Genomic DNA, 121,896 nt, shown 5'->3' with positions numbered 1-121,896 from the left:
GATTTTAAAGAAAGCAGCTACAAGCTTACATGTAGAGATCATATTTCGTTTATTTTTATGTGATTTATTATGTCATCAACTTGTTTAGTTGAATGTCATTTAAATCACCACAAAGCACATATATAATTTTTATTTATAAAGGACAACTATGAGATGTGGATGACAAATATGGGATTTTATCTATATGAAAAATGTAATAAACTAATCTATGTTGAGTATGTATCCATTCAGATTGATTGGAGTTTTATTATAATCACTTCGCAATCAGTTTAAGTAAGTCATTTGGTTGTTTGGCTAGGGATACATTTGTGCCAATCGGGGTTCAATTCAAGTATTGTTAATAACAAGTTTAACAATCTTCACAAACACAAACTACACAATTTGGTGAATTGTCATATTTTTGGGCTAAATGAACCAATATACAATTACTGTTTGTATCAAATATCTACTAAAGCAATAGATAGAGACTGAGCTTACTAACACGAGTCTAACCAGCAGACCCATACTCAAAGAGAATCCAAGTTTCCTAATAATTTTCCACCAACCCAAATCTTATTAGTAATTTATATACCTTCGAAAAAAATTATTATCGTCTCTATAAAAGAAAACTTTGGCACAAAAATTAGTCATGACTTAATCCTTTATCCGAATCAAGCCACTTAACGAGTAATTTTTGTGCAAAAATCCTAGCCCCAATGTTTGCCAGGCTATAGCCATCATAATCCGTACCTTACTTTTATTACTCCCTTCGTCCCATAATTTCAATTCAAAAACTCCACTCTTCTTTAACCTTCCTATAGTTGCTTAAACCCTGAAACAGTGACAATCAACAGAAATGTCCAAACCATGCGCTCGCCTCCATAGCCTGTTCACCAAAAATGCAGCGAACACCATTAAACCCAAGTTACCAAAACCAACAAAAATACCAGAATTCAAAACCCTAATTACCCCAAATGAACAGCCATTGATTGCCTTAGCTAATAATCAAGTAATTAATAATGGTGTTAGAGAGCTTTTAGATGAGAGAAACACTCAAAAACTAGTTGAAAAATTCAAGTATTTGTCTCCAAATAAGTATTTCAGGCAAAAGTATAAAATTTATGCTTATATAATTCATCGACTTGTTCTTGCTAATCAGATTTCTTTAGTTGAAGATACGCTTGAATCCCAGAAAGATTACATTAATGGGGAAGGATTTGCTGCTCGGATTATGTATTTGTATGGGAAAGCTGGGTTGTTTGATCGTGCACGCAAGCTGTTCGACGAATTGCCTCAACGAGGTTTACAATAGAATGCCAAAACTTTTAATGCCCTTTTAGTGGCTGCTTATCATTGTGAGGATTTCAATAAGGTTTATGAGCTGTTTCGTGAGCTTCCGTCGAAGTTGTCAATTAAACGGTCGACTGGGTGTTATAATACGGCTGCTCAGGCGCTGTGTGAACTCGGGTTGATTGATGAGGCGGTGTCGTTGCTCGATGAGATGGAGGACAATGGGGTGAAACCGTGTGTGATTAAGTACAATACGCTGCTTGGTGTGATATATGAGAAGGGGGAGTTTGATGAGGGTGAGAAACAGTGGGAAAGGATGATTAAAAGTGGGGTGGTTCCTAGTGTAATCAGCTATGATTTCAAGCTGCATAGACTTGTCAAAGATGGAAAGATTTCCGAAGCAAGGGAGCTGTTCTTGAAGTTGGAAGCTAGTGGATTAAAACCCAATGCGGGTTCTTACAATGCTTTGATTCTAGGAGCGTGTAAGAACGATGATCTAGATGAGGTACGACGATGGTATAATGAGCTCTTGAACGATGGTTGTGCTCCGAACAAGGCTACTTTCAACACCATTGTTCCGTTTTTGTGTGATAAGGGTGATTATGGGTTGGTATTTCGGGTGTGCAAGAGGATGTTTAAGCGTCAGTGCACGGTTGATGAGTCTTTGTTGCAGAAGGCGGTTGATGCATTGGCAAAGAACTCGATGATGAAGGAAGCTGAGATCCTTGTGGGACTAGGAAAGTCTAACAGTTATCATCCTTATAATCTTGTATTGCCTGATTTGCCTCCTACTGGTATTATGGGCTATTTCAAATCAAGCTTGGAGACTAACTGACTAAATTCATAGGTTAACTGTTTTAGCTTATGTAAGGTTCTTTTGTTGGCATTAGTTGTAAGTTTTAGACCTGGGTTATGAATCTCTTTTGTGTCATTGCCTCTTTGTGATTTCTTAGGATCAAAACTAACTAATAGCGGAACAATTTGCCTTGTTAATTTAGTAAAGCTTGTCACATATACAAGCATGATGCTTGTCTTGGATATCTACCAAGTGCTTCTGTATCGTGCTTGTCATTGACTTGAACACTATAATTTGAATTGGACTCAAATACGAGTGCATCCAGCCTTATTTGAACCCATCCCAAAAATTAGACAAAATTGAAATTGAAATTGAAATTGTAATTGTTTCAAAATGAACCAAACTAAATTAAATTGATATCATCCTATTCCATCCATCATCATTAAGGGCCATAAGAATTTACACTTAACCGAGCCAATGTGGAAAAATTAAGACACAAGTCACACAACTACATTTTCAATTAAACACTTAAACTCCAGTTTTTAGTCGGTTTCAAGTTCTAATTGACTAATTGTGCCCAAACCAAAAAAAAAAAAAAAAAAAAAAAAAAAAAAAAAAAAAAAAAAAAAAAAATATACTTGTATCTTGTATACTTGTATAGTTGTATGACTTGAATCCAACTTTCAATTGAAAAACACACTTATATAAACACACAATGTCAAAATCCAACGTATACACTCGTCTTCATGGCCTATTTTCTTCAACACGAAACGCAGCAAACTCCATTAAATCAAAGACCCCAAAATCCACTGAATTACCAAATTCTTCCAACAATCAAGCCATTAATCTGGGTATTAAAGATCTCTTAGATGAGAAAGACCCTCAAAAACTAGTACAAAAGTTCAAATTTTTATCTCAAGAAAAGTATTTCAGGCAAAAGCATAAAATTTACGAAAATACAATTCATCGTCTTTCTCTTGCAAAGCAGAATACTTTAATTGAAGAAGCATTAGAATCCCAGAAAATTTACATTGCTGGGGAACCGTTTGCTGCTCGCCTTATATATTTATATGGGAAAGCTGGTTTGTTTGATCATGCACGCAAGGTGTTCGACGAATTGCCTCAACGAGGTTGTGTTCAAAATTTCAAATCTTTCAATGCCCTTTTAGGAGCTGCTTCTAATACAGGGAAATATGATAAAGTTATCGAGCTTTTTCGTGTGCTGCCCTCTAAGTTGACGATTAAACCGAGTGTACATTGCTATAATACAGCAGCTCATGCTCTGTGTAAACTTGGGTTGTTTGATGATGCATTATCATTGCTTGATGAGATGGAGAAAAATGGCTTAAACCCGAGTGTCGTATCGTATAATACGCTTCTTTGTGCGTTTTATGAGAGTAAGGGGTTTGAGGAAGGTGAAAAGATATGGAAAAGGATGATTGAAAAGGGTGTGAATCCTGAAGTTTTAAGCTATAATTTCAAGGTGCAAAGACTTGTTAATGATGGCAGGGTTTTCGAGGCGAAGGGGTTTGTCACAGAGTTAGAAAGTAAAGGACTGAGGCCTGATGTTGGTACTTACAATGCTTTGCTTCTAGGAGCATGTAAGAATGATGATTTGGATGAAGTTGGACGATGGTATTATGAGCTCTTGAACAGCGGTTGTTCTCCCAACAGGGTTACATTCAACACCATTGTTCCTTTTCTATGCGACAAAGGCGATTATGGCTTGGCATATAAAGTGTCCAAGAGGATGTTTAGACATCAGTGCTCGGTTGATGAGTCTTTGTTGCAGAAGGTAGTTGATGGATTGACAAAGAAATCGATGATGGAGGAAGCGAAGGTCCTTGTAGGACTTGGAAAGTCTAATACTTATTTTCCTTATGATCTTGTATTGCCTGTAGGTATTTTCCGCTATTTCCTTTGAAGCTTCAGAGTATAAATTTTCATGTGTTAGTGTTGAACCAGTTCAGATAAAACTAAGGTTTTAAGCAGGCAACAGTTAGAGTATAAGATGTAGGCTTAAGGCACGTTTGCGTTGTATCATTGCCTTTTACGACTTCTTATGACCCAAACTAGTAGCAGAATTTTTTCAGTGATCTTCTATGTTTTGTAAGATCTTGTGAAGAAGGAATGGCAGACAACTGCAAAAACATTATGACTTTTACTTGTTAGCACATCTTATATACTAGTGTATGCGATTCATTTGCATATAGTTGTAATCTATGCATCCTGGGTGATAATTTAATTTGTTACAATATTTGCAATATACTAGTCTTCTTCCTAGTTTCACCTCCATGTATCTTGTTCAAGATTAATATGAATATGTTGACAACTATATCTACAGAACCACAAAGTACATTAATTGGCTAAAGCAACATAGTGAGGCCAATGCAGTTGAAACTCAATCTTGTAACGTAACATATATAGGACCCCTATCTATATGATCAACTACAGATGAAGCCATGTAACTCTGAACAAAGCTGAAGCCCAGATATCACAAACAAGAGGGAAATTCCTAAACTTGGATGTAGCGATTAGTGACCAATATCTAGATTTAATAGCTTTGCCTATGTAACCTTTCCGGTCTAACGGTGTGTTTGGATTGAAGGAAATGGAGGGAAAAGAAAGGAAGAGAAATAGAGAGATGAGATATTTTTCATTTGGATAACAAATGATGAAGGAATGGAATTGAAGGGGAGAGAAATGGAGGGATTAAATTGTAGGAAATTGATCCCTCTAACAATGGAGAGATCTAGAAAGAACTCACCATTCTTCTCTCCCCTCCTTTTCTCCTCCATCCCTTTCTTTTCCATCATCTTTCTTTATCCAAACACACTGTAAGTAGACCTACAAATGCTAGTGAATTCACCATTAAAGCTTGAGGGCTTATGTACGATAATAAATTAATAAATTATAGATTTTAAATCCTGACACCTTCATTATGTAATTAGTAATTTAGTATAGCCTTAGTGGTTCACTCACACATTATTTAAAAAAGGAAAAAAAAATTATATTGTACACGCTCCATATATATGAAATTTCTATGGTTCATCCGGGTGCATCATCAACATGCGATGGTGCACCATGGAAACAACATTACATATAGTAGTCATATATGTATAAAGAATACGGGCAAAATAAAGAACATTACATACATTTACAAAGAATGCGAGCATAGTATGTTTATTGAGTTTGGTCATTATGTTCCTTAGGTTAAATTATATATTCTTTATTTACAATATAAACTATGTTTTTTTAAAAAAAAATATATATATATATATACTACCTTCGTTAATTTTTATGTGCAACTTTGGAATATTTTATATCTCACAAATAATACCCCAAAGTTGCACATAAAAATTAACAGAGGTAGTATGTAGATTAAAAAAGGTCTTTGGGTTTCAACAATACAAAATACTTCGTATGTTCTTTTACTTAAATAATATGTTCTTCTATGCTTATATTTGTTTATTCCTTTTATGTTTTTTTTAGGTATTATGTTTGTTTTATCATTGTGTTAATTTCTTCTATCCCTTATGTTTTTTCAAAGTTTTTGTTCTTATTATTGTTAGAGAAGGTATTGCGTCAGTCCGCATTGACAAAATGTTTCGTCAGTCCGAACTGACGAAATGCGGATTTTTGATATCCTCGATTGGCGGGGTGATATCCTCTATATACGGGATGATATCCTCTACTAGCTATATGATATCATTTATTGGCTATGTGATATCTTATATTGGCTGGATGATATCCTTTATTGGTCGGATGATATCATCTATTGGCTATGTGATATCCTTTATTGGCTGGATGATATTTATACTGGTTGGATGATAAATGATATCATATAGTCAATAAAGGATATCATTCAACCATGATATCATATAGCCAATAGAGGATATTATCCAGCCAATAAAGGATATCATAGACACAATCATAAATGATATCATATATATAGCCAATAGAGGATATCATCCATCCATGATATAATATAGCCAATATAGGATATCATCCAGTCAATAGAGGATATCATACAAGGATATGTATGTATAATTTTTTTGATGATATGTATAACAATGGTGGAACCACCATCGAAGAGCTCGTACTAAAGGTAATGGGTATAACATAACTTACTCATTTCTCAACCAAAATACATGCATATGTCATCAAAATGCTCACAATTCAACATACAATCATATGGGACAAACAATTTCAACAATTATACATCATATAAGAAAGCCCCAATTCAATTTTTTAGGCATTTTTTGAAAAATCCGAGAAATAACTTTCTCTCTCTTTTGCCATGAATGACCCTGCTTCTCTCCTTCTCCATTGATGTCGTCATCGACATCGTCACCGTCGCCTATAGGGAGAGAAGAAGATCCACCATTTATGTCATCATCGTGATCGTCGTCTTTTCGTCATCGTCATCTCCTCCGGCGCACAAACTATTTGGTCCGGCTTGACTGACCTAATAGTTTGTGTTATTGTTAAGCTTGTATGTGTTTTAGTGTTGTAGACACCCATTTGTGTCTCCCCAAAACCAAACCCAGTGATGAGTACCTTTCACGTCGAATCATAATCGAATGAAGTGAAAGTGTGGAAAGTCTAGTGTTGCGGATAGTTTTTAATTCTTTTCTCTTCTCTCTGTTTTTGAAAACTTATTTTAAGAAAACAGTCAATCCAGTTTGGTTGGTCCTTGATATGGGTCCAATAATGGTGTAGTTGGATGGGGTTTGAAAAGACCTTTCCAACGATACATTATAAGCCCAATTCCGATGAATATCGAGGAAGTTATGGCCAAAATACTAAACTGGGCCCGATTTGATTTTATATGTGGCCCAATGATCTAGAGGAGGGCCTATTATTAATTATCATTCCTAAATCTATTAGGATTGATTATAGTCTTTTAGAATACTTTAGAAGGTTCTTTTAAATCCTAATGGAGTTAGGATTGATAATTATGTTTTATAGAGTTTGAAATTGAATAAAACTACTTCTTTTAAGAATCCTTGTTTTGTACGAAGTGGAATATATTCAGCTTTTATTTTCGTGCCTCATAATATTTATCCAAATTTTATATGGTTGGATAGATCTTGAAATTATCTTTCCAATGATATATTATAATATTAAATCCGAGTTATAACGAAAAAGATATGAATGAGACATGAAACTTTATCCAAAATTGACACCCTTCCACTATTTTGGCCATATCTTTTTATCTATAAAATATTTTAATCTGATTCTGATTGGGTTGGAAAGTAGAATTTAAGAGATTTCCAACGTCATATTATATGCCTTATTTGGACTTCCGGATCAAAAGATATGATAAAAACAAAAATGCGTGAATTTCTGAAATCAGCGCCTAGAACCAGGTCTGGCGCCTGGCGCCAGCCATTGGCGCCTGGTGCTAGCCATTGGCGCCTGGTGCTAGCCATTGGCACCTGGCGCCAATAAGCTGGTGTTGGCGCCAGCTCTGTTTTAGGTGCGCCAATCTTGTTTTACGTGCGCCAAGTGCTCTGTTTTAATATTTTATCTTTTTGGCTGATTTCTCTATAAATAACGTATTAAAAAATTCCGTTTTCATTCACCTACAACCAATTCACACCAATTCTCACGATTATTCACCGACAATCAGTTTTCTAATTCTCTCATCTCTCTCTCTTTCTCTCTTAATTCAAATCTTGCTTTTTCATACAAAATTCCGCATTCACAAGATCTAGAAACACCTAGCCATATTCGAAGTTGCCTTCGCCCTAGACGTGAAAGGTTTAATTTCTGAGGGTTTGGTCTCAAATCTCTCTTTCAATTATCTAATTTAATTGTTTGTTTATTATTTTCCTTGAAGTTACTAACGTGTTTATTTTGTTATTAGAAAGAGGTACGAAACATCAAAGTAAGTACTTTAATGGTTTATATTGATGTTATGATGTAGAAATCATGTTTACATTGTTATTATGATATTCCTAGTATCATGTCTAGGGTAATTTTAATATTAAATATGATTCCTACGATGCTTCCTATGTTCTTCCTAATATTTGTGATTGTTAGTATCATGTTAGGGTTAAAGATTTGATATTTATTGTTTAGTGACATGCTAGGGTTTGTTATTAATCTTGTTAGTATCATGCTTAGCATCTTGCTATTATTATGTTTTAACATGATTACCATGATTATTTTTATGATTATTATTATTATGAATATTATTATTATTATTATTATTATTATTATTATTATTATTATTATTATTATTATTATTTTGATGATGATTATTTTATTTATAATGATATTATTATTATAATTATTATTCATGATTATTATTGTGATATTTATATTTATTACTTGATCACACCTCTTATGCATGTTTAAAGGGAATTGGTATTTGTAGTCGCGCTTAATAAGATATTAATAATCTTGTTAGAGTTAATGTGATTATAATTCAAGTGATCGCCAATAATAGGTTTATTTGTGCATTAAATTCAACCAACATAGATTAAACATGTTTAGGGTTAGTTAAACCTATTGATTGCATGTTAATCAGAAAGCGCATATAAATACGATCAGAATAAAGTAGAGGCCTATTATTAGGGCAGGTTCAATCTCTTTTAGGTTGGATTTGTACCTTCATCCTCGAACCCTTATTTGGTTCAAGACCTTATGGAGTTGACGATCTCTTAGATCGTTAAGGGGTGTAACCTTCATCCTGTGAACGGTTTACAAGTTCCTAAAACTTGTTGGCGACTCTTTTGCTCTATCTTCTTCCCTTTTGGACTCCACCGTACTTTAGTGTATGATCACAGTGGGGTTCAAGATAGTGGGATTTTAAGGCTTGAAATTATTCCCTACAAGTGTCTAAATTATTTGAATATGTCTTTTATATTTTGTGATTTAACCCTTATTGATCTTCAATATCATTTATTAATTCTATAATTTTTTGTATATTAATTATAATTCTAATTGTGTACTTTATGTGAGTATAAAAGTATATTACAATTAAAATCAAAGAATATGGACATTTAAAATAGTTTTTCAAGAGATCCAATAATAAAGATCATTAATTATATGATATACTATAATAAGGAACATATGGAAAAAAACATAGTGTTAATAATTTTTTGTACATTACAAATAAATATAAATTAAAGTACATATTTTCAAGTAATAAAAATTATTAAATCATATAAGATGAATATTATAATTAAACAAAATCCCTAAAAACAAAGGGAGAGATAAAGGGCATGGTTAACTATTAACGGAAAGTGAGCTTCTTTTTAATTTCCATTGATTTCGTTACTTCTCTATTTTACTATGTTTTGCGGATGTTCATCAGAGGTGCAATGTAAACTCCGGCATTAAAATCAATGGTTCGTTGAAAGAGGATAGAGAAGTAAGTGAAAACTAGATCCCCCATTGAAGCTTGAAGGAGGAGAGAGAAAGTAAATGTTAATGCTAAAAACTTCAGTCAACTGTCAACCCAAGTTATAGGTTAATTACATAGATACCCCTTAATAAAACATTTATACGAAGTATATGTTTATCAATGTTACACATTTGTATTTTCTCAAAAAAAGGCTAAGGGTGTTAGAGATATGATTGATATTGGGAAATATATGTGATATCACCCAAATCACCAGTTTTAGACCTATAAGCCTGGTAAACACCTCTTACAAGATCATCTCAAAGATCTTAGTCAATAGAATTAGGCCTCACCTTTACAACATTATTTCCCCAAACCAAAACAGCTTTTTAAAAGGTAGAGGGACAGAGGTAAATTACATCCTAGCCTCTGAAATACTTCACTCAATGAGAAAAAGAAAGGGTAGTAGAGGTTTGTTTGCTCTAAATCTAGACCTAGAAAAGGCCTATGATAGGCTTGAATGGTCCTTCATTCAACACTGCCTCTCCTTCTTTAACTTCAACACTTCCACTGTCTCCCTTATCATATCCTGCAACATTCTTATAAATGGCAAACTCTCTTCCCTTTTCTATCCAACTAGGGGAATAAGGCAAGGTGACCCCCTATCTCCTTACCTCTTTATCCTCTGCTTGGAATTCCTTTCTAGAAAAATCCACATAGAATGCAATCAGGAAAAAAGCAAAAAAAATTCTCAAATAACACTCCAAGGAACATTAGAGATGACTTTGAGCAATGTATAAATGTCAGCTCCTCCTATGATTTAGGTACCTATCTAGGATACCCTTTGTCTGACAAAAGACCTACAAGAAGACAACTATCTTCCCTAATTGAAAAAATGGGTAAAAAGCTGGCTACTTGGAAATCTAACTGTCTTTCTAGGGGGGAAGGCTGGTGCGTGCTGCTGAAATCCACCATGCTCTCTATACCTAGGAATATGATGTCCTGCATCAAGCTCCCTTAGTTCATTCTAGGAAAACTTGACTCAATCTGTTCAAATTTCTTTGGGGGGGGGGACACAACCAAAAAGAAAGTCACTTGGATTGCCTGGAAGAATGTTTGCCAAGAGAAGGAGAAAGGGGGCTTAGGAGTTCTGAATAACAGTGAGCTGAACCAATTAGGATTAGCCAGATTATGCTGGATGGTAGATACTAGGTTCAACTGGGCAGGGAAACTCCTCTTTGACAAATATGTCAAAGGAAAAAATACACCTACCCCTTTTAATAAAGGGTCTCACATCTGGTCTGCTGTAGGGAGGGGTTGGGATTTATTTAACCATAGCCTTTAATGGGAGCCAGGTAATGCGAGGAGCATTAACTTTTGGGGAGATAGATGGTTACAAGCTGACTCTGTTAGATCTCAGCTTGTAGGCCCCATTACCGAGTCAACAGTTAACTCCTGCCTGAGTGATATTCACTCTCCATGTAGGATTACTATTGAACAGAAGATGGGGTTCCAGCTGAGTGATGACCTTCTAAGTAGGATCCAAAGTATAGCCTTGAACTCCAATGAAGACTATAATTTTACAAGCTGGTCTAAGAGAGGGAGATTTGATTCCACCAAAGCTAGAAATTGGTTAATCAGCAGCAGAACCCCTCACTGTCATAAGCATCACCAGCTGGAATGAGATTGGAAGGTGCTCTGGGACTCCTGTACTTATCCTTAAATCAAAGTGTTCTTTGGCAACTCATCTGGGATAGACTGCCAACCTTCCAATATCTCCACCTCAGAAACATCAATAGTGTGAGCACCTGCACTTTCTGTCCAAATGTTACAGAGACCATTGAGCATCTTTAATTTTTAGCTTATGTCCAAGAGCCTCTGAATTCTGGCAGGAGCTTACTTACCCCCCAACTAGCCCAAAAACTTACAATGAAAGCAACCAAACCTGGATCATAAGAAACCTCAGAAACAAAAAAACCTCTCCAAAACTTTGTTCCCTGGAACACCATCTTCAGTTTTGCTCTATGGCATATTTAGAAAAGAGGAATTCTTGGCTTTTCTCAAAACACAACACCCTTGTTAAAACCTCTAAATCCCTATGCCTTTGGGCTGCTAGTGAGTGGTTTTTCTCCACAAATCACCACACTAGAAGAGAGCCTAAAACTTATGCCTGGGACCCCCACCTCAACCCTTCCTAAAAATCAACATAGATGCTTCATTCCTTCCACACTCCAAACTTTCAGGCTGTGCAGGTGTTTGTAGAGACCACTTGGGTTCATGGATAGAGGGTTTCCAATGGAAAGGTTTTTGTACAGATGCTAAGGATGCGGAGCTAATGGCAATCAAACTAGCTTTGGGCTGGATTCAAGATAAAAGATGGAACCAATGCATTATTGAGAGTGACTGCATGCAAATACATTGTTGATGATCTTGTCAGTAATGTAGATACTGCTCTAACCCCAAAAACAATTGATTTCAGGCTGCAGCTACAAAGGCTAACTGAGGTCAAGTTTTTCTATGGAGAAAGAGGGAAGAATATGGAGGCTGACATTCTGGCGAAAGATGCAAGGGAGAACCTAAATATTTTGAATCATCTATGTAATATAACTGTACCCCTAGACATCTGTACTAATTCCTTAGCTAAAGACAATACTACTAGTTCAAGGGAGGATATCCCCCAGGATGTACTTTTGTGCCACGCCCACAGGGGTAGGCAACCTTTTGTAAACGTTCTAACTATTAATTAAGCCACCTTTTACCCTAAAAAAAATGATATCACATATCTCTAACAAAGGGAGATACGAGTAGGAGGATATAAAAATGAGAAATGTAGGCATATTTTTTTTCCTAAAGTACAACTTTATAATAAAATGAAAAAAAGCACAATTTCTGGGGACACTTTTTAAGATAAACATGCACATTATAAAAGGATATAGGGAATAGGAAACAAGTATTTTATCAATGAGAGTCTTTGATATTTTATTTTCTTTGTCTTAAAATAATTGACATAATTAATTAAATGTTGCACATATGTTAATGTACTTAATTTGATCTTATTTTTATGTAATTAAGGCTCCACTTCACCTTATAAAAATACTCCGTATTAGGAATATCTAGTAAAAATAATTTTAGTTCAACAAAAATAATTTCAGTTCAGTAAGAATAAGTTCATTTTAGTAAAAATAATTTCAGTTCAGTAACTGTAAAGAAGAAATATAACATAAAATCAGTAAAAATAATTCTAGTTCAACAAAAAATAATTTTAGTTCCGGAAAATTAATTTCATGAGTAAAAATAATTTAAGTTCAACAAAAATAAGGTAAAGTGAATGGGGCTAAATATAAATGATATACTACATTTTTATATTATGATAAAATATATTTTAATTATATATGCTAGTAAAAACTAAAAAAGTATAGTAAAAGTTAGGCCCGGTTCTGTTAACCTTAGGGTCTGTTCACATTTACTTAATTTCAGTTCAACTCCAATCAGTTGAGTTCAGTTCAGTTCCTAATTTCCCTCTCTCATAAAATATTCATTTCAGCTCCAATCAGTTCAACTCAGTAAATGTGAACAAACTCTTACTCCCACTTATTTTAGGGTTAATAAGTTTAGATAAATTCAGATAAGTTCTGGAAAAACAGGTTCAGATAAGGGTTAATCAGGACTACCCAAATTTAATTTATAACTAAAATAAATTCTAGTAAAGGCTAATAAGCTCATACAAGATCAAATAAGTTTAGATAAGTAAAAATCATGTAAAAAGAACGCACCCTTAGTACTTCGTATATGAATAAAAAGTAATACTCCATCCGTTTTCAAATACTTGATCTATTTCTCCATGTGCGGAGTTTTAGGAGAAATTGGAGAAATTAATAAAATATGGAGGTAGTGGGGTAAATGAAAGAATAAAAATTGTAAAAAGCAAAAGAAGTGGAAAAATTTGGAAATAGAATATGAAATTTAAAAACAATGATTGATGTTGGGTTCACTAGAGAAATGAATTAAATATTGTAAAAACTTTCCAAATAAGGAAATGAAGCAAGTATTTAAAAATAGAGGGAGTAATAATAATAATAATAATAATAATAATAATAATAATAATAATAATAATAATAATAATAATAATAATGGGGCATGCTGCAGGGCTATTGGCTATGGTTTTCTTCCTTTCTCCTTTTCTTCGTTAGGGGAATTAGATAAGGATGCTATTGCGTTGCTGAAACGGGTTCAGGCGTTCGCTAAGACGCATGATATTGGTGCTCGTGCAGCTGCTCACATCTTCAGTAGGATCGGGTTCGCTATAGCTAGAGGGGTGGGGTCCCAAATTGTATCTCGGCTCCCTACCAATTTTTTGTAAATTGGGCCCAAATTGTATCTCGGCTTCCCACTAACTTTCTATGGGTTAAGGATGGCAATTTTGTATGGATATCCATTAACCCGCTCCACCCGCTTAAATTAAATGGATGAAAACCCGACTTAAATGGATGAAAGGCGGGTGGTGGATGAAGCGGGTGACGGATCGGATCGGATTCGGGTGGAGCTTTAAGTCATCCGTCACCCGATCCATCACCCGCTTATCATCCACCCATTTATTTTTATATAAAAAAAAATACAAAACTTTTTAAAAAAACCCTAATCTAATGTACATACTACATACAGCTAGCCGCACATATCCATTCTCAACTCTCAAGTCCTCCTAACAGTCTCTCTCCTTCTTTAGTTCCTCACACTCTCTACTCAACACCAAATATTCCATTTTTACCGGCAACTTCTCACCAGAACGTCTCACACTCCTCTTGGGCGAGGCGGCGACTCCTCTTACGCGATTAAGTTCATTAATTTCATGAATTTTTGAAGGAAAATGGCATCACAAATCACTTATTTAACTTAATCATATCAATAGTTCATGTATTTCATAGTTGGTGGTACTAGTAATTGATCTTGTAATGCTAAATTGCTAGTGCTATATTTTTTTTTTAATTTTTGCAATGCCGATTTAGATGGCACAGTAGGAATTACTTAGCATCATTTTTTTTTGTTTAATTTCATAACACAAGTTTAATCTTCACCCGTTTATCATCCGATCCACCCGTTTCACCCGCGGATGATGGGTGGATCGGATGTGGATGATGGGGTTAGCGGGTGGTGGGTGGATCGGGTGGAGTGGATGGAGGTAGCGGATGGATGCGGGTGAAGCTCCACCCGATCCGAATCCGACCCGTTGCCATCCCTACTATGGGTTGTATAACTTTGTATGTTTTTAATTGAGATATAATAATAATAATAATAATAATAATAATAATAATCCCATATTCCCATGTACTAGGTACCAATTATTTTGAGACATGTAAAAGTATCCTTAATTGTGGTCCAGTGGTCTGTGGCTCTGTGCAGCGTGGAGCAAAGTCTTGATCGTTTAAATTGTGGTAATGTGTGGGGTTAAAGGGTGGTGGGGAAAGGCTAATCAGCATCATTATCACTCTATCTGTCTATCATAAAGGACTATTATATTTTTGGCATCTTTTTAATGCTACTTTTGATCAATTGTGGTGTAAATCCCACCCAAAATTGACAAATTGTCCCACCAAAATTTCTGATCTACCTTCACATCTCTTCGCATGTCACGGGTAGTATTTTATTGAAGAAATGATCTCTCTTTTTTTTTTCGTATTAGCTCACCATATAAATTGATAAACTACTTGAAATGTATATGTGCATTAATTAATTGATTAATTGCTTGAAATTTATATGTCTATTAATTAATTCATTTCTTTTCTTTAGTGATTGATGAAGTTATTTTTATTTATCAATATATTCCATATTTTAGAAAAACACCATAAGTCCATCACCTCACCCTTTTGCTTAAACTTTGTATAAAAAAGATATTGGTAAGGGTTTGTTCATATTTACTGAACTGAGCTGAATTGAACTGATTGAAACTGAACTGATTGAAGCTGAACTGAACTAAATTGAACTAAACTGAGCTGAAATGAATATTTTATGAGGAAGGGAAATTAAGAACTGAACTGATTGAAGCTGAATTGAACTGATTGAAGCTGAATTGAACTGAAGTGAAATTAAGTAAATGTGAACAGAGCTTAACTCTAATGGAAAACAGAATTCGTACAAGCACCTCATTAATAATTATGCAATATGTAAGGGATGCATGAAAAATATGACATCTTGTCAATTTCGGGTGTTGATATAATAGGGAGATTAATTGGGAGCATGTAAATGCATTATCCACAGGTTTTTCTTGCATTATTAAGTACGGAGTACAGTTTTTGTTGATAAAACTTTTGAGTTGGTAAAGCATTTCTATTGGTGGATTCAAGATTGATTAATAGTTTGAAATTAAAACTATACTTGGTCTACTCGGTTTAAATTAGTCGGTTTGGAATATGATTATACGGAGTACTATTTAGATGACTCCATGTCTCCTTGCGATAATGAAATGATTAACATACTCCAATCTTTTTTATGTGATTTTTCGAATTATATACTGTAATAACTCTGATTTATAATAATTGACACGATTAAATTTGACATATTTTTCATTGGACTAGTTTATTATTGAATATAAATAATTTATAGTAGTATTAAAATCTTGAAAATTTGAAATAATGAAATTTTATATTAATATGTACCAAGTATTTAACAAAATTTTATGTGACAACCTTTGTTTTGATGTTAGTACAAAAAAATGTTGTAATTAATTAATTGAAAACAAATGAAAAAAAAAAATATTGTGATTACTACGAAATAAAGAGAATACACAAATATACTCGGTTCAAAAGCTTAGTAAAATCACCCACCATTAATGGTTGGGTAATAACCTACTAATCACCTGTCGATCAGTTATTTAAAAAATTTGGTATATATGAACTCCGTAACAATTATTAGTTGTAGTCAATTTTTTTTTTTTTAAGAAAGCACAGATCTTAATATGTTAATCGGACTCATCACTGACCATTCACCATCAACAAACATTCTATTGGTTTTTTTTTTTTTTTTTTTTTTTGTGTTTTGTATATCGACTCTACTTATTTAATGCTCTCTCCGTTTCATTATAACTGCCCCCTGTCAAATTTTACACATATATGTTAATGCATGAGTTTGACTATCAATAATATGAAGTTTAACAAAATTAAGTTTTTTTAAACTTCATATTATTAGTATTCGATACAGACATTTTTACATGATACTAATTGCGTTTGATGATACATATTAGTGATATTACACAAAAGCAATAATCAAGGTTAGAAGTATATAAGCAGTGAAAAAGTCAAAGTCTATGTATCAATTATTATGGAACATATAGAGGGAGTACTATATAGATTTTTATTAATTTGTTGTGGTAAATAAGTAGGTTCTTGTTGTGTGGTGACTATTAGTTTGTGAAAAATTGTGAATGGTGACGGACTATTATATATTTTTGCAAATTGATAGTAAATACAAGCGAAATAATGTTGAACATAGGTAATGAGTTAGATTTAAGGATAAATTTTTATAATTTAAACTAATATTTATATAAATGAGAAAAAAAAAATTAATGAGAAGTGTGACACGTGACGACAATGGGCTAATTTGAGTTTACGAATACTTTGTAGATTTTTAGTCCACACTGCAAAGCCTCTATATCAGGGGCAATTTTATTTGAAAATTAGCTTTTTGTTACTGTGTATTGATCTAATGGTCAAAAGGGTTATTCTATAATTTTTTGTACTTGCTAAATTTATCGTTAGAATGACTATGACATGTACAAAGTATAGGTTATACTTCCTCTGTTTTTAATACTTACAACACTTTTTTAAAATGAAAATATCACAATATTTGCAAGACATTATAATCGGAAAAAAAAAAATTGAAAGTTGTACTATTGCCTTTTTTAAAAATACATGGCTTACATAATTACACTTCTAATAATCTCTCAAATCTAGCTATGTGAAACTCACATTTATTAAATACTGTGAAATAATGTGGGTTTAATTTTTTTTTTTTTTTTTAAAAAAAAACACAAGATAGCTGAGTATCATGGATAACGTCCATTTGGATATGTTTGGTGTTAGTGAAACTTTAGACCATCCATTTGGATTTTTTAGTCCGTACATACAACTACGTAAATATCTCCCCTTTGATCTATAAATGTTGAACAGATATCGAAACGAAATTCAAGGATAAATCTTCTCAGCTAATAACGCAAGAGCCAGAAGAAGAGATGTTAATAAATGAAGCTTGTAATAATGTTAGTGAGTTGCTCCTAAAAGCCTCATTAAACTACATTGTGGAACACTCGAAAGCTCGAATGATAATGGAGAATACATCAATGCATAATCCTTATCATAAGAACTTCTCAAGCCTTTTGGTTCAAAACTTCCTTCACAATGTCGACGTTTCTTTGAATCTTCTTCAAGATTTGGACAACGTGAACGAATGGTTGGATGAGGTACAAGAGCTAGCTAGAAGGAATTTTGACATGGCTCATACGGCTTACAAAAATGAAATACAACAAATTTCGAAGTAAGTTTAACAATAATAAAGATCAATTGAAACTTGGATAATGAAAAAAATTTAGGATTTAGAAGTTTAGAGGCTCTGATACCATGTCAGGAATTAATTTACCCTTAATTGTATTACTATATGAACAAGTATATATATACAACCTAACGAGAGATTGGGGCCAATAAAATATTATGCTTAACACCACATGTATTTGGTTTAATTTTTGAAATCCATATCTTTTTAACTTTATGTGCGTACGCACTGTGGTGATATGCATATGCTAATATGAATATGTTTTGTAATACAATTCAAAATTTCGTTACACATTGTAAAAAAGTTAATGTTCAATTATTCTAGCATAATAAATCATAGTAATAGCTAGTACTTCCTTCAAGCCATCTTCAAAACTCTTTCTGTTTTGACTTTTTTTTTCTAGGAGTAGCCGGGTGGGTGGGTGGGTACGATCACATTAAATTAAGATCTTTACGTGATATTTCATTGGCAAGATAGTAGCATATTTTTTTTTAGTGATACCATGTCTATCTAATTACATAACAAATTTTGGAATTTTGCAAGATGGGGAAACGAAGTTAATTTGGACAAGGAATTGCACTTTGCAAGAATTGAACCATTCAAGTGGTGTATGTGGTCAATGGGAATTCTCCCTGGGTTAGATATGTCCGAAGAGAGATTAGAGCTTGCAAAAGTAATATCATTTATCTACGTGATTGATGACATTTTTGATGCTTATGGAACGTACGATGAGCTATGTCTATTCACAGAAGCCATTAATAGGTACGTCTTGTAAAATCGACTTGCCAACTTAATTTACTTATTTGACTTACTTGAATATTGATATACAAAATATATCCCATTTTACCGAATTAGAATTATTTTTACTGAACTGAAATTATTTTTACTGAAATTAAATTATTTTTTACTGAAATTAAATTATTATTACTGAACTGTAATTACTTTTGCTGAACTAAACTTATTTTTATTGAACTATAATTAATTTTACTGAACTGAAATTATTTTTACTGAATATTATTTTTTTAAGGTGTTGTGAACAGGGTCTTAATTATCGTATTAAGTTTTCTAACATAATTAGGACAATAATCTAGTAGTAAAATAGAACATATTTTCATCATGAACTTGTAGTGTAATTTGCAATATCTAACATATATAAGGCATTATTATTGTTTTACATTTGATTATAGAATATGTTAATATTTGCTAAATTATAGAGAGAATATGATAAATTGAATAAACTCAATCACTTTCCTCCCATTGATACGGCCATAGCCAATATATAATACAAGGTTTCCCTAATGTGATAAAATTAGGAAATATCACAAAGATCTCAAAAGATTATATTCTAGGCACAAAATATAGCAACTAAATATTATCATATAATTTCCTAAAATATAATATTCCCAATACCCCCCCTCAAGTTGGAGCATGGGGATTGTAAATGCCTAACTTGGAAAGAAGATGATCAAACTTAGACTTCCCAAGAAAATGTCTGCAAGTTGTTCCTTAGTGGAAACATAAGAAGGATCAATTAAGCCCTTTGTAATGGCATCACGAACAATGTGACAATCAATCTCAATGTGCTTCGTACGTTCATGAAAAACTGGATTTCGAGCTATATATAAAGCAGATTGATTATCACAAAACAACTTGATCGCCTTAGGGTGTTCAACACCCAAACTCAAAAGCAAGGCCTTCAACCATTTCAACTCATGTGTGGTTGAAGACATGCAACGATACTCAGCCTCAGAAGAGGATGTGGCAACTGTGGGTTGTTTCTTGGTCTTCCAAGAAATAGGTGATTTACCAAGGAACACAAGCCAACCTGTCAACGAACGACGAGTAAGAGGACACGCCGCCCAATCTGAATCACACCAGCCCTGCAAAGTCAAGTCACTATCTGCACTCAACAAAATACCCTGTCCTGGGGTACCTTTTAAATAATGAACCACCCTGAGAGCTGCTTCCCAATGCTCAACCCGTGGCTCGTGCATAAACTGTGAAAGAATATGAACCGAATATGCCAAATCCGGTCTAGTCACCGAGAGATAAATCAATCGCCCTACCAGTCTACGATAAGACTCGGGATTCTCAAGTAACTCACCACTAGCAAGACTTAGCTTGTGGCTCTGCTCAATCGGAAAACCACTTGGTTTCGCACCTAATAGCCCTGCTTTAGAAACAATATCCAAGGTGTATTTTCGTTGACACAAAAACAAACCTGATTTACTACGAGCAACTTCAATGCCCAAAAAATATTTTAAAGGACCAAGATCCTTCATCTTGAAACAATCACCAAGATAAGCTTTGAACACATTTAATGCAGCGGAATCATTCCCAGAAATAATAATATCATCAACATAAACTAAGACATTAATCTGAACATTGCCTTTAGAGTATGTGAAAAGAGAATAATCAGAGTAAGACTGAATTAAACCGTACCCTTTTAGAGCCGTAGTGAGTTTTGCAAACCAACATCTCGGAGCTTGTTTCAACCTATACAAAGACTTTCTCAAACGACACACCAAACTTGAATCCGAACTCTCAAAACCTGGGGGTAATTTCATGTACACTTCCTCTTCTAGATCACCATGTAGGAAAGCATTATGAACATCCATTTGCTAAATTTCCCAGTTTTTTGAAACCGCTATAGCAAGGAAAGCACGAATAGTAGTCATTTTTGCAACCGGAGCAAAGGTCTCACCATAATCAATGCCTTCTCGTTGATGATTACCAAAAACAACCAATCGAGACTTTAGACGCTCAACATCACCATTAGACAAAAATTTTGTCTTGTACACCCATTGACAACCTAGAGCTATCTTACCGGGAGGAAGATGCTCTAATGTCCAAGTCCCATTATCCTCCAAAGCCCTTATTTTTTCTTTCATAGAACGTCGCCAACCTTCAGATTTCATGGCTTCTCTAAAAGATTTTGGATCCTTTCCCAAAACAACAGCTGCAAGAAATTTGCGATAATTTACAGAAAACATGTCACAATTTATATAGTGGGCCAAAGGATAAGGCGTACCTGAAGGAGTATTAGATGACGGAGAGGAAGAAGACGGACTATTAGCAAAAACAGAATGTGTCACATAATCACGCAACTTGACTGATGGAATTTTCACACGATGACCTTTACCTAACACCTCCGGTTGAGGCTGCTTGGAGGTATCAAGTTGCTGCTCGGCCTCTGTGTTGCTGCTGTCGGGCTGAATACGAGACCCAGCTGTCGCTGGAATTCCAGCGCTTGAGGAAGCAGCTGGGTTCAATGGCTGTGGAGTATACCCTGCGCCCGTAGGAATTGCTGCGGAGGAAGCTGGAGCAGTCTGCTCAGCCGCAGGTGCACCCGCGTGTGAAGGCTGCGGTGTGGCAGTGGGCACTGTGTTGGGGGCAGACTGTTCGAAGTTATGAGCTGCCTGTTGCTCGACATACATACCTCCATTAACACCCAATTCAAACTCACTGTCATATCCCAAAAAATCCTCATGTATGTCATCATTATTATCAGAAATTGGAGAAGTTATATTTACATCTTCCGGGGAACTAAACGGAAACACCCCTTCAACAAACTTCACGTCTCGTGACACAAAAAAGACTTTTGAATCAAGATCATACAATCTCCATCCTTTCTTCCCAAAGGGATATCCCAGAAAGATACATTTCCTACTCCGACTGGCAAACTTGTCCCCATTTGTTTTTCTGATTATGAGCAAAACAAAGACATCCAAAAGTACGGAGAGCATCAAACAAAGGTGGTTTGTTGAACAAAATTTCAAATGGAGTTTTATTTTGTAACAAGGGAGTGGGTGTACGATTAATTAGATGAGCAGCGGCAAGGACACACTCCCCCCAAAAATAAATAGGCAAATTGGCTTGAAACCTCAAAGCTCTCCCAACTTCAAGAATGTGTTTGTGTTTTCTCTCAACCCTCCCATTTTATTGTGGAGTCCCCACACAAGAGGTTTGGAAAACAATACCGGTAGCACTAAAATAATCATGCAAGCAATTAAATTCCGTACCATTATCACTTTGCACAACTTTAATATTTTGAGAAAATTGCCTATCAACCATTGCAACAAATGCTAAAAACATTCGAAACACCTCAGTTTTATCAACCAACAAGTAAATCCAAACAGCTCGGGAATAATCATCAACGACAGTAAAAAAATAACGAGCTCCGCACGATGAGACATGTCGATACGGACCCCACAAATCACAATGTATTTTCTCAAAAATCCTAGAAGCTCTACCATCACTTAAAGGAAATTTATCTCTAGGATGTTTAGCACGCATACATACCTCACACCCTTTAGCAAGATTATGTTTATTTCCACTGACATGAGGAAGTAACTTAACCACTTTTTCAGAAGGATGACCCATTCGACGATGCCACAACTCCAAGGTCGACGTAGCTTCACCCACATCAACATGATTCACCAAATCTGAATTGCTAAAATAATATAGTCCGTCTCTCCTAGCTCCCGTTCCAATCAACTCCTTCGTTTGATCCTGTACAACACACATATAAGAGTTAAATTGGACAGTACAATTAAGCTCATCTGTAATTTGGGACACAGAAAGCAAATTACAACTCAAATTAGGAACATAAAGAACCCCGTTTAGGGTGAGCTTGTCCGACAAACGAACATAACCAATTAAAGAAGCCAATACGGTGTCACCATTGGGAAGACCAACAGGACACTCAAAACCCTGCGTATCAAATAACCAAGATTTGTCTTCGGTAACATGATGAGTTGCCCCTGTGTCAATTATCCAAGAGGTAACATCAAATTTTCCTGTCAAAAAATTTTCGGGCATATGAACATTACCGAACAATCCTGTTATTGTCTCAACTGTAGTACTTGAAACGGCATTAGCACGAATCAAATTTCGTGGGTCTGGATGGTGCTCGGCCATGTATATGGTATTGTGATGTGTTTGTAGTGGAGGGAATGCATGAAAATCACAATTGGCCACCACATGGCAGCTTTTGTTGCAAATTTTATCTGATTTATCATCGAAATTGGTAGCTTTGAGTTGGGTAGAAGTTAAAAAATTCCTAGGTTGACCTTGCAACTCAAGGGACAACGGTGTATTGGTTGTAATTTCGAGATAATGAAGTGACAATAATGGAGACGTGTCTCCGACCATTGTGGAAAAAAAAATTCAACCTGCTCTTGATACCATGCTAAATTATAGAGAGAATATGATAAATTGAATAAACTCAATCACTTTCCTCCCATTGATACGACCATAGCCAATATATAATACAAGGTTTCCCTAATGTGATAAAATTAGGAAATATCACAAAGATCTCAAAAGATTATATTCTAGGCACAAAATATAGCAACTAAATATTATCATATAATTTCCTAAAATATAATATTCCCAATAATATTGCATTACAGATGGGAATCCGCTGATGTTACACAATTACCCAACTGCATGAAAGTTTGCTTCAAGGCTCTTCTGAAGACAACAAATGATTTTTGCTCCAAATTTCAAACAAAGCATGGATGGAACCCTGAGCAATTTTTACGAAAATTGGTACATTTTTATAGTTATTATATACTTGTAATATATACTTGTATTTATTAAACTGGAGTACTGGACGAGTGGACGTTTGTTGAGTCCCTTAGGTTTTGATTGATAGTTTTGAATGATGACAAACAGCTAAGGGAAACAGGTCCTTGAAAGTGTTCGATACAGTTGGGGGAACCAGCTAACATAGAACACTGTTTCCCCAGACAAGTTATTACTTACATGAGTTTTCTTATTGAACTAACTTGTCTTTATACAGGGAACAGTTATATGATAAAAGTGTTATGTACTGGTAGGGAACCAGTATGTACTGTTTCCATGGTTGCTACGTGGTACAACAGTCACTTACTTTATATTGTGCATTAACCTTATTGATTGTGCAGAATATAAGTTGATTCCAAGTCTTGAAGCAGATAGGACTTTCGAAGAGATTGAAGAAAGTTCCATTGGTTACAATTGAGGTTATCTAAAGAAGGTTTTCAAGACTTGAAGTTTACATGAAGGAAGATCCACATCAAGAAAGAGCTTTTTAGGATCTTCATGTAAATGCTCCGTAGTATGGTTTATTAATGGATATATAAAGTGCTTTAAATATATCGAGCATCGTTGTGAAATTTGGTACAAGGATTGGAACAAATTTCATAACATGTTCAAGTCAGGGAACCAGGTCTGGGGACCAGGTTAACTGATCAGGTTATTAGAGCTGCGATTTTAAAAAGATTTTTTATTGAAAATTCAGTTTTGAAAATATATCTTGGCAGCTGTAAATAGATGTGATATAATCTTTAAATACCTAAAAACTAGGAGTAATTATCTTGAGTTGATTTTATCTTATAATAGAATCAATTAAAGATAAATACTTACCTAAATCATGTTTATCTTATTGGCATGATTTATGGTAACTAGGATTTCGGTTTTCTAAGACTATAAATACAATCTATTCGCTAATAATCTGAATAGATCTCTCACACGCATAAAAAGGAGTTTTTCATTATTGAGAGCAAAAGCACTAAATCCATTATTGAATCATATACAAGAGCATCTAGTGTTTAATATTTTCTCTACATTAACTTTTGAGAGTTAGATCATTAGAGAGTTTTGATCTTGTAATTGAGTCTTTGGCAAAGAGGCTAAAGGCTGGGTGAGTGTTTGTGAGTTCAAACACGTTTAGAACTTACGAGTGTAAGTTGAGAGCATACTCGGAGTAGAGTGTGGGGTTTGCTGGTTCCCGGAGTAGGGAACATCAGAGTGTTCTTTGTCTTTGTTATTCGGAGTAGATTAATAAAGGACTTAGGATAGGAGGACGTAGGCCAGAGTTGGCTGAACCTCGTTAAATTTGTTGTGTTCTTTATCGCTTTATTATATTCCGCTGCATAAGGGAACCAACACAACTGGTCCCTTAACCATGATTCGAAAAGAAGCAAAAATTGCCAACGATTACTTAACACTCAATTCACCCCCCCCCCCCCTCTTGAGTGCCCATAGAACCTTCAATTGGTATCAGAGCCTAGGCTTCTCGTAAGAGTAACATCTAGAGGAGTTAAGAATGAGTACTCAAGAATTAAGCGCTATTGGTTATGACAATAAAACACCTAAGTTTAATGGGAATAATTATGCTTGGTGGAAGAACAGGATCCAAAATGTTATCATGGGAATTGACTATGAATGCTGGTTGGTTGTCAAAAATGGTCCAAACATCATCACCAAAACAGATGACAAGGGAAACAAGGTTCTCAAGAAGGATAGTGAATTAGACACTGCTGATTACAAATTGCTGGAGAAGAATGCCAAAGCAATGTCCATCTTACAACAAGCAATAGGTGAGACCGAAACAAATCGTATTTCTGGCTGTAGTAGTGCTAAAGAAATATGGGATACTCTTGAACTTGCGTTTGAAGGAACCAGTGAGGTAAAACGGTCTAAAATTGATTTAATCATGTCTAAATACGAGTTATTTGCTATGAATAAGAATGAAAAAATCAATGATTGCTTTCGTAGATTTATGACTATTGTTAATGATCTTAGATCACTTGGTAAAAGTTTTTCTGACGAAGATCTTGTGAGAAAAATCTTGCGTAGTTTAACAGATGCTTGGACCGCGAAGGTAACAGCAGTGTATGAAGCAAAAGACTTGTCCACCTTGTCTCTGGAACAACTGATTGGTTCCCTAATGACTCACGAAATGCTGATTGAGTCTAAGTCCGAGAAGGAACTAGTAAGAGGTGTTGCCCTGAAGGGAACAGTAGAGGAAGAAGAGGACGAAATTAGCATGATTGCTAAAAGATTTGAGAGATCTCTTCGAGATCAAAAGAAGAACTTCAAAGGTAAGAACTTTAAGAGTTTTAAAAAATCTAACTCATCTTCCTCTACAGGTTGCTTCAAATGTGGTGAGAAAGGACACATCATTCGTGATTGTCCAAGATGGAAGGACAAACAATCTCAATCTGGAGATAAGAGAGCATTCAAGAATGCTATGATTGCATCCATGTGGGGTGACTCTGATTCAGGATCTGATGAAGAGGATGATTCAACAAACTCTGATGTTTGTTTAACTGCTTTCACAAATATTAAGGAGAACATCACTGGTCTAGGAACCAAAGAGGGAACCAGTACATTCCAGAAATGTTTGATGGCTAAGAAGGATGTACTACAAGAACGAAAGGTAAACTTTGAACAAACTAGAGAAGATATGCATGAATATGATAGAGAAAATATGCTTGCTTGTATTGACTCTTTATTAAATGAATGCTATAAATTGAGTGAAGTCTATATGACTAGCAAGAAAGATCTAAAAGATAAGCATGTTGAATGTAATATTGCTATTGCTAGTTGTGATCACCTAGAAAGTGTTTGCCATAATTTAAAAAATCAAGTAGCTGAATTAGAAGTTGAATTGGACGAGTGCAAAGTGGAACTAGAAAGGGAAAGATCTTCTGAACTTGATTATCCGAGTGATGGTGAAGAAGATCTGACCTCCTGGTTTCCCGGAGACTCATCAACCACTAGTGAAGCGCTTGATGTTTCAAATATTTTACGTAAAGCAAATTCCAGTAATAGAACTTCTGTGTTGAAGGCCTTTGAAACATTGATTTTTAACCTAGAAAATTCTTACAAAGAAATTGCTTCACTTAAAAATGTTCAGTCCCCTGATCCTCCTACAGAGACCAGTGTAGAAGTCAGCAATACGATTAATGAATATGAAGATTCTATCTGTCTTTTGCATGCTGAAACTAGTCAATTGAAAAAAGATAGGCAGCCAGTAGTTGTTGACATGTCTATTGATCCCATGATTTCAAATCTTAACTCACAACTCGAAACTTTGAAAGATAGATGTGATGGTTTGAAAAACAAAAACGAGTTGTTGGCTAAAACACTTGAAACTAAAGAAAAAGAATTACATGAGAGTCATAGACATGTGGACAAACTACTGAAAGCAAAGGAAACTTTGAATCATCTCACTTCATCACGAGGTAATATGGGAAAGGCTGGTCTTGGCTATTCCAGACAGAGAACCAGGACTAGCTGGTTTCCTAGAGAGACCACCTGGATTAAGGAGTTTCAGCGAGGTAAATATGTAATGACCAAAGAAATGCATGTATGCTATGATTGTGGTAATAATGGACATAAAATCCATGGATGTCCAAGAAGGATTAGTAAGAGCAGCAAAAATGTTAAGTATGTGTGGAGAAGAAAAGATCAACAAACTTCGAATGTGGTTGAAAAGGGACCCAAATATGTTTGGGTTCCTAAAACTAATGTTTAATCTGTTCTTGCAGGCTAGAGTGAAGGAAGGTACCTATTGGTATTTGGACAGTGGTTGCTCAAGACACATGTCCGGGGATAAAAATCAATTTCTTTCACTAGTAGCCTTTGATGGAGGAAGTGTCACCTTTAGAGATAATAGCAAGGGAACCATCACTGGTTTAGGTAAAGTTGGTAAGACACTTTCTACTGCGATAGATGATGTATATTATGTTGAAGGCTTGCAACATAATCTTTTGAGCATTTCTCAATTATGTGACAAAGGTAATAGAGTTGAGTTTCAAGCCAACCTATGTCGCATAGTTAACTCACAAACAGAAGAACTTGTATGTGAGGGAACTAGGAAGCATGATGTTTACATTAGCTTCCTAGATAGCATCCCTCAAGACAAGTCCATCTGTTTGAGAGCGGTTTCTGATAATAATCAATGGATTTGGCATAAGAGATTTGGACATGCTAGCCTAACACTTCTAAACAAGCTTAAAGCACGTAATTTGGTGGTAGGTCTTCCTAACATTAAATACGAAGCAGATAAAGTGTGCTCTGAATGTGTAAGGGGGAAACAGGTTAAAATCTCTTTTAAGCCTAAAAATGTTTTGGGTACCAGCAGGCCCTTCGAACTTGTACACATTGATTTATGTGGACCCATGAGAGTACAAAGTCGAAGAGGCTATAGATATGTCTGTGTTATGGTTGATGATTACTCTAGGTACACTTGGGTAATGATGCTACACACAACAGATGAGACCTTCGAAGAATGGGTAGCCTTGGTGAAACAAATGGAGAACCAGCTTACTCATAAGCTGATCTCGGTAAGATCTGACCATGGTACTGAATTTGAAAATGCTAACTTTTTTGATTATTGTAAGGAACATGGAGTAAATCACAACTTCTCAGCTCCAAGAACACCACAACAAAATGGTGTTGTAGAAAGGAAGAACAGAACTCTTGAGGAAATGGCGAGGACGATGCTCATTGAGAGTGGTCTCCCTAAGAGTTTTTGGAGTGAAGCTGTGGACACTGCTTGCTATATTTTGAATAGAGGTATCATTAGACCAAAGATTAATAAGACTCCCTATGAACTCCTTAAAGGTCGAAAGCCCAATATTTCATACTTTCGTGTTTTTGGATGTAAATGTTTCATTCACAATAATGGGAAGGACCAGCTTGATAAGTTTGATCCTAGGAGTGATGAGGGAATCTTTCTTGGATATTCTTCTCACAGCAAAGCATATAGAGTCTTTAATAAAAGGACTCTATGTGTTGAGGAGAGTGTCCATGTTATCTTTGACGAATTTAACATGTCTTCTAAGATTGCACAGGTACAACATGATGAGGAAATTGGATTAATGGAATTTACGGGAAACCACGACACTGGTACCCCAAATGAAGAGCAAGCAGATCTAGGCACACCAAATACTCCACCTGTTAACCACGATGAGATGCCTAGAGAAGAAAATGGTGATACTGAGGATTCAGAAAGGGAACCAAGTTCTGGTGATTCCTCAAACAATAGACAGCTAATGAGTTCAGGGGAAACAGAAGAAGCAGCGTCCCCTGAACATGAAGTAAGTAACGACAGAGGGAACAGCATGGACGTGAATCCTTCTGATCCTTCAGAAGAAGGAGAGATTCATGATCATGCTGGTTCATCACTTAATCAGGAAGCACAAAATGATTTTACGTTCAAAAGCTACAAATATCAATCCTCTCATCCCACTGATCAAATAATAAGTAACATTAATAAAGGGATTCAAACGAGAAGAAGTGTTTATCAAAACTTTTGTGCTTTCTATTCATTTCTGTCTAATATAGAGCCAACTGACTACAAAATGGCATTGGCTAATCCTGATTGGGTATTAGCTATGCAAGATGAGTTAAATCAGTTCCAGAGGAACCAGGTCTGGCACCTGGTTCCCCGTCCCAAGGAAAGATCAGTCATTGGCACGAGATGGGTCTTTAGAAACAAATTAGATGACCTTGGTACTATAGTCAGAAACAAAGCAAGGCTAGTGGTGCAAGGGTACAATCAACAAGAAGGGATTGATTATGATGAGACGTTTGCACCAGTAGCTAGGCTTGAGGCTATTAGAATTTTAATTGCTTATGCTGCTCACATGAATTTTAAGCTGTTTCAGATGGATGTAAAGACTGCCTTCCTTAATGGATATTTGAAGGAAGAAGTGTACGTGGAACAGCCTCCTGGTTTTGAAGATACACAGTTCCCCCAACATGTGTACAAATTGGATAAAGCTCTATACGGTTTGAAACAAGCTCCAAGGGCTTGGTATGAAATATTGTCTAATTTTTTAATGGAGAATGATTACAAGAGGGGAACAATAGACAAGACACTGTTTATCAAAACCAAGGGGAAACACTTACTTGTAGTACAGATTTATGTTGATGATATATTATTTGGTGCTACTAATCAAGTGTTGTGTGATGAGTTTGCTAATTTAATGCAGAGTGAATTCGAAATGAGCATGATGGGTGAACTAGGATTTTTCCTAGGGCTGCAGATTAAGCAAACAAATGATGGAATTATAATCCATCAACAAAAATACTTAAAAGAGTTGCTGAAAAAGTTCGGCATGGAGAACAGCAAAGCTTATGATACTCCTGTTCCCACATCTACTAAATTAGATGCTGATCTTACGGGAAAAGATGTTGAAGCCTCACTTTATAGAGGAATGATAGGTTCTCTACTTTACCTCACTGCTAGTAGACCTGACATTGTGTTTTCTGTTGGATTGTGTGCCAGGTTTCAAAGCAATCCAAAGGAATCTCACCTAAAGGCAGTTAGAAGGATACTTAGGTATCTTGTGGGAACAACATACCTGTTCTTGTGGTATCCTAAAGGCAGTACCATTGATCTTATTGGATACACTGATGCAGATTATGCTGGGTTCCTAGTTGATAGAAAGAGCACATCAGGTATGGCACACTTCCTTGGCTCTTGTCTAATTTCTTGGGGTTCTAAAAAACAAAATTCAGTGGCTTTATCCACAGCAGAGTCTGAATACATAGCTGCAGCTTCATGCTGTTCCCAGCTACTGTGGATAAGGAACCAGCTGAAAGACTTTGGTGTTGTTTATGATAGTGTCCCTATCTAATGTGACAACACTAGTGCTATCAATATTTCCAAGAACCCCGTTCAACATTCCAAAACCAAACATATTGAAATAAGACACCATTTTTTGAGAGATAATGTGGAAAAAGGTTTGGTTGAAATGTTGTTCTGTAAAAGTGAAGATCAGATAGCTGATATCTTTACTAAGCCTTTATGTAGAGAGTCTTTTTGTAGGTTAAGAGTCCTTCTAGGTCTAGTTAGATTTTAAGTTTTTGGCTTCCACTTACTTCCTTCAATGATTGGTTAAAATTAGTATGCTTTATGTAGATTATGCACATAACTATGCTGTTTACTTACAAATATCGTGTAAATAATCATAATGGATTGTTATTGCATGGAAACAGGAGAAGTTAATTTGAATTATACGAGTGATAGAATGACTGGTTAAGTACAGGTACCAGCAGAGGGTAACAGCAGTTTAACTCTGATATGTTTTCCGAAAATATTTTTGTATTTTTGGAAGATTACTATAAGATAAATTCTTTTTGGAAAGAATTATCTTATTTCAGTTATTTCTATCATATAAAAAGGCAAACATTATCAATTGCCTAATTTCTAGTTGGTTAAATATTTTTGGTAAAAAGATAATTATCAATCTTTAAATTTCTTTTTGAATTTATCTTTTCGTTTTTTATTTTTTTTTTAATTTTGACCAGCTAGTTTTGGAATTCTGATATTTGTGCAATTCAATATATAAATACACATTAAACACCTTGGTGCAGTTTCACATCACATCATCATTCAAGTCATTCTCTCTCTCGTTCAAAAGCGTTGCCTAGTCACTGTTCATCCGAGTTTAATTTCTCAAAATCTTGCTCGATTTCAAACCCTACTCATCAAAATGAAAAGAAAAAGAACTTCTGGATCAGCAAAGAAAGGGAGTGGGAAGGCAAAATCAAGCGATTCCTCTCAATTACGGGGAAACATCGCTGCTATACAGAAACTCGTTCAAGCTGTTACACCCACACCCACATCATCCAGCAATTTACCACCCATCACTACACAGAATCCATCACCAATTTCATCCTCATCCACAAAATCTCCATCACCTTCACCTTCAAAAAATTCTCCTAAACCCAATTCCCCTGAAGTCGATGTCTCTAACATCAAAGAACCTGCCTCATCTCAGGGGGAACAACCCAGAAGTACCGGGGAATTCCTAGACATTGAAGGAGGGAAGGAAGATGAAGAAGTTCGAAGCGAAGAAGAGGACTTAAAATTCATCGGGGTCACAGAGGAAACACCCAAACCCTTGATTCGCAGCAGAGTCACCAGGTCTTCGCTGAAAAAGATTGATGAAGTGGAATTGGAAGAACAGTCCACAGACTCTGTTACTGGTACCAAAATGAAGAGAACAGCCCGAAAATCGGTGAAAGGTATGGAATCTCCATCTGTTGGTACGTCAGATTTAGAATCTAGGGTTGTGTTATCTGGGTGCAGAACAGAAGTTGGATACTTTGATGAAATTGCTCTAAGTTATGTAAAAGAACTCCTAGAATTTCAAGGTTGGTTATCTTTGTTCGATGTCTGTGATGCTAATATTGATGGTGTTAGGAAGTTTTATGTGAATTTGAAACAATTGCTGGATAGGTCTTTGAATTCGATTGTGAATGATATTGAAGTGCATGTGTCTGTTGCTAGCTTGGCTGGGTTGCTGAATATACCCAGAGATGGTTTTGAGGAATATTCTGGAGATGGGTGGCCCACTCTAATTGGGGTCAGTCCAGATGAAATTCATGATTTTGTATTTGGAGGGAAAGTTCCAAAGAAGGGTGGAACTTTTAAAACTGGTGGCTTGAAGGAACCAGTGATGCTGGTTCTACATTCTCTGTGTAATAAGATGTTTATCCCCAGAGCACAGGGAAGAGGTTTTGTGCGTATCATGGAAATGGTACTCATTTACTTGCTAATGACGAAGATTAAAATCAATCTTCCCTCCCTTATGATAAACCATATTATGAATTGTTATAATTCATCTCACCACTCGCTTCCCTATGGCTCTTACATTACTAAGCTTCTTACAAAGAACAATGTTTCTCTTAGTGGGTCAACTGCTCCTGTGATTGTATTTACCAAAGGTATTCTGAAACAAAAGGGGCTGATCTTTTGTGATGGTGTACTGAAGTTTAGGGAAGAGGAACCAGCAGAGCTTCCTAAACCTGCCAAGAAGAAGCTGAAGGCAGAGGAACCAGCAAGTCAGAAGGGTATCCTAAAGAGGCTGGAGAAACAGGAAGAAAGGATGAGTGTTGTTGGGGATAAGCTTGACAAGCTGATAAGTTTAGTAGAGGGTTTATCTACTTCGTTTATCTTGAGGATGAGCAAGTTAGAGAAACAGATTGCTAGCAGCTCTGGAGTTGAGAAGGCACTAGCTGAGGAGAACCAGCAAGCTGACCAGCAGAAATCTGACAACAAGGAGGAGGAGAACCAGGGTGATGCAGATGAGGAGGCTAACACTGATGAAGAGGAAGAAGATGATGAGAATGATGATGAATGAATTTGTCTTCTTTTTCATTTAGCCTACCTTATTATATTCTGAATAACTGATTCTGTTAAACTGTTTTTCTCCACCCAATCCATGAACCATTTTGATATGGATTTGGGTTCTTTTGTTTCCTTTGTGGGTCGTACTAAACTATAATTTCTATTGCTAATGTGGTTCATTTTGGCTGCTCTGACTCTCTTCTGCAGCACCTTGTTTGTATAATGGTTGATGCCATTGCATGGTTTAGCACATTACTTTGTGCATTTGATATTTTTTTAGCATACTTTTTAATGATGCCAAAAGGGGGAAGATAATTGAAGTTTGAAGTCTAAAGTCTAGTTAGTCTAGAAAGTTTAGATAGAGTCAGTTTTCAGTTTCTGTTTGAGTTGTTTTAATTCTTGTTTTTGTTTAGGGAACTAGTTGGCCTAACTGACTTGTTCCAAAGAGTCTTGAGTCCTTGAAGTTTTTGACGGTTTTCTTTTTGAGCATGTCCACAGGTTCAGGAACTTCAAAAGTTTGTCATCATCAAAAAGGGGGAATTTGTTGAGTCCCTTAGGTTTTGATTGATAGTTTTGAATGATGACAAACAGCTAAGGGAAACAGGTCCTTGAAAGTGTTCGATACAGTTGGGGGAACCAGCTAACATAGAACACTGTTTCCCCAGACAAGTTATTACTTACATGAGTTTTCTTATTGAACTAACTTGTCTTTATACAGGGAACAGTTATATGATAAAAGTGTTATGTACTGGTAGGGAACCAGTATGTACTGTTTCCATGGTTGCTACGTGGTACAACAGTCACTTACTTTATATTGTGCATTAACCTTATTGATTGTGCAGAATATAAGTTGATTCCAAGTCTTGAAGCAGATAGGACTTTCGAAGAGATTGAAGAAAGTTCCATTGGTTACAATTGAGGTTATCTAAAGAAGGTTTTCAAGACTTGAAGTTTACATGAAGGAAGATCCACATCAAGAAAGAGCTTTTTAGGATCTTCATGTAAATGCTCCGTAGTATGGTTTATTAATGGATATATAAAGTGCTTTAAATATATCGAGCATCGTTGTGAAATTTGGTACAAGGATTGGAACAAATTTCATAACATGTTCAAGTCAGGGAACCAGGTCTGGGGACCAGGTTAACTGATCAGGTTATTAGAGCTGCGATTTTAAAAAGATTTTTTATTGAAAATTCAGTTTTGAAAATATATCTTGGCAGCTGTAAATAGATGTGATATAATCTTTAAATACCTAAAAACTAGGAGTAATTATCTTGAGTTGATTTTATCTTATAATAGAATCAATTAAAGATAAATACTTACCTAAATCATGTTTATCTTATTGGCATGATTTATGGTAACTAGGATTTCGGTTTTCTAAGACTATAAATACAATCTATTCGCTAATAATCTGAATAGATCTCTCACACGCATAAAAAGGAGTTTTTCATTATTGAGAGCAAAAGCACTAAATCCATTATTGAATCATATACAAGAGCATCTAGTGTTTAATATTTTCTCTACATTAACTTTTGAGAGTTAGATCATTAGAGAGTTTTGATCTTGTAATTGAGTCTTTGGCAAAGAGGCTAAAGGCTGGGTGAGTGTTTGTGAGTTCAAACACGTTTAGAACTTACGAGTGTAAGTTGAGAGCATACTCGGAGTAGAGTGTGGGGTTTGCTGGTTCCCGGAGTAGGGAACATCAGAGTGTTCTTTGTCTTTGTTATTCGGAGTAGATTAATAAAGGACTTAGGATAGGAGGACGTAGGCCAGAGTTGGCTGAACCTCGTTAAATTTGTTGTGTTCTTTATCGCTTTATTATATTCCGCTGCATAAGGGAACCAGCACAACTGGTCCCTTAACCATAATTCGAAAAGAAGCAAAAATTGCCAACGATTACTTAACACTCAATTCACCCCCCCCCCTCTTGAGTGCCCATAGAACCTTCAACGTTAACTCTATTATTCATCTTATACTGATTGTTACATTAATAATATATCAATGTGACCGTATTAAGTTTTGTACCTAGGCTCGATGTACATCCACATGCATGCATATTTAATTTGAACAGATTAATTGTCATGTTATTAGTTCAAATTACACTTTTAACTCGACATTGATGATGCAGTGGGCTGAACAATGCAACGCGTACTTTATTGAGTTGAGATGGAGTGTTGACAAATACTCACCTAGCCCCAAGGAGTATCTAAACAATGGAATAGTTAGTTCAGGAACCCATGTAGTTTTGGCACACGCATTCTTTCTAATGGGTACAGAAATCAGTAAGAGGAGTCTTGAGGAATTGAATAGCCTTCCTTCAATTATATCTTCCACGGCTACCATTCTTCGCCTATGGAATGATGCAGGGAACCATATGGTATGCACATTATTTTCTTGCATTTAACACGATAATATTTTATGTGGTTTATTTGTCCCTTTTTGTTTTTTAATTGAGGGACTCGGTTCCAAATTACTCGCAGCGATTTGACTTTTTGCACTATTCACATATCTCACTTTGACCATCCTTTTTAGCTACTATATAAAAGTTAATTTAATAATGTAATATGTTGTTGGGTCTATTTTAATGTAGAGTTTCTTAATATAAACTTTTTATAACTTTTATAAATATATAATAAAATATATCGACAGTTAAACATGTATATCTGTAACCGTGTCCACTTAAAATGCTGCAAGTAAATTGGGACAAAGGGATTATATAGATATCAAACGTAAATTTAATTTAATTATTCGAGATATGATTTTTGCAGGATAGGACTCCAAATGGAGAAGATGGTTCCTACGTAGATTGGTACATGAAAGAACATAAAATAAGCTCTTATGATATTGCGAGGAAGCATGTTAGTCAAAAGATTTCGGATGCATGGAAGTGTCTCAATAAGGAGTACATGTCGTCTACATCTCCATTCTCAAAAGACTTCAAGGAAGCCTGGCTTAATTTAGCGAGGTTGGTTCCCATTATGTATAGCCAGGATGAGAGTCATCATCTTCAGTTCATGGTGGAACCCTAAAATTTGTTGCCGCGCCCATGATGAAATTTACTTAGTCTAGATGCCCAATTGATTCAAAAAGTCCTCGCAAAAAATTAGATGGGACAAGTAAATTAGAACCCATTAAATAAATAATAAGACTTCCTAGAGATAGCAAATGTACTGTTTAGTTCAAAAGGACTACAGATCAGAGTAAAGTAAAAAACAATTTGACTTGCATCCTGGTGACCATCCACACCAGTGGCGGATGTAGAATATTTAGTGTGGAGGGGCACTAAATAAAAAAAATGTTTGTATAAGGGCTTGAACCTAAGACTTTTAGTCCAAAATCAATGCATTACCACTATGACAAAGCAAATTTGATGCTATTTATTGCATTAAAATTATATTTAACCTATAAATTTACATATTTATTTCAATAAAAAAAATAAAAAAAAAATTTGGGAGGGGGGGGGGGCGGTGCCACACAGGCCCCTTCATAGATCTGCCAATGATCCACACATTTTAATTTGTTTTATTTTGGACCAAATTATCACCGACTAAAAACGTAGTAAGATAATTTAATATCAATCATGTTAATTGTTAATAGATATAAACCGAATTATTTTCCACCCTTTTTGGGTTTAACAACTTCTCTTTCATTAGTTTGTTAGAGTACTCCTTTCAAAAAAGTTTTATTTTAATTAACTAGTTATCATTTTTATCAATTGTTTTGCTACCACTTCATGAATTTCATCTTAAAAAGTATTGATCATGACTCATATAGTAATTTCACCTTATATATATATATATATATATATATATATATATATATATATATATATATATATATATATATATATATTGTTGTGTTAAAGAAAAGAAAACAAATATTACATTCTTAAACATCAAGAAAAAGGAGTATTTTGGTGAATATCCCACTTGCTCTAGTTGCCAAGGGGCAAAGGAGGGGGAAAAAGTACAATTTCAAGAAAATGGGAAACTCCCAAGTGCTCGGACAGACCGGACAAGCTTGTCCAGTCGAGCGCGAGCAACATCATTAGGCTGAGCTTGCTTGCCCGTCGGGCGTGGCCATGCCCGATAGGGCACATAGGATTTCCGGGTTTTGAACGTCTCTTTGCCCGAGAAAATCATTTAGATATTGCTAGAGATAAAAAGTTGATTGATCCTAGGACGGAAACATTAGTTTACGTAAAGTCAAAAACAATTTTACTTATAGATGCCATTTTCCAAAAAAAAAAAATCAACTTCTATATAACTGAGGGGGGTTATGACTTATTTCAAAGGAAATATAACAGAATATAACACTTACAAAAATGTTAGATTTTTTTTTTTTTAAAATTCGAATGAGGTACATTACCAAACTGAGAAAAAAACGAAAAACAAAGAACAACTAGCTAGCAGCTATAGGAAAAAAAAGACACCTAATTAGCTATCAGCTCTCGGCATCATCTTGATCAGGGTCCTTCATGTTTTGGACTATCCATTCCTTTATGTTATCACTGTAAAATTGGTGATAAACCAAAGGTGGAAGAGTTTTCCTCCATACCACTTTTGCAGCCAGGCAATCCCTTAGCATATGCAAATTAGTCTCCTCTTCAGCCCCGCAAATAAAACATTTAGGTCTGGAGCTATTTTTCTCTTAAATCTATTCAAGTTACCAAGCAAATGCTCATGGCAAGCAAGCCACATGAATGATCTAATTCGATGCTGCACTAGAGCCTTCCACACCACATCCTAGCACTCATCATCAATTGTGTCTGTGCCATGCTTCATGATTCTAGCTTATTGCTGATCTAATTGTAAATCGACCTTCCGCTCCATCCTTCCAATAAACCAGATCTCCCAAGCATATCAATCGTAAACCGAACCGCTAAGAACCTGATATTTTAAAATCGTAAATCGACCCAACCCGATTTTTAAAAAAACCAGATACAGACCGATCCGAATGTTTGAGAGCCGTTAATGAACCGTACCCAATATCAAGCCGAACTGATACAACCCAAAACCGAGAACAAACCTAACCGAGTACTTTTGAACCCGATAGCAACCCGACCCATTGTAAACCGAAACTGTTTAAACCTAACAAAAACCCGATAAACCCAAATCATTTACAACCTGTAACTGGTTAGGATTGAACCGTTTATAACCCGTAATTAGTTATGAACGAACCGTTTACAAACCGTAATCGGTTATAACCGAACCGTTTATAATCCGTAAGTCCGTAACCCATTATGATCGTAGAATTTTTTTTTCTCTTTTTTTTGGTATATTTTATCAATAGTAAAACAAAAGGTTTAATTTGAATTATAAAGTATTTATATTGAAAAGGTTTGGAATTTTCATGTCATTGAAACTCTTATGCTACAATATTATTGTCCTCTAATGAGTAATGGCTTATGGAACACTATATTGTATTAAAAAAATTAAAAATCTAAATAAAAAGCTAGCTCTAGATTTGTTATTATTATTTGATCCTTAAAATCATTATACAAAAAGAGACATAACGTTAAACAACTAATTAATACTCCGTATGATCTACTGAATAACTAATTAAAGAATATTGAGGATATAATAAACGATATCATTAACAAAGCCCGTTTAAAACTGGCAAAACTAGTTGTCAAACCGACTAAGTTCAACTTGAACCGATTACAACCCGACCCGATTAGGACCCGATATGTGTTGATCCAAAACCCGCTTTAAACTAACAAACCCCATTTTTAAACCGACCCAATTTAACCCGAACCGATTATGACCCGAACCAATTATAACCCGACCCGATTAGAATCTGACTCGAAAAGAAACTATAATAAAAATAAACCAAACCGAATCGACCCGAAATTATTTAAAATCGACCCGAACTGACCCGTTAAAAACCGACCCGTTACAAACCGAAAACCGATAAACCAAACCCAAAACTGAACCGAAAACCCGATTAGCACCCCTAGCTTAAATTGACCATCACTATTTTTAAATCTTATTGACTGAATTTTCTTTTATTTTAAATGCTTGGTCAAACCTCTTTTTTGAGTGTTTTTTTTTAATTAGTTTTCTTTTATTTGAAAATTAGTTTCTCATTTTTTTGAACTTTTTTTATTTTCATAATTATTTTATTAAAATCACTTTTTAATAAAATCCAAATATCAGATTTAATCAAAAAAAAAAAAAAAAATTAAAACTCATTATTGCCACTATCATTGAATATACTTCCTCCGTTTTTCTTTTATTGCACCATAAGGACTTTTATACTATTCACTTAATCTTCTTTGACTGTCTTTTGTGATTTATCTATCAGGAAAAACATAGTCATGTGGGATCTAGTTAGATTCGTATTCTTGAAATTTACTATTCAAATATCAATTTATTTATTTTTTTTTATAATTTTTGCTCTGTATAAAAGGATAATTAAAGATATTAATAGCAATAGTAATGCATTGACAAGCGTGAAACCTCTTATGATGCAATAAAAAAATAACGAAGGAAGTATATGACTTAGGACAAATCCTAGGACTATTTGATGTACACTAATACGGAGTATTATTATAAATTGGATGTAAACAAAAATTTTGCTCAAAATTAATGGACGACTAAAGTTGTTAGTTGTTAGTTGTTAGTGCCATAATGGCATATATATTAATTCCCTAATAAAAATAGCATTTTAAATTAGAATTATGTAGTAGTTAGAAGTTTGCATTGTAGGAGTGTTTGTAGTGCGGTTTATAATTTTTTCAAACCGCATCGTAAAATACAGTTTGGTGTAGTGTGGTGTGGTTTGCGGTTTAACCATATTTTATTAAAAATAATACTATGTAATATTTGTTTGGTAAAACAAAACTTTTATTTTATTTTGTAATTATTAATTTATAATTCATATATTAAACACTCTATTTTTAACCTTTAATTAACTAATAGTCAAAGATTAGCTCATATATTTTAGTTCCTTTATATATATATATATACTAGTTTTGTGCCCGTGCGATGTCCGGGTTGTTTATTGAATTTTAAGATATATTTTAATCTATATGTCAAATTTTAAAATATATCATTGATACAAAATTAGTTAGCAATTGACGTATTTTTGTAACGATTTAAACTTGTAGACATGTAATGACTAATAATAATAATATTGGTGAAAAACATTTCTTGACCCTGTCTGAAATGACTCGTGACTCGACCTGATTAACAGGTCTACACACAATAATAAATTTATATTAGATTGTGAAGTATATTATTTTAATTGATTAGAATATATTATAACCCATGGATGTGGTACATTTTGAACTAATTCCTTCGCTCTAAAAAAATATTATGATACAAAAAATAAATTCATATAATAATTTTTGAGAGTTATAATCTAATTATTTTTTGAATAAAATTATAATTCAATTCGTACATATGAAATATTGGTACTTTATCAAAAATAAAACTCTAAATTAACAATTTTATCCTAAAATTATATCCAAAGTTGATTGAAAATAAAATTCTAAACTAACTTTTTTATCCAACAAATTGAATTTTATATAACTCTATCCTACGTGGCACGATACTTGGCAAAAAGTTGGAACGCCAAGTGTCGTTGTCTCGTCACCTGGCTAAAAGTTTAGCTTTATATATTAGTTATATGACTAGATGAAGCCCGTGCGATGCACGGTTTGTTAGTATTTTTTATAAAAAATATTTTTCATATTATGTGATTTTTGTTATTATATTAGCTTTAAAATATTAGATAAAATTCCTAATCTCAAAAGATAATATTTTGTATTTAATTAATTTAAACTTTAGTATCTTATTCGTCAATTTTGCTTACGTGGCATTTGAATTATTTAATTGTAAAAGAAATTAATAATCTCTTATTTAATTGGCTACAACTTAAATTTATAATCTTACATGGCGCGATAAGAAATTTAAATCCTACGTGGCTCTCTAAAAACTCGGGGAAAAACTCCCCTTTATATATATATATATATATATATATATTAGATTTTTTTTTTAATAAAAAACAGTAAAAAAAATCCAAACCGCATTAAGGTTTAAATATTTTTGAAAACCGCACCAAACCGAAAATCGCGGTTTGATCATTTTCAAAAACTACACCGAAATTTTCAAACTGCAAACCGCACTCTGTACAACCGTACCCTAGCCATGGGTACTTCTACATCTGTACTAAGCTAGTTATTCAATGTAAAATTTTAGCACCATTAAGTAGTAAATTAATCATCATACTAATCAATGCTCAATTCATCACTTCAATTTTTTTGGTTGAATATAAATTACTTTTGTACTTTTTTTGTTTGTTTTAGAATAGTACCCGTTGGAGCAGGAATATGGATGAATTTAGAACCCATCGCGGCCCGTGGGGATGGGGATAGGGATGCGAATGAAAATGTTAGGCGGGAATAGAAATGGAAAAACCAACATCTGCTTCTCCCCGTCCCGTTACCATTCTACTTTTAAGGAGTTAAAATTTAGTACGAGTAGTTCCCATAAAATGACCCTTATACACTTGCCAAAATATCGCGGGTATATTATTATATAACTTGTAGGACCAGTTAAGATTCATCAATTACCACAACAACCAAAATATACGTACCTTTATGTTGCCAAAAGTATTTCCACATGGTCCTATTCCCAATCTCTCAAGCAAGGCACCACGAGGTATTAGAAAACTAATGTCCTTTTATTTGTTCTGCTAATTATGTACAAAATTAAAGAGGAACTAGGCCAGCCTTATCGCTTCTATAATGCCTGCATACGTTTTATATACTTGTACCATAGTTGGAAGTACAAAGAAAGAAAACTCCACACTATGGTTGCTTATGGTGCCCTTCCACTCAACGTTTTTTCAGTGTCGTCTTTCATCACAAATAAGGAAACTCGAATACCCAATATGGCTACTTCTGTTGTCATCTCTACTTATAATTCAAAGAGATATATTATTGGTGATATAAAAAATAAGGGATTTAAAGATATTCATTGTATTGTGCATGCCATTTCAAAAGATAGCAGCTTCGTCGATGATCAAATCTCTTCTACATCAGTTGAGTCTTCACTTTAATACATATTTAGCGCATGTTTAATTAGTACTTTTTTTTTCATTTTTTTACACGATTTTATATACATAAATGGATATTAAAAATCCTACATGAATATGTTTTTCCATATATAAAAACTATATATGTATGTATTGTAGAACCGCTTGCTTGCAATTTTTTATGTTTTTGCTTATCCAAAGGAGAATACATTCTACATAAAGTGGATTAATTTTTGCCTAGTGTTTATAACAAATATAGTCAAATATTTAATTCTTTTCTTTCTTTTTTTTCAGGATGAAAATCAGCTTGATGAGTTGGTGAAAAAGATTAAGATGAAAATAATGGCAAGTAAAAGATATGGTGATATAGATGAATTAATTATAATTGATGCTATACAACGAATAGGTGCTGAATATTATTTTCGGGATGAAATCGGTGCTGCTTTAGAAAAGCATTATGATTTATATTATAGTACGATCGGAGAAGGTACTGATAATCTTCATGATCTAGCTCTCTGCTTTCGCCTGTTGAGACAACAAGGATACTATGTATCTTCAGGTACTTAATTTTTTATATTTATCTGAGATAAAGTAAAAATAAGATTATAATAAGTTGAAACCTGGTATGGTATGTAGTGGCGGATTTTAGACCAAAAAGACAGAGGATTAAGATTTAAACTTTTAACCTTTATTTAAAGTATATCGACTAAACTATTGTGACAACTTTTTATGCTACCTTTACATCTCTATGTCTACTAATTTTTTACAAATTTACGGTCTCAGACCCTTATAAACCTCAATGAAAATCCTTCCATGTCGCATAGGTCAACTAATTACAACGAGCAAAGCCTCCATAAAGGACCAAAAACCATTATGCATTATACTGAGTTCTCAATTCATGTTCTTAGTACTGACCTTAATTTTATTTGCACCCCTCATAATCATGTCGATATAATATGCCAGCTACCTTAATTGTGCATTAACACCTATGTTTTTTCTTATGCCTTAAATTTGGCGGGCATGCAGCGGCACCTATGCATTAGACCTGATGAGCATAGGCAAGGCCCGACCTGGTTTCGGGCAGGCCATGGGTATGAATTTCGGCCCGAAATTATTTTTTGGGCGGGCCTTGAAGATGCATTTCACACATTTTAAGTTGTTTTTTTGGCCTACTTTGAATTGGCCTGTGAAGCAGGCCCGATCAAAATCTACGGGTTTGAAAAAAGCATTTTCAGTCCAAACTTTAGCCTGACCCAACTTGATAGGCTCCCTTTTAAGGCTCAGGCCAGGCCTGACCTATCCAATGATCACCTGTAATTAGGCGGCTAGACCTATATATCTTGTGTAACTCCTCCTCTGATATAAAATATTTTTAATTTATGTTGTGCACATAATTGTCAAAGCTATTTCAGTCAATTCTCAATTCTAACTTAATTAAGTCAAAGTCATAACTCCAGTTAGGGCCTGTTCTCTTCCGTTGAAATTCAGTTCAGTTCAGTTCAGTTCAGCTCTTAATTTACGTCTAATGATATTGCTAATGATATAAAGCCAAATTTCATTCTTTTAAGCTCTTATTATAACGACGACGACAACAACAACAACAACAACAACAACAACAACAACAACAACAACAACAATAATAATAATAATAATAATAATCAATAAGTAATAAATAATAATAATAATAATCATCAATAAATAATAATAATAATAACAATAATAATTGAAATAATAATACTAATAATAATCATCAATAAATAATAATAATAATAATAACAATAATAATTGAAATAATAATACTAATAATAATCATCAATAAATAATAATAATATTATTAATAATAATAATAATATTAATAATAATAATAATAATAATAATAATAATCAATAAATAATAATATAATAATAATAATAATAATCAATAGTTAATAATAATAATAATATTAATAATAATAATAATAATAATAATATATATTATTATTATTATTATTAATATGTACATTTGTATATACACATATGTATTGTAATAAATAATCAATAAATAATCAAATATCACTAATCCGTAGTTAAAAATCACTAATTAATAAGTTCATTTCAGTTCAGTTCAGCTCAGTTCAGTCAATCGGAACAGGCCCTTAGCTTATATATCAGAGAAAAAGCAATTTCAGAGAAGAAGTTGTACTGTGGTCCTCTTTTTTTTTTTTCTTTTTTTTTTTTTGACCCTTTTTGTTTTTGACACCCTTGGTCCATTTTTATGGTATCTCTCTTTAAACTAGAAAAAATATAATTCATTGTCCCAAGGAGTAAATCATGTTCACTAAACCATGTATACACGTTACTTTCTTATATATATCTATGTCTATATGTTGTTCATATATATGTTGTGCACAAATCAAACATATATATATTGCGTAACCAAATTGTATCGCTAGATTGTCTTATCCATTTTTTAAATTCCCAATGTAGATGCTTTGGAAAAATTCAAGGACAAAAATGGGAATTTCAATCAAGAACTTGCAAAAGACATAAAAGGGTTGATGAGTCTATTTGAAGCGTCTCAATTTAGCACTAGAAGTGAATATGTCCTTGATGACGCAAATAAATTTAGTCGCAAACTATTGAAGGCCTCGTTGAAGAATGTTGAACAACATGAGGGTATGGTAATAGGAAACACACTTCGTTATCCATATCATAAAAGCTTGCCAAGAGTTATGGCCAAAAAGTTTCTTCCTTATTTCAAATCATCCCTAATGTTTCTCCACGATTCCAATCATATCAACGATTGGATAAACGAGGTATATAATCTAGCAAGGATCGACATCAACTTGGCTCAAATCTCACAACAATTGGAAATATCTCAAGTTTCAAGGTATATAAATGTACATGTACGTCTAATATTTATAAGGCACATATCATAGAAATATCAGGTATATCTTCATATTTTTTTAAAGGAAACGCTATTCATAACTCTAAGGGCTATATTTACGAAGTTAAAAGAGAAGTACTAATTTGTTATGTATATTTAAACTAATATGGAGTACTATAAAAGAAAAGATATTATTTAATGTTTATTTGTCGCGCACAAATATCTTTCCTTTTAGTGATTTACCATGTTTACCTGATTACAAAACAAATTGTGGATTTTGCAAGATGGGTGAACGAGCTTAGTTTGGATGAGGAATTGCACTTTGCAAGAATTGAGCCATTTAAGTGTTGTAAGTGGTCAATGGGAATTCTTCCTGGGCTAGACATGTCCGAAGAGAGATTAGAGCTTGCAAAAGCAGTATCATTTATCTACATGATTGATGACATATTTGATTCTTATGGAACGTATGATGAGCTCTATCTATTCACAAACGCCGTTACCAGGTACTCCATATACATGAATGTAAAACTAACCCGACTTGAATAGTGTTAGAGATATGAGATATCGGATCATATATTTTCCGCATATATCATTCAGAGAATAATATATTTAAGATATTTATGTTAAGATATTATTTTGAGAAGATATCTTTAGGGTTTATGGTTATATTAGTATATCTTTATGCTAAAATATAGAGAGAATTTGATAAATTAAATAAACTCAATCACTTGAATTACAATCATGATGGCCATGGCCAATAAATAATACATCGTTCCCAAACCCGATAGAATTAGGAAATAGTCAAAGATATCAAAAAGATATTATGCTAGGTGTAAGGAATAATTTCAAGCCTTTAAAATCCCACTAGCTTGAACCCCACTGTGATCATACACTAAAGTACGGTGGCATCCAAAAGGGAAGAAGATAGAGCAAAAGAGTCGCCAACAAGTTTTTTAAGGAACTTGTAAACCGTTCACGAGGTGAAGGTTACACCCCTTAACGATCCAAGAGATCGTCAACTCCATAAGGTCATGAACCAAATAAGGGTTCGGGGATGATGGTACAAATCCAACCTAAAAGAGATTGAACCTGCCCTAATAATAGGCCTCTACTTTATTCTGCTCATATTCATGTGCGCTTTCTGATTAACATGCAATCAATAGGATTAACCCTAAACCTGTTTAATCTATGTTGGTTGAATTTAATACACATACAAATCTATTATTGACGATCACTTGAATTATAATCACAATTAACCTAACAAGATTATTAATTATCTTATCAAGCGTGATTACAAGTACCAAATTCCCTTTAAACATGCAATAAAGGTGATCAAGCAATAAATAATAAATAGCATATCAAGCAACATAATAAATAATCAATATCATGAATAATAATTGTAATAATAATCATAATAATAATAATAATAATAATAATAATAATAATAATATCATCATAAATTAAATAATTATAAATTATAACAATTATAATCATGTTAAAGCATAGCAAGATCCTAGGCATGATACTAACAAGATTAATAACAAACCCTAGCATGTCACTAAACAATAAAAATCAAATCTTTAGCCCTAACATGATACTAACAATCATAAATATTAGGAAGAATATAGGAAGCATCATACTTTTAATCATACTTGATATTAAAATTACCCTAGACATGATATTAGGAATATCATAATAACAATCTAAGCATGATTTCTACATCATAATATCAATTAAACCATTAAAGTACTTACTTGGATGCCTCGTACCTCTTTCTAATAACAAAATACACACGTTAGTAACTTCAAGGAAAATAAATAATCAAAACAATTAAATTAAATAATTGAAAGAGAGATTTGGGACCAAACCCTCAGAAATTAAAACCTTTCACGTCTAGGGCGAAGGCAACTTCGAATATGGCTAGGTGTATCAAGATCTTGTGAACGCGGAATTTTGTATTAAAAAGCAAAATATAAAAGAATACTAAAGAATCAATGTTATTGATGATTGATGAACGAAAGATGATGAATGAAGAAAATTGATGAGAATTGATTAATAGATGTAGATAGTTGGTGTATTCGTGTTGACAATCCGTCCATGAAAACGGAGTTTTGATACGATATTTATAGAGAAAATCAGCCAAAAAAAGATAATTTATCAAAACAGAGTCTGAAGACCACAGAACCACCTTGGCGCCAGCCCTGGCTCATTGGCGCCAGGACCAGTGGCTAGCGCCAGGCGCCAATGGCTGGCGTCTGGGGCCAATCCTGGTTCCAGGCGCCAAGGCCTGGGGTTGGACGCCAAACCGGCTTTTAACGCGTTTTCGAAATTCTGATAAAATTCCCGTACTGGAAGATAAAATAATATAATTTCAGTCGAAAATGCTATTTGATCTAATTAAAACTCTAAAGAATCCTAATTGAATTAAGAATGATGAGAGCCTTCTAGAATATTCTAGAAGACCAAAACCATTCCTAATTACATTAGGAATGATAAATCATATTAGGCCCTCCCCTAGATCATTGGGCCGTACTTAAAACTCAAACCGGGCCCAGTTTAGTAAATTGGCCATAATTTCCTCAATATTCATCGGAATTGGGCTTATAATATATCGTTGGAAAGGTCTTTGCAAGCCCCATCCAATTACACCACTATTGGACCCATATCATGGACCAACCAAACTGGATTGGCTGTTTTATTAAAATAAAGTTTTCAAAAACAGAGAGAAGAGAAAAGAAAAGAAAAGAAAATAAAACTTTCCGCAACACTAAACCTTTCCACACTTTCTTTTCATTCGATTATGATTCGACGTGAAAGGTACTCATCACTGGGTTTGGTTTTGGGGAGACACAAATGGGTGTCTACACTAGGCATAAAATATATACTAAGCATAAAATATGGAAACTAAATATATCCTAATAATTTCCCAAAATATATCCAAAATATATCCTCCAAAATATATCCTCCAATACCCCCCCTCAAGTTGGAGCATGGGGATTGTAAATGCCCAACTTGGAAAGAAGGTGATCAAACTGAGACTTCCCTAGCGCCTTAGTGAAAATATCTGCAAGTTGCTTCATAGGGGAGACATAGGAAGGAGTAATTAAGCCCTCTGTAATAGCATCACGAACAATGTGACAATCAATCTCAATGTGTTTTGTACGTTCATGAAAAACTGGATTTCGAGCTATATGTAAAACAGATTGATTATCACAAAACAACTTGATCGCCTTAGGGTATTGGACACCCAAACTCAAAAGCAATGCCTTCAACCATTTCAACTCATGTGTGGTTGAAGCCATGCACCGATACTCAGCCTCAGAAGAAGAGAAAGATACCGTGGGTTGCTTCTTGGTTTTCCACGAAATAGGAGATTTACCAAGAAAAACTAGCCAACCAGTCAACGAACGACGGGTAACAGGACACGCCGCCCAATCTGAATCACACCAACCCTGCAAAGTCAGGTCACTATCTGCACTTAACAAAATACCCTGTCCTGGAGTACCCTTTAAATAACGAACCACCCTGAGAGCTGCTTCCCAATGCTCAATCCGAGGTTCGTGCATAAACTGAGAAAGAATATGAACCGAATATGTCAAATCTGGTCTAGTCACCGAGAAATAAATCAACCGCCCTACTAGTCTACGATAAGACTCAGGATCCTCAAGTAACTCACCACTAGCAAGACTAAGCTTGTGGTTCTGCTCAATCGGAAAACCACTTGGTTTCGCACCCAATAGCCCTGCTTCAGAAACAATATCCAAGGTGTACTTTCGTTGACACAAAAACAAACCTGATTTACTACGAGCAACTTCAATGCCCAAAAAATATTTCAAAGGACCAAGGTCCTTCATCTTGAAACAGTCACCAAGATAAGCTTTGAACACAGTTAATGCAGCGGAATCAGTCCCAGAAATAATAAGATCATCAACATAAACTAAGACATTAATCTGAACATTGCCTTTAGTGTATGTGAAAAGAGAATAATCAAAGTAAGATTGAATAAAACCGTACCCTTTCAAAGCTGTAGTGAGCTTTGCAAACCAAAATCTCGGAGCTTGTTTCAACCCATACAAAGATTTTCTCAAACGACACACCAAACTCGAATCTGAGCTCTCAAAACCTGGAGGTAATTTCATGTACACCTCTTCTTCAAGATCACCATGTAAGAAAGCATTATGAACATCCATCTGTTGAATCTCCCAGTTTTTTGAAACTGCTATAGCAAGAAAAGCGCGAACAATAGTCATTTTTGCAACCGGAGCAAAGGTCTCACCATAATCAATACCTTCTCTTTGAGGATTACCAAAAACAACCAAACATGACTTGAGACGTTCAATATCACCATTAGACAAAAATTTCATCTTATACACCCATTGACAACCTAGTGCTTTCATGCTGGGAGGAAGATGCTCCAATGTCCAAGTTCCATTATCTTCCAATGCCCTTATTTCTTCTTTCATAGAACGTCGCCAACCTTCGGATTTCATTGCTTCTTTAAAGGATTTTGGATCCTTTCCCAAAACAACGGCTGCAAGAAATTTGCGATAATTCACCGAAAACATGTCACAATTTATATAGTGTGCTAGAGGGTAAGGCGTACCTGAAGGAGGGATTGGAGACGGAGTGGACGGATATGGATTTTTAGCAAAAACTAAGTGAGTCACATAATCACGATGACGGACATTGGGAATTTTTTCACGGAACCCCCTACCTAAGGGTTCTACACTCGATCGGTGGTCACTCGACCCATCGCCCGATGAAAATCCATCGGGGAAGGCAGAACTAATGGGCTGCTGCTGGGAAGCCCCCCGCGCCCGCGACATCTTCCTGCGGGGAGACAGGCTACTGGGCAGCAGACTCCGCGGCCTGCCTGCGGGATGGCCCCTGCTACCGCGGGTAGGCTGCGGCATGGTCTGTCTCGGGCTGCTGCGTGTGTTGGACAATATTTTCGACACTCGTGGCAGCTTGTTCATTGATATGTAAAATGATCTCGTCTCCCATAACTACCTCATTATCATAAAACACCTCATTGCTTCACCCACATCAACGTGATTCACCGAATCTGAATTCCTAAAATAGAACAATCCGTTTCTCCTAACTCCCGTTCCAATCAGCTCCTTCGTTTGATCCTGTACAACACACATATAAGGGGTTAAATTGGACAGTACAATTAAGCTCATCGATAATTTGTGACACAGAAAGCAAATTGCAACTCAAATTAGGAACATAAAGAACCCCGGTTAGAATAAACTTGTCCGACAAACAAACATAACCAATTAAAGAAGCCAATTCGGTGTCACCATTGGGAAGACCAACAGGACACTCTAGACACTGCATATCAAACAACCAAGATTTGTCTCCGGTTACATGATGTGTTTCCCCTGTGTCAATAATCCAAGAGGTAGCATCAAATTTTCCATTCAAACGATTATCGGGAACATTAACATTACCAAGCAATCCCGTAATTGCATTTGAAACACTATGGACTGAATATTTCCCCCCCTGGACTCCAGAAACCACACGTGTGAGAGGGGGTGACATAGGAGATGTTTCATCATCCCCGACCATATTATGAGATTGGAAAAAAAAAACAAGAAATTTTAACCTGCTCTTGATACCATGCTAAAATATAGAGAGAATTTGATAAATTGAATAAACTCAATCACTTGAATTACAATCATGATGGCCATGGCCAATAAATAATACATCGTTCCCAAACCCGATAGAATTAGGAAATAGTCAAAGATATCAAAAAGATATTATGCTAGGCATAAAATACATACTAAGCATAAAATATCGAAACTAAATATATCCTAATCATTTCCCAAAATATATCCAAAATATATCCTCAAAATATATCCTCCAATACTTTAGGAATATGGTTTCCTATCTTATGAGCTTAGGTTTTGTATAAATACTCTACCTATCGATGAATAATAATCAAGCTATTCATTCTCTCTTTATGAGATATCGGAAAATATATCATATACTTTTCGATATCTCATATCTCTAACAAATAGTCTTATTCAGCTTCTAACATTATTACCTTAAGCAAGGTGATCAATTTTTGCATCATGATCTTATTTAATATAATTTGCTATAATAAAACTTTCTTCAACTAACATTTAAGGCATTATTATTATTGTTGACCATACTATTTACGATATGTTAACATTTCATACAGTTGGGAATCCGCTGATGTTACACAATTACCCAATTGCATGAAACTTTGCTTCAAGGCTCTCAAGGAGGCCACAAATGAATTTAGCTCCAAAATTCAAACAAAGCATGGATGGAACCCAGAACGATGCTTACAAAAATTGGTACAACTACATACATACTGTATACGAAGTATAACTCTTATCATTAACATCATTTAAAAAATATATATATTGTTTCGGATGAAAACAATGGGGCCTTGCCGAAGGCCCACTGAAGTGGATGAAGACTGGTTCGGTCCACTTGATGCTGGGCCGAAGGTTTCCTGCACAACTAAAACATGTAAACTGGCCTCGGGGGTGGATCCGAGGAAGACCCCTCCGATGCCGAAGTCAAATAGTGTTTAGAGAGAAAGCTATGCAAGAGATTTTATGCTTGAGGCTTTGTTGTGTTGTATAAATGAATGAATTGAAGGCTTTTATACCTTTGCGCATGATGAGAGGAGAGTAATTGGGCCCTTAAATAGTCATGGGCTGACCATGACAATTCGGACTAAAGGACTCTTGGCTGACTTGGCTTGATTGGAGGCTCGGGCCTTGACCTTGGAATATTGAATCATTTAGTGACCGGGCCCAATAATATAATTGGACCCAAATAAATGACTAGGCCCAATTAGATAAATTGGACCCAAACAACTTGCCCCCCAGACCCGATTTGGAAGGATGACGGATCGGTTTGAATCCAATAAGAAATGGAGGGAAGTAAATGATTTAATTAAATCAAAAGATTTAAATTTTTAAACAGTTATTAATTACATAACTGTAATTTGGATAATTAATAGGAAGTGGAGTGGATAGTGGGCGGTTAATCAAGAGAGAGAGTGTTTAACGGTTAATTAAGGAGGCATTTAAGAGAAATTTTAACTTTCCGACCTTTGGAATTCTCCTTCCTGGAATCATAAGGTCTGATTTTCATTTCTGCCTCATTTCTTCACCAACTTACACTCGAGTTCTCGAAATAACCCACTTTCGCTTTGAATCCTTAGCGCAGTACCCCCGAATCCGAGCTCGGCACTCAAATCCGTCACTTCCACTAATTTGACCGGCGCATTCCGGCTAGTTCGAAGGTAATTTTCTTCGAGTTTTTTTTATTTTCTTGCCTTTTTTGAGGAAATTCTTCTTCTCCCTTCTTTCCTTCTTTGAATTTGATTATGGCTCGAGAAAGGATGCGTCAACCGGGTCGACGGGGTCAGGTTAGGGATCCCCGTGACCGCGCCGACGTTTGGAACGGGGAACGAGCCGGTGAAGACCCGGAAAGGGGGATTCCGGCAGTTCCTTTAAACGCCGCGCCGCCTCAGCAGGACGCCGAGGCTGGCGAGGCCGAGCAACCTGAGCAGAGAGAACGGGCTGGGCAGGCTGAAGATTTGCCCCCTGTGCTCTGGGACCTGCTTCCTGGGCATGCTGAATGGCAGGACGCCGAGGCCCAGGACGCCATGGTGAGAAATACCCCATACTCATGGTGGGTTCGGCACGCCGAAACCTACCGGTTCGCCGAGCAAATTGAGTTGCACTACGACATTTTTGAAGAGGATGGGCACTGGTGCCGAATGCCCTCGCCGACTGACAGGATTCACCGTCCCCCTCCTGGGTATATAGGGGTGTACACTCGGCAATTGCAATACGGGCTTCGGTTTCCTTTGGATCCCTTCGTCAGGAACATTTTAATAAAGTACAGGATCTCCCTGTGCCAATTAACACCCGTTAGCATTCGGCGGGTGATGACTTATCTCTGGGTGTGTCGGTTTTTTGCTGTTGAGCCGAATTTTCACTACTTCCGAAAGATGCATCAGCTAGTGCAAAACCTTCAGAGTACATACGGCCAACATGGGTCTTCAGGCTGGTGGCGAATAGAGAGTCGCCCCCATTATCTGACTATGTGGCCGAACGACTCCTCGGAAAAAGATTGGAGGGGTCAATGGGTCTGGGTGAGAGTTCCCGCTGATCCCGAGCATCCCTATTTTTTTGGGGCTCCCCGATACCTCTCCCGGCCTGATCCAAACATGCAGGATTTGGGCCCTGAGGACCCTGATGCCGCTCGTCACCCCAGCTACGAGCAAATGAGCTTCTTCGGGAAGCAGAATAACCCTGGGGGAGTTGGCCGAATGAGATTTATCCCGGCCAGATGGCTTCCAGATAACCATTACGTCTTCCAAGAAAAGATGTTGGCAGTTGTCGGCCTCAGCCGAAAGTACAGGGATGGTAAGTATGTTTGGCTGGGGCCGAGGACTTTGACTTGTTTAATTTTCCGCTTATCTTTGATGCTTATTCCCGTAGTCTAACCTTCGTCTGTTCTTTTCAGAGCTGAGCGAAGCTACTTCGGGGGTTGACTATAACCGGTTTGGGGTGAACGCTGAACGAGTCATTTTAGACCAGGCTCCAGCGATCACAGCTCCGAAGGACCGTCCGCTGCATCTGCACGAAACAGGCCTTCAGATCGAAGCTGTCGCCGAATACACCAAGCAGAAGCCTTGGTGGGAGAAGCAAGATCCCCTTCGGCCTTTATTACCTGAGGAAGCACAGGCTGCTCAGACAACAACTGACGTGTCCTGAGCAATCGACTCCTTGGAAGGAGGTGTTGGGACATCTGGTGCTGCTGAGAGGGATATCCCTGCATCTGGAGATCAGCCAAGGGTTCCAGTAAGTTCATGACTTGCTCGTCTCTCTTTTCTTTTTTTTCTTTTTTTTTTTTTTTACTTACACTTTGCTGCCCCCCCCCCTTCTGCAGTCTGAGGGAGAGAGCGAAAGAAGAGAAGGAAAGGCGCCTGCTCATTCTGAGGATCCATCTTCGTCAGAATCTGAAGAAATGGACGAGCAACCCTTAGCAAAGAGGAGGAGGAGGTTAGCCGTGTTGGGGCCTCGTCAGTTTCAGACGGGGATGAGGCCTACCGGGGGCATCCTCATACGGGATCCTGATGAAGGTAGACGCTCGCCGAGGGCTCCCCCTCCGCCGGAAGCTCCGCGTCCTCAAACCCCCCCTCCACCTCCCGAAACTCAAGAGAAGGAGGTGGACCAAAGAACTCCTGATCCGAAGGGGGGGTTCAAGGGCACCCTGCTGAAGAATCTGAGAAGCCGATTGCTGAAGGCTTCTCAGATGATATTGATAGGGAGGTTAACGCTTTTCTTCGTCAACCTGATCTGGGGGAGGAAGCAGAGAAGGCCGTTGCTGCTGACCCTGGTGGAGACCAACTGGGCTCCGCCGAAGGAGAAGGTCATGCTGAGCCTGAGAAGTTCAGGAAGTTCCCTCTTCCTCCTTCCCCTCATTCCAAACGCTGAACTCTGGAGATTTGGGTTTCTCGGCCCCCCGCATCACAGTCCCGGAACCTGTTTGGGAACGAATTTGGGGCCAGAACCGTGAAGGGGCTGCAGGTTACTTCGGCGACCTATCTAGCATGTCCGAAGTGGACCGAGCAAGGGTGTGGTCGCTGAAGGCCACGGCTGGGATGGGAGAATCCAGCCGAAGGGTCCCTGACCCTGCAAGAGACAACCAGCGTTTGCTGATGCAGGTACTTAACCATTTAGTTACTTTGCTTTGCTTTCATTCAGCTCTTTTTCTCCTTTCTGGCTTTCCTTTTTTATTATTTTATTTATTTTAACTGATGTGCCCCTGCAAACAGGTTGTGCACAATCAGACTCTTACTGTAGAATTGATTGACATCCTCCAAGACAAGCTGGAGCATGCCTGGGAGGATGCAAAGATTGCCCAGGAGGAGGCGAAGCTTGCTGAGCTGAATCAGCAGGCAGCTGAAGAGAAGCAGCAGCAGAGCGAAGAGTATGAAAAGAGGGCTGCTGAAGCCATTCAAACCTTCTGCTCGGCTATGGAGAAGGAAGTTTTTCCCCCGCTGATGGAAGGGGAGAAATTTCTTCAGGAGCAAATGGGAGTGGACATCTCCAAATTTAAAGCTGCCATCGAGAGCCGAATTCAAGAAGGAGCTGCTGCACAAGCTGAAGTGCAGCAGAAGCTAGAAGCTCTTGAAGCCAGCGGGATGGTTGCTGAAGAGGCTCTAAAGGCTAGGGATGTTCACCTTTCTGCTGCCCAAGCTGCTGCTGAGAGCCAGGACCAGAAGCTGAAGGAGTTGGAGGATCAGCTGAGAGTCAAGGGAGATGAGCTGACCCAGGCCAAAACCGAAGCTTCCAATGTCCAGCTGGAGCTTAATGAGCAGAAGACTTCTTCCTCCAAACTCTCAGAAGAGTTAGAAAAATCTAAAAAGGATTTGGAGGAGAGTCAAAAGAAGTTGGCCGACGCTGAAGCCTTACTCCAAGTCCGCCTCTACACCCAAGAAGAGTATGAGATGGGCTACATAAATGGTTTTAAGGTGGCTCGGAGGTTGTCTCTCCATGTTGAGCCTTCGTTGGATTGGTCCAAGTGTGCGCTTTGGGCTCAGGACCCCGAAGATCCGCACATGCTGTATGCCACTCCTGCTGAGCATGAGATCCTTCAGGCTGAACAAGCCGAGGAGGAAGCTAAGCGGCAGGAGTTGGAGGCTGAACAGCGAGCCGCTGAAGCTCAGGCAAGGGCCCAACCTGCCTCCTCTGCTGCTGGAACCAAGACTACCCCGGGGCTTGGCCCGGCTGATCAGCCTGATCCTCCAACTGAAGCATAGGAAATCGGGCAGTCGTCTTCAGAATCTTGCGGATCAACATGTGCTTAACTTCAGACTCGCCGCTTTATGAATCTCTTTTTGCCTTATCTTTTTTCTTCAGCTTGCCTTGATGTACAAACAATTTATTTTTGTTTTTGTACGTATTTCGGCAGCTGTTATTTTCCGCTTGTGGGCGGCTGCAGATATAGTCTTTAATTTATTTGAACTTGTAGCTCACTTTCTGAGCATGAATCATTAATCTGATGTTCCTTTCTTCAACTGCTTTGTCTTATTTTGAATGCTTTACTATTTCTGAACTTTGAAATTTTCGCAAAAATTTGCCAAGTACAAAGCTTTCGGCTTGAAGAATTCTGCTGAATATAAACTTGCACTGATAGTGCCTCTTGCCCCCCCCAGAAATCTGAATATTCAAGTCTTTGGATTACTGAGCTGGGTTTTGTTTCTTTAGATTTCAGACGAAGCTGAATAAAAGATTTCTATCTTTAAAAATGGATATCCGGAACATAGGGCCAACTGAAGGCAATGTTTCAGATAATGGCTTTTTAGAATACAAGGTTCAGTTAAGGCAATATCCCAGACTTGTCCGTGGACTCTTGTCTTTGGAGAACAAGTCTTACTGAAATTTGACTTCAGCTGAAAGACTAGTGTTCTTTAAAAAGACGAGTTTGTCAGCAATCTGAAACCCAGTTACCCGGAGGCGAAGGTTTCAGACGAGGCTGAATAAAAAATCTCCAACAGTTGTTGTTGTCCTCGATTTTCTGTCTATCTTTTAAAAATGGATATCCGAAACACAGGGCCAGCTGAAGGCAATGCTTCGGATAATGGCTTTCTGGGATACAAGGCTCAGTTAAGGCAATATCCGAGAACTGTCCATGGACTCATGTCTTTGGAGAACAAGTCTTACTGAAGTTTGACTTCAGCTGAAAGACCAGTGTTCTTTAAAAAGACGAGTTTGTCAGCAATCTGAAACCCAGTTACCCGGAGGCGAAGGTTTCAGACGAGGTTGAATAAAAACCCTTAAAGAGTAGATAGAATAAAGAAAACTTTGAAAGAATAAAAAGTTGCAAATACTTATACAAATGGTGGCTCCAAAGCCTTTCATTGATTCAAAATGTACTTACAAAGATTGTTCTGCCCCGAAGGGTTTACACATGATATTTCTTCAGTACATCAGCATTCCAGTGATTTTTCAACTCAGTTCCATCCAACTGCTGAAGTCGGTATGTCCCTGGTTGAAGCTCATCACAGATTTTGTAGGGTCCCTCCCATGCAACTGAGAGTTTCCCATGGATTCAGCCTTTCTGAACTGCAGCAGCATTCCGAAGGACAAGGTCTCCAATTTTGGGAGGCCTTGCATGGACCCTTCGGTTGTAAAATTTGCTGATTCTCTGCTTATAAGCAACCATTCCGACTCTGGCTGAATCTCTCACTTCATCAAGAAAATCGAGGGATTATTTCATTAGGTCCTCATTCTCAGCCGAGAAGTGGTGCACTCGTAAACTCTCCGAGCCGATTTCCACTTGAAGAACGGCTTCGGCACCATACACCAGCTCAAAAAGTGAATAGCCCGTTGCCTCTTTTTCAGTTGTCCGAAGGGACCAGAGGGTTCCTGGGAGCTCCTCCAGCCACTTGGACTTTTGATCTTCCACCCTCTTTTTTAGGGCGTTCAGGATCTGTTTATTTTCAGCTTCGGCTTGTCCGTTACTTTGCGGGTGGCATACCGCTGAATATGCCAGTTTGATACCGAACTGATCGGTATACCGTTTCAGCGGCAAGTTATCGAACTGCCTCCCATGATCGAAGACAAATACTTTCGGGATGCCGAAATGAGTGATTATATTCTGCCAGATAAACTTTCTGACAGTTTGCTCTGTAATGTTCGAGGCTGCTTCGGCCTCGATCCATTTACTGAAATAGTCGACACCGACTATCTGCCATTTTTTCTGGTATGTAGCATCTGGAAATGGTCCCAGTATATCCAGTCCCCATTGGGCGAATGGGAGTGGATTGAGGATCGGCTGAAGGTCTCTAGCCGGCTGATGGATGACTGGCGCGAATTTCTGACATTTTTCACATTTTCTGACTAGCTCCTTAGCATCTGAGATCATGGTGGGCCAGTAATATCCGACCCTCAATGCCTTGTGGGCTAAGGCCCTTCCCCCGATGTGGATCCCGCAGATGCCGAAGTGAATCTCCCGAAGGATGTAATCTGCATCTGTTGGTCCCACGCATTTCAGCAATGGGGCGGAGAAGGACTTTTTCAGAAGCTCCCCTCTGAAGACAATGAACCTTGAGCTGGTTCTCTTCAGCTTGGAGGCCAAAATTCTGTCTTCGGGAATTTCTCCCCGAAGCTTGAAAGCTAGGATGGGATCCATCCAGCTAGGCTCTGAGTCAGCGCAGCACACTTCAGGTGCTTCGTCGACACTTCTTTCTCGACGCACTTCCACATATACAGATCTTTTGAGCTCAGTGAGAGTTGAACTAGCAAATTTGGAGAGTGCATCGGCTTGAGTATTCTGACCCCTTGGGATCAGCTGAACCTCAAAAGTCCTCAGCTTTGCAATGAATGATTTGATCTTGGCAAGATAGGCTATTCATGGAGGGCTCTTTGGCCTCGTAGCTTCCACTGATCTGATATGCAACTAGCTGAGAGTCTGTTTTCAAGCAGACATGCTCGGCTTCCAGAGAGATGCACAATTCCAGGCCAGCAATTGTTTCCTCATATTCAGCTTCGTTGTTCGAAGCCTTGAAAGAAAATTTTAGTGCATACTCGAAGGATTTGCCTTCGGGAGAGATTATCACTACCCCTGCTCCCGAACCATTTACGGTGGAGGATCCATCCGTAAACACGGTCCAGATTTTCTTTTTATCGTCTAGCGTCTCTTGGTACGACCATTCGGCCAAGAAGTCCGCTAGAGCTTGAGCCTTGATGGCAACTCTCGGTTGGTTGCTGATGCTGAATTCGGTGAGCTCAAAAGCCCACTTGGCCAGCCTACCAGATTTTTCTACTTTGCCGAGAACTTTTTCCAGCGGCTGATCAGTTAAGACCACTATCTGATGGCAATCAAAATAGGGCCTCAGCTTCCGAGCAGCTACCACTACTGCAAATGCGACTTTCTCGAGTAGAGGGTAGCGAGTCTCGCCATCCGTCAGAGTATGACTGACGAAATAGATCGGTTGCTGAATTTTGTTTTCTTCCTTCAGCAGCACTGCACTGATGGTGGCTGGGCTAACAGCCACGTACAGATACAAAGTTTCTCCCTCTGCTGGGCTAGCCAACGTTGGGAGTTGAGCTAGATGCTCCCGAAGCTGCTTGAAGGCTTCTTTTTTCTCTTCTTCCCAAACGAGCTCTTTTGTTTTCGGGAGTTTCAGGGCTTTGAAGAAAGGTAACCCCTTATCCGAAGCTCTGGAAATGAACCTCGAGAGGGTTTCCATTCTTCCGGTGAGTCGCTGAACATCCCGCTTTGTTTTCGGCTCAGGAAGGTCAAGCGCTGCTTTGACTTTAGAGGGATTGGCATCAATACCCCTCTTGCTGACCATGAACCCAAGGAATTTCCCTGACTTCACGCCGAAGACACACTTCTTCGGATTCAGCTTCATCTGGTGCTTTCTTAAGGTGGCGAAGGTTTCAGCCAGGTCCTTAACATGGTCCTCAGATTTTTTGCTTTTGACGATTGAATCATCAACATAGACTTCCATGTTTCGTCCTTTTTGATCGGAAAAAACTTGATCCACCAGCCTTTGATAGGTTGCCCCCGCATTTTTCAATCCGAAGGGCATCATTTTATAATTGTACACCCCGGCGTTCGTGACGAATGTCGTCTTTGCTCGATCGTCAGGGTGCATGAAGATCTGATGATATCCCGAGAATGCGTCCATGAAACTAAGCAAGGCATGGCCACTCGTCGAGTCGACTAGCTGATCGATCCTCGGTAAGGGATAGAAATCCTTCGGACAAGCCTTTTTTAGGTCCGTGAAGTCAACGCACATTCTCCAGGTACCATTGGCCTTCTGAACCATCACCACATTTGCCAGCCATTCTGGATATTGACAAGGCTCGATGAAACCTGCGTCCAGCAACTTTTTGACCTCGGTTGCGATGTCTCGGTTCTTATTAGCGGAGTAATTCCGCTTCTTTTGCTTAATTGGTCGACACGTTGGGTCAACATTAAGCTTATGGGAGATGAGGTCTGGACTTATCCCGGGCATATTAGCTGCCGAGAAAGCAAACACATCTCTGTTGTCCTGAAGGAGTTGAATAAGTTCACAACGGGTGTTCGGATCAAGATCCATCCCGATTGTTACACATTTCTCAGCGTCTCCTTTGGTCAACTCGACCGTTTCAGTCTGCTAGTCCATGTCCATTGCTGATGGACTGGACTCTTCACAATCTGGCCTGCTGTCTATGTCAGCAGGCGTCCCAGACTTTTTGTTCTTCGGCTGGCTCTCTGAGTCTTTCGGCTCAGATGAAGAGCTAGCCTTTTCCCTTTCTGGCCCTTTTTCTCCGGGCACAGAACCTTGGGCCGAAGCACTTAGGCCTTTCGGCTTTTTGTGTTGGGCTCTCTTTCTTTTTCTTTCTCCTCCTCATCCTTGTCGTCGTCATCTGGGCGAGTAGTGGATGGCTTGAGGTAGTTGCACCTTCGGGCGTCCTTTTGGTTGCCCTGGATCCTTTCGGGGAAGCCGGCGTCTGAGACGTAAATCATCAGCTGATGATAGGTTGAGACGACCCCTTGAATCTCGTGAATTATGGGTCTCCCCAAAATCACGTTGTACACTGAAGGAGCGTCAATGACCAAAAATTCAGTCATGACATTCCTGGCTGCCTCGTCGCAGCCGATGGTGACAGGAAGCGTCACCTTCCCATCTGGATAAGTTGAAGCCCCGTTGAACCCGGATACCGGGTAGGGTACCGGCGTAAGGTGCTTGGGCTTCAGCTTAATTTGATTGTAGGCCTTTCGGAACAGAATGTTTGCTCCGCTGCCACCATCAACAAGGACCTTGCTGACGTCGTGGTTGGCCACCGTGGCGATGATCACCAGCGGGTCCTCATGAGGGAATGTTACCCCCCGGCAGTCGGCGGCTGTGAACGTCATGTTCGGCACCGGCGACTGGGGAGGCTGAGTGTCAGCGTTGTTCACCTGGTGGGTCAGAGCCCTAAGGTATCGCTTGTGTTCCCTCCGAGAGCATATTCCTCCCGAGATAACATTGATCGGAGAGAATTTTCCATCCGCATTTTTACTGTTCTTTCGGGGGAAGTCGAGGTCTTGCCGAGAGTCCTTTGCTGACTTCTCGGCCTCCTTTTTCTCGCGGTGATCCGCGATGTATTTTTTCAAGTATCCCTTCCAGACCATGTCCTCGATCTGGTCCTTCAGCTGGATACACTCCTCGGTGTTATGTCCCGGAGATTCGTGGAACTCGCACCACTGATTTTTATTTTTTCGCTGATACCACTATGGGAGTGGTCGGCTTTCGGTAACTCTGCTCTTCCTTTCTCACGCTGTAAATTTTGGCGCGTGGAAAAGATAGCGGAGTGTAGGACTCGTATCTGCCAGTGAATGGGGCAGATTTTTCCTTCTTCGGCTCGTTGGCCGAAGATTGTTCCGAGGCTTTCGCCTTTCCCTTCGTCTTCTGGCCTTGGCCTTCAGACGGTTGTTTTTGTTTCCCATTCCCAGATTGGGGTTGGGCTTTTGTTTTATTCCACTCCTCAGCTCGGATGAATTTTTCCGAGGCATTCAAAGCTTCCTCCAAGGTCTACGGGGTGTGCATGACCATGAAGTCCAAGAACTTCCCGGGCTGAAGGCCATTCTGCATTGCAAAAACAGCTAGCCCTTGGTCCAGCTGAGAGACGCTGGATGACTCGTTGCTGAAACGGGTCAGGTAGTGCCGGAGACTTTCGGTCTCCCCTTGCTACAGGCCCATGAGCTCAGCAGTGGTTTTCTCTCGGCGGTTTGCCGTGGAGAATTTGCTCTTAAACTTGGTGGACAGGTCGTCCCACCCCGTTATAGAGCCTTCCTTTACTCCCTTGGAGATCCACGCTTGCGCGACCCCCTTGAGAGTGGTGGGAAAGTATTTGCACTAGGTCGCTTCGGACCTTGGGCAGAGATGCATATGCCCCTCATAGGAGGCAATATAGTCCTTCGGATCCGAAGTCCCATCATAGGTGATGTGCGACGGTATTTTGACCGTGGGCACATGCTCTTCCAGTATCCATTGCTCGAATGGGGAACTGGTAGGTAGCATAACGGCCTTGTCTTTATTCCTGGCCGAAGGGACCGCGCTCCGCCCTCTTAGAGAGGTAGGAGTGGTTTTCGTCCCTGGCTGGGAAGTCTGGGCCTCGGCTACAGGGAACGAGAGGCGACTGTGCACGCTCGGCTCCCTGCCGCCGAGTCGGTCGAGTACGCTTCGGGGAACAGTCTCAGGTTGCTCTCGGTGAGCAGATTCTGGCCGAGAAGCTGAGTTGCTGTTCTTATGCGTTTCTGGCTGAGAGGTTGAGGATCCTCTGAAAAATTGAGGGTTCTTTTTCCTCTCTCTTTCAGTTCTCCAGGTATCCTCTTCCCACTTTTCCAGCTCCCGGAAGGAGGGAGGTTTCTCCCCCTCGTGGTCTAGCTTCATCCGCTGATGCCTGGTGTGCGGAGGAGTTCGATCACGAGGTGGAGGTATATTTTGTGCCCTCATTGCCTCCATGAGCACTGCCAGCGCTCTCGCCACCTCCTCCGAGTTGGGCCCCGTCAAAGGGGTCCTCGGCTGAGTGTGGGAATGAGAGCGGATGGTCGATGGTTGGCTTTGGGGCACTGAACGAGTCCTATGATCGGACTGACTTCTGTTAGACCGAGAGGGACTCGGTCTATGATGAGAGTTGTGAATTACGGGAGAAAGAAAGTCCTCCCGGTATGATCCTCCCCCCGAACTGGCACCCTTGGGAGAGTTCCGGTCCGGTGTGGGTGATGGTGTAGGAGTCTTAGGCCTTTCGCCCGCTCCTTGACGGAGGCTTTTGCTCTTGCGTTTCTTAGCCATTGCTACCAAGATGATTGCAAGATGATTTTGATTAAAGATTTGGCTTATAGATTTTTGAAAATTTTCCCCACAGACGACGCCAAATTGTTTCGGATGAAAACAATGGGGCCTTGCCGAAGGCCCACTGAAGTGGATGAAGACTGGTTCGATCCGCTTGATGCTGGGCCGAAGGTTTCCTGCACAACTAAAACACGTAAACTGGCCTCGGGGGTGGATCCGAGGAAGACCCCTTCAATGCCGAAGTCAAATAGTGTTTAGAGAGAAAGCTATGCAAGAGATTTTATGCTTGAGGCTTTGTTGTGTTGTATAAATGAATGAATTGAAGACTTTTATACCTTTGCACATGATGAGAGGAGATTAATTGGGCCCTTAAATAGTCATGGGCTGACCATGGCAATTCGGACCAAAGGACTCTTGCTGACTTGGCTTGATTGGAGGCTCGGGCCTTGACCTTGGAATATTGAATCATTTAGTGACCGGGCCCAATAAGATAATTGGACCCAAATAAATGACTAGGCCCAATTAGATAAATTGGACCCAAACATATATGAATTCATCTTATTAACTACTCTATATTATCTATCAATGGACGGTTGAGGAATAATCCCCATCCCTGACCGTATAGTCACCTTACTAGCTCATTAATCATTATATTATAAACGTGACAATGTGCCCCATATTATTTATTTATAACTATGCTTTATACATGCATATTTTTGAACAAATTAATAGGACGATTGACATATTTATATATTTATATTTGTCAATTTATTATCATATTTATATATTTATTTGTCAATTTATTAGTTCAAACTACACTATTAACTCGATATTGATGATGCAGTGGGCAAAGCAGTGCAACGCACACTTTATTGAGTTGAAATGGAGAGTTGACAATTACTCACCTAACTCTGAAGAGTATCTAAACAACGGTATAGTTACTTGTGGAACCCATATAGTTTTGGCACACGCATTTTTTCTTTTGGGCAAAAAAATCAACAAGAAGAGTATTGAGGAGTTAATTAGCCTTCCTTCAATTATATCTTCCACGTCCATCATTCTTCGCCTATGGAATGATGTAGGTGACCATACGGTATGCACACTAGTTTCTTGCTTTGCCCTTTCTTAACATGATAAATATGTTTTATACTCTATCGCTCCCTCTCACACTCCACTTTAAAGGAGGGGCGGATGAGATCTGAACCCATGACTTTTGTGTCACGCTGGCTCTGATACTATGTTAGAGGACCAACTCAACCAAAAGGTTAAGTTGATGGTTGAGGCCTAGTAATATGTTTTATACTACAATCTTTTACATAACAGAAAAAAATAAAAAAATTTGCTCGTATATTTGAGATCAAATTAATGCAAATTTAATTTATATATGTTTTGCAGGATAAGAGTCCAAATGGAGAAGACAGTTCCTATGTAGATTGGTATATGAAAGAGCATAAAATAAGGTCATATGATATCGCGAGGCAACATGTTAATCAAAAGATTTCAGATGCATGGAAGTGTCTAAATAAGGAGTACATGTCGTCTACATCTCCGTTCTCAAATGACTTCAAGGCAGCCTGCCTTAATTTAGCTAGGATGGTTACCATTATGTATAGCCAGGATGAGAGTCATCATCTTCATTAATTCATTGTGGAACCAAAAAATTAGTGTCGCATGATTAAAAAAAAAGATGGGAAAAGTAAATTAAGGCCGAGAAAATATTAATGAATAGGACTTCATAGAGATAGCAAATGGATTGATCCTAGTACACGTTACGTAAACTCAAAAACAAACAATTTGACTTATATATGTCATGGAATAAAAATTATTCGACTAAGCTTGCGTCAGTGTAAAGTCCAAAAAACAAACAATAAAAAAAAACGAAAATTATGATAATTAATTTTCAAAACATCAACTTTTATATGTGGTTGAGGCTAATTCATTAGTGTTACAACCTTACAGGGGTAACTCGGGCAGCGTGATAAGTGTGCTTGGATTTTGAATTTCTTAAGTTTCAAAGCTTGTGATTGAAAGTTGAAAAAACAAAAAACTGTTAAATTATTATACTTATTTCTCTGTATTTTTTTAAGTGTTATTATTTTTATATTGTGAAAAGCTTACATTTTTGTATTATATACTAGATTATCGCCGTGCGATGCATGGTTTTAATATATAAAAAAATTATAGCATAGAACTTGTATATACTATGAACCTTTTTAATTTTGTCATGAATTTATTGGAAGGAGAATTCTTAAATAAAATACAGTTTGAATATTTTAGGAAATTTCTCAATAAAGAGTACATTTGAATATTAGTGTTAAGAAATTGAGAAGAGGAAATGATAAATCTTTAAATCAAAATAAAGGAATACAGTGTTTGGGGCTGGTGAAGGCCTGGCCCTCTCCCCGGCTCTTTATTAATTTGTTGCATGTGGTAAATAACGTAGATTTTTGTTGTGTGGTGACTATTAGTTTGTGAAAAATTATTATGAATGGTGATGGACTATTATAATGTATCTGGCTTAGCATATTCCTTTGCTCGTTGTCAACAACATATATAAGCACCTCAAAATATAAATATCTCATAGGAAAAAATCAAAACAAAGACATCCAACTGCCATTTTTACAGCTCTAATTAAATCAGCCATGTTCATATCCAGAGCCATTCCAAAAACAAGAATTAAAATATTAGAGATGAATAATAATGTTGTTGCTATTGTTTCAAATGCTAGATTTATGCAAAATCTTACTCACAAGATGTATAAAAGATTAAAAGTATTCCACATTACATTCCTACTTCTTTAAGGGAGAATTTTTTCAGTGGAATTCACACTTCAAATAAAGTTAAGTATCACTATTCTTCATAATTTAATTAAATTATTCTTTATGTTAAAATAATAAAACTATATGCAGTTAGAAATTTTGCATTTTATCTTAGAGTAGAAAAATTTGTGAAGAAGGTCTTTTAAGTAGACCTTTTTGTGACAAATGTCTTTTTATAAAAAAGGTGGCACAAAAGGTTCTTATATTATGTTTTGGTTGTGAGGAGGGTCCATAGACCATTTTCCGGCGATGACTTTTTTATTTTCTGCCAAAAAAAAAAACCACGTGTAAAGCACGTGACTTAAAGCATGTGAAGCTTTTATAAGGTTGTTTCTTACAATTTTTTTTTATAAGGTAGTTTTTCACAAAAAATTATGTATATAGGGTAGTTTTTCAAAAAAAAGTCTTTTTTCTTAATATCAAATTGTTGCAGATAATTTGAAATGGAGGTAGTATATTAATTCCCTCCTCCAAATCCACTAAACAAGTCAATAATCTTTCTACAATTTTAAGCTCATGATTTTCTAGCCCAGAAATAGCCAAATTTTCTAGGCTATTTTGTCAACCCTTTCACTTTTTTTTTTTTTTTTGAAAGATCAACCCTTTCACTTATTATATAAGCTTGTGTTGTACTTTTGTATTTAAAAAATTATAGAATATAATTTTTCGAGATAATGACTGAGCATGCTCGATTTTTAAAATTAATATCGAATGTAAGCTAATAGTCAACCATAAATAATGAAGTTTGTAGATAAATTATTAAAATAAATCTTGCAACAACAAAAAAAAAATATCTACTTTAATATAATATAGGATGTAGTATATAAATAATATAATGAGTTTCTACTGTGAGATTTTTTAATTAGCTTTTGTGAGTTTAATCTAAAGATAATATTGAGTATCATGAAATTGGTTCGGATCGTTGGTTAAGAATTATCTGAGATTGCAACAATTATTTATCTTACTATACAATCTTATAAATCAAAACAAAATCTATCATTCTCGCGGCTACAATAAATTGCTACATCATCACTCTAAATGGAGGTGATATGACAATCTATCTAATATATATATATAATATATATATAATATATATATATATATATATATATATATATATATAAAGCTAAACTTTTAGCCAGGTCACGAGACAGCGACACTTGGCATTCTAACTTTTCTCCAATTGTCGCGCCATGTTGGATAGATTTAAATACACTTCATAAGATAAAAAAGTTTGTTTAAAATTCTATTTTGAATCAAATTTGGATAGAATTTTATGATAAAATTGTTAATTTAAAGTTTTATTTTCAATAAAATAAAATTTGAGTGTCGCGCCACGTTGGATAGATTTAAATCGACTTCATAAACAACTCGGACATCGCACGGGGCACAAAACTAGTATATATATAAAGGGGAGTTTTTCCCCGAGTTTTTAGAGAGCCACGTAGGATTTAATTTTCTTAGCGTGCCACGTAGGATTGTAAATTTAAGTTGTAATCAATTAAATAAGAGATTATTAATTTCTTTTACAATTAAATAATTCAAATGTCACGTAAGCAAAATTGACGAATGAGATTTTAAAGTTTAAATTAATTAAATACAAAATATTATCTTTTGAGATTAGGAATTTTATTCTAATATTTTAAAACTAATATAATAACAATTTTAACAAGATAAATATGAAAAATATTTTCTTAAAAAAAATACTAACAAATCGTGCATCGCACGGGCTTCATCTAGTATGACATATATGGTTGAATTTGTTTTATTCTATGAAAATAAAGTATATCCAACTCCAAAAAAAAAAAGAAAAAGGAATACAATCTCTTTATATCATAATTCATAACAACCATAATTAACGTGTAAAAGTTTAATAATTACGAATATTGGTCATGTTATTTATCGAAAATCGGATCCCACAGCAAAAGATTACGGGAATGACAAGCAAAGCAAGGATCTACGTTATTAGCATGAAGGAATAATTACAACAAAAGCAACCTGCAAAATATTATGAATTGGAAGATGGTATTCATAGATTTTATTTACTGAGACAAAATGGATATCATACAATTGCTGGTAAGTTATTTCATCTATAATAACTAGCTCTTTGGCTTGTTTGATGCATGGAAAAATGTAAAATTATAACAAGGGTAGAGATTTGATTTTACAATTTTAAGCCATATTTTACAACTGTTACTACTAATTCATAAAATCTTATAACACATCAAAACACGACGAAATGATTTTTCAAGTAATTTGTAAAGTACGTAGTTTTAAATAAAACTAATATTTAAGCACAAACCGTGTGTAGAACGGGTCCAAAAGCTAGTTAAAGCTCTTTCTCTTCAGCTTAATTTCACTTTCATTCAATTCAGTTCAATCAGTTCAGCTCAAATCAGTTCAATTCAGTTCCTAATTTCTTTCTCTCATATATAAACAATTCGGTTCATTTCAATTCAACTTAGTTCAATAAATCTGAACATGCCCCTATTGTAAATCGGATGTAAACAACAAATATTGCTCAAAATATATGAACTAAAGTGGTAAGTTGTTAGTGATAAGCTCAAGAATAATTGGAGAAAATAGCTTAGCCCTTGCATCGATTATAACGACAATATATATAAACAATAAAAAAGGAAACCTAACATGCCTAAAACTCCTAATCTAAGAATTTTAAAGCCCTAATCTCACAAATTTGCAAAATAGAAAACAAAGCGGAAGAACAAACTAGGATCGAAAAATTCTCTAGAAAATAGTGATACCATGATAAACTCAAGAACAATTGGAGAAAATGGCTTATCCCTTACATTGCTTATAACAACAAATCAACAATATGTATACACAATACAAATTAAAAGGAAACCTAACATGCCTAAAAGTCCTTACTAGATAAACCTGGCATAAATAAAATATTAACATATACAGAGATAACTAACCGACTTCTAATAGTTAGTGCCTTAATGACATATATTAATTTCCTAATAATTAGGATTATTTAGTAGTTAGAAGTTTGTAACATAATTGTATTTAATTGCTATTTGCATTAATGAGAAATATCACAAAAATTATGTACAGTAGAACACTTCTCTCTACAAAACACTTGAGTTTATTTGCCTAGCTTTACAACAAATTAGACATGTATGGGTACTTCTTCTATCATCTCTACTAATTATTCAATGTAAAATTTTAGTATTATAAAGTAGTAAATTAATAATAATACTGATTAATTAATACTCACTTCATCAGTCAATTTATATATATATATATATATATATATATATATATATATATTTATATATATAAAGTTATTTAATTTTTACTCATACTCTAGTATTGATGATTTCAACAGTTTTTATTTTAATGAATATACATTTTCCTCAAAATACAAAAAAAAATAAAAATAAAAAATAAATAAAATAAAAATTAACATAGTATATAGAATATGACATGAAACTCATTTTAATTGATTAACTATTATATTTATTCTTTCAGGTTACCGGTTTTTATTATCCGACCAGTTAATTCATAAGTTACCACAATCAAACTGTACTGTACGTGGCTGTAGTTAATTACCTTTGTATTGCCAAAATTGGCAAAATCATTTTCCATGAGATATTAGAAAACTTAAGTCTATTTAGTTTGCTATCATTAAGTACGATCAATTAGCTTTCCAACCACAAAAGATAGAGGAACTTGGCCAGGCTTATGAATTATCAGCTTAAATACCATAGTTGGATTACAAAGAAAGAATAAAACTCCACACTATGGTTGCTTATGGTGCCCTTCCCCTCAACGTGTTTCCTGTGTCGCCGTTCCTCACAAAGAAGGAAACTCGAATAGCCATGGATACTTCTGTTGTCATCTCTACTTATAATTCAAAGAGAAATATTGGTAATATAGAAAATAAGGGATTTAAAGATTTTCATTGTATTGTGCATGCCATTTCAAAGGATATCACCTTCGTCGACGATCAAATCTCTTCTACATCAGTTGAGTCTTAATTTATTTAGCGCATGTTTAGTGCTTCCTTTGTCTGTTTGTTTCATTTGTGTTTTTTACACAATTTTATACACACATTGCACATTTTATATTTCATCAAGACATAATTGGTACAACACATTTGAAAAAATATATATTGGATATTGAGAATCCTATGTGAATATGTTTTTTCTTATATATTAAAAAAAAAAAAAAAAAAAACTATTTATTCTCATTACAATTTTTTTTTTCTCAAACTGAAGATTTCAAATAAAAAAGAACAAATGGATGATTTTTTTCTTCAATTTCTAGGCTTCAAGCTATGTATGTAGTGCATGTAGTACACTTGCAACATTATTGTTTTTGCTTATCTATTAGGGCAATACATTCTACAGAAGATGGAATAATTTTTGCCTAGTGTTTATAACATATATAGTCAAATAATCAAATTTTCTTCTTTTTTCAGGATGAAAATCAGCTTGAAGAGTTGGTGAAAAAGATTAAGAAAATAATGGCAAGCAAAAAATATGGTAATATAGAAGAATTGGTTATAATTGATGCTATACAACGAATAGGTCTTGAATATTATTTTCGAGATGAAATCAGTGCTGCTTTAGAAAAGCATTATAATTTATATCATAGTACAATCGAAGAAGGTACTGATAATCTTCATGATCTAGCTCTTCACTTTCGCCTGTTGAGACAACATGGATACCATGTATCTTCAGGTATTTCATTTTTAATTTTTATTTATACTTTGAGATTAGGTAAAAAAAGATTACAACGACTTAAATCCTTGATGTAATGGAGGATTTTAGACCAAAAAGTACAAAAGATCGAGGTTTGAACTTTTAACTTTTAGGTTAAAGTATATTGAATAAAAAACTACTGTGACAACCTTTTGTATGGTAGCTTTACATCTCTATTTATGCCTAGTTTTTTTTTTATAAAAAAAATTTACGGGTGACAGACCCTTATAAACCTCAATGAAGATCCTTCCATGTCGCATAGGTCAACTTAGTACGAATCAACAAGCAAAGCTTCCTACATTTTGTTCATCTCTTTACTTTAATTTCTTAAATCCATGTCCTATATTTTGTTCTTTGTATATGTTGCGTACAAATCAAACATATAACGTACCAAATTAGATCGGTAGCTAGTCTTATCCATTTTTTAATCCCCAATGTAGATGCTTTGGCAAAATTCAAGGACAAAAATGGGAATTTCAATCAAGAACTTGCAAAAGACATAAATGGGTTGATGAGCCTATTTGAAGCGTCTCAATTTAGAACTAGAAGTGACTATGTTCTTGATGATGCAAATAAATTTAGTCGCAAACTATTGAAGGCCTCGTTGTTGAAGAATATTGAACAATTTGAGGGTTTGGTAATAGGAAACACACTTCGTTATCCATATCATAAAAGCTTGCCAAGACTAATGGCCAAAAAGTTTCTTCCTTGTTTCAAATCATCCCTAATGTTTCTCCACGATTTCAATCATATCAACGATTGGATAAATGAGGTACACGATCTAGCAAGAATCGACATCAACTTGGCTCAAATATCACAACAATTGGAACTAACCCAAGTTTCGAGGTATATGATTTATATCATATAGTAATACTCCCTCCATCCCTTAATAAGATTCCTTCTTTCTATTTTGACTTTTTTTTTCTCCAGCGAGACAATCAATGTCTAAATAAGAAAAACTTTTAGATCAGTGAAAGGCTAGGGTATGTGTAGTACTAGATTAAGATTTTCATTTATTTGCCAAAAAAGTAAAGTAATTTTTTTTAGTGATTTACCATGTTTATCTAATTACAGAACAAATTGTGGATTTTGCTAGATGGGTAAACGAGCTTAATTTGGAGGAATTGCAATTTGCAAGAATTGAGCCATTAAAGTGGTATATGTGGTCAATGGGAATTCTTCCTGGGCTCGATATGTCCGAAGAGAGATTAGAGATTATGAAAGCAATATCATTTAGCTACATGATTGATGACATATTTGATGGTTATGGAACGTACGATGAGCTCTATTTATTCACAGAAGCCATTAAGAGGTACGCTTTATATGCATGAATGTAAAACTGACTCGACTTGAATAATTAAATACAACTTATAACTTTACCTATCTTAAGCTAGGTGATCCAATTTTGACTGAATCCAGATCTAAATAATTAAACCTAATGTACTAATTTGAAATGGAACATATTTCGCATATCATGAACTTATTTTGCAACAATTAAACTTTCTTCAACATATAATACGACATTATTGTTAGTTATTGTTGTATGTACATTATTGTATGTTGATCATACTATTTACTATATGTTAATATTACATTATTACAGATGGGAAACCGCTGATGTTACACAATTACCCAATTGCATGAAAGTTTGCTTCAAGGCTCTTCTAGAAACCACAAATGATTTTAGCTCCAAAATTCAAACAAAGCATGGATGGAATCCAGAACAATTCTTAAGAAAATTGGTACAATTCATGCACTTTTTTGAAGAGATTAATAGGATGATAGATTGTTATATTCAGATTTAATTGTCAAGTTATTATTTCAAACTACGCTATTAAGTCTATATTAATTAATGATGCAGTGGACAGAGCAATGCAACGCATTCTTTATTGAGTTGAAATGGAGTGTTAACAAGTACTCACCTAACCCTAAGGAGTATCTAAACAACGGGATAGTTAGTTCGGGAACCCATGTAGTTATGGCACACGCATTTTTCCTTCTAGGCAAAGAAATCAACAAGAAGAGTTTGAAAGAGTTGAGTAGCCTTCCTTCAATTATATCTTCTACAGCCACCATTCTTCGCCTGTGGAATGATGTAGGGAACCATATGGTATGCACACTAGTTTCTTGCTTTGCCCTTTTTTAAACACGATAAAAAATCCTACCTGGTTTTTTCGTCCCTTGTTTATCTTTTAATTGACACATACTTGTATATTGTAAGTTCCTAACATACTTTTAATTATTACTAAGGGTCTGTTCTCATACGATTATTTTTGGTTCAGTTCAGTTCAGCTCTAATAAGTTCAGTTCAGTTCATCTCTAATAAGTTCAGTTCAGTTCAGCTCTAATAAGTTATGTTCAGTTCAACTCCTAATTTCCTTCTCTTATAAAAATATTCATTTCAGTTCAGTTCAGCTCTAATAAGTTCAGTTCAGTTCAGCTCAATTCAGTCAATGAGAACAGACCCTAAGTATATACATGTAACAACTTTTCGAAATATGATTTTTGTAGGATAAGACTCCAAATGGTGAAGATGGTTCCTACGTAGATTGGTACATGAAAGAACATAAAATAAGCTCATATGATATCGCGAGGAAGCATGTTAGTCGAAAGATTTCAGATGCATGGAAGTGTATCAATAAGGAGTACATGTCGTCTACATCTCCGTTCTCAAAAGAGTTCAAGGAAGCCTGCCTTAATTTAGCGAGGACGGTTCCCATTATGTATAGCCAGGATGAGAGTGATCATTTTCAATTCATGGTGGAACCCTAAAATTTGTAATCCCATGATTAAAGTTACTCTACATACCCACTCGATTAAAAAAGTTCTCACAAAAGAAATTAGATGGAAAAAGTAAAGTAAGACCGATGGGTAAAAAAAGAAAAATTATATGACTTCCTAGAGATAACAAATGGATTGTTCCTAGGACACAATAGTTTACTTAGTCAAATTTTTTTTGACTTATATATGCCATAGAATAAAATTAAATTATTTATTTTACGTCAATATAAAGTCAAAAACAATTTAATTACTTAATTAATTAATTATCGTAATGAGAATGTATATATGTAGGAAAATAATTTATTATCAATCATATAAGATGTTAATGATATTATTAAGAGAAAAAATAAGCTTACAAAAAATACTCCATACTCTACTATTGATTACTAATGGAATAAGAAGTGAGTTAAATTGCCTAAAATTGAATGATAAATCGGAGTGTTGCTAAAACTTGCTCTCAATAAAGCATATAACAAAGTTAGGGAAATGCGAGAAAGTAGCATGGTTATTCATGATTTAGTTCATTGAAAAATGATATGCTACGTAACTTTCACATATAATCATCTTGGATTGTATAAATCTCCTTGGTCGAATTAATTTACATTTATATATACTTGTAATATATAATAAGGTTTATATATAAAAATTACATTCCTAACTTTGTTTGGAAACCTAATTTAGTTCGTTATATAGATATATTTACACAAAATACATACTCGTACATTGATCTAATCTCTATCATGAAGTGCTCGTATATAGATATATGTTGTTGCGTTAACTAGTTCAGCTAAAATAAGGTTTTTAGTGGACAACAATTATTTAAAGAGCATATATAAGACCCAGGCTTGAAGCTCGTCCTCTTTGTATCATTCTTAATTTCTTGTGACTCCTTAGTATGACCAAAACTAGTCATAGAATAAATTTATAATTTTATTTTATTTTTTGTAAATATTGTTTAAAGAAGGAATGATCGAAACAAGCCACTGCAAAAACAGTTCGTTGTGCTTAATTAGCTTGTTAGCATCCCTTATTTACATGGCGCATGTGACATGCGTGTTGATAAGTGCACTCTATGCACCTATAATATATTACTATACTAATATACTATCATTATTTAACTAGCCTCTGATCTTCTTTGTTCCTCCATAATAGTATATGCTCTCTTTGTCCTATACTATTTGACACGGTCAAACATTGTACACATGTCAATGCACTACTTTGACTTTATTTTTATAAATTAAATATTAATGAAAATTATTTTAAAAATTATATTATAAAACTTTATATTAAAACTTATCTAATAACATATTTTATGATATCCCATAAAAAAAAAATTAAAATTAAAATAACAAAACAAAACAAAACATATTTTATGATAAACATATTTTTATTATGGTCATGCAATTAAAAAAATTCCAATGTCTCATGTATTATGGGACGCAGGAGTACATCTTATTCAAAATAAATATACACATGAAGAGCCATAAGGTACATTAATGGACTAGAGCAGCATGAAGCCAATACAGTTGAAATTCAACCTTGTAACAAGTAGTAGGACTCATAAGATCAACTGGAGAAATAATCATGTAACCTTGAATAAATCGAAAGTCCCCCGTACCTCCAACAAGAGGAAGTTCCGTAACTTGGGTAAAGTGACAACTCCCTACATTCAATAGCTCACCTTTGTAACCTTTCAGGTTCAAAGTAGTCCTACAAGTGCAAATCATTCTTTCGCCATCAAAGTTTGTGGTGACCGCGAATGCCTCCATGTAGCCTAAGAGTTTAGATGACGGGTTTGGTGTCTCAGTGAGGGGGTCATTTACGGCGAACATAGAGCCAAAGGGGTATGATACTTTAGGGATCATGTGTTTTGGACTCTTTACACCTTTGACTATGATGTAGGCAGTTTTGTTGAAGGTTTCGTGAAGGTAGACGGTGAAATGGACCGACTTTAGGCCGGGATTACTCCGTTGTTGGCGGTCTAGATTAGTTGTGGTTGTGCTAAGTTTGGGAGGAGCAAGAAAAACACAAGAGTGAGCAAGGAGTGAGCCATGATATACGTAGTATATGATAATGCTTAAGATAGTGTAAGCTTATGTGGAGCAAATATGTAACAAGGGGGGTTTTATAGAGGTGATCAAAATTCGGGTCGGGCCGGGCTGGGCTTTTCCAGGTTTTTATAACAACCTTAAGTCTTAAACAAAAAAGAAAAAGTTAACCAAATCTTGTGGAAATGCTTTAAAAAAGAAAGATAATGAAATTGCATTGGTGTAGAGGGCAACTTTAACTTTTATACGTTATACTTTATCAAAATTTTCAGTGAATTTTTGTTATTACCACGCTTTGAAATTATCATGCTTCATGCACTATCTGATTTTTCATTAAAAGCTATGATATACACTATCATCCGAAAAGGATGGTTAGGTTGATCGTGGCTTATTGTAGGGCCATTTTTTTGTAAATTAGAAAAAAAAAATGAATATGAAATCTGAATGTTATACTTATATTTAGAGGTGTCAAAAGCACACCCGGCCAGAAAAATATCCGATTCAGATTTAGACTTTTATGGACATAATATAATAATTAAGTATAACTCAACTTTAAAAATTGACCCGACCCGACCTGACCCGACCTTATCAGACCCGATCCGATCATTTGAACTGACACCCCTACTTATACTGCATAGTAGATAGAGGTCAACTTGGGTTACATGTCGGTTTTACATTGGGATAAATTATTTCAATTTGATCAATACTAAATTATTGTGGCGATGCAGATCAAATTCTTGAAAATGCCAACTTTTGACCAGATCACGTTAAGTTAGGTTAATTGTTTTGTAGCAGTTCAACTTTTGACACCTCTGTCAATAATGTTCACCATACTTTATTACAACTATGGACAGTTTAATTCACAATACTTCAAGATCTTTTTAATTATGTTAGATTATATTACATACCAAGTTAAATTGATATTACATTGGAAAACTTATATACATTTCATCATATTGTCATCAATTTGAATCAAATAAAACTATACCCTGGTAAGAAAATTACTCAATTACTAAAAGATACAATCCAAAAATTATTTATTTAGGAAAAATATGTAAAGACAAAACATTCATTTTTCACACATAATAAGCCCAGCCCAACAAATAGTTGGTGAAGTATAAATAACCCATTTCAAACTCCACATTCATTTTTCACACATTAGCGCCAAAAACCAAACCAAATTCTTTCTCCCAAAAAATGTCAAACTCCGCAGCTCGTCTTCGCAAGATACTCAAAACCCACAAAACACCAAAACTCTCTCCACAAAATACTCCAACCACAATCACTCCCATTAAACCAATTTCAATCAAGGAGCTCGCCGAGGAACCCGACCTCGACGAGCTTGCGAAAAAGATTAACCACAATGCAAGTATATCCTCCAAGTTCCGTAGTCGTCACAACATTTACGACTTTACGATTGCTCGTTTTTCCAATGCAGAGCGATATAATTTGGTTGAATATGTACTTGATAAACATAAACACTTTGAGGATATTTCCCGCGAAGGCTACGCGCTTCGTCTCATTTCGCTGTATGCGAAAGCTGGGATGTTTGATCATGCACACAAGCTGTTCGACGAATTGCCTGAACTAGGTTGTCCTAGAACTGTTAAATCTTTTAATGCCCTTTTGAAGGCTGCGGTTGAATCTAAGAGATTTGATGAGGTTTTCACTCTTTTTCAAGGGATTCCGGCTGATTTGGGGATTAGTTGTGATGTTGTTTCGTATAATACTTTGATTCATGCTCTTTGTGAAGTGGGGAAGCTTGAAGAGGGGTTGTTGATGATTGATGAGATGAAGGCGAAGGGTGTGAACCCGAGTGTGGTTACGTTTAATACGCTTCTTGGTGCGTTTTATAGGAGGGGTTTCGAGGGAGGTGAATTGATTTGGGGTATTATGGATGAGTATGATGTGGTTCGGGATATTCGAAGTTATAATTTGAAGTTGCAGGGTTTGGTTGATGAAGGCGAGCTTGAAAAGGCGGTTGCTTTGTTTGAATCATTGGAGACTAAAGGGTTAAAACCGGATGTGGGTACTTTTAATGTGTTCATAAAGAAATATTGTGATGAAGGAGATATAGAAGAAGCTAAAAGGTTGTACTATAAGTTGTGTGAAAGTTGTATTACCCCGAATAGCATTACATTTTCTTACCTTGTTCCGAAGTTATGTGATGATGGAGAATATGAATTGGCATTGGATTTGTGCAAGAAGATGTTCAAGAGGCAGTTTGTGGTTGATGAGGCTCTGTTGCAGCTTGTTGTCAATGGGTTGGTGAAGGAATCGAAGATTCAAGAAGCTGAGGAACTTGTAGAGCTAGGGAAGTCCAATAGCTTTGTTCAATATGATTTGGTGATGCCGTCAGATAACACAGAGAAGCAAGAACAGAACAACTCGCCGTGAAGTTAGCACCTTGCCGTGGCTATTTTGTGAGTACTGAAACTGATTCTCCATCTTCTTTACAGTGCTTGATGTGCTACTGATTCTCCATCTTCTTTACAGTGCTTGATGTGCTACAGCTTTTCCTTTTGGTGGTCATTTTACTTGAACTAGTAGTATAATGCTTAATTAGAATGTTTGATTTTCGATTGTTTCATGACTTAGTAGTTTATAATTGTGTTTGTAGTTTTATAATCATTCCTCTATGAATTTTAGCATTTAAATTGATCGAGACCAGAATTATTTGCTAACCTTGGAGAACTTTTTGGGTGGTATCTTAATTGAATGATAATCACTTCCCAATTTTTATTTACTTTCCAATTTCTCACTACCTCCCAATTTTTATAATTTTGTCTCTTAAATTTCTTCACTTTACTTTTCATAAGTTCTTTTTTTCTTTTAAAATCATGAACAATAAGAGTAAAGGGTTTGGTGCCTAGTTGGGTTGTGAAAAGATTAAAATGAAAAAAAATAGAAAGAAGAGTTGGTCAAATCTCAAATGACTATCATTTATTTATAATTTTGATGAACTTTGTAACATAAAATTCATGAAAATTTTGTCGATAAATGTATTATTTATGATATACGACTCCATAGTTTTGAGGCCCTTATTTAGTTTTCGCTTTGGGCCACGAAAATGTACAAGACAACACCGTGCAATATTGTCGTAATAGGATATCTATGCTCTATTGCACATGAAGCACTGACTTCATGTGTTTCTCTAGGCTTGGAAGACGTTGATTCTCATCGTAGTTGTACATTATTGGAATCATCCTTGCTAAATTAAGGAAAGCAACCTTGAATTCTGCTGAAATTGGAGAATGAGACAGGCATTCCTTATTGAGGCACTTCCAGGCATCTGAAATCATCAAATGAACACATTCGTGTGCACTTTCAGCTGAGCTACCTTTATATTGGTTCATGTAGCATTCTATAAATGACCCGTCATACCCATCTTGGTTCTCGTCCTGCAGAATAAGATTGAAATTACAAGTAATGAAAATTAGCCTTTCAATTCCATATACAATGATAACTTCTGCCACTGTCTTTTTCCGTTTGAGTTTTATGGTTCAATTAGGATTCGAGCTTGGTACGTAGGGTGTCAACTGTAGAAATTGCTATTAGTTATACAGGCAGTTAGAAATATTCTCAGCACCTAAACTAGAAAAGGAATCCAGCAACCAGAGTGAGTACCTTAGAAGTCCCTAAATCGTCCCAGAGTCGAAGAATTTCAGCCGCTGAAGATACAATGCTGTGATGGCTGTTGAATAGGTTTGTGCTTCTATGGTTTACAGCTTCACCTAAGAGAGAGAAGACGTTTGCATAAACAACATAGACTCCTGAACTAATTTTTCCATTCTCCAAATACTCCTCAGTGGTAGGCAAGTATCCCAAAGAAAACCATCTCATCTCCAATAGGAAAGCATTACATAACTCGGCCCACTGAAACAACATATAAACCATCCAGTTAAGGATTAATTGATTTCCTTATCCAGACTTGCTGTCAACAATCAGTTCTTACTCGTTAACAGATTCTGCTTACATACCGCTTTTCTAAGACAGTCTCTGGGGTTCTATCCATGTTTATTGTATACTTTGGCGCTTATGCTATCTGTAGTGTCATAGAGAGCCTTGAGGCACATTGACATGCAGTCTGGTAATCCCTTGATATTGGTATAGTCCCATCTGTTGACGGCTTCTGTGAAGAGAGTGAGCTCCTCGAGTGATCCATACACATCAAAGATATCATCAATGATATAAATGAATGATATTGCTTTTGTGAGTTCTGTCCTTAACTCTGTCATATTGGGGGCTGGGAGAATGACCAATGACCACATATGCCATTTGGCTGGTTGATTTCTTGCAAACTTCAGCCTCTCCGCCAAGCAAAGCTCTTTCCACCATCTGATAGAATACAGCAGAAAGTTAGTGTCTGAATTGGATTACTATGTTACAAAAATTCTTTTGCAATTACCTTGTAACCTGAATTATTTCTTCTCTGTGAATTATTTGAGACTCGTTGACATCAATCATTGCTAGATATTGTACCTCCTTTATCCAGTCAGTAATACCACAGCAATCGTGAAGATTTTTCATCGAAATTTCAAAATTGTTAACTTCATTCTGTCTTAGAAGTCTTGGCAGGCTTTTGTGATACGGATTGTGCAATGTTGTTCGTATTACTCTTGCCTCATCAGATTGTCCACTTCCATTCATCAAGTTGGATTTCAGGAGACTCTCACAAAATTCAATGGCATCATCCACTATGTGATCCCCTGGAGTACTCAGCTGAGAAGCTTCAAAGAGACTCATCCGTCCCTTCATGTCCCTGTCAAGTTCTTTGCTGAACTTCCCGTCTTTGTTTTTGAATCTATTGAGAATTTCTGTTTTAGAGAATCGAGCTTGATTCAATTAAGCTTACAGTATTTTACAAGAGGTAAAGAACAACACAGACAAAAATAATCTTTCTACAGCACAGGTAATCAACCATATCAGAGGCCAAATGACTTTAGAGGGGGTTTGGTATTTGCATACTTTGTATATTGGCTGTATGTAGTCAATCTGCTTACCTGCAGACACATTGTATCCTGCTTGTCTCAGAAGTCGAAAGCGAAGAGCAACATCATGAAGATTAGAACCATCTTCAACCATAGTGATACAATGCACATGATGCCTTTCTAGCACATCATGTATATCGTCGTGAAAGTAATGTTCAAGGCCTAGTCGCTGGATGGCATCAATCATGATCAACTCTTCTACCTGACTATAACTGCTCAATTTGCTTCTTAGTATCTTCTTAATCTTTTTCACCGTGTGCTGAAGCTGATATTCCTGCTGCTAATGGAAGAACATAAAACCTCATACAGAATACTTGTTAAATGATGCAAATAACAGGTTAAGTCTCGGCGCATAGCACCTATTAATTTCAGCGTATATAAGATGACAATCTTGCAATTAAAAAAACTATTCAGATAACTTATATTTTAGTGGTACATTATATATGCATAATGGTACATTATAATGTACCACTAGAGAGTCAACTTTTTCCAGAAGTTGAAACTTATAGGATGTTAAAAAGTACCACTACACTCGTAATAGTCCACAAAGAGTACTATTCAGACAACTTATATTTTAGTGGTATATTATACATGCATAATGATACATTATAATGAACCATTAGAGAGTCAACTTTTTCTAGAAGCAAAAATTGAATCAGCAAAAATTACTTGCTTACCCTCCTATTTACATAGCTCGCCCAGCCTAGACTCACTCTAGTGGAACTGCCAATATTATTGTGTACTTGTATAAAAGTGTGTAAAAACAAAAATGAAAAACAACATCCAAAGGAAGTACTAAACATACGTTAAATATGTATTAAATGAAGACTCAACTGTACAAGAGATTTGATCATCGATGAAGCTATCCTTTGTAATGGCATGCACAATAAAATGAAAATCTTTGAATCCCTTATTTTTTATATTGCTAATATTTCTCATGGAATTATAAGTAGAGATGACAACAGAAGTATCCATGGCTATTCGAGTTTCCTTTTTCGTGAGGAACGACAACACGGGAAACACGTTAAGGGGAAGGGCACCATAACAAGCAAACATAGTGTGGAGTTTTCTTTCTTTGCACTTCCAACTACGGAGTATGTGGTATTTAACGCTCATTGATAAGGCTAGCCTAGTTTCTCTTTGGTGGTTGGAAAGCTGATTAATCTTACTTAATAATTAGCAAAACAAATAGACTTAAGTTTTTCAGTATCTCGTGGTGCCTTGCTTGAATTGAGATTTTGGGACCATCTGGAAAATGCTTCTGGCAATACTAAGGTACGTACAGCCACAGTATGTACAATTTGGTTGTTGTAACTCATGAATCTTAACTGGTCGTACAACATATATACCCCACCCTAGATGTTTTTGTGAAAAGTATTGTAATAGAAATAATACATATTATGTATATTGGATGTATACAAAATTTTTTTATCGTTCTGAACCCCACCTGAGTGCTGAGTCATACCCCACTGCTACATAGTACAAGTATATTAATTTCTTGCATGTGATTATGCAAAATTTAGTGCAATGTCAGCTTTCATAGCTTACTATGTAGTCCGTAATTCCATAAATAACATGAAGTATAAGTTTCCTATTTTAACAAGTTCTTTAATTATTTGAGAGTAGACTACAAAAACACACGTATAGATCAATGTAAATAAATAAATAATGTTTAGTTATTTTCAATCTATCTTTCTTTATTATTGTTATCTTTCACCCGTAGAAGATATTTGAGACCAAAAAAAAAACTCGTTACAAAAAAGTATTAAGGGTTGCAATTTAATGGGACGATCGATATTATTGCAATTTAATGGGATCATGTAATTGTTACTGATAAAGAATATCCATAGAATATTCTCATCCTAGGTTTAGGATATATTTTGTATAAGATTATCTTTGATATCTATACATATTTTATAGTTACCTAATATGATTAGGTTACTCATTGTAACCCTATAAATATTGATCAATGGAAATCACTCTAATCAAGGAATTTAGATTATTTGACATGGTATCACAGCTTAGGTTAGATCTTGGGATTGTTTATATCTAAAATTTTCTCAAAGGTGTAAAGAGGATAAGATCGAAATATTTATCAAAGGGGCTATAAGCTTGTGTATTGAAAATTGACAATGGAATCGTGAGACTAATAAGTTGCCAGAAGAAACTAAGGGATAAAATGAGTGAATGCTAAGCTATTATTCCCTCCATTTTTAAATACTTTCTCTATTCTTCTTTTTCGGCTGTTTTTAAATACTTGTTCCATTTTCTTATTTGGAATTCTTTTACAATATTTAATTCATTTAGAACATATATCATATTATACGAAGTATTAATTTCATATTCTTTCTCTTCCAATTCTCTCAACTACTTTTATTTTTTACATTTTTTTATTCTTTCCCTTAGCCTATTACCTTTATATTTTATTACTTTCTCTTATTTCTCCTAAAACTCCTCGCATGAAGAAATTGAGCAAATATTATTAAAATTCAAAGGCCATTTTTTTATGTATTTGGCAGCACATAAGCAATGACATGTCCAAGACCTATTCATTTATACTACATACTAAAAATCAATGTCAATTAATGATTGAGTTATAATTTGTACCATTAAACTTAAACTTAAGAACGACATTTACCATCACATTATCAATGCCTCTTAATTCTTATTGTGCTTAGCAGAATGATTTAAATTATGCGTCGTAGCTTTCTTATTTTACCGCAATGTCCCTACTCAATATGTTATTGTTTTATTATTTATTACTCATATTCAATTAAGAAGCAAACATAAATTCTTTTTAACCTTCATTCACCATTGAAATTTATTAATGTTAATGTGCACCAAAAAAAATTGTAATCATTAATGGGAAAACGCATCAAATATCCTCACCATAAATTTATTAGTTTCCTCCCCTAATTTCTAATCAGATTGATAGATTAAACATTCAACATTGAGTAATACAAAGTAATAATTATAATTAAAAAAATAAGCAATGATCCGAGAGGCCGGGACATCGTCCGGACGGGCAAAAAACTAGTTTGTCTTAATAAACTATCTTGAAAATCGATGTCATTCCCTATTGAAAACATGTAAATGAGTGTAATGGTCTCACATTGAAAATAAAGTAAAATCTTATTCCTTTTTTTTTTTTTTTTTGAAAGAAAAACTTATGCTTTAATTATGGTTAATATCAAGGTTATCCACACAACCATAGGTGTACAATTATCCCATCTCCACCAAACATTTAATTGGATATACTTCATACATTACAAACTACATCGTAATAGTAATATTAGGCTATAATTTTAATGTAATTTCCAGAAAATATCATATTTTATATGGCTAAAAATTGGGCAACAAAAATGGATTGTCAAATGTCAATTTCACAAGAAGAATCATTCGATAGCATTCATTCATTCGCACCCCCTACCAAACATTGAATTGGACACTTCATATGCATAAATTCCTTTTTGATGTCGTGTGAGTTCAGACTCACATTAGAAGAAATATATTCCTCTAAATCTTCCATTTCCTTTAATTTTTATGCTTCATCGTAATAGGAAGATGTAAAAACAAATAAAATTAGTTTTTTAAAAAAAAATATTGACCATGGCAAACAGCTTTTTGGGAGAAAATTAACTTATTTGATAAATTCTAGCTGATTGACTTGTCAGATAAGCTAATATTAATGTTTGGTTGCAAGCTTATTGGGAGCAACGTTTCCAAAAAGCTTATTTATTTGGTTAGGTGAGTTTAAATTAGGAATTTGCCCTCTTGTTTTTTATTAAGCCCCATGACATACAGCCATGCAATTGCAATTCATTTCTCACTTCTTCCCACCTCCACTCCACATACTCCATAGTAGATCTAATTCTGTTAATTTTCTCAATTTCTTTTCCTTATTTTTTTTAAACAATCTTTTTCTTTAATTTTCTTAGTTTTGTTCATTTTTTTAAGTTTTTTTTTTTGAAGGATTTTAGTATATTTTATTATTGGTCATGCATCTTTTTATAAAAATATCTGTTTTAATCTAACTTTAAGTAATTCTTATCTCCTCCAAAATTTTCAAAATCCTTAACCCAAACCAAATAAATCTTTTTTTTTTAATTATCATTCATGTTTTTTTTTAATTATCTGTTTTTATTTTTTATGTTAGATAATTTTTTATTTTTGAAGAAATAGGTTAGATTTAATAAACAATTTTTTTTTAATATCATAAAAATGATTGTAACATTACAAAGTTTATAATGTAATTTTTCTTTTATGAAATAACTAATCCTTCAAAGTTAAATATGTCAATGTCCTTATAGGTCATTTTTCATACTTAAACGGCTTAAGTAATCAGCTATTTACCAAACACTTTTATACAATCAGTTAAAACAAAAAGTTAGTCAAATCAGTTAATAAAATCATTTAGTCGAAATCAGCTAATTCAATCAATTTTAGCTTTCCACCAAACATGGCCATTATTTATGAAAAAACAATTAATAGAGGAAATATGTAGGTCACTAATGTTACACAATAGATATAATGTCATGATACTCATGAACATGACATATGAAATTGTTATTGTTACAAAGTTTCATATATGGATGGTCACCGCGTGTGGCCGAGGCAAGGGATTACTCGATTAGGCGTTACTCAATTAAGGGTTATAAGATTAGGTATTGGTGTGTGTCACCCGACCACACGGGGTGGCCAGCCACATAGATATTATTATTATTATTATTATTATTATTATTATTATTATTATTATTATTATTATTATTATTATTATTATTATTATTATTATTATTATTATCATCATTAATTATTAATATTATTATTATTATTATTATTATTATTATTATAAGTCTGGTCTTTAAGGTGAAAATGAAACTTCTTGGGCAGAAATATAATAAGGATATAAGGTCATATTACTTTTCATAGGGCATACATTGTTATATTACCATATCGGATTGTCGGATGGATGCTTTTTTCTATTATAGGCAATTACATCTTTAATTCAAAGTTTAACTTTGTATGGTAGGCCAGGGAATTCATGTTCTTAAATATGTTGTATAAATTTTTTTGAAAAATGTTGTATAAATTTTTATTCTTTTTTTATACTACATATAAGAATTTGTGTTATTAATATTACTACCTCCGTTAATTGTTATCTGCAATTCTGAGATATTATTTGTGAAATATAAAATATTCTAAAGTTACAAATAACAATTAACTGAGGTAGTGTTTTATTTAAATATGATATATAATTCAAAAGATATTTCTTTAAAGTGTAAATAAAATCATATATCAATATTATTAAATTCGAAGTATGTAACATATTGTTACTTTTGACCAATCATTTTTAATTATACACTTTATAATATTTTTGTGTTTTAATATAATCATTATACTTAGGGGTTGTTTGGTTCGAGCGAGGGAATCGGAATGGAATGAACAAAGGGAGTGAGGAGAATGGAATGAAACCCTTTCCAAGTACTATGTTGTTTGGTTTTCAATAAACAAAGGGAATCACCACCACCACCACACATCCCCTTTCTTCACTTTTCCAGCCACCAGGAGCCACCCCACCGCCCAGCCACAACGTCGACGGGAATCGTCAACCCTGGGCGCACCTCCCCCACCCCTCGCAGCCCCTAACCTCCCCAAAAAAACTTCCACCACCCACGCAAAAACCCTAGAAAACACCATCCCTCCCCTTAAAAACACGCCGGCCGACCTTCCCCCCACCCTTGAAACCCTAGCCGATAGGGTTTCGAGGGTGGGGGAAAGGTCGGCCGGCGTTTTAAGGGGAAGGTTGGTGTTTTCTAGGGTTTTTGCGTGGGTGGTGGAAGTTTTCCCGGGAGGGGAGGAATTTTCGAGGGGAGAGGTGGGGGAGGTGCGCGGGCGAGTTGTGGGGGGAAGTGCGGCGAGTCCGGCAGTGGGAACTAGGTCTGCGGCGAGGTGGTTGGGCTAGTTCCGGCAAGTACAACGGTGGTGGGTATGGTGGCTAGGGAAAGTCTAGGGGGGGTGTGGAATCAATGTAGACTAAAAATGGGTGAACTCAAAAATAAAAATGGGTAAAGGGAATCAAAAAAGTGACAAACAAACAACAACAAAGGGAATGATATCAGTTCATTCTGATTCCCTTTGATTATTAACCCCAACCAAACGGCCCCTTAAAATAGTTATGGATCGTGTTGTCTCTTAACAAAACTATGAACAATGGGATTAGCTAGGTCCGGTTCATGATCTAAATATCTTGTCGTGTTGAAAATTTCAAGGGTCAATACATATATGCCTACTCCAAGCTCATATCATCATATGCCACTATGTCGGATCGTGCCATGCTTATGCACCTAAGCTAAGTTATTTTTGCAATTTAAATATATAGTTGCATTTAACCTAAAGCAAATTAAGGTATATGACCTTGTGATTCCTTATGAAATTAGTTTTAGTTTGATCGAGCACTACTTTTGTCAATCCAAAAAGGGCTAAAACTTACCATGTTGAATTAGAAATCTTGGTGAGATAAGTAAATTTCAATTCATTCTACTTACCGGACTACAATTCACTTCTTATAAGTAGTGAATTATTACAACTTACTGCTTAACATAACACAGTTTTTTTTTATCAAATATGTTGAAGCATAATGGTTTTGATGATGAGGAACTTGAACTAAAAGCAAACTCAACTAATAAAGATTCTCTAGTCTGTGATTAGTCAAGGTGCAGAATAATCTTGGTGATTGAAGAACCATCTAAGAAGACATGAAGAACATCTTTATTTAAGAAGTTAAACAAATCAGAGGAAGAGTTCTCTAACAAGAGCTAAGTTCCCTAACATGAACGTTCCCTAACAGGAACTTGAAGACTGACAGTTAAGTTCTTTGGTGGAACTTGATATGCTTGGAGCCCAAGTAATTTACCTGGTCAGAGTGCGGCGCAGCAATAATAGTTAAGGTTTTATTCTTAGAAATTATTGTTAATATGGTAAGTAGGTTAGTGCACGAAATTTATTAGAAACGTGATAAGTTTGCTTGGTAAATAAAATAAATATGGAAAAAAATAAAAGATAGATTTTAGGAAAAGATTTTCTAAAAAGATTATTTTTCTCTAAAGTCGGTTTATTAAGAAAGATAAGTCTTCTTAATAAATATCTTTTTATACTTATTTTCGGAAAAGATTTTATTTCACTTGATTTGCTAAAACCGTGTTTAAAAAATAAGTTAAGTTGACATATTTATCTTTTTAGAAAACCTACTTTCTATACAAGTGTTACTTGTATAAAAAGTAGAGAACAAAATGATTTAGGTTTTTTGTGAGTTTATGCGTGGAGAAATCACAGTGCTTTAATTGAGTAAGTTTACCAAGCTTTTAACTTATCATATTAGTTTCGGATTTCGTGCATTGCTTACCTATCATAATAGGCGTCTTATATTTGTATTGGTTGGGTTATTTGGGTGATATCTGTAGTTTGTATTACATACAGTTTTGTGTTAGCTTCTTGGTGAGGCTGTGAGTTTTGTACTGGGGTGGTACGAGTGTTTTGTGCTTTGGCAGTACGTGTAGTGCTTTGGTGGTACGAGTGAATCTAAGTGTGGTGCTTAGATTGGGTAGGATAGGGTCCTATCAAGTAGCAAGTCCAGTGAGGAACTTGTGAAATAAAGGTCTGTGTCTAATAGGTTGTAACCTGGTGTTTGCCCTATTATAGTGAAGTGTTTTGTGTTTGAAATCCCTAAGGTAGGCTCGAGGTTTTATTTTCAGTTGGGCCCTGGAAGGTTTCCTCGTAAAATCTGTGTGTTTTCTTAAGTTCCTATACGCATTGTTTATTTATCCGCAAAAAGTAGTCATTAGGAACTCTATACAATTCACCCCCCCCTCTTGTAGTAATCGTCTCAACTAACAAAATAGATTTGCTCCATAATTAATTTGGTCCATAATCAAGAAAATGACCCAATTAATTTGGTGTAATTACTTACAAAGATCAATCGTTTAAGATTGATTAGTGACTAGATTTTTTATCTTAATTGGTTTATTCATTAAGCAATGAGTTCATGTGTTTCTCAAGGCTTGGCAGACGATGGTTGTCATCATAATTGTACATGATCGGAATCATCCTTGCTAAATTTAGCAAAGCATTTTTTATTTCTATTGAAAATGGAGACTGAGATAGGCACTCTTCATTGAGGTACTTCCATGCTTCCGAAATCATCCCTAGAACTTGTTCGCGTACACTTCCATCCAAGCTCTCTTGGTACTCATTCATGTAACACGCTACAAATGATCCAAACCATCTTGATCCTCATCCTACAAATTAAATGTAACCTATTTTAGTAAGGTTCGAAACACAAAATCTTATATGAGACAGTTTAATATAAATAACTACAAAATTAAAGCCGTACATACCTTGGCGCTCCCTAGGTCATCCCAAAGACGAAGAAGTGTACCTGTCATAGTAGCATTCTAGGATGGTTAATCCAAATATTTGTGTTTTTAACATTTTTTGGTTCACCCAAGATTGAGAAGAGGGTTGCAAAAACAACATAAACACCGGAACTAACCACTCCATTCTTCAAATACTCCTTAGTTGTTGGCAAATGCTCGGAAGCAAACCATCTTGCTTCTACTAAGAAAGCATTGCATAACTCTGCCCACTACAACATATTATTTCCTATATAACAATAATGCACATAGGATTTCGAAAGGAGGTACGACTATTTATAATGACTATGCCATTAACAAATGAAAGATTAGTAAGAGATTCATGGACATACCGCGTTTTGTAAAAACTCTTTAGGGTTCCATCCATGTTTAATGTAGATTTTGTGGCTCATCTCCGTTGTAGTGTCAAAAGGTGCATTAAGGCAAGTTTTCATGTAGTCCGGCAAACCTTTGATGTTAGCATATTCCCATTTATTGGCAGCTTCGGTGAAGAGAATGAGCTCCTCGAGTTTTCCATACACATCAAAAATGTCATCAATGACATAAACAAAAGATATTGATTTTGTGAGTTCTGTCCTTAGATCCGCCTTATCTGGCCAGGGAGGGTGACTGAGTTCTGTTCTTAGAACATTTAGTTAAAGTGAAAAGAACATACTATAGAATTGTAAATTAAAAAACATTGTAAAGAACATTTAGTTAAAGTGAAAAGAACATGTTATAGAATTTAAAGAACATAACATGCTGTTAAATAATGTTCTTTATCTTCATGTTCTTTGAATTTCAGCATTTCAGTTGTAATGTTATTTTATTTGTTACATAATGTTAATTGTTTATTTTGAAATGTTCTTTGCATTTTGTATTTAAATTATGATGGTTGAATAAAAATAATGTTCATTACATTATATTATCATTAGAGGTGATAAAAAATTCGGGTCGGGCCGGGCCTTAACTTAATATCACGTGCCCAAACCCGGAAAATGTAGCGGGCTTTTTGGGTCGAGTTTGGATTTTTAACTAAAAATGCATTTTTAGGTTTGCCCAAACCCACCCTATTTTCGCATCGAATCGGGCCAAGCCGAATTCGATCACCTCTAATTACCATGTTTTTTATTAATATTACGGATGTTCTTTAGATATATATAAAGAACATAAAGTTGGATTTTTTTTTTTTTTACAAAATAGCTATATGTTCTTTACAAAACAAATATATGTTCATTACAATACAACTATATGTGATGTTCTTGATAAAATAGCTATATGTTCTTTACAAAACAACTGTATGTTCTTTGCTGAACAACTAAATGTTCATTTCGCCTTTTTAAAAAAACACGAATGCATGGAGCATCGTTCATTCGCCTCCATGGAACAAATTTCACACAAATTTAGTTGTTGGCTAAATTAATGAAGAAAAACGGTGATAAATATTGTAAGGGATATAGATTCCCACACATTGTTCTAAAGAGTAAAAAAAAAGGAGACAATTAACATTAATAAGAGATAATAATAAGTAAATTAATTATATATGATATGGTACTGTATAATTGTCCAAACACTATTCATAATACGATGTGTAATTTAATAGGGTAGGATATTTTATAAGGTATAATTGTCCAAACACTATTAATAATTATATTAAACTTATAAAAAGTTAGGAAAATCAAGAATCTAGGTGAGATAAGTAAACTTCAATTCATTATATGATGTGTAATTTAATGGGCTCTTCAGAAAATTTCATGAAATTCAAAGATATGAAGCTAAAGGGTGTCTATTCGGTTTTCGGTTTGGATTTATGTCAAATCCAATCCAATTTGAAATAAAATTCGATTGTTTATTTTTAAATCCAATCCAATCTGTATTTCTCATGAATCCAATCCGAATTAAAATTCGGTTATTTGGATCCGATCCAAAAATCCAAATTAAAATACATTGCAAATTTGTAGGGACTAAAGTGATTATAAAAATAAAAATGCAATTATAAAAAGTGTAGCCTTAAATACATAGTTGTACATGATTAATATAAATATTATAAACATAATTTTACATAATTTATATTAATGTAATTATCAACTTAATTTTACATGATTAATATAAAGTATCCTTATTTGTAAAAGCATGGTTTTATATATCGGTTAATTCTTTTTTGGATCCAAACACGGTCAATCCAATCCGATCTAAAAATCAGAATTTTAAAAAAATTTAAATCCGAACCATTTATATTTATATCCGATCCGAATTAATAATTCAGTTTGGATTGGATTGGATTTCGATTTTTATCTAGATGATAGACACACCTAAATGGCTAAATCCAAGCAATACTAATTAGCAACTAAATTGGTAACTTTCTCAGCAAATATCATATGCAATTCTCTTGCTAAAAAAATTCGTACAAATTGATCAAAAATAACCCAAAACTGCTCTACCTTCTTCAATGAAAATATAGACTATATTTATAGTCAAACATCTCATGCCGTCAGGATAGCTAAAAGCTACAATAATATATAATCGTATAAGATATAAATACTAAACAACTAATCCTATTAAAACAATGAATCTTCTAATAGTATTAGAAAATAATATCTTATCAATCTACTAATTCTACTACAACCTGGCCTAATTCAATTAATCATGCGCAACTTTTGGATTGACGCCACTCAATCTCATGATTAATAGATGACTCGACAAAAATAAATAAATATAAAAAAATTATGATATTGATGTCTTGGAATCATGTACTCACCAGCTATACGTGCAGTGAATTACACCTTATTGCTAAACACAACACTTATATAGCAATATTTTTGCTCCACAATGCATGGATAAAAGAAAAAGATTGTAACTAATTTGGTTTAATTACTTATAAAGATCAATCTTTTAAGATTGATTAAATGACTAGATTTTCGATCTTAATTGGTTTACTCATTAAGCAATGAGTTCATATGTTTCTCAAGGCTTGGCAGACGATGGTTGTCATCATATTTGTACATAATCGGAATCATCCTTGCTAAATTAAGCAAAGCATTTTTCATATCTATTGAAAATGGAGACTGAGATAGGCACTCTTCATTGAGGTACTTCCATGCTTCCGAAATCATTCCTAGAACTTGTTCGCGTGCACTTTCATCTGAGCTCTCTTGGTACTCATTCATGTAACACGCTACAAATGATCCATCGTAACCATCTTGATCCTCATCCTAAAATTAAATGTAACATATAAGCTAGGTTCGAAACACAAAATCTTGTATGAGACAGTTTAATATAAATAACTACAAAATTAATTAAAGCCGTACATACCTTGGCACTCCCTAGGTCATCCCAAAGACGAAGAAGTGTACCCGTCATAGATGCAATTCTAGGTTGGTTGTTCCTAAGATTTGTGTTTTTAATGTTTCTTGCTTCACCCAAAAGTGAGAAGAGGGTTGCAAAAACAATATAAACACCAGAACTAACCACTCCATTCTTCAAATACTCTTTAGTTGTTGGCAAATGCTCGGAAGCAAACCATCTTGCTTCTACTAAGAAAGCATTGCATAATTCTGCCCACTGTTTATCAACAAATACAACACATATTATCCCCTATGTAACAATAATGCACGTAGGATTTCGAAAGGAGGTACGTACAATTAATAATAATGACCGCAATCAACAAAAAGATTAGTAAGAGATTCATGGACATACCGCATTTTGTAAAAACTCTTTAGGGTTCCATCCATGTTTAATGTAAATTTTGTGGCTCATCTCCGTTGTAGTGTCAAAAAGTGCATCAAGGCAAATTTTCATGTACTCCGGTAAGCCTTTGATGTTGGCGTAATCCCATTTATTGACAGCATCGGTGAAGAGAGTGAGCTCCTCGAGTTTCCCATACACATCAAAAATGTCGTCGATGATATAAACAAAAGATATCGATTTTGTGAGTTCTGTTCTTAAATCTGCCTTATCCGGGCCAGGGAGGGCGACTGAGGACCACATATGCCATTTTTCTGGTTGGTTTCTTGCATGCTCCAAAACTTCGGCCATGCGAAGTTCGTTCCACCACCTAATAGATTTAACATAGAATTCCAATCATTTATCATTAGTGATTTAGTGATGATGAATAACTATTTATTTAAGAAAAAATTGTCAACAATAATACAAATTATCACCCATCCGCTAATAACAAGTTGAACTTTCTATTTTTTCATAATAATAAATTTTTGGATTATCCACTTTAAACAAGACATTTTACCTACAACCTAAATGACCAGTATACTTTTTTTTAAAAATTCATTTAACAATTTAGTTAACTCATAATCAACACTCAAACCATTATTAATTAACAATTAAAAACAACCACTTCTCCCCACAGCCACTCCTCCTCCCTACCACCAGCCATCCCTCCTTTCCCCTACCTGCAGCTTCCCTGGCCTCCCCCACTTTAACCCCCAGTGGCGACAACCCTGTCGTCGCCTTCCCTCACCCCCAAACCACCATCACCGAAGCCCCTCCCCCGATATCCCTTTCCAACTACACGAAAACCCATGAAATCCCCTTCCCTCCCTACGAAAATCCATGAAAACCCCCGATTATCTCTTCGCCCAACCTCGAAAACCCTAGATGGTAGGGTTTCGGTGGTGGACGAAGGGGTAGTTTGGGATTTTCGTAGGTCTTCGTAGAGATGGAGGGGGATTTCGTGGGTTTATGTGGTGGGTGGAAGTCAGGGAAGGGAGCGGGAGAACAGGGATATTGGAAATGGGTCGTTGGTGCGGGGGGTAGGGGGTTAAAACGCCGACAAGGTATCACTAGAGGTTCGGACGCCGCTGGGGAATGGGGATGGGCAGGGAGGAGAAGGGCGGCTGGTGGTTTTTTTTTTTATAAATAATAATAATAATAATAATATTTTTTTAAAAAATAAAAAACATTAAACAAATAAAAAATTAAATTAAATTATCAAACCAATAAAACATTGACTCGTGTGTGATGTACTTATTAATCAAGTCACTGACCAGTCATAACTTGTTTAAAGCAAATACCCCCAAAGTTTGTATTATTTAGAAAAAATTGAAAATTTAACTTGTTTATAGCGAACGGATAAAGGTTTGTATTATTTTTGACAATTTTTCCTACATTTAATTTGGGTAATTTTTTTTTGAAAGTATGTTACATACCTAGAAACTTGATTAATTTCATTTTTAAGGGTGGTTTGAGACATTTTGACATCAGTTTTAGCCAGTTCTTGTATATCTTCGATCCACTCATTCGTACTATAACAATCATCATGTAGAGAATTTAGCAAAGTCTCAAAATTGTGTATTTGGTTTTTTGCAGTAAGTCTAGGAAGGCTTTTATGAAATTGTATTGTTAAGCGTGTTTCTTATTATGGCGGTGTCATCAGATCTTTCGACGTTCTTCAAAGACGTCTTTAGGTGATTCCTTGTAAATTCACTAGCTTCATCAAGTATTTGATCTCCTGGTATGCTCAGCTCGGATGCCTCGAAAAGACTCATTAGCCCTTTTGTGTCTTTCTCAAGCTCGTGTTTGAATCTCCCATTATCGTCCTTGAACTTTCTGAAATTTTCTGTGTAAAACGACACAAAAAATTTACATATTAGACTATTAGTCGTCATAATTTCTAAATGTAGAGATAATAATCATATATCATAATATCACCAATATACAAGTATAATTGTTTGTATAATTGTTTTATTCTGCTCTCTAATCCATAATGTACTACTTGTATATAGTTGTACACTTGTACAGTCGTAAGTAACCCATCACTGACCTAGCCATTATCAAATTGTACGTATCTACCGTTTAGAATAAGTCGATAACATTCTGCATATAACGTTATAATAAGTCGATAAAATTTTACATATTGTCACTGACCTAGCCATTATCTTTCTTCTTCTTTTTTTCTTGCATATAATCCCTTTTTTTAAAAAATGTTGCAAAAGATCACCAATTTTAAAAATTTTATTATAATTTACCACAGTTTAATGTTGAACAATTGATGAATTTGGCTCAAAAAAAACAAAGACTATGAAATAACCGTTGCAAATTAAACACAAATAAGATTAAGATATATAGCATTAAATGTAAGACAATCAACCTGCTTGTACATTGTATCCTCCTTGTCTTAGTAGCCGAAAGCGAAGAGCAACACCATGAAGGTCATCACCACCACCACCATCACTTCCGGTTTCGCTACATTTTCTGAGTACACGATCAATATCATCTCGAAAGTAACATTCGAGTCCTAACCTCTGTATGGCATCAATCATAACCAACTCTTCTACGTAATCAACACTGCTAAAAATGACACGGCCGTGCTGAATATGCTCTAGCACGGGGCTCATACTGAAGCTGACACGGGCACGGGCAACATCTGGCACGGCCGTGCTAATGGCCTGCACGGCCGTGCGGGTGCGTGGATACTGACACGGCCGTGCTATTGGCTTGCACGGCCGTGCTGCCTTGCCTGGGGTTGCTTGCTTATAGGCCAGCACGGGTGTGCCTATGGTAACACGGCCGTGCTGCCTGTGCTATGTAATCAAGCACGACACTTGAACTTCCTTAACTCCTCAGACTCCGGTCAAGGCTAGCTCGGTTACGCATCAAGGGCTCGGGATCCGATTAAACTCGGTTGATATTACCTGAAAACACATCAAAAACAAACCGAAAACCCGTGAAACACGTAATATGGGGAACGTAAGCATAACAAGGTAATAATCGGCCAAAGCGGCCCCAAATACATCCAAAATCATCCTAAAATATGCTCTAAAGCGCGCCCTAAAATGAGCTTGTCAAAACCCCCCAAGCTACACTTTTGCTAGTCCTCGAGCAAAAACCAAGGGAAACACACACAAGATCAAATAAACTATGCCATTGCGAACAAATCAAATTAAGCACGGAATGAAATCAATGGATCCTACTTAGAACAACCATGCACGGAATGAAAACTCACTCAAACAAGCAACGAGACACGCAATCCAAGATATCGTTGATCAAATGCGAACAAGACCTAAACCAAGCATAGAGAACAAAGAAATCATGCTTCCCTCTAAACCCGACCAAACCGGCCACGTCCTCCCCTTTTGCTTCAAATCACCACCCTAATTGGCCCCTCGTGATTCCTCGAAGGAACCGGAAGAAGTGATGTTTTGAGGAAATAACAAAGGTATCCCGACATCTCGATTACGCATAATCTTTCCATAGGGTTGAAAGGTATCTCCCTCCACCGTTTGAGAACCGAACACCTCTAAAGTCTAAGGGTCTTAAAGGGTTGTAATGTATTGGCAATGGGTAAGGTAGGTGAAAACAATTTTAAAAAATTGGGGTTAATTCCTAAATGAAGCGCAAGAATCACAATTCTCAAAAACAATAGTTCAAAAGATGTAATCCACTTTCCACAATCTCATTGATTCACATTCTTACACATCCCAAATTATCCATATAATACACACTCAAATGACCTCTTTCAAACTTCAAAACTTTATTTATGTGTCCTTGCCTTTTTCACAATTCGGACGACTTTTCTCTTCTTCTTTTTTTTCTTTTTAAATTCTTTTTTTTTTCTTCCCTCTTTTTTTCTTTTTTTTATTGATGGCAAAATGACTTTCACATTACATATTTACAATTAGGCTCACTTTCACACCTGCTCAAACCAACTATCAAACTTTATTTCTTGATTAGTAAACAATAAGCTCAACAAACCTATCTAGGTAAACGCTTCACAACTAAGGGTTGGTAAAACATTGGCCATCGGGTTTGTAACACGGTTAACCAAGAATGGAATTAAAGCTCAACATGGTTAGCAAGTAAGATGATGTAAAAAGAAAATCAATTTGTAACAAAACAAAAGGAACAAAATAAGAAAAATGAAAAAGGTGCCCTCTTCCTCCCTTAAAAGTGTCAAGTCGGTCTCGGGAGCTACTAGTCAACACAAAGATCGAAAAATGCGTAATCAAGGATCCAAATATGTCACTCAACAAGAATGATGAAGGCTAGAACAAATAAACCTCACGGGATCTAACAAATAAAGCAACTACCAATCAAGGGGGTCAAATCCACAACCGGGAAGCGACTCCATCTTACCACAGCCCAAAGGCATAGAGTTTCACATGACAAAGGTATTCTATTTCTACCCTTTGCCTAGACTCGTCCACATTGATCAACAATAGACTCGAACTGTGTATTCATCACTGGCTTAAGTGGAAATAGACATTCCATACACATTCATTCACATTTCGAATCCAACATGAACAATATTCCAAAATTTTGCAATTAGACAAGTTTATTATGATCCAAAAACATAGGAAAAGACTACGAGGCATATCATATAAGCTAAACCACACATCCTCATAGCAGAAGCTTTTCCTATCTAACACAAACATATGTACAACTAAGCCAACTGAATAAGTTGAAAGGCACATAACGAGGCATAAAAATCACATAAAATCCCAATCGACAAACAAGTGATCGAATGATATCAACATCAACGATCCCAGGTTCCTTAGAACCAATCAAACATCCTCGAACCATTCAACTTCTTCCTAAACTAAACTATCCTAAGCACACAAAAAAAAGGAAAAGATCTCACCAAATTTGCTTCCCGGGAGCTCCAATTAACGGCCATAGCATCGTTCTTCAAACTCATGCCGCGTCTCGAATGTTCCCAATCTGCAAAAAGGAAAGACATACTAGCAAACAAGTTAAGGTTAGTCTAGGAAAGCAGTAAATCTTTTTTTTTTTTTTTTTTAGAATGAATACAAGTAAGACCCCCCCCCCAAGCTAGAATCAAACATTGTCCTCAATGTTTATACATCAAGGACTTACAATAGTAAGGAGAGGGAGGTAACTAAAGGGAAAGGGAAAGGGATCACGAGCTAGGCCCGCCCGGGCCATAAGGGAAACGGGAGGCCATATCATCAACACTCCTCTTCAGGTCTCTGAAGGCGGAGGTCATATCCTCGTTCGACCGGCGCAAATCCGCTACCTCGAGCTTCAAATCTTCCATTCCTTGGCGGAGCCAGGCGAAGTCTTGCGCCGGGATCTGCTGGGCCGCATCCGGGCCACCCTCCTCGTCATCATCATCATCATCAGCATCGTCACCTCCTTGGCCCCCGTGGGCCTGCTCATCCCCCTGGTGAGGCTGGGGACTGCGGTCTACATACTCCGTGCCTCCGTCCTCGTGCCAGGCGAAGTCGGGGTCGAAGATCCAGTTGTCTTTGTTGTAAACCACCGTCCTCTCCGGATCGGGCAAGTAGGCGTATGGCTTGCCTGCTACGAGCCACAAATAGCAATCCGGCTGGGATGTCCCTTCAAGCCACTGCATGGCTCTCAAGGTGCGCATATCAAGCCTCGTAGTGCCTGGGATAGCCTGCAATTCAGAAAAATCAATCCCATTATATTGCGCAAGAATGGTGATCATGCCACCGATAGTAATATCACCCCTAACCCGGGCTACACCGTCGAGGTGGTCTAGTAACCACGCTCCCATGTCTAGACGCCCATCCCCACGGGTGAGGTGCCAAATAAACTGTAACTCCCTAATGGAGACTACACCCGAACTATCTCCTCTAGAAAAGATAGTAGAGGAGAAGGTCCTGTGGGACAACCGAAAGGCGGGATTGACGATGGAAGTCGCCTTATCCCTACGGGGATCTCTATCCATTTTCCCCGTGATTTGCCGCCAAAACAACCCGGAGTTGTAGTGTTTTGAGTGGCCATCCTTAGGACCATATTTCAGGTCGGATGTCCACCCAAAGGCGGCATTAACTTGGGCCACCGACATTTGAATGGTGCCCGAGTTCATTAGTTGAAAGGACAAGTACCGGGGTGAGTTATTCTCATCCCGATGCACGTACAAAGAAGACAAAAATTTGAGGGTAAGCCTCTTGTAAGTGAGAGCATGCATGGTAAGGAAAGAATCAAAGTTGGTAAATGAAAATAGTTGAACCATGTCGCTTTCGATCCCTAGAGCCCTAGCGGCTATAGGGTCGTAGAACTTGGTAGGCCGGATCGGTCGGTGGGATAATCCTACAAATTTGTCCAAAAAGGACGGGTTATTAAAAACAATACCCATGGTGTCCACCGTGGGTGGAACCATGGATGAGGATGCATCGTCCCGACCCGGTCTCCTAGTCGATGTCTTTGTTCTAGGCATGTTTGATTCAAGAAATTAAGCACAATATACCAATTAACAAGCAAGAAACTATCCTAGCATGCAATGTACTACCCTAACACTACTAGTTCACCCAAACTTGCAACAATAAAGCACAATTCAACAACAAATATTCAATAAAACGAATGAAATTGGACAAAAATTGCGAAAATCAATGAGTTTAAGAACGAATTCACCGAGGACTCCACGAAGTGGAGTTGTGGCGAGTTCAAAGAGGGCCGAATTTTGCGTCCAATCACTTGAAAAATGCTCCAATGCAAGGAGGGTGCCGAGATCTTGAAAGAAGAATATGGGGAATTAGGGTTTGATTTGAGGAATTGAGGGAGGAGGTTGGGGGTTTGGGTTAGTTTAGAGAGAAAAAGGGTAGGAAAGAGTGTTAGAGAGTTGGGGAATAATGAGAGAGTTTGAGTGAAATCGTGTTTAAAAAACACGAAAAACTATCCGGAACCCGCGCTGCACGGCCGTGCTATAACTGGCACGGCCGTGCTGAGGTTTGGCACGGCCGTGCCGAATTTGGCACGGTCGTGTTGGCTTAGCAGGCTTTTTGCGAAATTGAATTTCAGATGGCACGTCCGTGCTAAAATTAGCACGGCCGTGCTATTACTTGACACGACCGTGCTGAAAATGGCACGGCCGTGCTAGAATGTCAGTGGGCTTTTGAGGTTTGGCACGGCAGTGCAGGTTTTGGCACGGCCGTGCTGGATTCTGGCACGGTCGTGCTGTTTGATGGCACGGTCGTGCTGTCTGCTGCAGTCTGCAGGTTTTCTTTTCCTTCAAGGCACGCATCACTCTCTTCATTCCGACTTCTAACCAATCTTCTACCTGCACAAAAACACACAAGAGCACACAAAATTCACACAAATTAGGAGCTAAACCAACTACAAAACAAAAGAAACTACTCTAGTAAAAGCAAGAAAATCGGGTTGCCTCCCGGAAGCGCTAAGTTTAACGTCGATAGCTTGACGCAACACATGGATTACAGGTTACCCATAATCAATACTTGCCATTGCAGTGGAGATAAGCTCACCATTCTTATTCTTGACAATAGTCACCGCCCCTTTCTTAGGTACTACAAACACAGGGGAAACCCTTCCTTGATGTGTTGGAAGGGGTTTAAGCTTTACCTTTGGTGCTTCATTAGCCTCCTTTGCAGTGGCCACATCTAATGCATCTAGAAATTGCTCCTCCATGTCCCTGTTTTCCTTGTTCTCATTCAACTCAAAATCATGATTAGTATAGAATAATTCGTTACGCATATCAGAGACAATGGAATCAACAGTGTCAACCATCATGCAATTATCAGAATTAGAACAAGGATATTTCATAGTTTTATTTAAATCAAAATCTAAAACCTCCTTTCCTACTTTCAATGAAATCTTGGCACCCTTTACATCAATAAGGGCCCCCGAAGTAGCTAGGAAAGGACGTCCTAGAATTATAGGTATATGAGCATCCTCATCCATATCTAGGACCACAAAGTCAACAGGTATGACAAACTTCCCCACCCTTAGGGGAACATCTTCCACTTTACCCTTTGGAAATTTGATCGATCGATCGGCTAATTGAAGGGATATGTTAGTGGGAAGAAGTTCTCCTATATTTAATCGTTGATAAACAGAATATGGCATGAGACTAACACTAGCTCCAAGATCACACAAAGCATTATCAATATTCATTTTGTTTATAGCACAAGGGATTGAAAAGCTACCCGGATCTCCTAACTTAGGAGGAATTTTGTTCATTATTATAGCACTACAGTGTTCAGTGAGGTTAACAGTTTCTACCCCTTCACAGTTTCTTCTACCACTCAATATATCTTTTAAAAACCTAGCATAGTTAGGCATTTGCTTGATAGCATCAGTGAATGGTATAGAAAGGTGGACTTCTCTCAAGGTCTCTAAAAACTTCCCGAATTGGGCATCTAGCTTATGTCTCACATATTTTTGGGGGTAGGGGAGTCTATGTAATAGGTCGGGTTCATTGGTTTGTGCTCCCACCTGTTCCTTTGGGACCTCATTAATTTTATCTTTTTCTCTGGTCCTCTCATCCTCACTTCCTACAACATTATCAGTGATAGGTGGAGTCACAGGTTGACTCCTAGGGGGTACTACTTTATCGCTCCCCCTCAATGTCTTTCCACTCCTAGTGGTGATAGCATTTACAGAGTTTTTAGGGTCAATACCTTGAGGCGGTAGTTTTGAAACTCCAACCCCATCTTTTATAGCACTAGCCAACTGAGAAATCTGGGTTTCAAGCATCTTATTATGTGTCATCACTTCACTAAACTTTTTATCAGTGGTGGACATAAAAGTGTTGAACATTTTGGCCTGGGACTCCATCATTTCCTCCAAGCTAGATCTCTGTGGTGGTCCATGAGCATAATAATTATCATTTGTAGCTCGGGAACCACGCACATTAGATTGTTGGGGATTTTGATTAGAGTACCCCTTATTATTATTCCAGTTTTCCCTATTATTAATGTCGTTTCCCCCTTGATTGAATTGCCCTTGGGAATTATGATTCATTTGATTACCCTGTTGGTATTGGTTTTGATTTCCAAAACCACCATGTTGATTATAGGGTCCTTGGGAATTTTGGTCCCTTTGGCCCCTATTTCCCCACTGGTTTTGATAATCAAGATCATTACCTCCCTGATTATAATTGTTCCCTCTTTGATTAGGTGACAGATATCTATTATTGTCATTCCTAGGTCCGTTATCATAAGACATAGCATTGACCTGTTCATTATTATATCTATTACCATCATTATTATTAGGATCATATGAGGGATCAAAATTACAAGCATTAGTATAATGATCATAAGACCCACAGTTTTCACAGAAAATACATCCTACAGGCATATTAGAAACGGAAGGATTAGGATTCATACCTCTCCCCTTAGATTGGGAGGGAAGATCTTGCAATGGCACGGAATCGAGCTTGGCTTTAATCACTGACATCTCCTTCCTGAGGTTCGTAATTTGTGATGTCAGGTTGCTAATGGCAATGAGGTGGTCCACTGAATAGACCGCTCCTCCACTCTTGTTCACAGCATCTCGCTCGCCGTCTTGCCAATCCATGTGGTGTCGTACCACATCTTCGATAATATCTATGACTTGCTCTTCAGTTTTGTTCATTATTGGGCCACCTGCTCCCGCATCCAAACTGGTCTTCCCTTGAGGACTCAATCCTCCATAGAAAATCTGTAAAACTTGATATGTTGGGATTCCGTGGTGTGGGCACTCTCTTTGGTACTCCTTGTACCTTTCCCATGCTTCATAGATCGACTCCCCACTCCTTTGCCGAAACCCTTGAATCAAGGCTTTAGCATCGGCCGTCTTCTTTTGAGAATAGAATCTTCCCAAAAATGTTGTCGTGACATCATCCCAAGTGTGTAGAGAGTTCGACTTCACCTCCTTCTCTAACCATTCGAGAGCTCTCCCAATAAGTGAAAAGGGGAAAAGCTTCAATCTCATATACTCTTGATTCACCCCATTAACCTTGATGGTATTGCAGTACTTCTCAAATTCGTTCAAATGAGCCAAAGGGCTCTCATGCTTGGCACCACTAAACTGCCTTCTCTCGATGAGGGTGATCATAGCTGGCCGGATCTCGAAATCATTGGCCTCAGTAGTGGGTGGAGCAATCCCACTTGAAGCTCTATACGCCCCAGGAGTTCCCAACTCCTTAAGGGGTCGTGGTGCTGGCCGATTAGGTTGGCGCGGTATGTCTTCCATTGGAACCTGTTGTGTGTTGTGTTCCTTTCCTTGAGAGTTTGATGACGTCAATCGAGATTTACGATTGCTCTTCAAAGTTCTTTCGATTTCTGGATCGAAGGGTATTAATTCTCTCTGTTTAGACCTGCGCATACACACTAACCAAACCAATTAAATAGCAGGGCTACAAGTGTAGCCAAAAGGGAAAAATCTTTTTGTGCTTTTTTTTTTATGATGAACTAGACTCAAGAAATCAAAAAGCAATTAACAAACACCGGTCCCCGGCAACGGCGCCATTTTGACGAGGGTTAAATCGGTCGCTACAATCTAACTCTCAATCAAACAATACTTATACGAACACCCTATAACCAAGTACAATGGCAAATAAAGGTTCGGTCCACGAGGAACGAGAGTAATTGCAAATCAATCTTAAACCTAAGCTAGTTCGAAATCAATGGAAAATGGTGTTCTAAAATACTACTAATAAGATGGAATAAATCAATAAACTAAGACACTAGGGAGAACGAGAATTCGCCTAACCATTGGTAACTAAGCAACAAGGAATCACAGAGACAAACGGGATATGCAAAGACTATAAGTCTGATCAATATCATGTGATAGGAAGACAACGGGCAATACTAAGCTTGGATTTCTCATGCACTTAACATTACTCGATACATAATCAAACCACATTCAATAATGAAATACTCAATTCACAATCTCTTGCTCAAATCAAGAATATCATGCAATCAAATTCAAGATTCTAGGTTAGCTACTCCTATTATAATGAATTAACATGCAATCGCATATAATCAATTTAATCACAATCCGTTTATCAAAATCAACCCTCAATTACATAGATTACCTAGGCCGGGTTTCATCCCGAAACCCTAGCTAGGAGACTACTCACACATATTCATAATCAAAGCAATAATGAATTCCAAAAGCATAATAGATATAAACTTGAGTTCTGATCGAGGAATAATAAAGCTTGATTAATAAACAAGAATGAATAATACCAATTGTATTGATGCGAATCAATGGAAAAGTTCAGAACTTTGATATCCGTCGTCAATGAATAATACAAAGAATCTTCGCAAATCTTGCTTCAAATCAATCCAAGAAAACTAAAATCTCTAGAAATATCTCTAAGAAAACTAATGAATCTCTAATACTAAGAACGTTCTCCAATAACTCTCTACAAAGGCTCTCAAAACTATCTCTCAAACTGTCTGAGGAATCCTCTTAAAGTTGGGCCTTATATACGTCTTCTAATGCGGAGAAGTCAAGCGCGCAGTTAACCCTGGATCAGCACAGTCGTGTTGTATTTGGCTCGGTCGTGCTAGCTTGTCAGTAAGTAAACCGGATTTCTTCTTCAAATTGGCACGGCCGTGCTATATATGGCACGGCCGTGCAGCTTCCTGGCACGGCCGTGCTAAAAATGACACGGCCGTGCTGAATATGCTCTAGCACGGGGCTCATACTGAAGCTGACACGGGCATGGGCAACATCTGGCACGGCCGTGCTAATGGCCTGTACGGCCGTGCGGGTGCGTGGATACTGACACGACCGTGCTATTGGCTTGCACGGCCGTGCTGCCTTGCCTGGGGTTGCTTGCTTATAGGCCAGCACGGGTGTGCCTATGGTAACACGGTCGTGCTGCCTGTGCTATGTAATCAAGCACGGCACTTGAACTTCCTTAACTCCTCGGACTCCGGTCAAGGCTAGCTCGGTTACGCATCAAGGGCTCGGGATCCGATTAAACTCGGTTGATATTACCTGAAAACACATCAAAAACAAACCGAAAACCCGTGAAGCACGTAATATGGGGAACGTAAGCATAACAAGGTAATAATCGGCCAAAGCGGCCCCAAATACATCCAAAATCATCCTAAAATATGCTCTAAAGCGCGCCCTAAAGTGCGCTTGTCAGTTACTTGTATTTTTTTTTCAGGGGTTACGTGTATGGATTACTTATTTCGGGGTTACTTATATTTTTTTTTTCAGAGGTTACTTGTAAGTATGGATTATTTATTCAAAGGTTACTTGTATTTTTCAGGGGTTACTTGTATTTTTTTTTCAAGGGTTACTTGTATGGATTACTTATTTCGAGGTTACTTGTATTTTTCAGGGGTTACTGGTATTTTTTTTTTAGAGGTTACTTGTAAGTATGGATTATTTATTCAAGGGTTACTTGTATATTTTTTAGGGGTTACTTATATGGATTACTTATTCAAGGGTTACTTTTATGGGTTAATTCAAGAGTTACTTATTCAAGGGTTACTTGTATGAGCTACTTATTCAAGGGTTTACTTGTATGAGTTACTTATTCAAGGGTTTACTTGTATGAGTTACTTATTCAAGGGTTACATATATGAGTTGTTTCAGGGGTTACTTGTATGAGTTACTTGTATGAGTTACTTGTAGGCCCTATCCCAAACCAGTAACACCATACAAGTAATCCCTGATCAAAACCAGTAATACCATACAAATAACCCCTCACCAAACCGGTAACACCCTACAAGTAACCCCTGACCAAACCAGTCGCACCCCACAAAGATTCTACAATCTACTCATTACTATTGTTGTTTATGTTGCTGAATTTTTGATGAAGAATGTTCGGTCTAAGATTTCACAAAGAAAACAAGCTCACGTTTCTCCGGTTCTCATCAATTTCACTACTTCAAATGTTGTTGATGATTTTAAGGTTTATTAATCGCAAGTTTTCACAGCAATTTGACACCCAATTCCTACAATTTCGGGCTTTAATTGCTGCAATTTGGCAAAAATGAGAGAGAAAATGGGTAGAGTAAAGATATGGTTGTTGGTGATGTGTGGTGTGGCTTGAAGAAGAAGATGAGAAAATGGGTGGAGTAGAGATATGTTGTTTTTGATGTATGGTGTAGTTTGGCTTGGAGAACAAGTTAAGAAAAGAGGAGTGAGAAGACTTGTGGTATTTTAAAAAAATAAAAATAATAGAAATTGTGGCTGGCCACATCATGTGGCCAGCCACATACAAAAATTTGTGATTTTCTAAACTTCTAACAAAGTAAAAATTGATTTTTGTACGAACACTATTGACCTATAGGGTCCCTCCATAGCTTTGATGGCAGGCATTTGATTATTATTTGAAACCAAATTAGCTTTTGGCTCGGGCGATACCCCGGGTCATATATATAAAAAACTATAATAAAATAAAGTGAAATGGATTGGTGGTTTTTTAAAAAAAAACATTTGTTAATTTTTGCAAATATCATTGAACATCTAAATTCTTTATTTAATAATATGTGGTAACCTAAATGCTTTATCATATATATTAGTTTTTTTTTTATTTGTTAAACAGATTTTTATTCTTTAGTTGTCATAAAAAAAAAAAAAAAAAACTCCTATTGTGATTAAAAGAAAATACCAAAATTTTGCTATACTATTTTGGGTAACATATTTTAAATAGCTATAACATATATGAATTATAAATGAGTAATTGAAATAAATAAAATTAATTTTGTAATCTTATTATATTGTTGTTTAAATACACACATATAATACAATTAAAAATTTAGAATTAATGAATATGAATAACTCATTTTAAAATAACTTTTTTTTTTAGGAAAACTCATTTTAGAATAACTTAATTACAATAAGATGTGTTTATTGAGTGGTGGTTAAATTTTAAATTAAATGAAGAATATGAGGTCATGAGTTAAAAATTAATGCTAATAATTTTTTTTTTTTTTGAGAAAAATAATTATTAATGATCAATTATAACATGGCATGGTGCCACATGACAAAATTTGCGACACGTGGCAAGATTGTAATTCTTTCCATTGAGTTTTAATAATAATGTATATTGATTGATTGATTTTGTAATCGTATTATATTGTTGTTAAAATATACACATATAATACAATTAAAAATTTAGAATTGATGAATATGAATAATTCATTTTAATATAACTTTTTTTTAGGGAAACTCATTTTAGAATAACTTAATTACAATAAGATGTGTTTATTAGAGCGGTGGTTAAATTTTAAATTAAATGAAGAATATGAGGTCATGAGTTCAAATATTAATGCTAATAAATTATACTTTTTTTTAGAGAAAATATTATTAATGATCAATTATAACATGGCATAGTGCCACATGGCGAAATTTGCGGCACGTGACAAGATTGCAATTCTTACTGTTAAAAAATTATTTTATAAACAATTAAAAAAAATGGTTAACCTTAATGAAAAAAATGGCTAACCTTAATGAAAAAAATGGTTAACCTTTGATTTTTTTTTACTATTAAAAAATTATTTTATAAACAATTAAAAAAAAAAAAACCCCAACCAAACGCCACCACCAACTCGCCGAAACCCTAACCCCACAACCCAGCCACGCCACCCCTGACCTCTCCCTCCCCCTCGTGTCGATCGTTTAGCCGATTAACCCAATCCTAACCACTGCTTTTCCCTTCCCCGATTCATCCAACCTCCCCTTCCCCCCGATTCAACCAACCTCCATTCCCCCCTAACCGGAACGAACCCCTCCCCTTCCTCCTCCCGTGAGCCGCGTGACCCCTAACCTAAACTTAAAACCCCATAGCCCAAACCACTTCCAATTCGTTAGGGTTTGGGTTTCGAGTTTGGGTAGGGGGTTTTAAGAGTTTGTTCACGGTTCGGTTGAATGAGGTTGTTCGCGGTTTTGGTGGGCTGGCTAGTGTGGGCGGTCTGGGCGGGGACTATGAGAGAGGTCTGATCGGCGACGGTTGGTCTTTGGGGTTAGGGTTCCGGCGTGATAGTGGTGGCAGTGGGGTTTTGCAGGTGGGTATTATTTTTACTTAATTTTTTTAATTAATAATGGTTAAATAAAAATTTAAAAAGTTAGTCATAAACCTAAAAAAGGGGCACTATGGTTAATTTTTCAGAACTTGGATGCCATTAGAGAAAGTTGGTTCCATGTAGAAAAATTGAAACCTGAAGGCCACCAGAATTTCCCTTTCAGAAACGCGTTAAGTCACAAAAGTACTCAACTTGTTTTTTACCTAGTTGAAGGGATCCTTCAATAGAAGAATGTGTAATTTATATATTTGTAATCCTAAATTTAAACTTAGTTATGTGATCATATTGAATCTTTAATTAATATTTTCATATTTTTTTTTATAATTTTGAACCTACACTTTGAAATTCTTGGATACACCACTGTATAAGAAAGTCCTCTTTTCCTTATTTCATCGACGTGGGACTTGATAAACAACCCTAACACATACTTCGTATATGTTTAGAAATTACTTCTTAATTAGGAGAATAGGTTCTAAGTATGGTATTGTTTTATCAGGATGAAAATCAACTTGAAGAGTTGGTGACAAAGATAAGGAAAATAATGACAAGCAAACCAAGGGAAAATGGTGTTGTAGAGGAGTTAGTTATAATAGATGCTATACAACGAATAGGCCTTGATTGTTATTTTCGCGATGAAATCAATGCTGCTTTAGAAAAGCATTGTGATACATATAGTAAAATTGGAGAAGAAATTGGTACTCGTTTTCATTAATTAAGTTGCTCTTCGCTTCCGGCTGCTCAGACAACACGGATACTATGTATCTTCAGGTACACATTATTATTTTTATTTTTTTTAATTTTGTTTTTGACAACATACTTCTATTATTTAAGGTAAGAAGAAGACCCTACAAAATTGGTACATACATCGAATAAGTTGACTCAATTTGAGTTAGCGCACAAGACGATAAGACCCTTATAAATTGAGGGGAAAAGTAAGAGTACCCCTACCTTCGACAACCTATTTGTCGCATTCGAACAGTCACAATTGTGACTGTTGGCATAAGTTTTAATAGCAAACCAGTTATTGGTTTGGGCGATGCCCCGTGTCATTATAAATTTATTCCTTTAAACTTGATTTATTTAAGGTGGTGGGAAGAACTTCAGTTGGCAAATAAGGAATTCAAGGTTGCAAGACACAAACCAGTCATATGGCACATGTGGTGTTCGACGTTACTCCCAGGTTCAAACATGGCACAACAAAGAATAGAACTCACAAAACCGATTTCATTAATTTATATCTTTAATGACATCTATGATGCTTGTGCTACACTTGAGGAGCTAACTATCTTCACACAAGCTGTCAATAATTGGGAATATACAAATATAGACGAAGAAGTTCGCGGTTGTAGCCACGAATGGCGAACTGAGTCGTGCGTATCGGAACGCGGAACAAACGCGACTTGGGTCGCTGGGGTTCGCGATCTGGATCGCTGAAGGAGGCGACTTTGGTAGCAGCTAAGCGGTTATTCTTCTTGTGCAACGTTCAATGGTTTTTTCCCGATATTTCCAATGCATTTTCTCTCTCTTCTGATTTTATTTCTTAGGAGTAGTTTTTTCTCTCTCCTCTCTCCTCTCTTCTGTTTTACACAGTAGTACATAGGGTGGCGACTAGGGTTCTGTTCCAAATGGGCTTAAGTCTTTGGGCTTTTTATTATACAAGTATATATTATGTACTCTATTTTCTTAAGCAACTCAATAACCCACATAAATTCAAGCTAGGACTGATACAACTACGTTTTATATTATTTTTCAAATCAAAATCTTTTTAATAAAAATCACCCATATATTTTATTAATTTATTTATTTCGTACCCAATCGTACCGGATTCATCATGGGTAGCGTACCGCGTATCCGTTTTCGTACCACGTTTCGTATCGAACCACGTACCTTGTAACATTGATGAACTACCACATTACTTTAAAATGTGTCTTAAGGTACTCTTTGACATTACTAGTGAGACGAGCCACGAGATTTACCTTAAACATGGATGGAATCCCGAAGTTAGTTTAAGAAAGGCGGTATGTATGTGTCAATGACAATTTTTCAAGTTGATTATTGATTAATAATCTTGTTTAAAAATAAAAGAAAGTTATACAGATAAAATTGTGAAAAAGGACCATTTAAATAATCGACTTTTTGAAAAAGGACCTTTTAAGTTAAAACTTGTAAAAAAAAGGAACGTTTAAGTTAAATTTTGTTTGTATGGGGCACTTGTGTGAGCTTGCAAGGTGGTCAATCTTGGATCTTCGGCGTTCACTATCACACATTAGTCACATGACTTATTTTCAAAAGGAAATATATATTAGAAATAATAATCTCAACTTTTACACATTTTATTTCAATAATTCCAACTTTCGATTATTGTAGAATAATCTGAACTTTGGGGGTTGTTGATTTTCTTCAATCCCAAATACCGGTTACCGGTTGAATAGGTTTTTTTTATTTATTTTTTGTTAAAGTGACACGTGTCGCATATTTATTGGTTTAAACATTTAAAAAAACAAAATTTAAAAAATGACAAAACCACCCGGCCAAAACCCTTACCACCCTTAGAGATCTGGTACCCCGCTCATCCCAGCCACCTCCCTCGTCAGACCGCCGACCCTCCCCCACCACTACAGTCGCCACTCCAATAGCTACCCACTAAACCACCATCTCCCCTCCCCGAAATCCCCATGCAACCACCAACAATAAAACCCCTCCCATACGCCCACCACCCAAACCCCAAAAACCACCGGCCTAACCCCAAATTCCAGCTGCTGCTATTTCCCCTCTTCTGCACTGGTTTTCCCCCTCCCCTCGCGGCGGTTTTGCGACCCACCCCCACCCCTTAAACCTCCCTTTCACATCCCCTACTTTGGGATCGAAGTGCTGGCGGGATGAAATAGGTGTTGTGGAGTCGGGGTTGTGTTACGGAGCAGATGTTGATCGGGAAATACTTGGTAGTGGGCGGTGTTGGTCGAATTTGGTTGCAATTTAGGGAGTTTTTGGGAGGTGTGGGTGGATTACCTTGGTGGTTGCGTGGGATGGTTGTGTTGATGGTTGCGTGGCTGTGACGCGTCGATTCGACGAATTGGGTAATGGTGGTGGAGGCAAGGTGGGATGGTGGTGGAGGGAGGCAAGGTAGGCTGGTGGTGGAAAGGCAATGGTGGTGAGGTTAGGGTTGCAGGGGTTTTTCTGATTTTCTGTTTTTTTTTTTAGTTTTTTTTTTTAATAAAATATTTAGACTAATCTGAGTTTGACACGTGCCAAATGACCTGAGGTTAGGGTTGCAGGTCATTGACTTTTGTTGACCGGTTAAGGATTGAAGAAAATCAACAACCCCCAAAGTTCGGATTATTCTAGAATAATCGAAAGTTGGGATTATTGAAATAAAATGTGTGAAAGTTGGGATTATTATTTCTAATTTTTCCTTTTCAAAAAAAAAAAAAATTCCCTCTTTCCCAACCTCCGTGAGAATATTTTATGAAAGGGTTAGGTCGAGAAATGATGGAAATTTGTGTGATAGTCAAGTAGTCAACCCCAAAGCTCCGGTGTTGACCACCATGCAAGCTTACCCAAGTACCCTATTCAAACAAAATACAACTTAAAAGGTCATTTTTTTTTTTACAAATTTTCACTTAAAAAATCTTTTTTAAAAAAGTCGACCACTTAAAAGGTCCTTTTTCACAATTTCTCTACATATACACATACTACCTCCGTTAAATGTTATATGCAACTTTGGAATTATATAAGGGTGAAGAGAGGGGGGCTGGTGGAGGCCCGGCCTCCCCGGCCCAGATTTTTGGCCCTTGATTATTAACTCTTTCCCCCCTGAAAATTATTATGTATAGTAATGAAGACACATATAATATAACAAATGAAGCTTGTCATATTGGTTAGGTAGTGATTTTTTTTTCCCAATGAGCTTGGGTTCGAATCCCACCCTTTACTTGTTATTTTGATAAAGTTTCTTATTCAATTTGGGATTTGATTTTGATGATAAAACCCAAATACTTAAGCTACAAGCCCGCATATTCTTAGGTGTAACCTCCTACACCTAGAATGTCACTGCTCAAAACGCAGGAGAAACTACGTGAAACGCAGCCCACCTATTTAGTGTTCTCTAATGTTTCTTCCCGCTCAAGTTTCTTAGTTTCCTTTTAAAAAAAATTAGGTTTCAATTCTCTCTCTTCTCCTATATTTCTTTATTCTCATCAAAGTTTTCCATAAAGATTTTCATTACTATAGTTTGTTCTCTTTTTTTTCCTGGAAAAATTATTCTATGTTTTTTCTCTTTCTCTAATTTCTTTTTCCTCTGTTTTTTCTGGAAAAATTATCCTCTGTTTTGCGATTGCATCTGTTTCGATTGGATAAATATGGAATTGGTTGTTCTCGACGAAGACATCGTCAATGCAGGTTAGTTGCTTGATTTTGCGATTTGTAATAAGATTTTTTTTTTTGTTAGTTTCAATTGTAATTGTGTTTTGTATGATTTTAGGTTAGCTTCGATTAGTTTCGATTGATCAGTTATTCAATTTCATCTGATTTTTGGTTATGTTCGATCAATTTGATGTATTATGTATAAATTTTGATTTCTTATGAGCTGATTAATTTTGATTAATTTCATCTGATTTTCTACATTTTTTATCAATGAACATAATCATGCAAAATATGAACATATGCACAGGTTCCCTTAAATGTGAATATCACATTTTCAGAAAGTGAATATAGGCATAAAAAATATGAACATTTGTATTTCTGAAAGTAAACATAACAATTCAAAATATGAACGTAAGCATTTGTTTCCTTAAAGTGAATATAAGCATTTAAAAGGTGAATATATGCGTAAATAATATAAACATATGTATTTAAGAAAGAGAACATATGCATAAACAGATTTAATGAGAATATTTTATGAACAACAAATATCTACTATGAATATTTACATCATGAACATATAAAATATTATTATGAATATAAGACATTTAATTATGAACATAAAAAATTGAAGAAATAAAAAATAATATGATTATGAAACATATGCATCATAAGTATTAAATGTGACATATGCATTGGTTCATTTTTGAATGCGTATGAACATAATTAAGCATTTTAGAAAGTGAACATATACATAAAAAAATATGAACATATGGATTTAGAAAGTGAATATATGCATTTCAGAAAGATTACAAGGATTCAAAATATGAACATAAACATCTAAGAAAGTGAACATACGCATAAAAAATATGAACATATGTATTTCAGAAAGTGAACATAAGTATTCAAAATATGAACATAAACATCTAAGAAAGTGAACATACGCATAAAAAATATGAACATATGTATTTCAGAAAGTGAACATAAGTATTCAAAATATGAACATAAGAATATTTCGAACAATAGAGTATTGAACAATATCCAAACAGGTTTCAAAAAAAAAAAAAAGCAATATCCAAACAAAATTAATCGATAAACATATAAATTCAAACAAAATTAAGTAAAATTTAAAATTAAGGGATAAACATATAAATTCAAACAAAAATTAAGTAAAATTCACATTAAATTGCCTTTTTTAGGGAGAATTTGTTTGATTTTTCATCTCATCTCAAATATTCATGGTTGTTTGAAGAGAGAGAGTGAATTGTGTTTGATTGTTATAGGAAGAAAATCAAAGAAATGAATAATAAACTTCAGAAATTTAAATTTTAGAGTGACGTTTTTTTTAAAAAATAATAGCCGTTGAAAGTGATGGTTGAGTGGGCTGTAATTTAAACATATGTTCAGTTTTTGGGTGGGCTCATTTTGGTTTGGGGCTTTTTTAATGGGGCACGTTTGAAATTGGGTTTGTGGGTTGATGTTGCATCTAAAATAGGTGCACAAGGATGCATCTTAGACCTATTGCTACAAGCCTACAAATAACCTTAATGATGGCACTGTATATTTTGAGAATTGTGATTCTAATATTGTTTTTATCATTGTTCAAACTTCAGAAGCAAATCAAATAAAACGAGTATTTTTAAAAATTCTTTGATTGATGATTTTGCTACTATGAAAAATTGTAGATTATGATTCAACTAATTTTTTTTTGTAACAATAAAATACTAGTACATTTTAATTTTTTTTCCATCAATATGTTGTTTAACAAGTCCGGCCCCCGGGACTTGAAAATCTTGGCTTCGCATATATATATATATATATATATATATATATATATATATATTATATATATAATATATATATATATATATATATATATATAGACACACACACACACACACACGGCTATCAGTCTATCACTCATCGACTTCGGAATAGTCTTGGTGGTGCAAAGGTACGTCTTAGCATTAAGCACTACTATGCGGCCTACTATGGCCTGGCTACATATGAATCACATAGTTTTGGATAACACATAAAAAGGCTCGGTCAAAGTTTTAGTTAATGTAGCATGTGTCTCACCATATCAAACATTATTTTAATCTTCCACTTTAAAAATAGAGGTTTTAAATCTATAACCATCTTGTTATGCCGGCTCTGATACCATGCATGTTAAGAACCAACTCTTAAAAAATTAAACTGATGATTGAATCTCAATATTAGTTTATGCACTCTATCAATAAAAGCAAATGAAAAGAAAAATAATAAAAATTCCAGTATTAATAATTAAGCCATGTGGTAAACGTGTCAAATTGAACATTTTCATTTATTACTAGATAGGTTTTTTCATGAGCAAATCTTTCGTATTGTGCAGGATGAGAATGAAGATGCGCACGATATTTCATTCATAGCTTGCTACTTGGATGAAAACAAAGGTAGCTCGGCAGAAAGTGCGCAACAATATGCACTTGAGATGATTTCAGATGCTTAGAAATGCCTGAATTTGGAGTGTTTTTCCAATTCTTCGTTCTCAGTAGATTTTAGAGCAGCCTGCGGCCTCAACATGGCTGAGGAATTCCAAGTTGATATCTGATATCAACATGGGTTGTTAATATTAGGGTACTCATGTCATTTGACATGGATTAGTTAGGGGCAAAAATGTAAAGTTAAAAAAGAAGTCGTCTTGCTAGTTATTCCCGTTCTTGTATTTCCGTTTTGTAATGGAACCGACGTTAACGACTGCTATCCTCTTAACCCTTTTTCTCACTTTCACTGGTGGAATCGAATCCGTAAAAAGTTGCTGGGTAAGTAGGTGAGTCGTTTTAATTAGTTTGGTTTATTTAATTTTTGAATTTAATTGGTTGTTATATTCGCTGATTAGTTATTTGAAATATTCGATTGTGGTTAGATTTTGGCATATATAATTATTAGTGTTATTGTTGTCTTTGTTTAGTGTAATTGAATAATTCAATGATTCTTCCAGTTACTTAAGTTGTTCTATTAATTGTATGCTTGTTGATGTACTCTGAAATTAATTATTTTATTACTGCAAATACTCATTTGTAGGGTAGAATATATGGGTGGAAGGAGATGTTTGAAACGTAAAAGGAGTGCTATCCAAGAAGACTATTTGCAAGTGGTATTTGTCTACAATTTAGTTTTGTAGCTTGCTTTTGGTCTTGAATTCAGTCGTTAATAATCGGCATTGTTGTGTTACTGGAGGTTGATTATTACACAAAACTGTGCAAATTCTCTCTCCTCAGAGTTGTCGAATTATGGTTCAGAAATCAAGTCGCAGGAGTACAAGTTATGGTTTAGCATATCGTATTACAGTCGAATTATCCACCGCCGACCAACGACGACATCGTGGAAATTTTCCCCTCTATTACCTAGATTGTTTTTCTCTCTCCTGTATTCCAATTAAACCCAAATTCCACTAATAGAGCAGACTTCCGTCAATTCAGAACGGTAACAATATTGCAATAAAAAATTATAGGAACGGAGTCCAGTCAGCATTCCACTCCAATTCACACACATGTCAGTAAAAGTTCCAAGTATTTACAATTAAGCCATGATATTAACATGGATATGTTGATATCCGATATCAATGGGGACCGGCTCAACATGGCTAGGATGATTTATGTGATGTATGACTATGATGTCACTAACTAGATTGATTTAAATCAATTGGATACTATTACGATTGTTAATAATTAGTGTCCATAAATACTTTTAGAATGTAGGTTAATTGATTTATAAAAAGATTTAAAAATACGGGCTCTTTTACTAAAAAAAAAGTTTTGGGTTTTTCAGTTTTTCTACCTTTTGCGTTTTATATGTTGTACCCTGTTAAATTCAAACTTCTACATGGTGCCCACAAATTTAATTAACTCAATCAATTTTAACCTTCTTTAAAATTAATGTTAAATACTCTCAATTGACTACTAACTATGGTTAGCAATATATTATATTTTTTTCCTTTTCTTAAAAAAAAAATGGTTAGTAATAAAATTAATTTGGCAATACTACCTTCCCCAAACTCACGTGTAATGACCCTCCCTATTCTTATTTCTTTCGTAAACTTCTGCAACAACCTAAAACCATAACCAATTCATACCCTGCAACCTTCCCCAGAAACCCAGAATTCTCCTCCAATTCAGCACCACAATTCGTCACATACTCATTTCTCCGACGAAAACGACTCAAATGTACGTAACCATACCTCTGCTCGAATGACCAACACTAAAAAATCGAATTAAAAACAATGCAAAGAAGAATTTGGAGATGTTACTGTATTAATCAATCCTTATTAGCTTCGAATTTTTGAGCAAAAATCTTAGGGTTTGAAACAATTGAGAATTTGATGAAATAAGTGTTCGAAATAAACAGGGGCAAAAGAGGGATGCAAGGGGTTTGATCAGAAGGGTTTTAATTTTCTATTTTAATTTAAATTATTTCCTTTGAATTTAATTAGTAATTAACTATGGTGAGTGGTTAACCTAACCACACGTTAATTACCATTAGCAAAACAACTTATTAAGGACATATATTAAACAATATATACACCTTGTGGGCACCTTATAAAAGTTTGGATTTAAAAGGGCACAACATAGAAAACGTAAAACTCTGATGGTACTATATAGAAAAACCCAAAAATTTTAAAATACCAATAATAAAAGCGACACTTTCAAATTTCATATTGATATGATATTATACACAAAATGCGATCCAAAAATGTCAACAAATACTTATAAATTATTATCACCAGAGTAATTATTGGCATAGACGACTTTCTCGCCATCACCGTCAAAAATTATATGAGAGCTAGGTCTAGGTGGAAAAGTCAGACCTATAATTAGTAATTTTTCATTTATATGTAGTTCCTCAAAAATATACCCATCTTTTCTTTGGTTTTGGACTGAATATGTGAAATGAGCGGGGGACAATTTGATATTTTGATTCCACCTCGATTGTTTTGAACCCCATTTGAGTCATACCTCACTTTCATGTTATTATGTACAAGTATATTACTTTCTTGCATGTGATTATGTACAAACTGTACAATGACAGTTTTCATAGCTTTACAATATGCTCCATATGTATACACTCTCGGCATATATGTACAGTACTCCCTCTCAAGATATTTTTGATTTTTTTTTTCAATATTAATGTACTTGTATAAGATTTGACCAATTTTTGTTAACATAATAAAAACATATTTTATCATAAAATATGTTATTAGATAGATATTAATATATAAACTTTTATAAAATAATTTTTATTAATATTTAATTACTACGTAGTACCTCTGTTTTATTTTGCAACTTTGAAGGGTGCACCGTGCACGGACTCCTAGGCAAAATTTGTTTATAAGTGTAACTGCATGTGATGAGGAGAGAGATAGAGAGAAATGACAATCTAAAAAGGAAAGAGAACATTAGTTGCAAATAATTTATTTATTATTTTTTTAACGGAGTTGCAAATAATATATATGTAGCATTCATTTTTGGCAAAAGTTGCAAATTAAAAATATGAAATGAAGGTATTATTTAAAAATAAACTCAAATTTGTAAAGTACATCAGCATGTGTTCAAAGTTGATGGTTTCAGATATTTTGGAACAAAGGAAGCATATATTTCATAGTTTAACAAGTTGTTGTGTAATTCATTTTGAAGGTAGTGGTGTATGTGGCTCTCAGAGTTGTATATGAACACTATACACATATCTTAATAAAAGGTGTAAAATTGAAGATTAATTATTAAGACACATGTATGAATCAATGTAATTAATGCTTAGGTAGTTTCAATCTTGCTTTGTTATAGTAATTATCTTTTTATTTTTAGAAGATATTTGAGAGAAAAAAAAAAAACAAAACTCGTCACTAGAATGGGGCCAAGGGTCGACCGGTATAGGAATTAAGGTAGGTTAGGGATTATTGTAATTAATTAAATGGGATCATGTAGGAGTCAACGAATTGGATTCAAATAAAGGTGAAAAGATTAGAGGATAAGATCGGAATAATGTTTAGGGACTTCTAGCTCTATGACCATCAAAGCATGCAATATCAAAGGGGCTAATAATGTAGTATTAGCTTGTGTATTGTGAGTTGACAATGGAATTGAGAGACTAAGGGCCTATTCATTTCAGCTTAATTTCAGTCAAGTTCAATTCAGTTTAGTTTTTTTTATTAGCTCTAATCAGTTCTGTTCATTTCACCTTCTAAATTCCTTCTTTTATAAAATATTCATTTCACTTCAGTTCAGTTCGGCTCAATTTTAATCAGTTTAGTTCAATATATGTGAACTAGCCCTAAATTGCTAGAAACTAAGGGATAATGGGTGAATGCTAAGCTAGTAAAGGAACCAATTGTTCCCATCTCGTCAAATCATCTTAATAAATTACGAAGTATCTTGAAAATCGAGCTCATTGCTACCCCCCCAAAATCCTATCACAAGAATGGCGGGGAAGGGGGGAATGTGGAATCGAATATCCATCACTTTAGGGGAGATGGAGGATTGTCTCATAACCTATTATAAACAAGCAAATGAGTGTAATTGTCTCACTCTGAAAAATAAAGTAAACTCTTATATTATGGTTAAATTAAAGGTTATTCACAATTATAGGTGTACAATAATCCCATCTCCACCAAACATTTGATTGGATATATTATAAAATACAAAATATTTCTTATTGGGTTGGGGTCTGTTCTGATTTATTGAACTGAGTTGAACTAAATTGATTGAAGCTGAACTAAATTGAATAATTCATAAGAGAAGGAAATTAAAAACTGAACTGAACTGATTGAAGCTTAACTGAAATTAAGTTGAAGAGAACAACCCTTAGTACGAGTAATATTATGCTATAGCTCTAAACTTCTAATGTCATTTCAAGGAATATCATATTTTATGGCTATAAGTTGGGCAACAGAAACACTGATGGTCAAATGTCAATTTTAAAGAATCATTCAATAGGCATTCATTCATCCACATGACCACATCCCCTACCCAAAAACGAATTGGACACTTCAGACGCACATATTGCTTTTTTGATGTATAATTTTTTTTAAAAAAAATTGAGAAATTATTGTGTGAGTTGAGACTCACAACGGAGATATTATTTTTCTCTAAATCTCCCTTTTGCTTTATTCTAAAATTAGTGTTACGCAATAGATCTAACGTCATGATACTTAGGGGTGAAAGTTCGGTATTCGGTTTGGATTTTACTCCAAACCGAATCCAAACCGAATTATTTCGGTTTCAGATTTTTGAAACCGAATCCAAACCGAATTTGGATTCAATCCAATCCAATCCAAACCGAAATAATTCGGTTTTGAAAAATGAATTCAATCCAAACCGAATTTTTTTGGGCTGTCATTTTGGGCCTTAAATTTGGGCTTTTATTTGGGCCTATTGTTTTAGTCATTTTAAAGGCCTAAATTTTGTACGTTTCCTGAACAAATTTTTAAGAAAAAACTAAAGTCTTTAAGACTAATATTTGTCACATTAAGTAATAGCATAATTATTAAAAAAAAAAAACATTCCAGCCATTAGAATAAAATTACAGACATAATAGAAATCTTAAAAATGAAATAACAGTCCAACAGCAGCAAACTTAATTCAATTGGCAGCAGCTTAATGAAACAATGGCAGTAGCTTAATTGGCTGGCAGCTTCAACTCTTCAACCGTTCAATCAAGCTCAACCAAGTCTTGGTTATTTTGACCACCACCAATTGTGTCAAATTTCTCAACTAACAACAGAAACAAAAAAAACAAGTTACATAATATATATGAAATATTGAAAAAAAAATATCATATAATAATTGTTGTAATTAAAACATATCAAACAGAGGCTATGGGTGAACATCAATTATCACCAAACAATCAATCTATCACCAATTCGAACATCAAATATCACCAAACGATCAATCTATCACCAATTCGAAGTTTTCGAACAAAATAAAGGAAATCTAGGGACAATTGGACAAAGGAAAATTCACCAATTCGAACTATAAAACATCAAATTCACCAATTCACAAAGGAATATTACCATTTCGAACATAACAAAACATCAAATTCGCAAAATCGAAGAGAAGCAGGAAAAGAGAAGTGAAATCTGAAAAGAGAAGGTATTCTTACCTTTGACTGAATCAAAACGTGGTGGTGACTGGTGAGCGTTGAGCGGCGGTGAGATACCGAAGTACCGGACTGGTGGTGGACGGACGGAGTGAGGTGGTGAGGGAGAGAAGAGGGAAAATCTAGGGTTTTGGTGAGGGAAAGTGAAACTGTGAAAGGGAAATGGGAAAAGAGGGGACGAAAAGATCTAGGGTTTTGGATATATATATGTCATAAAATGGGCTAGTTCGGTGTTCGGTTTTCGGTTTTTCGAATTCCAAAACCGAATCCACACCGAAATATTTCGGTTTCTATTTTTTCAAACCGATCCAATCCGAAAACCGAAAAAAAACCGAACCAAATTGCTTATTCGGTTTGGATTGGTTCGATTTTCGGTTTTTATCCAAATTACTTTCACCCCTAATGATACTCATGAACGTGACATAAGGAAAACGATTTTATTTATTTATCATTATTATTTTTTTGAAAGATATTTATCATTATTATTATTATTGAGAATAACATTTTTTTTAAATAGAAAGGATTTTTTGTGAAAAACTACCTTTTATATACAACTTTTTGTGAAAAACTACCTTTTAAAAAAAATTGTTGTAAATGACTACCTGTTTTTTAAAAAATGTTGTAAAGGACTACCACTTGTCGGAATATGGCCGTTGACTCTCTTTTCCGGCGTTGACCACCCCATGTGGCGGCCTTTTCTCGTTTTCGACCACCCTCACCCCTTCTCCTCCTCCATTTTCTAGTTTTCGAGCACCCTTACCCCCTCGCCGTCACCTTCCCCTCCCTTGTCCAATTTCCGACCACCCCTACACACTTCTGACTGTCGCGCTTGCTGCCCCTCCGCCTCCCCTTTCCAATTTCCGACCATCCCCCACCCCCTGTAGCGCTCCTTTCCCCTAGCCCTCCTTAACCCTTCTTGCAGCCCTAGCCTCAAAGAAATTATCAATTTCCGGCCACTCCCCTCCCTACCCCCACTTCCATTGAATCCGGTAGCCCTTTCCTTACCAATCCCCTTCAATTTACTGCTCATCATTCCCCCGAACACCTCAAAACCCTTCCCCTTTCCCTCGATTCTTGATTTCCGACCAACCCCTCAAATCAATTTTCAGTCAAATTTCATCTCACCCACGCATCAAATACCCTCGAAATCCCGCCCACCCTCCTTCGACCCCCTCAAAAACCAAATCGCCCTTCCTTTTCTTTCCTCATTTGAGGAGTTATGATGTTGTTGTTTGAGGGTCACGGAATTGCAGAGCGATTGAGGGCTTGTGTTGGATTCGACGAGGTAGAGGCGGTTTCAAGTGGGGTGGGGTTGGTTTTGGGATGCGTGGGGGCGGTTGTAAGGGAGTTTTGAGGTGGGTTGAGGTGTTGTGGTGGTGGGGCGGTGGTGAAGATGGCGGCAATGCTGTGGTGCATGCATTTACAACATTTTTAAAGGTCATGTGACCGACACGTGGGTGGTCAACGCCGGAAAAGGGAGTCAACAGCCATATTCCGGCAAGTGGTAGTCCTTTACCACATTTTTTAAAAAACAGGTTGTCATTTACAACAATTTTTTTTAAAGGTAGTTTTTCACAAAAAGTTGTATATAAAAAGTAGTTTTTCACAAAAAAAAATCCAAATAGAAACAAAGGACAATGTTATTTCAGAGAATGTAACTGGACGGAAAAACCAATGATTGTGAAATTTTCAAATCTGGTCTATGTGGTGAAAATGAAGCTTCTTGGACGGATGTGTAAGGACATAAGGTCATATCACTTTTCTGGAGCATACATTATTATCATAGTGGATTGACGAATGTTTTTTTAATATAGGCAATTACATCTTTTATTTAAAGTTTTATCTTGTATTCTTCAAAAAAGAAAGTTTTATCTTGTATAGTAGGCAAGGGAATTTATTTTCTTATAAAGATGTTGTATAAATGTATACAAGATTTTGTAAATAAAAAAAAAAAGTGAAATAGATATATTCATTATACGAAGTATTTATAATCAAATTCAAAAGATATTCTTTGAAGTATAAATGAAATCACATACAGAGTATCAATATTATAATTGAATATGTGATTATTTATTATGGAGTATAATTTTTTACATTTGTCATTTTTTATTTACTTCATATTATGTTTGTATTTTAATGGGTGTGCTTAAGATAGTTGTGGTTCATGTCTCTAGACAAAATTATGAGTGTTGGGATTAATTAGCTAGGTTTGGTTCATGATCTACATAACTTCTTGTGTTGAAATTTTCAAACGGTCAGCACATATGTGCATATTCCAAGCTCATATGCCACATGCCGAA

General features: G+C 36.0%; 7 protein-coding genes and 2 pseudogenes across 7 annotated transcripts; 6 read left to right on the top strand and 3 right to left on the bottom strand.

The window, feature by feature from the left end:
- The first annotated feature begins 537 nt into the window (after positions 1 to 537).
- LOC110693464 (pentatricopeptide repeat-containing protein At3g13160, mitochondrial-like) lies at positions 538 to 2,281 on the top strand. The gene has a single exon (XM_021870575.1). The coding sequence runs from the start codon at positions 1,481 to 1,483 to the stop codon at positions 2,102 to 2,104; it is 624 nt and encodes a 207-aa protein (XP_021726267.1). The 5' UTR covers positions 538 to 1,480; the 3' UTR covers positions 2,105 to 2,281.
- A 400-nt stretch (positions 2,282 to 2,681) lies between these two features.
- LOC110693463 (pentatricopeptide repeat-containing protein At3g13160, mitochondrial-like) lies at positions 2,682 to 4,215 on the top strand. Its single transcript, XM_021870574.1, has one exon. It carries the CDS (start codon positions 2,781 to 2,783, stop codon positions 3,987 to 3,989), a length of 1,209 nt encoding a protein of 402 aa, XP_021726266.1. The 5' UTR covers positions 2,682 to 2,780; the 3' UTR covers positions 3,990 to 4,215.
- A 7,414-nt stretch (positions 4,216 to 11,629) lies between these two features.
- Positions 11,630 to 35,903, top strand: LOC110693360 ((3S,6E)-nerolidol synthase 1-like). Its single transcript, XM_021870494.1, has 8 exons — positions 11,630 to 11,671; positions 11,789 to 12,103; positions 14,797 to 14,848; positions 17,579 to 17,942; positions 18,501 to 18,719; positions 23,369 to 23,507; positions 35,003 to 35,251; positions 35,643 to 35,903. Exons 1-8 carry the CDS (start codon positions 11,630 to 11,632, stop codon positions 35,901 to 35,903), a joined length of 1,641 nt encoding a protein of 546 aa, XP_021726186.1.
- A 5,582-nt stretch (positions 35,904 to 41,485) lies between these two features.
- Positions 41,486 to 64,775, top strand: LOC110693462 ((3S,6E)-nerolidol synthase 1-like). Its single transcript, XM_021870573.1, has 7 exons — positions 41,486 to 41,922; positions 42,211 to 42,475; positions 44,382 to 44,784; positions 45,066 to 45,284; positions 50,969 to 51,107; positions 63,462 to 63,710; positions 64,013 to 64,775. Exons 1-7 carry the CDS (start codon positions 41,581 to 41,583, stop codon positions 64,256 to 64,258), a joined length of 1,863 nt encoding a protein of 620 aa, XP_021726265.1. The 5' UTR covers positions 41,486 to 41,580; the 3' UTR covers positions 64,259 to 64,775.
- A 4,425-nt stretch (positions 64,776 to 69,200) lies between these two features.
- On the top strand, positions 69,201 to 73,038 carry LOC110693359 ((3S,6E)-nerolidol synthase 1-like). Its single transcript, XM_021870493.1, has 7 exons — positions 69,201 to 69,425; positions 69,881 to 70,142; positions 70,604 to 71,009; positions 71,260 to 71,475; positions 71,767 to 71,905; positions 72,025 to 72,273; positions 72,675 to 73,038. Exons 1-7 carry the CDS (start codon positions 69,201 to 69,203, stop codon positions 72,933 to 72,935), a joined length of 1,758 nt encoding a protein of 585 aa, XP_021726185.1. The 3' UTR covers positions 72,936 to 73,038.
- Positions 73,039 to 74,437: 1,399 nt separating this feature from the next.
- Positions 74,438 to 74,809, bottom strand: LOC110693358 (dirigent protein 19-like). The gene has a single exon (XM_021870492.1). It carries the CDS (start codon positions 74,807 to 74,809, stop codon positions 74,438 to 74,440), a length of 372 nt encoding a protein of 123 aa, XP_021726184.1.
- A 1,380-nt stretch (positions 74,810 to 76,189) lies between these two features.
- Positions 76,190 to 77,389, top strand: LOC110693357 (pentatricopeptide repeat-containing protein At1g55890, mitochondrial-like). Its single transcript, XM_021870491.1, has one exon. The coding sequence runs from the start codon at positions 76,190 to 76,192 to the stop codon at positions 77,387 to 77,389; it is 1,200 nt and encodes a 399-aa protein (XP_021726183.1).
- A 581-nt stretch (positions 77,390 to 77,970) lies between these two features.
- Positions 77,971 to 88,424, bottom strand: LOC110693355 (annotated as a pseudogene).
- A 2,888-nt stretch (positions 88,425 to 91,312) lies between these two features.
- On the bottom strand, positions 91,313 to 108,108 carry LOC110693354 (annotated as a pseudogene).
- Between the last annotated feature and the right edge of the window lie 13,788 nt (positions 108,109 to 121,896).

Source organism: Chenopodium quinoa, unplaced genomic scaffold (assembly GCF_001683475.1).
Source record: "Chenopodium quinoa cultivar QQ74 unplaced genomic scaffold, ASM168347v1, whole genome shotgun sequence".
Classification (NCBI taxonomy): Eukaryota; Viridiplantae; Streptophyta; class Magnoliopsida; order Caryophyllales; family Amaranthaceae; genus Chenopodium; species Chenopodium quinoa.
The sequence above is the reverse complement of the archived record's forward strand: the minus strand, read 5'-3'. Positions and strand labels throughout refer to the sequence as shown.

Bases quoted from the DNA above. Each gene is read 5' to 3' on its own strand.
- LOC110693464 (XM_021870575.1), top strand. From the start codon at position 1,481: ATGGAGGACAATGGGGTGAAACCGTGTGTGATTAAGTACAATACGCTG.
- LOC110693463 (XM_021870574.1), top strand. From the start codon at position 2,781: ATGTCAAAATCCAACGTATACACTCGTCTTCATGGCCTATTTTCTTCA.
- LOC110693360 (XM_021870494.1), top strand. From the start codon at position 11,630: ATGCTTCATTCCTTCCACACTCCAAACTTTCAGGCTGTGCAG. The intron at 11,672-11,788 runs GTGTTTGTAGAG...GCTGGATTCAAG, and splicing joins CAAACTTTCAGGCTGTGCAG to ATAAAAGATGGAACCAATGC. The intron at 23,508-35,002 runs GTACATTTTTAT...TTGATGATGCAG, and splicing joins AGCAATTTTTACGAAAATTG to TGGGCTGAACAATGCAACGC.
- LOC110693462 (XM_021870573.1), top strand. From the start codon at position 41,581: ATGTACAAAATTAAAGAGGAACTAGGCCAGCCTTATCGCTTCTATAAT. The intron at 42,476-44,381 runs GTACTTAATTTT...TTCCCAATGTAG, and splicing joins AGGATACTATGTATCTTCAG to ATGCTTTGGAAAAATTCAAG. The intron at 45,285-50,968 runs GTACTCCATATA...CATTTCATACAG, and splicing joins TTCACAAACGCCGTTACCAG to TTGGGAATCCGCTGATGTTA.
- LOC110693359 (XM_021870493.1), top strand. From the start codon at position 69,201: ATGGTTGCTTATGGTGCCCTTCCCCTCAACGTGTTTCCTGTGTCGCCG. The intron at 71,010-71,259 runs GTATATGATTTA...GGATTTTGCTAG, and splicing joins GAACTAACCCAAGTTTCGAG to ATGGGTAAACGAGCTTAATT. The intron at 72,274-72,674 runs GTATGCACACTA...TGATTTTTGTAG, and splicing joins ATGATGTAGGGAACCATATG to GATAAGACTCCAAATGGTGA.
- LOC110693358 (XM_021870492.1), bottom strand. From the start codon at position 74,809: ATGATCCCTAAAGTATCATACCCCTTTGGCTCTATGTTCGCCGTAAAT.
- LOC110693357 (XM_021870491.1), top strand. From the start codon at position 76,190: ATGTCAAACTCCGCAGCTCGTCTTCGCAAGATACTCAAAACCCACAAA.